The sequence below is a fragment of the Leguminivora glycinivorella genome, chromosome 17 (genome assembly GCF_023078275.1).
Source record: "Leguminivora glycinivorella isolate SPB_JAAS2020 chromosome 17, LegGlyc_1.1, whole genome shotgun sequence".
Classification (NCBI taxonomy): domain Eukaryota; kingdom Metazoa; phylum Arthropoda; class Insecta; order Lepidoptera; family Tortricidae; genus Leguminivora; species Leguminivora glycinivorella.
Window position 1 is genome coordinate 15,847,360 of NC_062987.1, and position 144,179 is coordinate 15,991,538.

Consider the following 144,179-nt stretch of genomic DNA (forward strand, 5'->3'; position numbering starts at 1 on the left):
ATACTACGTTAATCTTTCTTTTATGCGGGGGCTTCGCCCCCCGAGCCCCCCTTTTCGTTACTCTTAAGGGTAACAAGAAAACCCTAACCCAACTTATTTTAAATACAACGTTTATCTTTCTTTTATGCGGGGGGCTTAGCCCCCCGAGCCCCCCTTTGTTTGCTCTTAAAGGTCACAAGAATACGCTAACCCAACTTATCTTAAATACTACATTGATCTTTCTTTCATGCGGGGGGCTTCACCCCCCGAGCCCCCCTTTGTTTGCTCTTAAAGGTCACAAGAAAACGCTAACCCAACTTATTCTAAATACTACGTTGATCTTTCTTTCATGCGGGGGGCTTCGCCCCCCGAGCCCCCCTTTTCTTTACTCTTAAGGATCACAAGAAAACCTTAACCCAACTTATTTTAAATACAACGTTGATCTTTCTTTTATGCGGGGGGCTTCGCCCCCCGAGCCCCCCTTTGTTTGCTCTGAAAGGTCACAAGAAAACGCTAACCCAACTTATTTTAAATACTACGTTGATCTTTCTTTCATGCTGCCCCCCTCGAGCCCCCCCCTTTTTCTGTTCTTATCTTCCGGCACCATCATCAGGCCTTGAAACCTAATCGTAGTCATAGTTCATTACAAGACTTTTCTAAGAAGCCCAAAAACAGCTATGATACGATGTTCCATCATGTAGTTCCAGTTCATATCTTCCGGCTCCATCATCAGACCTTGAAACCTAATCGTAGTCAAAGTTCATTACAAGACTTTTCTAAGAAGCCCAAAAACAGCTATGATACGATGTTCCATCATGTAGTTCCAGCTCATATCTTCCGGCTCCATCATCAGACCTTGAAACCTAATTGTAGTCAAAGTTCATTACAAGACTTTCCTAAGAAGCCCAAAAACAGCTATGATACGATGTTCCATCATGTAGTTCCAGTTCATATCTTCCGGCTCCATCATCAGACCTTGAAACCTAATCGTAGTCAAAGTTCATTACAAGACTTTTCTAAGAAACCCAAAAACAGCTATGATACGATGTTCCATCATGTAGTTCCAGTTCATATCTTTCGGCTTCATCATCAGACCTTGAAACCTAATTGTAGTCAAAGTTCATTACAAGACTTTTCTAAGAAACCCAAAAACGGCTATGATACGATGTTCCATCATGTAGTTCCAGTTCATATCTTCCGACTCCATCATCAGATCAGCTCAACAGTACCATATTATTGTATTGTCATCGGAACTACATATAGCTGCCAATTTTCATTACGCTACGACTCCTGGAAGATGGTTAAATTAGCTTCCTTAGATTCCATTACATACATAGTTACATACACGACGACCTAATAAAAGCGTGTTAAAAAACCGGCCAAGAGCGTGTCAGGCCACGCTCAGTGTAGGGTTCCATAGTTTTTCGTATTTTTCTCAAAAACTACTGAACCTATCAAGTTCAAAATAATTTTCCTAGAAAGTCTTTATAAAGTTCTACTTTTGTGATTTTTTTTCATATTTTTTAAACATATGGTTCAAAAGTTAGAGGGGGGGACGCACTTTTTTTTCCTTTAGGAGCGATTATTTCCGAAAATATTAATATTATCAAAAAACGATCTTAGTAAACCCTTATTCATTTTTAAATACCTATCCAACAATATATCACACGTTGGGGTTGGAATGAAAAAAAATATCAGCCCCCACTTTACATGTATGGGGGGTACCCTAATAAAACATTTTTTTCCATTTTTTATTTTTGCACTTTGTTGGTGTGATTGATATACATATTGGTACCAAATTTCAGCTTTCTAGTGCTTACGGTTACTGAGATTATCCGCGGACGGACGGACGGACGGACGGACGGACGGACGGACGGACAGACAGATATGGCGAAACTATAAGGGTTCCTAGTTGACTACGGAACCCTTAAAATATTACATACATTTTTAATCTAAAATACGTAGCCACCATACACTTTAATACCCAAAATCTATAAAAATTGGTTTCTTATGTCAAATACTACAGGAAACAATCATTTCATGTGCCAAATTCGATAAGAGTCTATTGTCCCAGAGCTGTAAGAACCTCTTTTTGACACATGACAGCGTCCAAAAAACGTAAACTCGCCCAACCTAATGAAATTTTAAATAAAATCCTGTAATAATATTTAAAAAAATCAAGTACTTAAAAACAATATTTCGCTTACTTTAAACATAACCTAACACGTGTTACATTTTTGCGGATCTTCGTTAGTAAGTATTTTACGATATTAATTTATCACGCAGGATTTACTTATTATGTCATTTATCATTCATTTTTATTTTTAAACTAGTCCTGTGGCAGTCTGTCATTTCGATTTAAATGACATTTCAGTAAGTTGATATAAATCGTATATTTGTTTAAGCGCCTCCTTTTACATAGGGCCTAATCGATTCAACCAATTCGAAATGAATCGTTAGATTTGGCAAACGATACGTCTTAGCCACATCGCGACATACTTCAAAACAAATGTGTCAAAAATGTGAACTTACAGATCCGGGACAATTAGTAGCCTATTTTGCTTGTTCACATGAGCACTCATGTGAAAATGGGCCTCGTCACTTACACGACGAATATTGAAATGTAAACAAATTGCAATAACTAACGAATCATAAACTTTAAAAAAAAGCTTCAATTATATAAGAACGGTGGTGTTCTGACCACTGAGACATGTTGAAAACAAAATCCGCAATATTCAGCAAAGAATTCAATATTCGGAACAAATTCGCCTTCAAGCGCATGCTGCGTAAGTATCTGTTTGACAAGGTTCGATAGTTACCCTCAATGATCTTTCGCAATGGGTATATTTTATATTATATTTATGTATTGTATGTTTATATACCTATTTATGTATAATATTAGGTCTGTATATATGTAGCATATATGGATATTGTTTGTATCTTAAATTCTTTTCCATTACACACTAACTATACTAGGACCCTGCACCTACTTAATCTTTCGGTTTAGCCCATGGTTGACTGGTAGAGAATGCCATCTGGCATTAAGTCCGCCATTTGTACTTTTTTTGTATTGTGCAATAAAGTTTAAATAAATAAATAAAAGAATTCCCACTAAATGTTAAAACCAAAGTTTTTTTTAATTTCACAATTGACTTTGAAAATAGAAATCTGCCACCGGACACCCTATAATATCTTAACCTATACTTACCTTAAGTGGAAATGTCGCTACTCCGTGTTAATCTAAACTCACTTTACTTATGCATAGTTTTACCCTTTACTTGACACACTGAATCCTGCCCGTGCCTCAGACTCATAACGCCGTAACTGACACTATTTTCCAATGAATTTGAGTCTTTTTAAGGATGAAATTCAGTAATTATGCAGGCTTGGTGTAAAGCCTGCGTTTTGGTGCGAAGTCACGTGTTGCAAGTTTAGTCCGTGCCGTGGATAATGTTAGTGTTCATGAAGTCATACGGGGCTCCTGTAACAGAGGGTTTAGCTAAAAGTTTTAAGCTGACGTGTTATGTTCTTGTCTGTTATTGCCATGGTTACGGTCTCCTGAGTCACGCTGGTTTTATGCAAAATTATGCTACTTGAACTATTAGTTAGAGATTATATCTATAGGAACGTTCGTTCCTAATAGATTGTATCTCGGATTAGTTGTCAAAGCGGACCCCAGGTTTCCATGAGCCGTGGCAAATGCCGGGATAACGCAAGGAGGATGATGATGATGCTACTAAGACACTCCAGTTTATATACACCGTGTTTTTATTGAATTCCGTTAACTTCGGCATATAGTTAGGTCCATTATAGGAAACAGAATGGTGTAGTTAGTTTTCTTAAATTGGTATTTTTTTTTTCAAAATAAGCCACACACTAGTAGGGCTAGCACATGATTGCCGCGAGAGTATGTCGCGGCGAGATAGCCTACCCGTCCTTATGTCATTAATACAATTAGACAAAGACGTGTCATCTATCTCGCGGCGACATACTCTCGCGACAATCATGTGCTAGCCCTACTGTGATAGATGTTACATCAATTGCTGTTGAGAAAAGGGCTTTCTAATTAACTCGCACTATACTTAGTAGTGTCAAAACTATGACCGTATCACACAAAGCCCGTTTCTTAACAACAATTGATGTAATATTTATCGCAGGTGTATGGTGTTTTTCAGAAAAAAGATATGAATTAAAAAACGAACTATGCTATTCTGTTTCCTATAGTGGACCTAACTATATGCCGAAGTTAACAGAATTCAATAAAAACACGGTGTATAAGTCAATATTTTTTTATGTATAAGTCAATAACGACGACCGGTCTGGCGCAGTCGGTAGTGACCCTGCCTGCTACGCCGCGGTCCCAGGTTCGAATCCCGGTAAGGGCATTTATTTGTGTGATGAGCACAGATATTTGTTCCTGTCATGGATGTTTTCTATGTATACAAGTATTTATATATTATATAATTATATCGTTGTCTGAGTACCCACAACACAAGCCTTCTTGAGCTTACCGTGGGCCTCAGTCAATCTGTGTATGAATGTCCTATAATGGCTATAATATTTATTTATATTTATTTATTTTATTTTTAATCATATCACATACAGGACCTGAATCAGATAATTGAGTAATGCTGTGGCATGTGGCATCTCATATATTTCTGGTCAGGCTTTAAATAGTATTTTATACAATCGTGATATAATACAAAGCTTTTCAGTCGAGTACCATGTTTAGGCCACGAAGCTTGCTGAGTGGCCTAACAGTACGGTACGAGAGTGAAAAGCTTAATTATATCACTATTGTATACAATACTTTTTCTATGAGACATCATCTTCATCATCAATGGATGAAAAATATCATCATTCAAGTTAAAAATAATGTTAATAGCGTCGTTCACCGTACATCGAATTACCTAGCAACCAATTATTTGTAATAACCGTCTCTGATTGGTCGATAACGCGATAGATAAAAAAAAATGTTTTCAGATGCTGAAAAATTTGCCAGGTATCGCAAATTAGTATAGAGCTTGTATGAAGTTCTATTTTTGATTTTTTTTTCAGTTAACTTAAGTGAAGTGTAATGAAATATTATAGTTGACTAAGGCCCACTTGCACCAACCATTTAACTCAGGGTTAGTGGGCTGTCATCTGTCAAACTCCATACAAAATGGAGGGTTAACCCGAGGGTTAACCCTCCATTTTCGTTGGTGCAAGTGGCCCTAAGTGTCAAAGACTATCCAACACTGAAAAGTCAGCACTCATAGTTTAGTCTGTGGTGTTCTAATTGACAGATTAAAGTCGACGAGTAGAAAAAGCAATGTTTGAATACGTTAGTAGGTTTTTTTGACGAAACTGCGTTTGGGAAATCAGTGAAATAAATATCAAAATAACACTTTCACGTCACGTCACTTCAAAAATCGGCCAAGAGCGTGTCGGGCCACGCTCAGTGTAGGGTTCCGTAGTTTTTCGTATTTTTCTCAAAAACTACTGAACCTATCAAGTTCAAAACAATTTTCCTAGAAAGTCTTTATAAAGTTCTACTTTTGTGATTTTTTTCATATTTTTTAACCATATGGTTCAAAAGTTAGAGGGGGGGGACGCACTTTTTTTTCCTTTAGGAGCGATTATTTCAGAAAATATTAATATTATCAAAAAACGATCTTAGTAAACCCTTATTCATTTTTAAATACCTATCCAACAATATATCATATGTTGGGGTTGGACTGAAAAAAATATCAGCCTCCACTTTACATGTAGGGGGGGTACCCTAATAAAACATTTTTTTCCATTTTTTATTTTTGTACTTTGTCGGCGTGATTGATATACATATTTGTACCAAATTTCAGCTTTCTAGTGCTAACGGTTACTGAGATTATCCGCGGACGGACGGACGGACGGACGGACGGACGGACGGACGGACGGACGGACGGACGGACAGACAGACATGGCGAAACTATAAGGGTTCCTAGTTGACTACGGAACCCTAAAAAGTAATGCTATGTAAAAAGGAGAAGATATTTCCGATCTCAGTGATTCCACGAACAGCAACGTCAAGTTAAAATCTTCAGGCAAGTAAAGTGGTCCACAGATAATCCAATTTCCATTTTAGAAGGTTCAGTGGAATTCAATTTGTTCCTCTGCCTTTTGGGACTAGGAACGCAAAAATCAAGTAACTTAGCTAAGTTTTTTCCGACGTTACGGGAAATAAAAATAAAAGTTATTTAAAAAACAAACTTATTTTATTCAGTTTTTTACATATTATAATCTTGTTTATATAGACCGTCAACCAAATCTTGTCACTAGAAAAAGGCGGCAAATTTGAAAAATCGTGGGCTAGCAACATTAGTTTTGAAAATCGGTGGAAGTTCGCGTGTCATTTGTATCTTATCTGTGGAAATCTCCGTCCTACCAAAAAGAGAAATAACTAGCACATATCCGTCCCTTTTTAATACATTATCTAATTCGTAAGGAAGGAGCGAGCCCCTTGAAAAAAAAATATCTGTGGCTGTTCGACGTACATTGCTGGTTTTTGTACGTTTCATAGGGATACCATACTTTAGTTTGATGTACATTGCTACTGCCAAAATTTGGTTGACAGGCTATACAATAATTATTTTATTGTGATGTTGGCAACATAAAATAACTTAAAAATGTTATCTTTGTGTATGATTTGTATTAGGTATTGGCACTTTGTATGAAATGAAAGAAAAGTATACAATATTTAACTTTGGTACATTTACAAATTACCTACTTTCTAGAAAGCTATCGTGCACGAACAATTTCTTAATTTGTAATGTTACGAGTACTTTAGAGTTGACACACGACATTTAGGGTGCCCTTGAACTGCTTGCTTAAAAAAAATATAAATCTAACTTATGGTACCTTACCCGTGTAGGTCTTGTCATGTCTCTGTTACTCTCCCGAGTTCGTTTTTAACCCCCGACGCAAAAACGGCGACGGGGTGTTATAAGTTTGATGTGTCTGTCTGTCTGTCTGTCTGTGGCGTCGTAGCTCCCGAACGGCTGAACCGATTTAGACTTTTTGTTTGAAAGCTGAATTAGTTGGGAGTGTTTTAGCCATGTTTTATGAAAATCGGTCCACTATGTCGCGGTCGGGGGTTTTTTCAAAATTTTAATTTTGTGGTTAGGTTTGCTAAAATAAAATTGCCTTGTACAGTCGCGTTCAGTTATATTTTCACACTAAACACGCTTTTATTCTTATAAAATTAGAGTTGTGTCAATGTCAATGTCACAGTTTCGTTTTCTTTCAACCCCTTATTTGCCAAGAGTGGCACTGAAACTTGAGTAGTTTCATGTGCTCTGCCTACCCCTTCATGGGATACAGGCGTGATTGTATGTATGTATGTATGTATGTAAAATTAGAGTATGTGGCTATAAGTGTACGCCACTGTATTATAGGGACCGTGTGTGGGTCTTCCTTCTCATGATCTGAGTAAAAAAAAACAATAGCAGACCGCAATCGCCATCTAGTGATTTAAATGTTAAAATGTGCCAATGATTATACATAGTCTGTATTTTTAGACACCTATTTCAATCAAAAGGCTCCTTAAGCACAGATTACTAATAAGTTACTAACGCAAGAGATCCTTCACTCGCCCGCAAAACGACATATACTTACGCTTTATTTAACTAATGCTAATAAGTTACTACGTAAAACTCAGAAGAATAGTAGGTACGTGCCACGCGAGTACACAGGCGGGCGCGTGGCGCCTGGCGCCCCTCGGGCACTTGTTCATTCGAATGAAGGACTAGCGTGTCGCGCGTGTGATAGTGATAGGCCTGCCTTAAGCTACTTTAGGGTAAATGAAAACATTACACCACCAAATAAGAAAGTAAAAGACAGGTTGATCAGTTGTCAGATCTGCATGATATTTGGCTGGTCCCGTCCAGTACACACGAAAAACTACAAATTCTTTGTTTAAGCCTACAGGTACAGTGGGACAAATCTCGACTGGGGGACAATTGTAACTGATCCAGTGTGTCCAGTCCATTATTATACTATGATGTTGAGTTCTACATGTATCCACTGAACACGCCTACCATATATAACCGGTGGACACTCTATTTATTAATACATTGTAAAAACTGGACTACGTTTGCGCCGCCAGTCGAAATTTGCCCTGCTGTACCTTAAACTAAGGTAATCTTACACGTTTGTAATCTAAGCTTCATCAAAATATAAGAAATCGGACATATTAGCTCGAATTACATTAATTACGTTCTTTTAAAGTCCTAAAAGTACAGAGTATAGTTGATATCAGTGCTGACCTCTATAGCTCGTTCCCTATAAAGATTTGAAATTGTTCGAGCACGATATCGGTGGTTTATAATAACTACACTGAGGAGTGTTTCCCTGTGATGACGCCAGTTGTCTTGTTGTACACCAGTTCTCTGTGGCCGCCGTTGTTGGGTCGGTCGTCGGTTCGCTCGCCTTCGGTCACTAGCAGACCTTTCTTGTCTCTGTAATTATGAAAAGAGGTTCTTATACTCCCGTACTGTTATTCGTCACTTACAGGTCGTGCATAGATCTTTAAAACCCTACATAAAAGTCTATTCCCCAAAGCCAGCGTCCGTCGGCTTTCCGCGCATGCGCGCAGTATCGAAAAAACTGAAAACGCATTGTTTGGCTTTGTAACCATAGTGCGCGGGAAGGATTTGGGCAGCTGAGTTGACAGTGCAAACCTTTGCGTCAAAATACGGGAAATAGGGTGAATTTCACGAAAGTTATTCAAGAAAACTATTAAAAACTAAGTGCATGGTCGTCGAAAAAGTATGCAACGGTGTTTAACTGGGACAAAAAATACTCGTGGCGTCTTAATAACAACTTTCGACTTCGCCTCAAATTGTTACCCACGCCACTCTTCTTTTTTGGCCTCCTTTAAACGCCTGTGTGGTGACGGGTTAAGAATTTCACCACCCCCTTTCTTCCCGTGGGTGTCGTAGAAGGCGACTGTGGGATATGGGTTAAATTGTGGCGTAGGCGAGAGGCTGGCAACCTGTCACTGCAATGTTTTCTTTGAACCCCTTATTTGCCAAGAGTGGCACTGAAGCTTTATTAGTTTCATGTGTTCTGCCTACCCCTTTATGGGATACAGGCGTGATTGTATGTATGTATGTTTAAACGCCTGTTTTAAATCGACACGAGTTGCGCATTACGACGTACGCCGTTTTTCAGTACAGATTGCCCTCCGAAGTTTTGACCTGACAAGAAATTAACCAATTCTCGCACTAGTGCGTAAAAAACATCTTACCGAAAAATATCTTCTTCCAGTGGAGATTTAGATCTACGTAAAAATATGTTGAAACTAGTGAGTTTTTTTTTGTTGAAATTAATAAAATATTTTTGATTATCATGGCGTGGAGAAAATACATGACTAGTAAAATCTAGATTATTTCTACTGATATAATGAATTGTTGCCTATTTATTTAGATCGCTAAATCGAATTTGTGTTTCGTTATATTGAAGATACTCGAGTAAATAATTATTTAACAGACCGAAACGTCTGAGAACAGTGCTATTAAGCTTATAATAAAATTGGAACAGATAATATTGTCTCAAGTGAGACTTGAAGTCACAACCTTCGATATTTTATTTCGCTTTTACGTTTATTCGTATTCTCTGCCACGTATTGTGTATCCACACTTACCGAGAATTTTATGACATCAGTTTTCATGTTATTCTTCCTAATATAGCACATAGTAGCGTGCGATGGTGTCCCGTTTTCGCCAGCATAGCAGCAGGTCTATCTCCTGCAGGTATAGAAAGACCACTACACACATACTAAACTTACCAGATTATGAATCCTGACACCCATGACCACGGAGCGTAGGTTGGCCATTAAAATTGACCACAAACATAACAGACCATGTGATCTATCTGACAGGCCGTGACTGTAGTCGACACAATCTCATTCCAGAGCATGCCGAAAACCGGGCAAATGAAAGTGGAGAAGACAGTCGAAAACGCTGTCACTATACTTCGTTTCTTTTAAGATTAGAATTATTTGTCAAACGGGTAAACAAAGAAGCAGTGGTCGTAGACCTTCCTTCTTCGATTTCGGCCGATACCACTGATTTCTTGGAACTTATGTACATAGTATTATAAGTTCCAAGAAATCAGTGGTATCGGCCGAAATCGAAGAAGGAATTAAGGTCTACGACCACTGCTTCTTTGTTTACCCGTTTGACAGATAATTCTAATCTTAAAAGAAACGAAGTATAGGCTGAGAAAGCTTTGGGTTAAAGAAGAAATTTACCGTGAGTTGATATTATCTGTTTTCTTCTTATTTTTCCTTAAGAAGCAGCTGGCGATGATGCCCTGCTTCCTCCAGCAGAGCAGCAGCAGGTCTAGCAAGAGCAGGCAGAGGAAGAAAGCCACTATAGATATGTTATACTTACCAGGAATCCATATGCTTTGTATTTCTAAAGGCGCTGATCAGTCCGCAGGCTGTTATAGTTCTTTGGCGCTGTCTTTCTATTTTACTTCTAACTGACAGACCAGGACTGCAGTCAACACGATCTTATTCTAGAGGATGCTGAAGATCGGCAAATATCCAGAAGATATTTGCCGATCACCAGGCTGAGGAAGCTGTGGGTTAAAAAACAAATTTACCGTGAGTTGATATTATCCGTTTTCTTCTTATTTTTCCTTAAGAAGCAGCTAGCGATGATGCCCTGCTTCCTCCAGCATAGCAGCAGCAGATCTAGTACAAGCAGGCAGAGGAAGACAGCCACCACTGATATGCCGATGACGGCGCCCGCTGAGAGAAGGCCTTCGCCGAATATTTTAGCTGGAAGAAGATTTTTGGTAACAAAGTTTTAGTTTTAGTTATAAGAAATTGTTTTCTCGCATCTGTTTACACTTCTGGCCCCGTAGCCGAATGGCATTTCTGCGATGCGAAGCGCCGCAGAAATGTAGTCTGGCTCGGTCGCGCCAGTACAGTAGGTACGCAAGAGCGATAGAGATAGATTGCATTATTTTCTGCTAAATAGTGTTAATTTTACCTGGCGTTTTGATCTCCTTATAAGTATATCCCGAGTAGCCCTGTGCATTATGTGCTCTTATACTGAAGTTGTATTTAGCATTTCTCTCCAACTTCTCCAAAGGGAATAAGGTGTCTGACACGCTGTCTTATGGTATGTCTAATTAATTAAATAGTGTTAATTTTACCTGGCGTTTTGATCTCCTTATACGTGTATCCCGAGTACCCTGCGCATTATGTGCCCTTATACTGAAGTTGTATTTAGCGTTCCTCTCCAACTTCTCCAGAGGGAATGTCGTGTCTGACACGTTGTCTTGCTGGCAGAGCGAGCGGTTGACGACTTTGCCGTCAAACTGCAGTATAAAAAATGTAGGTTGTAATTTTTATAAACGGCAATAGCTTATGGATATTATGTGCTGTTTAAAATGTAAAACAATCGAATATTGTATTTTGTCTAATACATAGATCTTCTTAAATTTTAACTTATCTTCTTAAATAGGTATTAAATAAGTGTGACAATTGCTAAAGAGTGCACGTTTGCCAAATTGTCTACATTGACACAAACTAAAAATATCGAAATTGCGGTATAGTGTTGCTCAAAGAGATTGGGTTTGAGATAAAAGTTCGATATTGCTGTTGCTATGTTGCTAGTGGGACAAAATATAAATAGACTTATTAAATTTACTACAAATAGACCTACTAACTGTACCACGCCATCTTTTTTTGAGTTCTCTCTTGTTTTTATACTACGTCGGTGGCAAGCATACGGTCCACCTGATAGAAAGCGGTCACTGTAATCTATGGACGCCTCCAACTCAAGGAGTGTCACATGCGCGTTAGCAACCCATTAGAAACTTGTAGACTCCTTTTTCCTATTTTATTCCAGCTTTTGTATTTAATAAAATAATTGACTGCATACACGTACACTACGATCTATTTATTCTACAATAACCTATGACTTTTCTCATTCAAAACTTAACATCCTGTATGTAACAATTACCCTATGTAATACATAATTAGCCTATTATAATTATCTAAACATTACAGCCACGTCGCTAATAACGCGGGGCTGGACCTTAATTAATTGGGTCTCCTAATTGTTTGAACTGGTAACGATAATATGCCACAATACAGCTTGCCCTACGGCACTCGAGGTCCATAGATGAAGGTCAATTGTTTTGGATAATAGACCCTTACCAATTTACGCGAATAGTCGGACTAGCCGAAGTGACAATCGTTCACTGAGAAAAAAGACAACCAGTTTTCATGTTCGTTCAACAAGTTTTTGGTTAAAATAGCGCCTACGTGCTCTTTGGTTCAAACAACAAGCTACTTGTCATTTGAATCGGCAATATATTTGAATCAACAAGTCGATATTATAAAAACAACCTGACACATATTGTTTTAAACATACGTTTGGCTGATGCAAACGGATAAACCGCAACAAGTCGAACTTGTTAAATTCACAATGCAAATTTCTCTCATATTGTTGGAATTTAGAGATACGTAGCATATCCAAAACAAATGTCTGAAGGGACATCTGTCATGCCACTACAGAAGAGCGATAGGGAGAGCTAGCTAAAGCCAGGGTACGTAGCCAAATGGCACAAACGCTCACGAAACGCTCACGAAACGAAATGCTCGTAGATATCTATCTCCATCGCTCTTGCGTATTAGCGCGACAGAGCCAGACCACACCTTTCGCGGCGTTTCGTTTTCGTTTCGCGTCGCAGAAAGGCCATTCGGCTACGGCACCTGTCAAGAAATATGTATATGACTTAGCGTCATGTTGTGGAATTTCATTAAATAGAACTATTTTCTTCATACTATACGGAACTGTCACACGCGACGTCAAGCGACTGTGGTGTTGACTATTGTCCCGGATTTGTAAGTTCACATTTTTGACACATTTGTTTTGAAGTATGTTGCGATGTGGCTAAGACGTATCGTTTGCGATTAATTTCGAATTGGTTGAATCGATTAGGGCCTATCACCCTATGTGGAGGCGCTTAAACAAATATACGATTTCTATCAACTTACTGAAATGTCATTTGAATCGAAATGACAGACTGCTACAGCACTAGTTTAAAAATAAAAATTAAAGATAAATGTCATACATAATAAGTAAATCCTGCGTGATAAATTAATATCGTAAAATACTCACTAACGAAGATCCGCAAAAATGTAACATGTGCTATGTTTAAAGTAAGCGAAATATTGTTTTCAAGTACTTGATTTTTTTAAATATTATTACAGGATTTTATTTAAAATTTCATTAGGTTGCGCGGGTTTACGTATTGTGGACGCTGTCATGTGTCAAAAAGAGGTTCTTACAAATCTGGGACAATATGTATTTATGTATGAAAACGGCCGATCAGTCTCTCGCTCTCTCGGTGTACTACTGTACTAAATGTCCTAAAATAACGAACTAGTACACTTCGGAGATCGTACTAGTTGGGAGCGATCTTTCCAGTGGACGAGCAGGCACAACTCTAGTTTAAATTGGGGTTTGCCAATTTACGTGAACTGTTAAATTTAATGTGCACACGTCTTGCGTTAGGACATGGACCACTGAACAGTATGGAAGATCAATCGAACTGTACATCCATACTAATATTATAAATGGGAAAGTTTGTGTGTCTATTTGTCCGTCTTTCACGGCAAAACGAAGCGACTTTTGATGATTTTTTAAGTAGAAATACTTAGTTGAAGGGATGGAGAGTGACATAGGCTACTTTTTGTCTCTTTCTAACGCGAGCGAAGCCGCGGACAAAAGCTAGTTTATGATAATTGCTTTGACAGACGAATTAATCGTGCACTTTCATCATGACTACAATTAGAATATTGAATATGTATTTTGGCCGGTGATACATAAATTACATAATGTTGAGTATCGGTGCTATGATATTTTATAGGTACTCAACTCGGCTATATACAAGGTGCTCGCGAGGAACCCATATAACTTTAACGGCATATTCTTGGTCACATTTTAAGACTAAAATGTCATATAAACTTTTCTAGATTTCGTCTAGTTTCAGAGTTTATTGCCAATTTAAAAAAAACATTTCCGTATTGTTACTCAGTAGAAAAGGTTTCTTAATGGCGCTGATGCGCAATTGTGGAGCATAGTCTCACAGTAGTCATTGATAGATGTCAAAATGTGACAAGAAAAACTTCCAAATAATTTGGTTTTTAGAAAAAATTAATGAAGGAACTCATTTTAATTGCCAACTTTATGGATAAAAAAAAATTTTTATGTGAAAATACGTCCAAAAAAGTAAAAAAAAAAACAAAAAAAAAATTTTTTTTTTGGCGAAAAATCCACTGACCGATGTAAACACTTACCGGACAGAATACGTTGTAATGTAAACACTTACCGGAGAGAACTCTACGTTGTAATGTAAACACTTACCGGACAGAACTCTACGTTGTAATGTAAACACTTACCGGACAGAACTCTACGTTGTAATGTAAACACTTACCGGACAGAACTCTACGTTGTAATGTAAACACTTACCGGACAGAACTCTACGTTGTAATTGTAGCAGAGTGTGTATCTGCCTTAAGACGTGGTGTGTAACGCGCCCTTAAGAATCTCTAGCTGTCAATTATGACATCTTACCCCGCCTCTTGGATCCAGACCGTCATACAGATAACATGTCACTCCTCACGAAATGTATTAATTATAATTAAAATAAGTTAGTTTTCCAATTAATAAACACACCGTTGAAGACCTCATCAATTGTTTTATTGAAGAACATTACATGGCGCAGCCGGTAGGATCGCAGGCATTGATGGGCCGCCTTGCTGAGAAACTGAAGACGCTGGTGGAACACAAAGTAATAGCTGAAGTCGCACACCCTAGGAGTTTCGTAAGCAACCTTGTTATTGTTGAAAAGAAAGATGGCTCGCTTAGGATTTGTCTCGACCCCAAAGATCTAAATAAAGTTTTAATAAGAGAACATCGCTTGATACCAACATTAGATGAAATAGTTTCAAAATTGTGTAACAAAAAATACTTTTCAGTTTTAGACTTATCAGATGGGTTCTATAATATTAAATTATCTGAAAATTCCAGCGATTTGTGCACTTTTAACAGCCCATTTGGTTGTTATAAATTTCTAAGGTGTCCTTTTGGCATCTCGGTAGCCCCGGAGGTCTTTCAAAGGTACACTGAAACTGCCTTTGGTGACATCCCAGGTGTAATTGTGTACTGTGACGATTTATTAATATGTGGTGAAACAGAGGAAGAGCATGATGCAATACTGAACAAAGTGTTTGAAAGGGCCAAGGAACACAATGTTCGTTTCAATAAAAAGAAATTTCAGTACAAATTAAAAGAAGTAAGATACTTTGGACACATTTTTTCCGAGGAAGGCATGAAAATTGATCCGGAAAGGATTCTTGCCATTACTAATATGAAGAGCCCCTCCAATAAAAAAGAGTTGCAAATATTCCTCGGAATGGTTAATTATCTAAGAAAGTTTATTCCGAATTTGGCTAGTATTGCATCACCGCTCCAGTTATTGTTAAAAAAAGATGTGACCTGGTTATGGACGGACATTCATGAAGATGTTTTCAAAAATATTAAAAATAAATTAACAGAAGCTCCTACTTTACAAAATTTTAATCATAAAATACCTATAGTAATACAGTGTGATGCGTCTAAGGATGGTTTGGGATGTTGCCTTATGCAAGAGGGAAAGCCAGTGGCTTATGCATCAAGGAGCTTAACTCCGTCTGAACAAAATTTTTCTCAAATCGAAAAAGAATTGCTTAGTGTGTGCTGGTCCACTCAAAAATATCACTACTACATATATGGACAAAAATGTACAATATTAAATGACCATAAACCACTAGAGTCCTTGCTTAAAAAACATATTCATGAAGTACCGTCCCCTAGGCTCCAACGAATGAAGTTAAGATTACTAAGATAGAACATAGAATATAAATATTTGAAAGGTAAATACATGTACATAGCAGATTTATTATCTCGTGCATATATTAAGTGTGATAACTCAGACGATCCATATATTAATGAAATGGTTCACTGCGTAGGGCTCGCGAGTCACTTGCAGTGCACTACGGAGCAAAAACAAGAATTAATTACTGAAACGAATAATGATATTGAATTATCCAAATTAATTGAATATACTAAGAATGGATGGCCCGACAAAAAGCATGTGTCAGATAATTTGCAATATTACTTTAAATTAAGATCTGAAATAACAGTAGACGAAGGCATAGTGTTTTTAAATCATAGAATTATTATTATATTAATAATACCTAACACATTGCGTTTAAAATTTATGAAAATATTACATGAAGGGCACCTCGGCACAACTAAAATGAAACAAATTGCCAGGAATATGTACTATTGGCCAAAAATTGATGAACACTTGGATACATTTGTAAGAAGATGCTTTATATGTCAGACATATCAAAAAAATAATGTGAAAGAGCCCTTATTGCCTCATGAAGTACCTAAATTACCCTTTAAAAAAATAGCTACTGATATAATGGAATTCAAGAGTAAAAGTTATTTAATAATTTATGATTACTATTGTAAATGGTTAGATATTAAATTATTATCGAATAAAAGTGCCAAATGTATAATCAATAGCCTGACAGATGTTTTTTGTAATTGGGGCATCCCTAGCGAAGTAGTGTCAGACCATGTGCCATTTGACTCCAGAGAATGCCTGCAATTTGCTCGAGAGTGGGGCTTCACATTCACATATTCTAGCCCTAGATACGCTCAGTCAAACGGGTTCGCAGAGATGGGGGTACAGATTGCCAAGAGAATGTTATTAAAATGTCACGAAGATAAGTCTGACTTTAGGTTAGCGTTGTTACAGTACAGGGCATCACCCGTCTCGGGAACAAGTTTCTCCCCGAGTCAGCTGATGATGAATAGGAATATTAAAACTAAAGCTATTGTTAATCATAAATATTTAGAGCCAACGCTGAATAGTAATGTAGACTATCAATTCCAAAAGTCACTTAATAGAAACATTAAGTATTACAATAGTACGAGTAAATTTAAAAAGAGTTTTTATATGGGACAAGATGTGTGGTTTAAAAAAGAGCCTAATACTAATATATGGTTAAAAGGGAAGATTTGTAAATGTAACGGCTTTAGGTCTTACAATATTTTAGATATGAACAATGTGGAATACGCACGAACATCATTTCATATTCGACCTCGTGTCGCGTAGCGCAGCTTTGTGTTCCACCGGAGTCTGTACTGTTGGCTGAAGGCGCAACATTCATGGTTATTTTTATTTTAATGTAAAAGGGGGAGAAAAGTGATTCATATGTGTAATGTAAACACTTACCGGACAGAACTCTACGTTGTAATGGTCGATGGGCTCGCCGTTAGACTCCGGCGCCTTCCACTTGAGTTTGCCTTGATGACCCCACACCTCCGTCGGCGGTTCGGGCACGGAACTGAAGAAACAATATTAAATTTGCAATATAAGAAAATATACTTCTTCCAGTCTCTAAAAAGCGCTGGTAGCCTAGCGGTATGTGCGTGCGACTTTCGTTCCGGAGGTCGCGGGTTCAAACCCCGGCTCGCACCAATGAGTTTTTCGGAACTTATGTGCGAAATGTCATTTGATATTTGCCAGTCGCTTTTCCGTGAAGGAAAACATCGTGAGGAAACCGGACTTATTCCAATAAGGTCTAGTTACCCTTCGGGTTTGAAAGTCAGATGGCAGTCGATTTCGTAAAACTAGTGCCTACGCCAAATCTTGGGATTAGTTGTCAAAGCGGACCCCAGGCTCCCATGAGCCGTGGCAAATGCCGGGATAACGTAAGGAGGATGATGAGTCTCTAAAAACTTTTCAGTGTTGATAAAGTCATCGGAACTACTTACTAGGGTGATGCAGATCTTTGCGCTAATTTTTAACAAGCTGTGTCTCACAAAATATAAAGTAAAGCACGTATCCTGAATATTTTTCCGTTTTTTTTAAAGTCCATAGTTCTGTTCTACCCGGTAGGTACTTTAAAAAGAAAGTGGACCTAGACAAATTGATATTCTGTCTAGATTTTCTTAAATGTCAGATTTTTCTGTAGCAATTTTTTGTAGGTGATGTATTTTCGAAATACTTCGACAAATTCAATTGTTCATTTCATTGAATACTCTTGTTGCGTTTTCACATTATTTGATCAGATATCGGATGCAGGACCATCCCAATATTTGAGCCGCCATCTTTAATTTTTTCCTTTGAAAACCTTTCTATATCCGATACCGGATCGGATAATGTGAAAATGCACTTAGTCGTTTAATTTTTCAAGAACAATCATAAGGAGTGCATTAACATGTCATATTCGCGGAACCTCACCAAACAAGGAGTTCTTCAACAAAACACTAGCAAACCTAAATAATGTAGATAATAATTCCTTACGATTCAGGCGTCGTGAATTCCATAGGCGCCGACCACTCCCCATCGCCAACCGCATTCTGGGCCGCGAACCTGATCGAATACGTCCTGTTAGGCTTCAGGCGGTCTATGGTGAAGTTCCTCTCGATCCCGCAGTAGCTGATGTTATGGTGGCTGATGATGGCGTAGTTCTCGACCAGATCGTATTCGGCAACATAGCCCCGGATCGGAGCGTTGTCGATGGCCTCTGGGCCTTGGATGTGGAAGGTTATGGAGGTTGCTGTACTGGCTATGGGCGTTGCCTGAAAAGAAAATGAAAATATGATTTTAGCACATGGTTGTAACAGGCCCATAATTTTGATTTTGTAATAAATCCAGTTTTCGAATTGTGTTTATTACTTAATATGATGACAATCATAAGAGCGGCAAAAGATGGCCGAATACGACGTGGTGGACAACCAAGCCGTATAAAAATCATGGAGCGAAATGGATCCAGGACAGAAAAATATGTCGCCTTCAAACAACGGGCTGACGTCAAATAACGGGACATGATAAGATTGGCAAGGAAGGAGAAGAAGAGTAGTGTGATCAGGTAGATAAATGGCCAATCGCTCGTGGCGATAGAAAATCCAATTGCCATTGTTGCACTAATAATGATGAATATTGATATAATAGACACAAAGTGTTTGGTTGCCGAAGCGATAGCGATTATAATCTAGGGCCTCAACTCTAAATATCTAAACTTACGCATACAAGAAAGACAGACAGAAAAAAGTTCTTTATAGTTAGTATGTTTGTACATCTTACATTTTTAATAGCCATCGGCTTGAATGCTTCTCGCAAGTATATTTTCTTAGTAGAGTTTCCATAAGCATTGACAGCTGAGCACTCATACTCCCCATACTTATTCGCGTCATCGATTTGCAAGGCTAAGTACTGATCTGGACTCCCATCACTCAGTTCCTGTAGCCTTTTATTGACTTCATCATGTTCAGCTGTTGTTGTTTCACGTCCTTCGTTGCCAAGGTATCTAAAAATTTAAAGAAATTGAAAATTAACTGAATATTTGCCGATTATGAATCTCTTCTGGGGGCTTTGGGTCATTCAAGTACGTATTTAAGAATACTTGCATTTTTGGTATCTCCATATCTCAATTTCTACGTAGGTACTTAAATCGTTTTTTTTGGTTTTCTACAAAACTAATAAAGTAATGTAACTCAAGACAGTCTATCATCAGGCAAGCCCCTCTACAAACTATTTTGTCAATATCGGTGGAGCAGACGTTCACAAATACGAAAATTCTTGCCCAAATTGACCGTTTTTCAACCATCAACTTAAAAATTTGTGAGTATAGTTGTCTAACAATTAGTTACTTGTTCATACTTCCATACTATTGTCGACGGCGGGTTGCTTGTGTGCACGCAGCTCATGTTGACCGTATGATTCTGCCATCCCCAGACAGTCTCGTTTTGTATGGGGAAATATGGCGCGTAGAGGACGGTCAAGTACATTTCCTGGGTTACGTTGTTGACTGCAAAAAGAAAAGAAAAATAATTGTTTTAAGAACTTATGGGAAAAAACTCAACATCAGTTAAAAGGCGTAGGGAGCATACACAGTCGACCTTCGACTGTCGACTGGATGGCCATAGTGTCCGGTGAGCGTAGTTATGCACGTCCGAAGAAATAAACTCTCGCAAATTGCAGTTGAAGTAACTTTGATAACAACTGTGCAATGTAACTGTTAAAGTGCATTCTTTGGCACTCATTTGGGTAGGTAATAAAGTAAATCTACAATCACCAGATCTTAACAATGGTTCTGTCAATGGACTGTTCTTGTCAGTCTTTTGATCAAGTCTAAGACATTCAAGGTTTATTAAGAATCAAAAAATAACCCACCTTCATTAGCTGCACTGCATCTGAAAACGCCCTCGCAGTCTCTGGTGACATTCATAATCGTCAAATATAGCTCCGACGTGTCCGGTGTCGGATGTAAGACCGCTGTTGATACCCTGTTTAAAAAAAACGCTGGTACAGTCCATCTAAGTAGGACCAAGCAAATTCTGCATGACTTATTTGATCGGTAACTCGTACTTCGCCTGGAAAAGGGGTCACCATCGAAAATTATTTAGAGTTAATGGTGTCATCATTATTTCTAAAACTGATCTAGCTGCGCTATGTGTGGCATAAAAATGCGGATTGTTATATTCTAAGGCAAATAAAATAATCAACGGGGTGAATCTAAATTGTTTGGAAAAAATACTATTTCATACATTCTGGCTATCTGATCTTGACATTTCTTGATTTCGGGGTTTAGTCCTGTAGTAAAAGTTGTCCACTATTTTCACCCCGTAAATTATTGTAATTGAGAAAATGCCAAAAAACTTTAAATCTCGATGGCCCTTAGAGCTGAATGCCAAGCGTGACGAAATATAAGCCCGACCACCTGCGGGAATACAATATCAAATTATTTAATAACAAGATTGGCTATGTCAGCAACTTGCGAGCACATCAGAGGCAGCAACGGAGTTGAAAGCACCGTGTCCGCATCAGCCGTGGAGTTACGTATTATGCTTGTCTTTTATAAATTCTCGGGACCATTGGATCCCGGGTATTTGGAAGGCGTGCGTGGAGTCGAAGCGAACACGTAGAGTCCTCTTGCAATAAGAAAAACTCTAAATCTGATGTGACTAACTGACGCTTGTCATTCGCACTATAAACCTCGGCCACACTATGCCCCTCGTGCTGCCGCGATTTTGTCCTCTCCGGCCACACACTGCCCTACTCGCGCGATTAATCGCACTAGGTTGTTGCCGGCTCTTTGACTCGCGCCAAAAAACCGTCAAAATAGGGAGCGGTGGGAATGACGAGGAGCACGACGAGCGGCATGACGAGTAGCGCGGCCACACTATGCCTCTGCCTACTTCCGTCGCTACTTCCCACGCCGCTCGTCGAATGTGTGGCCGAGGTAATTGGTTATGCACCCAAGGACAAGCCCCAGTCAGTCTAGGATAATAGAAAAAGCTCTAAAACGAAGCTAGGATGATTATTGCAGGTGACTAAAGCAACCTCTATAATCTGTCCATGATAAAATACCTTGGATCTGTCTCCAGTCCATCCACACTGGTCTCTATGAGTAGTACAGGGACTGGAACTCCGGTGGCCTTGCAGGCAATCTGTGCGACGCTGCCTTCCACTACGGTCGCGTTTTCTAGGGAGGTTATCACTGGCGGCACTTTGACCTAGTCAATAAAATAAATTCAAATCTTTGATTATGAAAAGGTATCAACTTGATCTTTTCTTACTATGTCAAATAATTTGTTTTGATAATCTAATAAAATAAATATTGAAATGATTGAAATATTTTATCGAGTAATTCAGTAACAGTAATTTGAAGAAGAATTCAGTACACAACTGACTCGACTAGCGATTCAAAAAGTTGTAATAATAGGCAATAGCGATTTTTGGCTGCTGCCCAAATGCGAATTAGAGATAACTTGACAAGAGGTTTGCGTTAGGGTATGGATAGATAAGGAGCAGTAGACATAAATCGACCCATTAGGTCGATAATTATTGATATAATATCTGGGCGACCGAGCTTCGCTCGGTTCTATTTTAATATATCACGTCTTTAGATAAAAAAAAAACTCTTATAAATACAAAAACAAAAAAAAAGACAAAAAACAAAAACTTAATTTCTGGCCGGGATTCGAAACCCTGACACGTACGATCTATCTGCGTACATTAGACCGACCTCGTGCGACTGAGCTACGCGGAATCGATGCGCGCGCGGCGAAATTAAGGACCATATTTTACGTTTACAAATGCGAAAGAAAAACTCATGAAAACTCGAAAATTCGCGTTTTCCGGGATCTAAGGCTACGCTAGATCGATTTTTCACCCCCGAAAACCCCCACAAAACAAATTTCAGCGAAATCGTTAGAGCGGTTTCCGAGATCGTCGGTATATATAAATAAATAAATAAATAAATAAATAAATAAATAAATAAATATACAAGAATTGCTCGTTTAATAGTATAAGATTAATGATGATGATATGATGATGATAATTATTATTAATGATGATAATTATTGATAATTCAATGTATTTTTATACAATTTTTTTGACATTTAGAATTTATTCTAGAAGTTTTTATACTAGTATTTTTTTATACAATTTAGATTGATATCATTTTATTAAATCAATGTAGTTTTAAAACAATATTGTTTATTGCACCAATAAATTGCTCTGATATTTAGAATAAGATGAATATTGTACACTGTTGACAATTTAAAAGTGCTTATTGTAAGCCTATTTGAATAAAGAATATTTTGATTGATTGATTGATTGATAAAGTTAAAAAGGCTTGCCAAAGATTACATCTATTATTAGAATGGCAGAAAATCAAGAAGTGTATAAAACAATAACATCACGTAATTGCGACCCTCAGTTATAACACGAGGAAAAGAAGGAGAAGATTAACAACAAGCGAGAAACAGAAGTTTGTTCTTATCAAGCAGACATAGGTACTTACATTAATGACAACTTTTATAGTTGCAGTATCAACAGAGTTAGCAGCGGTGCATACGTATGTTCCTGCATCTTCTTTTTGTATGTTGTCAAATTTTATTGTATTAACCATTGGCGTCCATGTCGAATTTGCTTCTTCCAGTTGGTTTCCGTACTGAAAGACAAACAACCGAATTGATGTACTTAGAATGCTTAAAAGAAAGAAATGGTAGCCTGACATTAAAAACGTGCGACTTGAAACCCGGGCTTGTCCCGATGAGTTTTTTGGAACTTAGGCACGAAATGTCGTTTAGTATTCGCCAGTCGCTTTTTGGTGAAGGAAACATGGTGAGGAAGCTGGACTAATCCCAAGGTCCGATGGTATGCTAATCTGTAGGTCGAGTGTTCAAATCCTGGCTCGTCCAAAAAGTTTTTCGGAACTTAGGCACGAAATGCCGTTTGATATTCGCTAGTCGCTTTTTGGTAACGAACGAGAAACATGAGGAAACTAATCCAAATAAAGCCTATTTTACTCTTTGGGCTGGACGGTCCTCGAAATAAGTAGTCACTTACAATAAAAAGTAATATCTACGCGGGACTAGTTGGCAAAGCAGACCCCAGGCGCTCATGGGCTGTGGTGAAATTCCGGGATAGCAATAGAAAGAATATAAATATAAGCAAGTGAAATAACCTCATCAGTAATCTTGGTCCAGGTATACTCGGGGTAGGGTATGGCTTCCGCAAGGCACTCCACCACCACTGAGCTGCCGACAACTATGGTCTCTGGTGGGACGTTAAACTTCGGTTCGTAAATCACTGGTCTTGCTGCAGCCTGTCAAATTGCATTCAGAATTAAAACCGGGGTTAGTTACCCGATATCTTTTAGACTCCGTAGGTATGAAACGCCCGCCCGTCCGAAGGGGAAAATAACATGAGTAATATAATTGGCATTTTGACTGAGCACCAGGCCCCGTAGCCGAATGCCATTTCTCCGACGCCAAACGAAAGCGATACGCCGCTGGCTCTGTCGCGCCAATACGCAAGCGCGATAGAGATAGATATCTACTAGCGCTTCGTTTCGTGAGCGTTTCGTGAGCGATTGTGCCATTCGGCTAGCCACCCTGAATTAGTACTAATGTTTAACTCTGGGGAAATTATTAAAAAAAGTAGGTATTTGATGTTTATGCATTTTTTATTTCACTGATTTTGTGTGACTTGTGATGTATAAAACGTTCATATATCAAAGTTCAAAGTTTTTTTCCATCCATTTAACGTAGAGAAATATTCGCAAGGAGATGTGCATATAAATATTTATGTATGTAACCAGTTTAGTGACTTAAAAACGTATTTTTTTTGTATGGGTAACAAACCGTTGTCAAAGCGGACCCCAGGCTCCCATGAGCCGTGGCAAATGCCGGAATAACGCAAGAAGGATGAAGCTAGGAACATACTACGCGGACGTCCGTCGTAAATCGACCGCGACCGCGACCGATCAGTGTGCACGGAACAAAACATCCAGCGAGCCAGATTTCGATCGGACGTCCATGCGCTCAAGGCCACGTCCACGTCCGTCGACCGATAGTTTGCACGGTTATGTGTAATTTCATTGTCCAGATTCCCGTCCGCGGTCGATTTACGACAGACGTCCGCGTAGTATGTTCCTAGCTTTATGTATGGGTAACAAACCGCTTTGAGACAATCAGTAGGTAATTTATTATTAAGTATATTTACCTGTACATTTATACGTAATGCTACAGAATCCCCAGTAATAATGTTGTTCACTGTGCAGTTGTAGTATCCAGCGTCCTCTTTACTAACATTTCTGATCATTAGGCCGCGTTCAGGCAGTATATTGTACTTTATGTCGTTACCTAAAAGCTGGAAAAATATTACACAAATTATAGATGTTATTATAATTACTTCCTAAGAAAAAGCGTAGCCCAGAAAAATGAAATAAAAGCTCGTTTGGATGGTACCAGACATTAGGTTGATACTCGCTTAGTTGGAGATTTACTCATACAACATATAAAAACATATAAAATAAAAAATGTTACACATATATATATCAGTGAAATAATATGGGTCAAATTATATATGGGGCTTCCAATACTTTCAATCCTGTGTTGAATGATGCCAGTTAATGTACTGTGACTGAGTACAAGATTCGCTTTGAGAATAATTCTCTATATCCTTTATAAATAGTAGGTACTCCATTATCTTTGTTTACAAGCGAACATACTAATTAGTTCCTCATCGTAGTAAAAATATTTTTACATTCAAAGTTGTTAGGTAGGTTGTAAAAAACCATACCACATCAGCTCGATCCGTGATTCGGTACCAGACTATCTCGTAATCCGCTATTCCTCGCACTTCGCACCTAACTATTGTGTCTTCTCCGATTATTATATTCTGATCTTCAGTCGTGTTCACGAAATACGGGCTGTCTAGAAACAAATTAGACGTAATTAATATAATGATTTTACTTCATATAAAAAACAGAATATTCAGAGAGCTTGTTATGAAGGCAGGGGTTTCAAAGATGCCCAGGATTTTATCAAGAAAGATGCATCAATTGTGATCTGCATACTGTGAAAGAGTAAATAATTAGACTTGTGTTACTAATTACCACGTCGTCGCTCCATAATAAATAAAAAATAAAAAGTGTGTGGAAGCACCTTTACGTCTAAGTACAGTAACGCGGGAGCACAGAAATAAATTTTATTGCTCGTACGATTGGACTTCTACGATCGGAAGCCAATTAGAGGCTAGGTTCTTAAAAACTTCCAATAAAAATTCACTGAAGTTCTACTTCTTTCTAAATTTAGAACATATCAACTTCGGCATAGGATTTCATTAATCAAAGCCAATCAGTTTATTGTCAAGAGACGTGCTAATGTTTTCTGGAACATTAGCTTATAAAGAAATATCCTCATGTCGACTGAGTTTTGAAATTTGCCAGCTTAAATTTAACTGTGTCAAATTTACTAAACTTACGGCCTAAGCACTATGTATAGGATGTGGATCCTCCTTTATCTTTCTATAATTTTACAATCATAAATCTATAAAAATAGTCTGTTTTGTGTTCATAAGAAACATACGCCTCAATATTATGCGTCTGGCTATACTTGACCCCTTCGAAGTTGGTCTGGCACGTATAGTTTCCAGCCTTCGCATTGCTGATGCTTCTCACCACGATCTTTAAGGTTTGAGGGATTTGTTCAGTGTTCATACGTACCATAAGCCTCATTATTATGCGTCTGGCTATACGCGACCCCTTCGAAGTTGGTCTGGCACGTGTAGTTGCCCGCCATCGACTTGCTGATGCTTCTAATCATGATCTTTAAGGTTTGAAGGATTTGTTCGGTGTTCATACGTACCATAAGCCTCAATATTATGCGTCTGGCTATACGTGTTCCCTTCGAAGTTGGTCTGGCAGGTGTAGTTGCCCGCCATCGACTTGCTGATACTCCTCACCACGAGACTGAGTATACCCGTGCCGTCGTGCTCTTGGACCTCCGTGTAAATGTTGGGATTGCTCGAATCTGGTCTTGGAGAAACAATCGTTTACTTATTAAATAAATAGGTACAGATGTGGGCGAAAAGATGTGCCTTCGTATTGTTACGGAAACGTACGAACGTGTCATGCTATTTCATTCAGTCTCAGTACAAGATGTACTGAAATTGATTAAACTAGCATGACAAATACGAACGTTTCCGGAAAAATACGAACGAATCCCTTTTTGTACTACATCAGTACAGCCTTTAAACACGTGTACTTGATAATAGAATAAATATACGTATTTTGATTGGATATATCAGTATCAGAACTGGCGTTTTTTGTTTGGAAATCGGCGTTTTCGACGTTGAAAGTTTTTGATTCATGTCATATCTCAAGCTTATATTTCGAATTCTGCAGGTGGATATTGAAACATTATCATTATATATATATATATATGTATATATTTATTGACATATATATATATATATATATATATATATATAACAAGAGGTAGATAAGTGCATTATAGGGGAAATACGTGTACTGAATAAATATGCACAAGAACTAAAATGAGAAAGGTATTGATGATGAGATGGTGGTTGGCGTGTGAAAAAAATGAGTGAAAGATTGCTGAAGAAAGACCCGTACAGAAGCACCTTAAACCAGCAAACATGTATGAGGAATGTTTTAAAAGTAAAAGAAGCGAAAGATGTCAGAATCGTTGCAGATGGAAATCCGTGATATCTGCCTACCCCTTTGAGAGACAGGAATGTAAACTTGTATATAAATAGTCCATTTACTGAGTGCCACCTTTTTTATCGAGGGGAAATGCTTTACGCATACCATCCCAGGCGCAGGGACCGGCCTGGGATGGTTATGTGGGACTCCAATATAGGCTAATGAGACCCATAGTTTACCCACTAAAACCCCTCGATTGCCGCCTCAGGGCTATATAATAGGACGAGGTCGCAGGCACGTTTCGGCACTCCTCCGTAAACTCCAACTCCTGGTCCTTACTGAAAATGAGCGTCGCGGAGTGGGCCATGTGGCTGACGCCGAGATATGGGACGAGGGAATAAGCTATGTATATTTTTTCCTAATAGTCGTCTTTTCTTTCTTTCTTAAAAGCCCTTACCCATTGATTATGTTGCCTTCTGGGTCCAGCCATGTCAGATGCTTCACCGAGTACCCGACTTCTTTGCATTCGCAGTTCTTGACATACGTGGAACCGGTCGTGCCGGTGTACTTTTCGTATTCGCTGCCTATGAAACACGCCGTGCATACTGAAAAAGAAAATTTAAATTTAATAATAATAAGATCCCGGGGACTACGAGTAAGGAGTAGTTTGTGGCGAGCTGTTGGGGAGTAGCAACCGTAATCGGGTGCTCCTAGGGAGTTCTGTTATCCGAAAGGTGGGTGAGTGGTGGGGTAGGATAGGAATTTCTACTTTTGACTTGCCTTGGCTGGCCGTTCAGAGTGGAGTTGTGAGGCCTATATGCTATACTCCAGGGGTGAAGTGAAAGTTTCAAATTAACGTTTAACGTAACGGAATAACGTTTTATTAGACAGGCATTCGGTTTTTTATCCTTAGTCCATCACTTTCATACAATAGCCTCATAATCAGCCTATCGCAGTCCACTGCTGGACATTCGCCACCGTTTCCGATCTTCGGCTGCTCGCATCCAGCTGCTGCCAGCCATCCTGCGCAAATCGTCGCTCCACCTTGCCTGACAATGCCTGCTTTACAATAGCCTAGTTGCGAGTAATTTTATATCAACTCTCAAATAGTCTTATACCTTTTCGGGCGCTACCTCTGCGTGCGTCCCATGACACTGGCTAGGGTAGCATCCGCTCCGTGTACCCCTTATAGTGTCAAAAAGACCTCCAAGGTGCATTGTTATTCCGGAAGTCGTCTAATTACGAAAGTCGCATAAAAATCACCATTATTTCCATCATATTTTTTTTTAGAAAACAGTAATCGGTAGAGTATCATTTTATACACTCATAACTAGTTTACAAGTATAAAATTATCATTACAAACAAATGTAATTAATGTCGGAGAACTTCCCCTGTCGAATCTAGGTATCTTTCAACTTTTCTTGCAAATAAATAGTTCAAGTTCTGTCAGAACCGTCGAATCTAGCTTTCAACTTTCTTGAAAATAAATAGTTCAAGTTCTGTCAACCGTTAGCAACGTTCGAAGTTCGGGTTATTGATTTCCTTTGAAGAACAAGATTTAAAAAGTTGCCCGGATCTTATTAAAGTTGGTCTAGACTTGGCACGTAGATCGTAATCAGACGTGGTAGGTACATGCGGCTTTCCATTATAAAGGAGTTTTTGTGCTTCAAATATTTCAAGTGAAATAAATCTAAATATATAAAAGAAGAAACTGAGTAACTGACTGACATATCAACGGACAGCTGAAACCGCTGGTCCTAGAGATTCTAAATTTGGTACGTAGGTTCCTTATAAGGTGTAGAGGAGCACTAAGAAACGATTTTTTTTAATTGGGGTGAAATAGAGGTTCAAAGTTTGTTTGGGAAAACAAGATTAGATTACATCAACACAAGATCAGAACGAATTAGGGCTATTTCAGTTTAAGGTTAGATTAGTACGCGGGCGAAACCGCGGGAAAAATTTAGTCTAAAATAAATTTTGATAAAAATGCTCCATTTTGCTCAGGAAGCACGAGGACCCTTCTTTAATGGAAAACCTCATATTCGGGCGATGACAGCCTCAAGTTTTGTAATTTATGTTCATGTTATTGGTTCTGGTATAGGTGGGTGCAGATTAGAGTAAAGCGAATTTAAAAATTTTGGAAATATGCAATTGAATACCACTCAAAGAATGCCTAATTTTATGAAGATTACGAGAAAAATAATTTAAAAAATCTAGCTATATACTTTTGGCCCTCTACCATTGATTTAATAAAAAAATTATAATATTTTTTGTAAAATGTATTTTTTTATTTTTACATATTTTTATTAAATTTATATATTAAACATAGCCTTTGGTATCTGAAATGATTTTAATTTAATTTTTTTGTACTTTAAAACATTTTTTTTCTGAGACCTAAATTTATAGCAAAATTGTAATTTTCCAAAAAATCCTATTTACATGTATCTCGTGCTTAAAAAAATATTCTTAGAATGTGACAGAAAAGCTATCAATCGAAATAAACTCATAGCATATTAAAAAACATATCAGTCCAACCAAAAATTTTAGTTATATCGCTGCAAAGTATGCCTAAATTGCCTAATAACGCCTAAAATGTCACTTTTGGTCATCATGTAAAAATAGGAAAAATCAAGAAAAACGCAAAAACCCAAAACTTTAAATTTATATCTAAAGATGTCCTTTCATATAAAATACAACCCAAAAAGTATACTGCACGTGTTACTTCGTTTATCGTATTTCGCATGATAACATATGCGCATTGTAATATGCCTACTTGAAAAATAAATATTTCATTTTCATTTCATTTTCATTTTCAACGTGATTATTGAGTTAAAAATGAAATTTTGAAGTTTCATTATTTACTACTTTTTAATAAATTTAAATATTATTATGGTTAAATTCACTTAATTACAGCTTCTTTTATAATATTAATTAATAATAATAAATAAAAATTGACGTCAGACATATTTAATTTATTTCTTAATTTTACCTTATTTTTTTTTGCTTTTACGGCTGGTAGAGGGCCAAAAGTAGTACCTTATTTTAAATTTGATGCCAGAAATATAATCTGCAATTTTTTCCGCAACTTTTGATACCTATTCCGTTATGAATTTCTAATTTTTATTTTTCTCCATACAACCACGCTCCACCCTAGTGCAGATGCACAAATAACGGCAAGTTTTCATAGAGATTAATTAATTTGATGCCCATACTATTTAAAATGTGTTTAAAAATAAGATAATTATAGTAGTTTAGATATTTCGAACTTGTTGCCATGTCCAATATGTCCATACTAATAATCAGAGATCGGACGGATTTGCGACATTTTTAGTGACTTACGTCATTTTAATGACTTAGTATGAGATGAAGCACAAAAATCCGATCTCTGCTAATAATTTATGTACCTACCTACTAGATTAAAGTGTTTCTAGAAATAGGCCCATAAGTAGTAATTTCTTGCTATTAATTTGTGACAAAAAAACATGTCATTTGGTGATCCATAATAGTAAATTATGTATTAAGAGCGGAAAGTGAAGGATTACGAACGGGAGGCCTGTTTGAAGCCCGCCGCCAGAGGCCCGCCCGTGATATACACAATGTTTTTCATCACACTCGCGAAGTAATAACCAAATAATTTTAAACTAAATGTATTGAAATACCTACGCTGACTTTTTGAGCATTCGTCCGCCATTTTGTAATTTTTGACAGGTCGTGGAAGGCCCCACCCAGGAATTCACTTTACCGCCCTAGGGCGGTAAAAAGCTCATTACGTATCAGTATGCAGGCATGTAATAACACCGTTTACGAGCGAGTGTGACGAAAAACAAATAAATGCCGTTACCAGGATTAGAACTCAAAATCTTCTGTTTCATAACGGGCTGTTTCGTAACATAGGGCCATTTAGACATTACACGGAGAAAAAAGTCTCGTCCATGATACCTGAATAGTGTAATCTGAACGAGAAAATCTAGTAAATTCTGGGACAATTGTTCACATAGTATAAATAACTAAACTAGTCTGTTTAAATGCGTTGAGCTTAGTGAACTAGTTATCTTGTAATTGCTACACATTAAAATAGCGTGTATTACTAGAATATTTAGTAATCATAACACGTGGACCGTACAAATAAATAATATTTTCTTGCAGAGCTTAATAAATGAAATGTGACCTTGACAATATATTCTTGTAAAGGTAATATATACATTACGTATCATAAAATAAAAATATTGTAAGGGTCACACAGTCAAATTGTGTGTATTACTAGATTATTCAGTATTTATAACAAATGGAGTGTCTAAATAAACAAAATAATGTAAACTCCACAAGAAATTCTTGTAAAGGTTATAAAACTTTAGTTAGGCCAATAATAGGTATCGTTAAGAATACAAGTCATCTGATATATATTACATTCTCTTCATTTATGTAAACTTCATTAAATGGTTGATAGAACAAGAAAGTTAGTTACAGCAACTGCATTTATGGTACTCTCTAATAAATATACAATTGCGTTAACGTGTTATATTTTTATCGGTACCTATGAATTTGTCTGTGCACTGTATAGACAACTAACATTTCTTGTAAATGTAAAAAAAGGTTTGTTGTCTATACAAGGTGGTTCAGTAGGATTAAAGGCCGAGCCACGCCAGATACGTGTACGTAGACGTGTGCGTGGCGTGCGCGCTGTAAAGTACGAATCTTCAAAAGAGATGATACACCGCTAGACACACACGGGAAACACGTCACACAAGCGGTGTAATCTCTAATGAGGATTCGTCATTTACACCGCGTACGCTACGCGCACGTCTACGTACACGTATCTGGCGTGGCTCAGCCTTTAATCCTACTGTACCACCTTGTATAGACAACAAACTTTTTCTTACATTTACAAGAAATGTTAGTTGTCTATACAGTGCACAGACAAATTCATAGGTACCTACCGATAAAAATGCAGGTTGCTAGGACCAGTTCCAAGAGACAGAAGCCTAGAGTTGAAACTGAGATCCGGAAACCTGGGTCACCCAGCATATGGAATGGATGCTATGAGCGGTGAAAATTGGTGAATCTGAAAGTAAATAAAATAATTATATAATTTGTTAAAAAATGTATTTCAACGATCCTTAGTACAAGACTTTGTTCATATATTCGTCAGTGTTAATAGAACCGTCCTTCATTTCGTCCAAAATTTATATTTTGCAGAATTTTTCCACTTTTGTTCCACAGTATGGCATGGGTCACAGGAAACTTGCAACCATTGTAAATCATCTGAAAAAGACATTAAAATTTCTATGAATAAATTTTACATTAAGTAATATTCTACGTCCACTTCAGATATATATAAAGACTGTCCACGATAAAAAGTGGTCATATATAACATGGTAAATCTTGAGAATAATGAGAATTTATAAGCAGCATGTTTGTCAAATAATTTGTAGATATTAAACTACATTATAAAAATACAAACAAATAATAAACTTTAGGTGGCCTATGAATTTTAGCAGTATGTATCTCATGATAACAATATTTTTTTGTACAGTGTCTTCTTGCAGTCTTTAAGTACAACAGTTTTAATGACAAAAATATTTTTTAATGTTTAATTATAATAGCCAAAATATACCCTATTACATACTGATTTTACGATAGTAATAATTTTTCTGATTGTAATCAGATTAAGAAAGTACTGAGATTTTCTAACTTTGCTGAATTCGAATTTTTGACACTTTTTGGCTCTCCATACAAAAACAACTGTCAGTGCTTGGAGTAGAAAGTCTTCCTGACTACCAAAAGTCGAAATGAGTTTCAAAAAGTATTTTTTTGTCTGCTAAGATGTCATTCTAATGTGTGTAAAACAGCTTATAAAAATATAAGTATTTATAAAATTGTGCCAGGAAGCGTGTGAAGTTTGTTAAAAAACACTGTACAAGAAATGAAATGCTTGATGGTATACATTCGGCGAAACCTCAGACACACTAAAGCATTATAAGGAATAGCTTTAATTATTATATAGTTTTATGTATACAGATTTATCAAAATATAATATTGCTTCAAAATGTGCATTCAGGAAGAAAGATTTATCACGTTATGTATGACCACTTTTTATCGTGGACAGTCCATATTAGTTCAGTATTTAGATTTTGCCCACGTAATGTCGTATGAATTTGTATGCAATGTAAAATGAATACAACATTAAATGCCTTTTTACTCACCATTCTAATTATCTACTAAGTTCTACATGATGTACGGTATGTGACTCACCTGCTTTTGCCAACTCTGCCATCTCCCATCCTTGCAAGAGTTTTTGCACCTCTTCATCCATTTCCTAAAATGGAAACTACCAAACGAATGGATAATACGTAGTGAATACGTTTAACGATAAATAATATAACCTATGGCGATCCGTCCACGCGTGATCTCTCATGACACGTAAATGGCCGCCGACCACGCCGCAAAACATTGCGTTTAGTTACACAAGCAAAACATTTATTTATGCGGACAATATTTTTGTTATAACAATTATTTTTCGGTGTATATTACGAGAATATCATTGTTATTTTTTACAAGAGGCGCAAAGTAAAATCAACTATACTGCTATAGCATTCACTAAGATATACAATGGTACTTAAACATGGCGTTTCGTTACAAAAACGAAACACATATTTATACTAACTAAATACTTTTTCAACAGAACTATTTGTTCACCAGTATACATTACGAGAATATTATTGTCATTATTTACAAGAGCTGCAAAGTAATACCAACTTATAAAACAGTCATATCAACTATACTGCGATGGCATTCGCTACGATACAAATAATAGAGTTGACAGCGATGCGTACATATTTATACAAACTTAATATTTTTAAATATAACTCTTCGTTGAGTTTACATTACAAGAATATTCTTTTTATTTCTTTACGAGAACTACAAAGTAATGGCAACGTATAAAAAAGTTACAGGAAGTATACTGTGATAGTAACCGCTAAGATTAAGATTGTAAATATAATTTTTATTTTTTTGGCATTACAAGAAGCTTCTTGTTAATAGAATTATCGTAACCTTTATTCTATTAGTTGTAAATAAAACTAGAGTTCTCGTATATGTAATTCAAACAGAACTGTTTAGTGCATATTAATGTTTGCTTAGTTCTATTGAATTCAAAATATAGTAAACGTAACAATACAGTTGTTTTTATTACGAGATTGTAGTATCAGTTACGATAAATCTATTTTACTAAACGTTCTGGTAGTATTGTTAAAATATTTTTTTTCCGTGTACGCTAGGCACCTAGAAGGCCGTCATCGTCCGTATTGAGTTTGCAAGACATTGATTCAAACATAATGTCATTGCAACTGTGTACCGTCAGCATAATAGTTGTGGTTACTTATAATGTATGCATGAAGGTTAAGATTCTAAGACGAGTTGCAAAATTGCTTTATAATAATAAGAGATGTAGGTACTGAGAACCATTATGCGAGCAATTCCCGTTTAGTTTGTACATTTGGATCACGTCTCCGATTTTGATAAAAATTGGTAGGCTGATAGAGTCCATGATGCAGAGCAAGATCCACTAGGTTTCCCAAAATGTCCTGTGTAGTTTGTATGAAACCTTCCTTTTTTGTTACCAGATTTCTATACATTTTTGGTAACAAAAAAGGAAAGTTTCATACAATCAACCTAGGACATTTTGGGAAACCTAGTGGATCTTGCTGAGCATCATGGACTCTATCAGCCTACCAATTTTTATCCAAATCGGAGACGTGATCCAAATGTACAAACTTAACGGGAATTGCTGATGCACGAGATGGGGTTCTTATAGGTCAGTAGATAATGTTAGTTGGGCAGTTTCGCGAAAAAGGATTCTTAAAACTTTTTTTTACTAAAATAGGTAAATTTTATGTTTTTCCTACTCAGAATCACGAGCCTTTTCCATCCCACTAGGCGGAAAAAGCGTCCTAAATTTAATTTTTCCACTTTGTTACTATTTTTCAAACACTTTGTACAGCGGTTACAAAGTGGAAAGTATGCAAAATAATAGAAAATTTTGGGACCATTTTTTTGTCTCTTGTTTTCTATCCTAGATCGAAAGGGCTCGTAATTCTGCGTAGGAAAACATAAAATTTACCTACCTTAGAAAAAAAAGTAACAGTCCTCGCGAAAATGCCCAGTTGCGACTTTTTCGCTATTCAATAGTTATTTGTTTCGAAAGCGAAAGATTCCAATATTGAACCGCGAGCGTAGCGAGTGGTTCAAAAAGTGGAATCTTGAGCGTTGCGAGGGTTTCAAGGCACGAAAGTTAAATAAACTTTGCCACCGAGTGAAACACAAAATTTTTCACCACACCAACACGAACAAAATACTAACTATAAAACATCAAATTAAATCAAAAAATCATTGAGTGATTACAAGAATTCAACGCGTATCAACTTTTAATATCGATTAACTGAGATAATACGGAAAAAAAAAAAAAAAAAAAAAATTAAATCAAATCCATCAATTTATTCAATATTTATGATTCAACATCATCAATTATAAGTAAATTCTACCATCCAGCTTCAGACATCAAGTTAAAATTTGTATGAAATTACTTTGCACTCTTGTGGATAAAATGCAATTTTCCTATCTGTTTTCGAAGCAAAGTAAGCCTTTAACAGTTGGTGTGGTGAAAACATATTTAACCCAACTTAAGTAATTTTTATTCACTGGTAACCGGCATTTAAAAATATAAAGAACCAGCAATTTTAACACGTCATTAATAAAACTGTTACCATTACTGTTAAATATATGTACCTAGTTTTTAGAGAAATTGGAAGTAGCAACATCGCTATAGAAATCTAAATAATTCTTTACTGTCTATTTTTTGGAATTTATTTCTTTTATCGTGAAAATACAGAATCATTGAGTGATTACAAGAATTCAACGCGTATCAACTTTTAATATCGATTAACTGAGATAATACGGAAAATGTTTGCTATTATTAAACAAATATTTATAAAGTGGGAACTATTTCTAAAACGTAAAGTGCTTTCTCACAGCTCACTCCGAAGCAGAAAAAAAAACAATATGCCGGCAACTTCTTATCTCGTATGTATCCTTATTGAATTCGCTTTTCACCCGTCGACATTGTAAGCCAATAAAAGTTGTTTTTATCCCTTATCGAACAGCGGGAAGCCTCAAGACAAAAAGATCTGTCTTGCTGACCGTACGACAGTATTGGATATCGGAGTGACATTTAATCAATCTACTCTGGCTACCTATGCCTTCTGTGATGTTATGTAGATGGTGTATTACTATTCATGTTACTGACAATATACAAAACATCCATGAGTTAGGAACACCCACAAATAAATGACCTTACGGGGGTTCGAACCCAGGACCGTGGCTTAGCAGGCAGGGTCACTACCGCTACCGCGTGCTAGCCCCAACACCATCCTGAGCATGATATCCAACAGGTTTGATTGCCCTTACATAAATAATTGCTTGTCCTTACATCTAAGTAGAAATGTAAAATAGGGGTAGAAATGTATATTTAATTTAATTTAGCTTTAATTTTTGTAATTAAATTAAAATTTAATTTTATAATTTAAATCAAATGTAATTTTATAATCTTAATTTTAATTTAATTTATTGCTGACATTTCTGACATTTTTATACATTGACTTATAATTATAATATATTTATTTGAATTTTAAGTAGCCTAGGACTATATATAATTCTAATTTAATCTGTGAGTTTTTATGATTTTATCTTTTAAAATGCTATAATATAAACAGAAAAAAAATGTCAGTATTGTCGCAAATATAATTTTAATTTTTGAAATTAGTGGTAAATTATATATTTTTTATTTTTTTGAACTGTGATTTATTTATTATGTTTTAGTGTACTTTGTGTAATGTAGGTATTAGGTAAATAAACATGAAAACCACAACAATACTAAAGCTACGAGAATCCTTATTTTAATTGTACTGTTATTTTAATTGGACCATATGTTGTCTACAATAAACGGATTTATTATTATTACTACCGCCTAGGCCAGATCGGTCGTCTAAAGTCACTAAAGTCGTCAAATAAAAATGTAAAGGTAAAGAAAATCGGCGGAAATCTTCTGCTCTGTATTTTTTTGTAAAGTTTGTATATCTAGGAATAAAAAATAGGTACATAGATATCGTCACTACTTTAAAAAAAAACTTGTATATTCGTCTGTCAGTGAAAAGAAAATTGGTACATAGACTTTAACTTTGAGGAGCAGCGTGAGATACGAGATTTTTTCAAAGTAGTGACGATATGAATGTTGATGTCAAATTTCATGTTATTTTCGATCGTCATTCATTTAAAATCATAAAATGAGAGCATAATTTCAATTCTACGAGTAAGAATTTAAATATTATTATATAACCCACATTGATAAAACAAGATTTAAATTACATATTTGAATACCGATATGACAGTAAATACATTTTAATTGCGGTAGTGATCATTAATTTAATGTCTTTGTGACCCAATTTTTAAGAAACCATAAACTACCCTCAGTACTTTGATTTCATAGCAGTCATCAAATTTTAATAACAGTTTCCGGGACATATATGGGTTAATAGGCGAGTTAAAGCGTGTTATGAGCATGCCAACAATCTTATTGAAATACCGTAGTTCTTATGGCTTTAGTCGGAGGACTATTTTAGAATGATTTATACGAAAATTACGTGGTTAGGCTATTGAGAGCAGTATTTAGTGTAAATGCGTCGTCACATTTCCATGTATCGATTATAACTGCTAGCTCTTGCCCGCGGCTCCGCTCGCGTTAGAAAGAGACAAAAAGTAGCCTATGTCACTCTCCATCCCTTCAACTATCTCCACCTTAAAAATCACGTCGATTCATCGCTTCGTTTTGCCGCTAAAGACGGACAAACAAACAGACACACACACTTTCCCATTTATAATAATTACTATGGATTTGTCTAACTGCAATAATATCGATAGCTTGAGATCATGGGTCACATCCAAATAAATACATATGTACTTACGATACCTTCTTGGCGCTACTTTACCGCCCTAGCACACAAATTAGTATTTTATTTCACTATACTGGTAGTTTGAACGGCGATAGGTGATATTACCTCTACACAATAGGGATGACGACTACATAAAAAAATGGCATTCTGTTTAGTCCGTCTATTAGATTGTCCAAAAATACTGAACAAATATTTTTCGCTTTTTCTAATTAATGAAAAAATACAAAGATATAGAGCATCAAAATTCCGGAGTGGGGCTTGTGACGTCACTTCTAAGTAAAAAATTGTGCCTAGGCGTGACTTCAACGCACTGTACCGTCGTCATTTTTCATTTACGAGAAAAAAGAAAAAATATGTGACTAAAATTCTTTGAATGTACATGTACTTACTCTCAAACGGTTACTGACTAGAACCACCTAGAACCGATAGTACCTACATTATAAATAGTTTTAAATCGACACGTGTTACGAATTACCTCTTCGCACGTGTATTGTACGACGTTTTTCAGTACATATGGCCTTTTAAAGTCTCGAACTGTCAATAATAATTAACTACTTTGCGAACTAGTACAAAAAAAATAGCACATATTGAGCTATATTTTTCCGGGATTAGCTACAGTCAGCTGCAGAGAAAAGTAGACCCCTTGCATACAAATTTGTACGCAGGGGGGCCTACTTTTCTCTGCAGCTGACTGTACCACCTGTGTAGTGTATACCATTATCACCTACTTACATGAAAATTCATAAAATAAAATAGAAAATCATCAGTGTTCGTCTTGTCACCCGACGATTCCGGAATGGTATGTCCTGAAGCATGTGCCACGATTTAATGAATCACATTTCGTAAAATACAAGTTGAATAATGTATTGAATGTTGTACTATTGTCTGTATTGTTGGTAGTTTTGTGTTTAGGACGTGTCTGACATTGTTATGGTTGTTATGTGCAATGTATGAAAAGCATAAACAATTGTAAGGAAATATAATATTTTCTGTGAAATTTCATAACTTGAATTAAAGAAACATTATAGTTTGTGTTTCTTGGCAATAACACGTCAGTAGCTAGGTTAAAAGTTAATTAAGATTTGCACGGCAGCGCCATCTCTCTTCGCTAGCTCGTAATCACATGCGTTGATTCAGTTAGGAGGTCGAACTAGTTTCGGTTCTACCTCAGAGATGGCGGGGGGCGCCAAGCCTTCGGTAATTGTGTCATACTTGAAAAATTGTGTTATACTTGGAAATTTCGACCCTTGCTTTCGTGATCCGATGGCCGAGTGGTTTTACAGGCATCCGTCCGGTTAACGGAGTACGCTGGTTCGATTCCAGCTCGGAACACTTGGAGGCCTTGGTCACTTTTTCTTTGTATATGACATTTATTTAATGTTTATAGTATAATAGTAGTGTTAGGTACTACTTAAAAAAATACAAATTAAAATATTTTCAAATGAGAATAATTTAATTTGTTCTAAGATTAAAAGTTAATTGTTTTTCACATGGTGCTATTTTATCGCTCTAGTGCGACAAGCGGTACTTTATGTGCATATGTCGAAATTTCAAATGGCCATATATGTAATAAAACTATGGAAACGGATTAAATCGCGTATAATGAATTTACAATTCATCCCGACGTTTCGAACACTTTACAGCATTCGTGGTCAACGGGTGACTGAGGAAAAATTACAATGTGCAAAAGCTACCCACATACAAGAAATATTAACGAACCATGACCATAAATAATAAAGATATCTAAGACAGGTTCACACACTATTAATAAAGCTAGTTATACAATATAAAAAAAAAATGTACCATTACTATGTTAAAAAACATTCAATTAATCTGCACAAAATTGACTAAAACAAACTGCAAATGTCCAACATCATACAACACAAATGCCTCACAGTCTTCATCGTGCTTGTTCCATTATCAGATGTACTACTGGATCCCAAGCCGGTGGTAAAGTAAAACCATCTTGATTTATGAGTAGGCATTTAAGTATAGTAATGTACTACATATTTAGTACCAACAAGCAAAAGATTTAACAGTTTCAACCGAGCCATGGCTTATCGTAAACACAACCTTCTCCCACTCAGACAAGTTCCGGTAAAAATCACGAAATGGGCTGTACGGGAAAGTAAAGTCGTTAAAATAAAAAAAGGCTGGCGTTTTGACTGCCAAAACAGACATGTTAAGTGAATGCATTCTCAAGTTAAAAAGCTGTTAACGGTATATGCAGATGAACTTCTGTCGCGCAGGCGGGACATTGCTTGCCAAGTTACCGTATTTATGAATAAGGAAACTATTTACAATGGTTATGGGTATTTTAACTATTTATGCAAGTGAAATGGCAAGCGCAGGCAGGCAAGTATGGTCGCGCGATAAATGATAAAACATGAGGCCGTCCCTATCGCACTATTAGTAAGTGCGATAGGGACGGTCCGATGTTTTATCGTTTATCGCGTGACCATGATTGCCTGCCTGGTAGCCTAGCGGTAAGTACCTACGTGCGACTTTCGTTCCGGAGGCCGCGGGTTCAAACCCCGGCTCGCACCAATGAGTTTTTCGGAATTTATGTGCGAAATGTCATTTGATATTTGCCAGTCGCCAGAAACCGAACTATTTCCAATAAGGTTTTAAGGTTTCCGCTTTCGTAAAACTAGTGCCTACGCCATATCTTGGGGTTAGTTGTCAAAGTGGACCCCAGGCTCCCATGAGCCGTGGCAAATGCCGGGATAACGCTAGGAGGATGATGATGCAAGTGAAATGTGAACAACATCGTGCTTGTTTAGACTGCTGTTAAATTTGAGAAGTCGTTAGGCATTTTTTTTTATTGGTAAATAACAACTTAAATCTATCTTTACGGGTTTTCCTAATGCTATTAGATAAGCGAACCAAACAATAAAACAGTTATTGCCAGTATATAAAAAAAAAACTAAAAAATCTCAAGAGAAAGAAACTTCCGCTTGTAACTTGTAACTTTCAGTTTGGAGAAATGGGCCCCGGGTATATTAGTGCGACAAATATATTAGACTGTTAGAGTTTCATACACTACAGAGCGTAAATTATTAGCATGTTGGCTACCGAGAAGCCACATTACTTCTTAATTTAAAAATTTATCGACGAGAGCAAAAGCAAAATTACCTGTAGAAATTCACCCAATGGTTATTTGTACTACGCTTTACAAATATCGTACGATTATCTCAAACAGTCGATCGCGTTTTCCTCGAAGGTTGAAATGGGTCAGGATGTCATTCGACTCATTCGTATCGTATTTAGGTGGTTAGATATTTGATTCCGTTTGTGCGCTGAATGAAATATCGTCACTACTTTAAAAAAAACTTGTATCTTCGTCTGTCAATGAAAAGAAAATTGTAGTAAGTATGTATGAAATGCATATAGACTTACTGCGTTTTAACTTTGAGTAACAGTGTGAGATACGAGATTTTTTAAAAGTAGTGACGATATAACAACCCAAAATATAACAACAGTGTATGACATGATTTGTATTGACTTAATTTAATTTTACATTTTAATTGTAATTTTGTAAATATGATTGTATTGTACTTTGTTGTGAATAAATTAAATAAAGTCTTTTAACGTAGAAAAAAAAATATAACAATTATTTTTGCAGATATAACATACAATTGTAGAAGAATAGGGTTCTTCGAAACAACCTTAGGATTTTCGATGGAAAATATTATTTATGAGACCTACTAGACAAAGAAATGTTTTTTTATTTATTAAGATAAAGAATGAAATTTTGTTACTTATTATTAATTTGTTTGTAGTATAGTAACAATCATCTTAAAAATGATACCTACTAGTTATCTACACGTCATGGTCATAATTTTGTAATCTATCCTAGTTTAATGTACCTATATGTTTACAAAATGAGAGTGGATACATTTAACCAAAACATTTTAAAATAGCTCGTATAAAAATGATGATTCGTAAACAGTTTAAAAAAGGTAAGTTATTAATATTAAGTATAAGCGCTTACTACATTCGTGCAGCATTGAGGCAAAAAGAGGATTATAATAATTATCGTCTTACAATAAACGCTATAATTATATCAATAAAAACACAGAAGCCAACTAAAATATAAAAAGGTGGATTTTTTTCTTGAAAAAATATGTTCGTATGTAAAATCACATAATTTTATTTAAAGTAATAAGGTAACCACAAGCTTACGTAACTTCCTAAAAATGAAGTACATAATTGCAAGGTTCAATAAATGTCAATGTCAAAAAATAATGCATAATAAAGTCGCCGTCAATAGAATTTCTGAACAATGTAAACAAACCTTGTAGTCAAAATGTCATTAATTTCCATTCTAACTCATACTGGCTAAATCCATGACTGTGTTAAATCAATTCATATCATCTCACATTATGATCTTCAACCTTTAAAATAATAAAATTGTGCTAAAATATTGATATTTTATATAATGCATGGTTTGTTTACATTGATGACAATTTCTATTGACAGCGATTTTAAAGGTAAATAAAGGTAAATATTGATAAGTTTGTGGCACGTTTTATTGTAAGATATAAATAAACTGAGTGGCGTAATCCTTTTGTGTTTTCATTTTTGATTGAAGGTTTATTATTTATTTTACCTTTTATCTTATTGGATCCTGGCAAGGCTGCGTAATTGTTTATTACAAATATTTGTTCATGAGAGATGAATGTTGTGCCTGTAAACAATCTACACGTGTGTATATATATTTATTAAATAGTGCTCACAACACATGCTTATTCAGATTAATGGGACTAGCTTAGGTATATTTTGTGTTAAATATATTAATTCAATTAAGTATTTGATTCGTCTCTTTATTTTAATGTTTCATGACATTACACAAAGTATTTTGAAGATATTTAATAAAGCAAGATTAAAAAAAATGCTTTATTCCATTAGAAATCATTCGTAACAATTAATTTAAATAAATTTAATTTATTGTAAATATTGTTGTTATCCGTACTAAAATATCACCCATTATGTAAACCTATAATTATACAATACATTTAATTACTGATACGATGTTAATTTTTAGCGATATATATTTCCACAGTCTCGCCAATTTTCAACGACTATTAAACCACAGTGAAACAAAAGAAGCTATTAAAAAAACAATAAAAGCAATTTGTCGTACGTGTCAGTGTCCCGTTTTAACCGTACTCCTGAATAGTCTAAATTTACCCGTGATTCACGCCAACCTTACCGTCCTTAACCAAACGAAGTGATACAAGAAAATAAACGAGATCAAAAGGTCCTGCGGGCCTAGCCGAAGTGACAATTGTTGACGCCGCGTGGCTCGCCGAATCGAATCTTAATAATTCGCCTCTGCATTTACATACTGTGAAACTGCGTCCGTTAGCGACGCGTCGAATCGAATTCTCCGTTCAATCTCATATAATTCGCCTGTATCCCATAAAGCAGACAGAGCACATGAACTACTAAGTTTCAGTGCCACTCTTGGCAAAAAGGGGTTGAAAGAAATTCAAATCCGATTTGCAGTGACAGGTTGCGCATCTAATCGACTTCTAAGACACCCACGGGAAGAAAAGGGGTGGTGAAATTCGTTCAGCCTTCATACTTACTTATATTATAAATGGGAAAGTGTGTGTGTCTGTTTGTTTGTCCGTCTTTCACGGCAAAACGGAGCAACGAATTGACCTGATTTTTTAAGTGGAGATAGTTGAAGCGATGGAGAGTGATATAGGCTACTTTTTGTCTCTCTAACCCCACACTTCCCTAAAATGGGGGGTGGAACTTCGTATGGAGCATTCAAAAATTTCGTATTTAACGCGAGCGAAACTGCGGGTAAAAGAGTACCAAATAAATGAATGGAATACGCGAATCGACGTTAGTGGACGACAGCCTTAGTTATGTCGCGCCACTACAGAAGAGCGATAGTGACAGAGCTGTCTACCGCGTCTACGCTTATGAAGCGTAAGCGATTGTTATGTCGGCTAGGTTCCCTGACATCAGAGTGGTGTAACAGCTATTTTCAGTGCTATTACGACAATCCACAGTGATGTCTTTTTAACACTTTTTAAGACTTGTTATGATGATAGAGGAGCGGCAGTTCCTGATACAGATATTATTTAATAGGAAGTTTTTTTTTACACTAAAGTACCTACCTAAAGTTCTGCTTTTTACACTAAAGTTCTGCTTTTGTCGGTGGAGTAATTTCCAACACCATTGGTCTCTCTCTACTTAGGTATGTCATATTTTTAAAAACTTTTTTGTTACTTTGTACCTTAGATTGTCCTTCTCCAGGAAAATTCCTAAATTAATTTCGATGAAAATATCACAGGGGACGCGCATACGGTTAGGGCCCATTTAGACGGTACGAGAACTCGCATACGAGTTTCATTAGATTGCGGTATTTGATGTCTGTGCCAAATTGTATGTAAGCTTAACAGCCCGCAATCCAAATTGTGACATTGCAGTGACAGGTTGCCAGCCTCTCGCCTACTCCACAATTTAACCTATATCCCACAGTCGACTTCGTCACCACACAATACGCACCCAATACACAATAAATATTCAACAAATATCATCAACATATTTGTATGGATATAGGTACGAGGACATATAACTATCCAGAGACGAAACGAGGACTTTTATAATAACGCGTAATGCATTAAACTTAGCTTTAATACCAGAATTCGCATTAGGAATTAAGAAAATTGTCCTGCGACTGTTCCCAAAAATTAAATTGAACCCAAGGCCACATCCATTGAGCGCATCTTGTTAATATCGCCAATATTATTTAGCTGGCCGCCTAAATACAACATATTACTTCATGATGGCATCAGGATGAAATGGATTTATGTAACAGTGACATAAAACATCTTTTTGACTGTCACGTGAGTAATAAATTGGTTTTATTAGACAGTGCAGACATATTGAGTGTTGAATTTCGGTCTATAGATAACTCTTGTAGATACTAGGGAATATTTTGAATGACAATACTTTCCCTTTTTATACATACTTACGGCTGCGTTTTAAATACTTGTATTTTTTTCTCGCCCATTGTTTAACTACAAAACTTAGTAACTTTTTGGCATCTCACTGTCTAAATTACGTACAATGAAGGTAGAATTTGTTTTAGAGAATTGAGGGAAGGCATGGATATATTCGCATACATACAGCAGGGTACGTCGCCGAATGGCACAAACGCTCACGAAACGAAACGCTCGTAGATATCTATCTCTATCGCTCTCGCGTATTGGCGCGACAGAGACAGACTACCTTTCGCGGCGTTACGTTTTCGTTTCGCGTCGCAGGAATGCCATTCGGCTACAGCACCAGGCTTCCGTGGTTCAGGTCGTTAGGTTCGAGTCCTGCCGGCGGTGTGAATTTTCCATATTTCGTGTATTTTAATTATCGTTAAAAAACTAAATGAAATAGATAAGTAATATTACTATATTTCAAAATAAGACCGTCAGGAACATAGTAAATTCAAACACTCGTTGCACCATTTACCGTGTGTGAAAAAGTTGACATAATAGACATATTGAATAGCCAGTACATCTACATTGAGTGCAATTAACGCCTCAGTGGCGACAGCAGTGCTATTCAATTCCAACCAATTACATAGTGCCTCGCTCTTATTTACCCACTTCGACGCTTCGACGCAAAATACACGAATGTACTGTAATAGTTATTTGTTATACAAGGGGCAAAGTTGTATTTTAACGCCGAGTGTGGAATTGAAAAACGAGCAAGTGAAAGGATTCTGTAGTTGAACCTCGAGCGAAGCGAGTGGTTCGAGAATAGAATCCTGAATTTGCGAGTTTTTTAACACGCGACAAGTAAAATACATTAGTGTAACACAAAACTTTTCCCCTCATTGTAGCGAGGAAACTACAACGCAAAAATGCGTTTATCACTGTTGTCAGTAGTTACACAGGTGGTAAATCTTTTATCAATTTTAAAGCAGTTCATCCGACTTTATTCAAAGTCAAATTACTTTACCCACTAGTGGATAAAATGCGTTTTTACCCGCTGGTATTAAAGGACAAAACACGTGTTTCCGAGCTAGTGAGGGGAAAATGTTATTTAAATTTAACGTAAGTAATATAAGCATCGCTAAATTTTAACTTTATTACTCACCGTTCTTTATCAGAATTCATTTATAATATGATTTGTAAACAGATAGCACATAGCCAAGAGAACAATGTTATAGGATAGTCGCTAAAGGATAATTTAAAATGTATTAGGATTATAGATGCTACTGAAAGTCAAGAAAATTCATATATTATATTACTTCGAATGGTCTCATCTAGAGTGCAATTAACGTCTCAGTGGCGACAGTGCTATTCAATTCCACTCAATTACCCAGTGACTCGCTCTTATTTACCCACTTTGACGCTTCGACGCAAGTGCACTAATGTACCAGTAAGTAGTAGTAGTAATACAAGCGTCATTTGGTCTTAACTGTAGGTACTGACTGTTGGTGGACTTGCCACTTTTTTATACGTTAATTATGCAAACTTGGTCAGCAGGACGATTGTATGGGGATAAGCACTAAATGGGTGTGTAATGATTGGTATCATAGTAACATCCTGTCCCTGCCGGTTTCGGTCCCTGCCGGTTTCCTCGGCGACTGGGTTTTTACCGGTTAGTGAGAGCGACGGTCGTGAGCTCTCAGGTGACTGGCGTAGCCTATTTTTGCCTTGAATGTGCGACCACACTCACTGCAAGTCAGCACCCTCCAACGTAATTGTAATTTATGACCGCTGTTGGTCGGGCCTTTAACTCGTCGCGTTTCGCATCGAGATCCACTCGCCTCTGCTCTTCGAAGGCTTGCACTTTGTCTCTCACTGTATGCCTCCACTTCGGCCGATCTTGCGCCGAAGTCTCCCAGTGCAACGGTTCAATGTCACATCTCCGCATGTGACGCTTCAGCACATCTTTGTAGCGCAGAAGTTGGCCGCCTTGTTTCCGCTTGCCACTTTGCAACTCTGAGTAGAAGATGCGCTTAGCCACTCTGTCATTAGACATACGGGAGACATGACCACACCATCGCAACTGTCGCCGCATCAGATAGGCTTCAATGCCGCTGACATTAGCACGGCGTAGAACTGCAGTGTTCCTGACACGATCTTCCCAAGTGATGTTCATAATGTCACGCAGGCATTTAAGATGAAACCTATCTAATGTGCGAATGTGCCTCCGGTACAGACACCAAGTTTCAGAGGCATACAGGAGAATGGGCAGAACTATTGCCATGTACACAGAAACCTTTGTCTGGAGCTTAATGTCGTGTGAACGGAACACCTTGACGCGCAATTTTCCGAAAGCAGCGGCAGCCGCTCCGATTCTGCTGTTAATTTCGTCGTCAAGGTGGCACTTGGATGTTATTGTGCTCCCCAGATACCTGAATCTGTCTACTTGCTTAAGAAAGTCATCTCCGAGCCTTACGTCAACGGGCGCTAGTGTCTCCAACCCCATAATTTCGGTTTTCTTGACACTTATCTTAAGGCCGAAGCGCTGACATGACTCGTTGAGACTTCTCATAAGCGTTTGTAGACTATCCGGGGAATCCGCCACAAAGCAAAGGTCATCTGCATACATTATTTCCGTAATAGTGACGTGAGATACTTTCGTGCAAGCCTTTAGCCGTGCCAGGTTAAACACACTGCCATCAGTGCGAAAACGAATACGGATGCCATCCGCCAACGTTTGTAAGGCATCTCTGACGACCACAGCGAAATAAAGGGCGAAAAGGGTTGGTGCCAAAACGCATCCCTGCTTGACGCCACAGGTGACGCCAAAGTATCCAGAATTTTCGCCTCTTACATTGACACAGCATTGCATGTCATCGTGTAGAAGTCTGATGAGCCTGACAAACTTAGCTGTGCACCCCTGTTTCGCTAGCACTGCCCACAAAGCTTCACGAGGCACACTGTCAAAAGCTTTCTCAAGGTCAACAAAGCAAAGAAAAAGAGGCTGACCTTGTTCTCTACTCTTCTCTTGAAGCTGACGGATAGAGAAGATGGCTTCGCAGGTGCCTCGATCAGGTCGGAAGCCGAACTGTGACTCTGGCAATATGTCTTCTGACAAAGGTAAAAGGCGATTCAGCAATATGCGAGCAAAGACTTTACCTGGCGAAGTTAGGAGAGAGATACCCCTGTAGGAGTTGCAGTCTGAACGGTCGCCTTTATTTTTGTATAAAGAGCTGATGCGAGATATCCGAAATTCACTAGGAACTCGTTCCTGCTCCCACATCTGCTTGAAAAACATCCAGATAGTCTCATGCAACTCCTGCCCCCATACTTGAGCAGTTCTCCAGGTAAGTTGTCGATGCCCACAGCCTTTCTATTTTTCTGCTGCTGTACTGCAGTAGCTACCTCTTTCAGAGTCAATGGCTCATCAAGCTCAGAAACGATAGGAAGCGCCGCTAATGAATCTATGTACTGCATATCTGCAGCACGGTCGACATTAAGCAGGGTCTTGAAGTGCTCTCCCCACCGATTCAGTACGTCCTGCTTGCTGGTCAGCAACTGCGATCCGTCTTCAGTTTTCAGCGGAACACTGCTACGAGCCACCGGTCCAACAAGCCTACGCACTTCTTCGTAAAATTCAGATAGCTGGTTGGTATCTGAGAGCCATTGAATGCGTGCGGTCTTGGTCTGCCACCATTTGTCTTTTACATCTCGAACTATTTTACGCAGCTCCGCACTACTGCGTTTAATAGTTTCCGCATCTCGTCCTAGGCGTAGTAAATTTCGGTGGTTTTTAACTGCATCGGTCAAAACGTTGTCATTGTCGTCGAACCAATCCTCGCGTCTGTTACTCTTGAAACCAATTGTTTCTGAAGCGATTTCAATGAGGTTTGCCGACAGCGTTTGCCAATGAGTTACGGGGTCATCAGTCAAAACATGCGATTCACGGATCTTGCTATTGACCGCTTCGATGAAGGACTCTCGAATTGGTAAGCGTTCTAGTTTATTTACATCCAAGCGGTTAGACTTGATTCCTTCTTTCCTACGAGGAAGCCGGAGGCGCACGCGAATTTTCGTCACTACGAGTCTATGATCACTCCAGCAGTGAGCGCCTCGCATCACACGCGTTATACGCACTTGTGATACGTTTTGTTGTCTAACAATAGCGTAATCAATGAGATGCCAGTGTTTAGACCTCGGATGCATCCAAGTGGTCTTGTATCTGGCCGGAAGCCTAAACATGGTGTTGGTAATAGCTAGATGGAATTGAGCACACAGAGATAGCAGTAACTGACCATTGCTATTCATGTTACCAACACCGTGTCTTCCCAAGACATTTGGCCAAGCTTCGAAGTCACGCCCTACTCTTGCGTTAAAGTCGCCTAACATAAGTATCTGCTCTCTAGGAAGAATTCTAGAGAGGAGGCTGGCGATTTCTTCGTAAAACTTGTCCTTCACATCGTCCTCTCGATCCATAGTTGGCGCATACGCACTAATTATCGTGAGATAGTTGTTGTTGTCCAGGCCAAGGCGCAAGGAAGTAACACGGTCTGAGGTATGTACAGGGCATTCTTCCAGCTTATTAGCGATGGAGTTCTTAATCGCGAACCCGACGCCTGAACGGCGCGGTTCAGAAGCTGGAGTACCCTTCCAAAAGAAAGTGTAGCCACCACCGTGCTCAACCAGCTCACCCTCATCAGCCAGGTGTGTTTCACTGAGTGCAGCAATATCTACACCATAGCGTCCGAGCTCACGAGCAACAATGGCAGTCTTTCTCTCAGGGCAAATATTGCCCACGCGGTCAAGGAGCGTTCGTACATTCCATGCACCAAAAGTCATATTCCGAGTTCTGGGGATATTCTGTTTTTTATTTGCTTTCTTTCGACCGCGATTTAATGAGTGCAGAAGCAACCGCGGCTGCTGCCTCTATCAAAGGGTGGGTTAAACATTTGTTTAGGACACCTTTTCTAGCCCCTTCCCCGGCTGAGCGGGGAAGCAGTGCCTCCCTAAATAGGGCTGCTTCGTCGCCCAGAGTGCTGCCGAGTCTGCGCTGTTAACCCAGTGCAACGCAAAAGCGACCACTCTCTCTGAGCCGCCTGTGTGCAAGCATCAACCAAAGCCCAGTTGGCACCACAAATGAACCTCTCTGCCTCTGCCCATCGCCACAGGACTTTAACACAACTCGGAGTCCGTTAACCAGTACCAGTCAATTGCGCAGGATATATTATAGTGCTCAAGTGTGCGCGCAGACACAGGAGCACTCACTCTCCCTTGCCCTTCTGTACCCGGTGGAACGGAAGACCGTTACGACCAGAAAAGGGTTCGGGTGCAGCCTCTGACCAACGTTAACTTTGACCTCTAACGCCGCCCTAAGCATTCGGCAATGCTTTGCTGGCTTGCAGGGTCCGCCGAAACCTTTTGCTTATCAGCTGTGGCTCGCCATTCCAACCAAACCAGACTTCTGCACACAACGGGAGGTGTCCGCTCGAAGACCGTGATGTTATCACTGGTCCCCCTCAACCAGGTTTAGCCCACGTGCCAACGTGGTTTACCAGGGCGTGGCCACTGCGTGTACGACAGTTACTTGGAGCCACTGTTGAGAGATTTACAGATATCACGAACGAGGTTCTCCGCTACAGACGGATGACAAGAAACACTCGTCCATAAATTTCCGCTACGCCCCATTTGCATAATTAACGTATAAAAAAGTGGCAAGTCCACCAACAGTCAGTACCTACAGTTAAGACCAAATGACGCTTGTATTACTACTACTACTTACTGGTACATTAGTGCACTTGCGTCGAAGCGTCAAAGTGGGTAAATAAGAGCGAGTCACTGGGTAATTGAGTGGAATTGAATAGCACTGTCGCCACTGAGACGTTAATTGCACTCTAGATGAGACCATTCGAAGTAATATAATATATGAATTTTCTTGACTTTCAGTAGCATCTATAATCCTAATACATTTTAAATTATCCTTTAGCGACTATCCTATAACATTGTTCTCTTGGCTATGTGCTATCTGTTTACAAATCATATTATAAATGAATTCTGATAAAGAACGGTGAGTAATAAAGTTAAAATTTAGCGATGCTTATATTACTTACGTTAAATTTAAATAACATTTTCCCCTCACTAGCTCGGAAACACGTGTTTTGTCCTTTAATACCAGCGGGTAAAAACGCATTTTATCCACTAGTGGGTAAAGTAATTTGACTTTGAATAAAGTCGGATGAACTGCTTTAAAATTGATAAAAGATTTACCACCTGTGTAACTACTGACAACAGTGATAAACGCATTTTTGCGTTGTAGTTTCCTCGCTACAATGAGGGGAAAAGTTTTGTGTTACACTCGGGTGCAAATGTATTTTACTTGTCGCGTGTTAAAAAACTCGCAAATTCAGGATTCTATTCTCGAACCACTCGCTTCGCTCGAGGTTCAACTACAGAATCCTTTCACTTGCTCGTTTTTCAATTCCACACTCGGCGTTAAAATACAACTTTGCCCCCTTGTATAACAAATAACTATTACAGTACATTAGTGCACTTGCGTCGAAGCGTCGAAGTGGGTAAATAAGAGCGAGGCACTAGGTAATTGGTTGGAATTGAATAGCACTGCTGTCGCCACTGAGGCGTTAATTGCACTCAATGTAGATGTACTGGCTATTCAATATGTCTATTATGTCAACTTTTTCACACACGGTAAATGGTGCAACGAGTGTTTGAATTTACTATGTTCCTGACGGTCTTATTTTGAAATATAGTAATATAAGTAATATTAACGATAATTAAAATACACGAAATATGGAAAATTCACACCGCCGGCAGGACTCGAACCTAACGATCTGAACCACGGAGGCCTGATGCCGTAGCCGAATGGCATTCCTGCGACGCGAAACGAAAACGTAACGCCGCGAAAGGTAGTCTGTCTCTGTCGCGCCAATACGCGAGAGCGATAGAGATAGATATCTACGAGCGTTTCGTTTCGTGAGCGTTTTTGCCATTCGGCGACGTACCCTGCTGTATGTACTTATATGCGAATATATCCATGCCTTCCCTCAATTGTCTAAAACAAATTTTACCTTCATTGTAGGTACGTAATTTAGACAGTGAGATGCCAAAAAGTTACTAAGTTTTGTAGCGAGAAAAAAATACAAGTATTTAAAAGGCAGCCGTAGGTGTATAAATAGGGAAAATAATTATTGTCATTAAAATATTTTCTAGTATCTACAAGAGTCATCTATAGACCGAAATTTAATACTCAATATGTCTGCACTGTCTAATAAAACCAATTTACTACTCACGTGACGGTCAAAAAGATGTTTTATGTCACTGTTACATAAATCCATTTCATCCTGATGCCATCATGAAGTAATATGTTGTATTTAGGCGGCCAGCTAAATAATATTGGCGATATTAACAAGACGCGCTCAATGGATGTGGCCTTGGGTTCAATTTAATTTTTGGGAACGTCACAGGACAATTTTCTTAATTCCTAATGCGAATTCTGGTATTAAAGCTAAGTTTAGTGCATTACGCGTTATTATAAAAGTCCTCGTTTCGTCTCTGGATAGTTATATGTCCTCGTACCTATATCCATACAAATATGTTGATGATATTTGTTGAATATTGTGTATTGGGTGAGTATTGTGTGGTGACGAAGTCGACTGTGGGATATAGGTTAAATTGTGGAGTAGGCGAGAGGCTGGCAACCTGTCACTGCAATGTCACAATTTGGATTGCGGGCTGTTAAGCTTACATACAATTTGGCAAAGACATCAAATACCGCAATCTAATGAAACTCGTATGCGAGTTCTCGTACCATCTAAATGGGCCCTAACCATATTCGCATCCCCTGCGATATTTTCATCGAAATTAATTTAGGAATTTTCCTGGAGAAGGAAAATCAAGGTACAAAGTAACAAAAAAGTTTTTAACAATATGACATACCTAAGTAGAGAGAGACCAATGGTGTTGGAAATTGCTCCACCGACAAAAGCAGAACTCTTAGGTACTTTAGTGTAAAAAAAACTTCCTGTTAAATAATACCTGCATCAGGAACTGCCGCTCCTCCGTCAACATAACAAGTCTTAAAAAGTGTTAAAAAGACATCACAGTGGATTGTCGTAATAGCACTGAAAATAGCTGTTACACCACTCTGATGTCAGGGAACCTAGCCAACATAACAATCGCTTACGCTTCATAAGCGTAGACACGGTAGACAGCTCTCTCACTATTTCTCTGTAGTGGCGCGACAGAGCTAAGGCTGGCGTCCACTAACGTCGATTCGCGTATTCCATTCATTTATTTGGTACTTAGCTTTTACCCGCAGTTTCGCTCGCGTTAAATACGAAATTTTTGAATGCTCCATACAAAGTTCCACCCCCCATTTTAGGGAAGTGTGGGGTTAGAGAGAGACAAAAAGTAGCCTATATCACTCTCCATCGCTTCAACTATCTCCACTTAAAAAATTAGGTCAATTCGTTGCTCCGTTTTTCCGTGAAAGACGGACAAACAAACAGACACACACACTTTCCCATTTATAATATTAATATGGATGAACGGAGAATTCGATTCGACGCGACGCATCGCTAACCGACGCAGTTTCACAGTAAATGCAGAGGCGAATTATTGAGATTCGATTCGGCGAGCGAGCCTTGTGGACACCAGTCACTAGACCTCGTTTCGATCGCCACGCGGCGTCAACAATCTGACCGTGACAGTATCATGCGGGACTGCAAGATAGACCCATGTTCCGTCGAGGAACAGAGATTTTTAGTTTTAATTTCTTTTCTTGATATAGTTAAATAGTTATTTCCTTTTCATACATACAAGGCAACACAATTTTGAAAGAATACTTTTTTCCATGTATATGTAGCACAGTTTTTTGGAGCTGGCAATTACAGAAGTCCCAAAGCGACTTTCCGGTGCGCCTGCCACGGCACCTGGCGGATATATAGAAAAAACTCTCTCTTCGACCGTGCGAGCGCCATGATCTGCGCTCCCGTTATTACGAATTAAAAATAGTTATCGGTGCACCGGCGCGACACAAACGTGAAAATTGACATTTTAAGTGATATTCCGACCAGTGACCTAAGCTTCCGTTTATATGTGACAATCGTTTTAGTGTGAGGATTTTCCCAAAGTGTTTCCACGTGGCCCCACAAGCGCCTCTGGACAAATGTAAGTAGCCTCACCAATTAAACGCCGCTACATATAGTTTTTTGATCCGTTCGATCCGGATTTTTCTTTCTCACGTTGTGTTGCCCGTGTATTTTGCGGTATTACGTACCCATCATTCCAATTACATACGTTTGTAGTTCAATTTTTCATTGTAATTTCCGCCATCTTTGCTCACGGCAAAATGGTACCGAATCCTACAGACGGTGTCGAAACCGACACATCGTGTATGACACAAGATTTATTCGAGCGAGATCTAATTCTCGACGAATTAAAACGAACATTACAGTTCGCAGCAACGAATATAGAACAATTTCGTTCAAGAACTTCCGATTTAACAGCGCACCAGCGAAAGTTTACCAAAATTCAAACTAAGATCGAAAAGGCATTAATTAAGTCTAATAGCTTCAACAAAGAAGCCAACATTAAGATTCGAAATGATTTCAACGATTTATATTACGCGATAGTTACGCATTTAAATAACCTAAAGGAGGTAGATGTAGAAAAGCGGCGAGCGAGCCGCATTCCTGTGCCTAGCCAACACGACACGTTTATGAACGACCGTCGAAACTTGCCTAAATTGTCGCTTCCTGAATTTCACGGTGAACCTACGGGCTGGCCCGCCTTTTTCGACTTATTTCAATCGTTGGTCCACAACAACAATGCCTACACTGACGCGGAAAAGTTTAGGTATTTACTACTTTCGGTTAAAAACGAACCATTTAATTTAATTAAATCAATTCCCATAACGGAAAGTAATTATTCAATTGCGATCGATGTTCTAAAATCCCGTTATGACAACAAACGCATTATTGCGTCACAACATCTAGATAAATTATTCGATATCGATTCTTGTTCCGCGCGCTCATCAGTTGTTGCTATGCGAAATTTGCTTAATGTTTACCACGAAAATATTAAAGCACTTGAAGTTTTGGAGTTTCCGGTTAAAGAATGGGACTTCGTTCTGTTAAATTTATTATTACGTAAAATTCCCGTTAATACGCGAAAAGAATATGAACGTTCTTTAACCAACCCAAGTGAAATACCTAAAGTCCAAACCTTAATAACATTCTTAGAGCGCGAACTTACGGCGGAACAGATGATTACAGTTTCCCATATACAGTCCACAAAAAATAATTCCTTAAGTACAACAAATAAAAATAATTTAATTTCAAATCAAATTACACCTAAACGGGTTTTAATTACGAATACGTCAGACCAAACTCGACCGTATGTCGATACGAATAAGGTTCGATCTTGCGTGAAGTGCAAAGGCTTCCATTCACTTCACAAATGTTTAGAATTTTTAAATTTGTCTACTAAAGATAGATTCACATTTGTTCAAACAAATAACATTTGTTATAATTGTTTATGTTCCGGACATGACTTACGTAATTGTAAATCAAGTTTTAAGTGTCGTAAGTGCAATAAGAAGCACCACACCTTAATTCATTTAGATTCGGACCTTACGCGTACGCGACCCTTCCCGGCGAACAATGAAGCCGCGGAACTAGTTGCCGTCTCGCTCGCTCTAACGGAGCAGTCGCAGCCCGGCGCGGGCGCTGTCCCGAGCCCATCAGCTGTTCACGGCGTGAATCAAAATAATCTAGGTTTAGGTATTGAGCCTCATACGGTGTTACTGTCAACTGCGTTGGTTGACCTTTATTACGAAGGTAATAAAATTGCTACAATTCGTTGTATGTTAGACGGGGGCTCACAAGCAGCTCTTATTACTGAATCGTGTATGCAACGATTAAATTTACCGCGACGAAATGTCAGCGAGCCGTTGGTAGGTGTCGGTGATTTACCGCTCAACCCTAGGGGTACCTTCGTGTGCTCAATTTCGCCCAAGGGCAAACAAAGTCCAAGTATTCCTTTGGAGGCTACTATTTTGTCAAAATTAACCCGTCAAATGCCTAGTGTACTACTAGCACCGTACGGGGAATGGCCTCATTTGCAAGGGCTCGCTCTAGCCGACCCTGAATTTCATAAACCTCAGCCGGTTGACATGATACTTGGCGAGGACATTTTCATGGATGTCATTCGCGAGGGTATAGTCAGGGGTAAACCTGGCACACCCACCGCAATCAATAGTGTATTTGGTTATTTACTAGGGGTAAAGTCAACTTTACTTCTAATATTTCGACTCCACGCCATACTTGTTTTACGTCGTTCGACAACGACAATCTCGAGAAGTTTTGGGAGCTGGAGTCAGTTCCAGAGATGCGGAGTTACACTCCCGAAGAAAAGCTATGCGAATCCTTTTTCCAAAAGACGCATACGCGCGATGAGACAGGGCGATACATAGTTGCTCTGCCATTCAAGCCCGATGCACCGCCCCTCGGCGAGTCTCGGCAAATTGCTCTAGCACGTTTCCACAAACTGGAATACCGTCTAGAACGAAACCCCCAGCTGAAGGCGGAGTATCACGCGTGCCTCCAGGAGTATGTGGATCTTAACCACATGGAGCTCGCGGACGATAACCCCCCCGCTGGCGCGAGTTATTACATCCCGCACCACTCGGTGTCGGTAGGTACCGTTACTTTCGGTATCAGTAGTTCCCCTTATCTCGCCTTGCGCACAATTAAACAGCTCGCGCATGACGAAGCCGAGCGTTTCCCGCTCGCCTCGCCAGTCCTCCTAAATGACATGTTCGTCGACGATGTGGTGACCGGCGCAGATACCTTAGCCGAAGCCCTCAATCTGCAGCAGGAGCTGATAGGTATTTGTGCCACGGCCGGGTTCGAATTGCGAAAGTGGCAAAGTAACTCGCCAGCCATTCTCGCTGCCACGCGACCGACAGAGTTTCATGGTGAGCGGCGCGAAAATGTTCATTTTGCCGAAATGGAAAATGACAAAGGGGTCAAGGTCCTTGGACTTCAATGGAATCCAAGATCTGACGCATTTAGTTTCAAAGTTCAAAGTTCTTCGCAGGCCTGTACAAAGCGGGCGATTCTTTCCGAAATTGCAAAAATTTACGACCCCCTCGGGTTATTATCTCCGGTGACATTGTTTGCCAAACATTTAATTCAATTGCTATGGTTAGCCAAAATTTCCTGGGACTCAGAACCCCCTATCGATATTATTAACTCATGGACGAGTTTTATTAACGAGCTACCGCTCCTATCGCAAATTTCTTTTCCTCGTCATATTTTCAATACTGACGACTTCGATTCAATCGAAATTCACGGATTTGCCGACGCAAGCAAAATTGCATACGCAGCATGTGTTTATATACGTCTGACGGACAACACCGGGCGAGTTCAAACCTATTTAGTCATGGCTAAAAGTCGCGTTGCACCTCTTCGGGTATGCCTTACTATACCTAGAATGGAATTGATGGGTTGTGTAATCCTATCAAAATTAATTGAAAGAGTTATGCATCTTTACGGTGGTCACATTCACCCCGATCAAGTGTACGCATGGTCTGACAGTTCCGTCGTGCTCGCGTGGCTTCAGTCACCCCCGCACGAATGGAAAACGTTTGTCTCGAACCGCACTAGTGAGATTTTGTCCCGTGTCCCGGCGCGCTGTTGGCGTCACGTCCCGTCAGCTGATAACAGCGTTGACCCGGCGTCTCGCGGTCTGCTCCCCGCCGCGCTCGTACAAAATGACTTGTGGTTCCATGGTCCTACATGGCTCCAACAAAGTCGCAACTCCTGGCCTATACCAAAACCGGTGGTAAACACGAACGAGGAAAAACGCAATACACATGACTCGGCAAGTCTTAGTTATGCATGTGTGTCCACATTGCCTCCTTCCCCGGACGACGACACTCTTATAACGCGATTTTCGTCGCTAGGTAAATTAGTTCGCGTCACGGCAGTCATATTTCGTTTCTACAATAAATGCAGGAAACATAAACAAACATTCCCAAAGTACGTCACCGTACCAGAGTACAATTTTGCATTAAATCGACTAATATTGATTACACAACAAAAAGTGTTCGAAGACGACATTAAAAGGATTTCGTCAAATAAACTTCCGTCAATTCGTTTGCGGCGTCTCACGCCCATGTTAGATAGGGATGGTTTGTTACGCGTCGGCGGACGTATTCACAAATCACTTTTACCTTTTGAATCAAAACATCAATTGATTTTACCTAAAAGACATCCTCTTACAAATCTTATTATTGACGATGCGCATATAAAGGAACTACATGCCGGTTCGCAGTGCGTGCAAAACTCGCTCTTACAGCGATACTGGATTATCTCTGGTCGTGATATTGTTCGCCTCCGCGTACATCGTTGTATCAAATGCTTCCGCGCTCGACCGACTCGCTGCCAGCCGCGCATGGGAATGTTACCCTCGGTTCGGCTACGCCCCGCGCGTGTGTTTAGTAAAACGTCTTGTGACTTTTGTGGGCCATTCTACGTACGCGCTAATAAGGTTCGTAATGCAAAAATAATAAAATGTTACGTTGCAGTTTTCGTATGTATGAGCGTTAAAGCTGTACATCTTGAGTTAGTTTCCGAACTTTCCACGGAAGGTTTTTTAGCCGCGTTGCGACGTTTCACGTCCCGTCGAGGATATTGTACGGATATATATACCGATTGCGGACGTAACTTTGTTGGTTGTAATAATTACCTTCAAGAGTTATATACTTTTTTACGTAATGATTCGGTCATGAGTGCCCTTAATCAACAAACTTTAAAACAAGGATTAACTTGGCATTTTCAACCACCTTATGCTAGTCATTTCGGTGGATTATTTGAAGCGGCTGTTAAGAGTTTCAAAGCTCATTTACATCGCGTAATAGGTACACAAACGCAAACATATGATTGTATGCACACTTTGACGTGTCAAATCGAAGCTGTATTAAACAGTCGTCCGCTCTGCGTTCTAAGTTCGGACTCCGCGGATCCTTTACCTCTTACGCCGGCCCATTTCTTAATCGGTGAGCCCTTAACGGCCCTACCGGACGTTTCTCTGATAGACGAGAACCCTAATCGTCTTACACGTTGGCGCTGGATACAGCAAGCTGTCCAGCATTTCTGGCGTCGATGGAGAATATTAAATTAAATAAATTAATAGTTTAAAAAACACTATAAAACACGCTTTTATAAATGCACGTAAAAGCCAAAAATAAATTATGGATCGTTCAAGTTGTCTCTATTTGTGAGCTGAAGTTTAAAAACTATGTGCTTTTAATTATAATATTTGATTGTAAAAGCGTGGGGCGCTGGAACAGGAAAGACTTTTTGTATAACTTGCTGATAAATCAAATTATGCTATGTTACGGGAAGGAGGTTACACAGATTGACGCGCTAACTGGAGTTGCTATGACTAGTAGGTTCTACATTAAACAGTCAAATCAATTAAAAGTCAGTGTTCAAAGTAGGTACCAGTTTGTCGAACTCAGACAAAATATGCGCTAGTAGCGAGGAGAGTCGACAGTCACCGACACTTAGAACGCCGCTTTTTTCCGGTAATCAAAGTACAAAAGGGGAAAGTGTCTACAGTGACAGGATGCAGAGTTCTTGTTCGTGGACGAGATATCATTGGTTCTCTTTGGTAACCCTTAGGCGGCATATGTAAACGTTATGTTCTTATGCAACTTCATTCGCCAGGAAGTTCGGATTAGTATTTGTTTACAAGAAAGTCTTTCCTGTTCCAGCGCCCCACGCTTTTACAATCAAATATTATAATTAAAAGCACATAGTTTTTAAACTTCAGCTCACAAATAGAGACAACTTGAACGATCCATAATTTATTTTTGGCTTTTACGTGCATTTATAAAAGCGTGTTTTATAGTGTTTTTTAAACTATTAATTTATTTTATACTTTTTAGTCATTAATAATGAAATACTTTTAACATTTATACATAAATTTATTTCAAGTAGGCGGATTTTACATGCCATTTGTGGCTTAACGTGTACTTATTGCTAATTGCTACTTAATAATAACTAGTGGCTACCTTCTTATTACGGTATTATCATAAAAATGTTTATACCTAGTAAGTTATCCGTAAAAGATAGACAATATAGACATGTGCCATCGCGGACTTTTTGAAGACATTAGAGAGACATACTTTCGCCATACATTGTTTTGAAGCTCTCAGCTAGTGGGATTTTGTTTGACTCGATTAGAAAATATTGTCACATTTCAACTAATTCAAACAAAATTTAAGTATTTCTTTTTTGCCGAGCCCCCCTTTGTAAAGTCTAAGGGGGAGGGAGAGAGTGGACAGAGAGGCCTACTGTTTAATATTGCCTCCACTTGGCTAAAAAGGGATGCAATTTCTTCAAAGGTGAGATGGGTGTTACCCAAAACTCTTTTAAGATGAAATTTTGCGCTCCTTATACCGGCCTCGACGTATCCGTTGAAATTTGGCGCGTAAGCTGGTGCGAATTTAAATTTAATTCCTTGACCAGCTGCAAATTCAGACAAGTCACTTTTATATAACTTAAAAAAATCATTAATTTCTTTAGCTGCAGCTACAAAGTTTCTGCCATTATCGCAAAACAATTCCGCAGGTCTGCCGCGCCTAGCGATAAACCTGCGTAGAGCTAGCACAAATGCATCTTTAGATAAGTCGCTCACAGCTTCTATATGAACACATTTATATCTTAAGCATATAAACAGACACAAGTAACATTTGGTGATTTTGCATCCACGCCCCCGGCGATCTGTTATTAAATAGGGCCCTGCCATGTCTACAGCTGTTGACGTGAATGGAAAATCAGCCTTAATTCGTTGCGCTGGTAAATTTCCCATTATATTTTTTAAAGTTTGGCCAGCGATACGTTTACAGGTGACACAATTGTGGGCCGTGCTTCGTGCCAAATTCCTGCCTCCGATCGGCCATATCTCGTCTCGTACTGAGGCTAGCAATGACTGTGGCCCGGCATGTAAGAGACGTACATGTTCATGTGTAAAGATGAGTTTAGTTAGTGTGTGTTTAGCACGTAACAACATTGGATGCTTCTGATCGTAAGTACAATCTGAAGCATCCAGCCTCCCGCCTACTCTCAAGAGGCCTTGAGAGTCGATGAACGGGGCCAGGGTTAGTATGTGTGACTTGGGACTCAACCTGTGACCTTTGCGAAGCGTTTCAAGCTCTGCAGAGAATGACTCCTGCTGTGCAAGTTTAATTAGAGTGTGAAATGCGTCTGTAAGCTCCTGTGCTGAAAGTGCACCAGTTAATTTAGGCCCACGGGGCTTACAGTTATTTATGAAACGACGCATTTAGGCCATAGTACGTTGTAGTTCTGTGTATTTTGAAAATCTGTCAAAATCTATAATAGATGAGGTCACAAGAAAACGCTAACCCAACTTATTTTAAATACTACGTTAATCTTTCTTTTATGCGGGGGGCTTCGCCCCCCGAGCCCCCCTTTTACATTACTCTTAAGAGTAACAAGAAAACCCTAACCCAACTTATTTTAAATACAACGTTTATCTTTCTTTTGTGCGGGGGGCTTCGCCCCCCGAGCCCCCCTTTGTTTGCTCTTAAAGGTCACAAGAAAACGCTAACCTAACTTATCTTAAATACTACGTTGATCTTTCTTTCATGCGGGGGCTTCGCCCCCGAGCCCCCTTTGTTTGCTCTTAAAGGTCACAAGAAAACGCTAACCCAACTTATTTTAAATACTACGTTGATTTTTCTTTTATGCGGGGGGCTTCACCCCCCCAGACTCTTAAGGGTCACAAGAAAACCCTAACCCAACTTATTTTAAATACTACGTTGATCTTTCTTTTATGCGGGGGCTTCGCCCCCGAGCCCCCTTTTCGTTACTCTTAAGGGTCACAAGAAAACCCTAAACCAACTTATTTTAAATACAACGTTGATCTTTCTTTCATGCGGGGGCTTCGCCCCCGAGCCCCCTTTTGTTTGCTCTTATAGGTCACAAGAAAACGCTAACCCAACTTATTTTAAATACAACTTTGATCTTTCTTTTATGCGGGGGCTTCGCCCCCCGAGCCCCCCTTTGTTTGCTCTTACAGGTCACAAGAAAACCCTAACCCAACTTATTTTAAATACAACGTTTATCTTTCTTTTGTGCGGGGGGCTTCGCCCCCCGAGCCCCCCATTGTTTGCTCTTAAAGGTCACAAGAAAACGCTAACCTAACTTATCTTAAATACTACGTTGATCTTTCTTTCATGCGGGGGCTTCGCCCCCCGAGCCCCCCTTTGTTTGCTCTTAAAGGTCACAAGAAAACGCTAACCCAACTTATTTTAAATACTACGTTGATTTTTCTTTTATGCGGGGGGGCTTCCACCCCGAGCCCCCCTTTTCGTTACTCTTAAGGGTCACAAGAAAACCCTAACCCAACTTATTTTAAATACTACGTTGATCTTTCTTTGATGCGGGGGGCTTCGCCCCCGAGCCCCCCTTTTCGTTACTCTTAAGGGTCACAAGAAAACCCTAAACCAACTTATTTTAAATACAACGTTGATCTTTCTTTCATGCGGGGGGCTTCGCCCCCCGAGCCCCCCTTTTGTTTGCTCTTATAGGTCACAAGAAAACGCTAACCCAACTTATTTTAAATACAACTTTGATCTTTCTTTTATGCGGGGGCTTCGCCCCCCGAGCCCCCTTTGTTTGCTCTTAAAGGTCACAAGAAAACCCTAACCCAACTTATTTTAAATACAACGTTTATCTTTCTTTTGTGCGGGGGGCTTCGCCCCCCGAGCCCCCCTTTGTTTGCTCTTAAAGGTCACAAGAAAACGCTAACCTAACTTATCTTTAATACTACGTTGATCTTTCTTTCATGCGGGGGCTTCGCCCCCCGAGCCCCCCTTTGTTTGCTCTTAAAGGTCACAAGAAAACGCTAACCCAACTTTTTTTAAATACTACGTTGATTTTTCTTTTATGCGGGGGCTTCGCCCCCCGAGCCCCCCTTTTCGTTGCTCTTAAGGGTCACAAGAAAACCCTAACCCAACTTATTTTAAATACTACGTTGATCTTTCTTTTATGCGGGGGGCTTCGCCCCCCGAGCCCCCCTTTTCGTTACTCTTAAGGGTCACAAGAAAACCCTAAACTAACTTATTTTAAATACAACTTTGATTTTTCTTTTATGCGGGGGGCTTCGCCCCCCGAGCCCCCCTTTGTTTGCTCTTAAAGGTCACAAGAAAACGCTAACCCAACTTATTTTAAATACTACGTTGATCTTTCTTTCATGCGGGGGGCTTCGCCCCCCGAGCCCCCTTTTCTTTGCTCTTAAGGATCACAAGAAAACCTTAACCCAACTTATTTTAAATACAACGTTTATCTTTCTTTTATGCGGGGGCTTCGCCCCCGAGCCCCCTTTGTTTGCTCTTAAAGGTCACAAGAAAACGCTAACCCAACTTATCTTAAATACTACGTTGATCTTTCTTTCATGCGGGGGGCTTCGCCCCCCGAGCCCCCTTTGTTTGCTCTTAAAGGTCACAAGAAAACGCTAACCCAACTTATTCTAAATACTACGTTAATTTTTCTTTCATGCGGGGGGCTTCGCCCCCCGAGCCCCCCTTTTCTTTGCTCTTAAGGATCACAAGAAAACCTCAACCCAACTTATTTTAAATACAACGTTGATCTTTCTTTTATGCGGGGGGCTTCGCCCCCCGAGCCCCCCTTTGTTTGCTCTTAAAGATCACAAGAAAACCTTAACCCAACTTATTTTAAATACAACGTTTATCTTTCTTTTATGCGGGGGGCTTCGCCCCCCGAGCCCCCCTTTGTTTGCTCTTAAAGGTCACAAGAAAACGCTAACCCAACTTATCTTAAATACTACGTTGATCTTTCTTTCATGCGGGGGGCTTCGCCCCCCGAGCCCCCCTTTGTTTGCTCTTAAAGGTCACAAGAAAACGCTAACCCAACTTATTCTAAATACTACGTTAATTTTTCTTTCATGCGGGGGCTTCGCCCCCGAGCCCCCTTTTCTTTGCTCTTAAGGATCACAAGAAAACCTCAACCCAACTTATTTTAAATACAACGTTGATCTTTCTTTTATGCGGGGGCTTCGCCCCCGAGCCCCCTTTGTTTGCTCTTAAAGGTCACAAGAAAATGCTTACCCAACTTATTCTAAATACTACGTTGATCTTTCTTTTATGCGGGGGCTTCGCCCCCGAGCCCCCTTTTCTTTACTCTTAAAGATCACAAGAAAACCTTAACCCAACTTATTTTAAATACAACGTCGATCTTTGTTTTATGCGGAGGGCTTCGCCCCCCGAGCCCCCCTTTGTTTGCTCTGAAAGGTCACAAGAAAACGCTAACCCAACTTATTTTAAATACTACGTTAATCTTTCTTTTATGCGGGGGGCTTCGCCCCCCGAGCTCCCCTTTTCGTTACTCTTAAGGGTAACAAGAAAACCCTAACCCAACTTATTTTAAATACAACGTTTATCTTTCTTTTGTGCGGGGGCTTCGCCCCCGAGCCCCCTTTGTTTGCTCTGAAAGGTCACAAGAAAACGCTAACCCAACTTATTTTAAATACTACGTTGATCTTTCTTTCATGCTTCCCCTCTCGAGCCCCCCCCCCCTTTTTTCTGTTCTTATCTTCCGGCACCATCAACAGGCCTTGAAACCTAATCGTAGTCATAGTTCATTACAAGACTTTTCTAAAAGAAGCCCAAAAATAGCTATGATACGATGTTCCATCATGTAGTTCCAGTTCATATCTTCCGGCTCCATCATCAGACCTTGAAACCTAATCGTAGTCAAAGTTCATTACAAGACTTTTCTAAGAAGCCCAAAAACAGCTATGATACGATGTTCCATCATGTAGTTCCAGTTCATATCTTCCGGCTCCATCATCAGACCTTGAAACCTAATCGTAGTCAAAGTTCATTACAAGACTTTTCTAAGAAGCCCAAAAACAGCTATGATACGATGTTCCATCATGTAGTTCCAGTTCATATCTTCCGGCTCCATCATCAGACCTTGAAACCTAATCGTAGTCAAAGTTCATTACAAGACTTTTCTAAGAAACCCAAAAACAGCTATGATGCGATGTTCCATCATGTAGTTCCAGTTCATATCTTTCGGCTTCATCATCAGACCTTGAAACCTAATTGTAGTCAAAGTTCATTACAAGACTTTTCTAAGAAACCCAAAAACTGCTATGATACGATGTTCCATCATGTAGTTCCAGTTCATATCTTCCGACTCCATCATCAGATCAGCTCAACAGTACCATATTATTGTATTGTCATCGGAACTACATATAGCTGCCAATTTTCATTACGCTACGACTCCTGGAAGATGGTTAAATTAGCTTCCTTAGATTCCATTACATACATAGTTACATACACGACGACCTAATAAAAGCGTGTTAAAAATAGTTATCGGTGCACCGGCGCGACACAAACGTGAAAATTGACATTTTAAGTGATATTCCGACCAGTGACCTAAGCTTCCGTTTATATGTGACAATCGTTTTAGTGTGAGGATTTTCCCAAAGTGTTTCCACGTGGCCCCACAAGCGCCTCTGGACAAATGTAAGTAGCCTCACCAATTAAACGCCGCTACAACCCACATTATTTATTATGAGAAAGTATTGACGAAGATTGAACGGGTTAAAGGCGGAGAATAGATGCCTCGTGTATTGTATAACATAATATACACACCAAAGAGGATCGAATATTATAGAGAGTTACTGTCGAAGTAAAATGTGTAATCACATAGATTGCCATCCCTTGACACAGGCTTAAAATTTTTTGAACCTCAGTTTTGACAATTTGGTCCATATTCTTAGCTCGATATGTGTTAAAATGTCAAATATTAATATTAGCGCCATCTAGCTGTGCGTACCCCAAAGGTGTAATGCCATCTAGGCCACCGTAACTTTTTCTGTATGGTACTGAGGTGCGTTTTTTTCTTAGATTTTATCTGTCTATAGACAGTTTAGTTTGTCGGAGTTACATATTATGTCTTTGATACACACACATACATAAAGTGATGACCGTATTCCCAAAAGGGTTAAGCAAAACACAATGACACTGCTCAAGGTATCAGTGCCACTCTTATCAATTAAGGGGTTAAAAGAAAACTAATTCGTGATATTGAGTAGGTAAGTGAATCGTGTATCGTAATAGGAACATTTGACTCATTATTGGTAGAGTTTATAGAGTTGCAAAAAGGGACATAAAATATCTGTTAACTCTATCCATCACACCCTTAGTTTAGTACGTATCAAAATCAAAAACATTTATTCAGTAAGTAGGCCATAGGGGCACTTTTACATGTCAACATTACAATGAATAATACGGACTGAACAAAATTTAAAAGCTACTTTAAATTTAAAATTAAACATGGTGAAAAAAACTTACAAATTGATACTACAAACTGATACAAATAATAAGAACAAATAAAATAACTTTAGAGTTGTAAAAGACTCTAGATATACTAAAGATAATAAATATACTTAATCTATTTTTTGTTTGTCAGTCTTAGAGATGTACATAGTCTCCAAAAGTCAGAAAGAAAATAAACAAACAAGAATCGAACAAAGTGCCTCAATGTATTCTTACTCAATATTAAAGTCACAATTAAGAGTCAGTAGATATAGTATAGTAGGTACGAGTACTATGTACATACAGTCAGTTTAATAGTAATGGATCAAACAATGTTTCGAATAGATCTACAGTGTCGACTGCTTAATAAAATGGTATGCATCTGTCTGTAAAGATGTTATTTTTAAAATAATTTTATATTTCCGTGGGTACAATGAAGCGATAATAAACTTACAATTTTTAATACTAACTATATTTCTAAATTAACTCCGTTATTACTTATTAAAAGTTAAGACCTTGCTCTTTAAAAATGTAATTAATATCTAGAATTTCAGTACCGCTAATGTTCATCAAACATGACAGAAACCCTAATTTTGTATGGGATTTTGAACAGCGCGCCAAGTGGAAGTTTTAGAAAACGCATTTCATCCAATTCCCAATTCTATACAAATTACCTAGTTCGAAAACGAAACGTTACGTTACAGAACGGATACACTAGGAGCGCTTCGTACCCATGTAATCAAAATACCAAGACCAAGTCAGACCTAGTCTCTGTTCAAGATCAAGTTGCGCAGACATCGTTTAGAAAAGTCTCTTAATCAAGCGTCGTAATAGTTATAGAGCAGGTATATAATATGTATATATGTATGTATAAAAAAATATTTATTTTCAGATTTTTTTTGGATTTTATTTTTAAATTTTTAATTATTTATTTTTATTTTTTTATTATTACACATACATATATATATATATATATATATATATATACTATATATATATATATATATAGTATATGTTTGTATATTTATGTAGATTTGTAAGTTGCGTTTGTATGATATATAACAATATATACGTAACCATTTAGGTTTACTAAGTAGATATTCAGTTTCTCGTCTTGTTATATTTCTTGCACCTATTAGCTCTTATTGATCTCTGTTTGGCCCAAAGGTTAGCTGGTAAAAAATTCCTTCTAGTATTAAGTTCGCCTTTTGTACATTTTTACTGTGCAATAAAGTTTAAATAAATAAATAAATACCTAAATAGCTCCTCCATTTTCAAACTTATCCATTCTCAAACTGAAACATTGTTGTTTATTCACATCTATCCAACTCCGGGAAAGTAATACTGGTCGGGGATGTTTTCCATGTGCTAATTCCGGCACTGGGGAGAAATAACATTAAATCCTGGACCGCTACCTGCTTCCCTGTTAACGAACCGGGGGTAGCTTGAGTTGCTTTGCTTCCGATCGATTTTGTAACAATGAAATTTATCATCCTCATCCTCCTTACGCTATCCAGGCATTTGCCACGGCTCATGCGAGCCTAGGGTCCGCTTTGATAATTAATCCCAAGATTTAGCGTAGGCACTAGTTTTTACGAAAGCGACTGCCATCTTAACTTCCAACCCGAATGGTAAACTAGACCTTATTGGAATTAGTCCGGTTTAATGTAGGGAACAAATCAAATTATTTTATTAAATATGTTTTTATTTGTTTTTTTAAGTGGTCCGGTTTCCTCACGATGTTTTCCTTCACCGAAAAGCGACTGGCAAATAGCAAATGACATTTTGTATAACCCTAAAAATAATTCTACATTGTATAATATGTAATTTAGTGTGGGTGCGTATCGATCGGCATAACTTTTTTTTGATATATTTTTAGTCGTTGTAACGATCATTTGATATAATTATTGAATCATATAACAACAAATTATATACTGACAAATTGTATAATTCTTATTTAATACATATAATGATATATTTTTCGAATAACATTTGTTATAACATACTTTGAATATAATGCTTATTTCCTATAATAAATAAATTGTATAACACAGATTCTTTTCAAAGCCCACTTAGAATTGCACAATAAATTATACCCATCATTTACCAGAAAAGTAGATTAGGTTAGAACTGTGACCCTTAAACATGCGTACTGCTATCAGAAAAGTAGGTTAGGTTAGGTTAGAACTGTAATGCCTTCAAAAAAGAATAAAATTAATTCATGAAATGTTTTATACTGTTTGCTAGTTATATTATACCAGTCGTATACCAATAGATAGTTATACCATACCACGGTCATTACAAATAAGTGTTATACGAAATAAACCTGTAACCTGTTTTTTTTATACATACATATATACATATTATATACCTGCTCTATAACTATTACGACGCTTGATTAAGAGACTTTTCTAAAAGATGTCTGCGCAACTTGATCTTAAACAGAGACTTGGTCTTGGTATTTTGGTTACATGTTTACGAAGCGCTCCTAGTGTATCCATTATATAACGTAACGTTTCGTTTTCGAACTAGGTAATTTGTATAGAATTGGGAATTGGATGAAATGCGTTTTCTAAAACTACCACCTGGCGCGCTGTTCAAAATCCCATACAAAATTAGGGTTTCTGTCATGTTTGATGAACATTAGCGGTACTGAAATTATAGATATTAATTACATTTTTAAAGAGCAAAGTCTTAACTTTTAATAGGTAATAACTGAGTTAATTTAGAAATATAGTTAGTAATAAAAATTGTAAGTTTATTATCGCTTCATTGTACCCACGGAAATATAAAATTATTTTAAAAATAACATCTTTACAGACAGATGCATAACATTTTATTAAGCAGTCGACACTGTAGATCCATTCGAAACATTGTTTGGTCCATTACTTTTAATACTGACTGTATGTACATAGTACTCGTACCTACTATACTATATCTACTTAATTGTGACTTTAATATTGAGTAAGAATACATTGAGGCACTTTGTTCGATTCTTGTTTGTTTATTTTCTTTCTGACTTTTGGAGACTATGTACATCTCTAAGAAAAAAAATAGATTAAGTATATTTATTATCTTTAGTATATCTAGAGTCTTTTACAACTCTAAAGTTATTTTATTTGTTCTTATTATTTGTATCAGTTTGTAGTTTTTTTTCACCATGTTTAATTTTAAATTTAAAGTAGCTTTTAAATTTTGTTCAGTCCGTATTATTCATTGTAATGTTGACATGTAAAAGTGCCCCTATGGCCTACTTACTGAATAAATGTTTTTGATTTTGATACGTACTAAACTAAGGGTGTGATGGATAGAGTTAACAGATATTTTATGTCCCTTTTTGCAACTCTATAAACTCTACCAATAATGAGTCAAATGTTCCTATTACGATACACGATTCACTTACCTACTCAATATCACGAATTAGTTTTCTTTTAACCCCTTAATTGATAAGAGTGGCACTGATACCTTGAGCAGTGTCATTGTGTTTTGCTTAACCCTTTTGGGAATACGGTCATCACTTTATGTATGTGTGTGTATCAAAGACATAATATGTAACTCCGACAAACTAAACTGTCTATAGACAGATAAAATCTAAGAAAAAAACGCACCTCAGTACCATACAGAAAAAGTTACGGTGGCCTAGATGGCATTACACCTTTGGGGTACGCACAGCTAGATGGCGCTAATATTAATATTTGACATTTTAACACATATCGAGCTAAGAATATGGACCAAATTGTCAAAACTGAGGTTCAAAAAATTTTAAGCCTGTGTCAAGGGATGGCAATCTATGTGATTACACATTTTACTTCGACAGTAACTCTCTATAATATTCGATCCTCTTTGGTGTGTATATTATGTTATACAATACACGAGGCATCTATTCTCCGCCTTTAACCCGTTCAATCTTCGTCAATACTTTCTCATAATAAATAATGTGGGTCTATCTTGCAGTCCCGCATGATACTGTCACGGTCAGATCGTTTGACCCGCACTATTTGTTTGGAATCAGGGCAATATGGACAATAGTAGTTATTAGTTGTGTTTTAGTGGTGGTTGAAACTACTTAAAACTTGATGTTCAAATTTTAATAATAGACTTAAGTTGTTTTATTTATTTAGGTACCACTTAATATCTTCAGTAGGGATGTCAGTAATTGAATTACATAAGTATGACCTGAGTTGTATTAGAAATAAGTCCCAAGGAATAAATAGTAGCCAAAAACAATTATGTAATACTAGCTTTTTCCCGCAGCTTCGCTCGCGTTAGAAAGAGACAAAAAGTAGCCTATGTAACTCTCCATCCCTTCAACTATCTCTACTTAAAAAATCACATCAATTCGTCGCTCCGTTTTGTCGTGAAAGACGGACAAACAAACAGACACACACACTTTCCCATTTATAATATTAGTATGGAAGTATGGACTAAGCCAACCTAAAAAGGCTAAAAGTTGTACCTCGAGTAAAACAGCATATTTTTTGAAGGACGTATTTTTTGAGAGACTATAGGTCTGTAACTATAGGTTTAGGTTTAGAGATTCTGTATTTATTACTCATAAAATCATACATTTCACTATAAAAATCGTTCAGGATACGTTTTGGCTAAGACCTACAAATATGAGGGTCAATTTTTGAAATTAACTACGCGATTTATTGATTTTTTTGGTGTCCTGCCGTTTCGCCAAAAAACGTTTCGTCAAATTTCATTTCCCAATAATCATATCGCAATAGTTTCATTTCCCAAAGTATTGTTTGGCAAGGGTGCGTCCCACGAGATATAACGTTAATATATATAATTTCATGTTACTAACGTTCAGCAGCAATAATGAACGTTAGATATAACACCAACATCAATACTTTTGTAAGAAATAACGCTGAATTGCCATAATATTAGTTTCACATAACGTTTTTTAGTATAACGTTTACGTTACTTAATTTCAGTTTATATACCATACACAACGGATACCGTTCACCATGCATAACATTTCTTAATATAATATTTAAATTAGCTAATTTCAGTTTAGATACCATACACTAAGTATACCGTCCACCATAAATAACATTACTTAATATAACGATTATAATATTAGCTTAATATCAGTTTATACACCATACCGTTCTCCATATATAACATTTAACTGTTGCTAAGAAAGTAGGTTTAGGTTAGGTTAGAACTGCGACCCCCACACAAAACTGTTACTAAGAAAGTAGGTTTAGGTTAGGTTAGAACTGCGACCCCCAAACAAAACTGTTGCTAAGAAAGTAGGTTTAGGTTAGGTTAGAACTGCGACCCCCACATAAAACTGTTGCTAAGAAAGTAGGTTTAGGTTAGGTTAGAACTGCGACCCCCATACAAAACTGTTGCTAAGAGAGTAGGTTTAGGTTAGGTTAGAACTGCGACCCCCACACAAAACTGTTGCTAAGAAAGTAGGTTTAGGTTAGGTTAGAACTGCGACCCCCACACAAAACTGTTGCTAAGAAAGTAGGTTTAGGTTAGGTTAGAACTGCGACCCCACACAAAACTGTTGCTAAGAAAGTAGGTTTAGGTTAGGTTAGAACTGCGACCCCCATACAAAACTGTTGCTAAGAGAGTAGGTTTAGGTTAGGTTAGAACTGCGACCCCACACAAAACTGTTGCTAAGAAAGTAGGTTTAGGTTAGGCTAGAACTGCGACCCCACACAAAACTGTTGCTAAGAAAGTAGGTTTAGTTTAGGTTAGAACTGCGACCCCACACAAAACTGTTGCTAAGAAAGTAGGTTTAGGTTAGGTTAGAACTGCGACCCCCACACAAAACTGTTGCTGAGAAAGTAGGTTTAGGTTAGGTTAGAACTGCAACCCCCATACAAACCTGTTGCTAAGAGAGTAGGTTTAGGTTAGGTTAGAACTGCGACCCCCACACAAAACTGTTGCTAAGAAAGTAGGTTTAGGTTACGTTAGAACTGCGACCCGCACACAAAACTGTTGCTAAGAAAGTGGGTTAAGTTAGGTTATTATGCATTTAAAATCTTACACACAGAATGAACATTACGCCTTTTGATGTTAGATTAATTGAAAAATATATGTTATTAATATTGGGTATCCCAAACGTTATAAACATAGATCTTAGATATTATGAACATTACACCTTTTGATGTTAGAATAATTGATTAATATATCTTATAAACATTAGGTCTCCCTAACGTTATATACGTTAATCTTTATATACACTGATATTATAGAGAATAAACATTATCCACTTCGAAATTAGATTATTTGCTATTATCGATTTTGAGCATTATAACCAGTGAACGTTATGCTGAACAAGCTTATACAAAGTGAGCGTATATTTTATAAGTAATATACGATACGTTCTTATATCTCGTATTACTTACCCGTTTGGCAAAGGTATGTTTCGCAATGAATTTGTTTGGTCAAATTATCATTTGGCACAATTTTACATTTACATTACATTTTACTTAGTCAAATTTTATTTAGACAAAACTTTATTTCGCAAACGTTTTTAATGGCAAAACTTATATCCCAAAAACATGTTTGGTCAAAATTTCACATCGCAAATATCGAAAATATTTAGGCATTTGCATTTTCATTTTTACGGGATTAATTCAATTTACCGAAAATTTTTTTGCCAAATTTAACTTAAAATTGCCAAATGATAATTTCAGTTTTATTCCCAAGGCTTCAGTTGGACAAGAAAAGTTTGCTCAACTTTATTTTTGTCAAATTAATTACTGGACAAAATTATTTTGTCAACTATTTTTTTGTCAAAAAATGTTTCTAAAAATTACACCATGCAAAACCACGTTTGACAATAAAGATTACAAGGCATAAATGTAATGTAATAATTTTATTAGTATTGTAACAGAAAACTCGTGTGCGACAGGGTCAGTTTAGGTGCGACGACGAGCGAAGCGAGGAGGAGCGTGTTAGGTTGACAGTGAGCAAACTGGAAATGGCTTTTTAAAGTACTTAAAAATTAATAGAACATAATGGTCTTGAAAACATAAATTAAGGTTTCTTTTTAATAAAATGTATCCGGACATGTAAGTGAAAATGTCATCCTTGACATTTGCAGCAGGAGGAAAAAAAGTACGACATAGGTACACATTATTTCACACAAATCTTGGACACAAAGTATAAAATCAACAAACAAATTTCTAGTGCGCCATTTAATTACAATATTTGGGAAATGGAAATTTTGCCTAACAATACCTTTGACTAAATAATATTTGGTAAAATGAAATTTGACCAAGTAAATATTTTGGGAAACAAATACTTGCCAAAAAAAGTTTTGCTAAATGTCAATTTGCGATAAGTTGTTTTGCCAAACGTTTATTTGGGAAATGATAATTTGGGAATAATAGTTTGGGATGTGAAACTTTGGGAAACCCAGTTTTATAGCTCTCATTTCAACAATAGCATTTGTCCATTCTCCACAGATTTTCGAGTGATAAACACACATCGGTTCTATGAAAGATAATTTTCCACAAGTGTCTACAACCTATGCCATGCGCAGACGCAGCCGCCTTATTGGAGTGACATAAATATTGTCGTTGTGACGACGGCTCGCGTGCTGCTCACTCCACCAATTACCGCCTATTAGGTCTCAGGCTGCATTCAGAAACATTAAATTTAATACAATTTTTTAAATCCCTATTTCGTGTACCGCTGTTGGGCAGACTTTCCCTTTTTACGCAATTCTGGGTTTATGCGTGCTCTTGCCAGTCCGTGCGTGATGGTGAAATTGATATGATATGGTGCGTTTCAGAATAGGCCTCTTGTTTATTCTTTACCAGTCACGCTATTGTTTTGTGTCTTAGATTATTGCACTGCGAAGAGCGCCGAGCGGCATTTAATGAAAGTGGGATAATAAATACTTATAAAGTAATTCATTAATATAGTGTGTCACAAACATTTTTTTCCCCTCACTAGCTCGGAAACACGTATTTTGTCCTTTAATACCAGCGGGTAAAAACGTATTTTATCCACTAGTGGACAAAGTGATTTGACCTTGAATATAGACAAATTTTCTGCTTTAAAACTGATAAAAGTGGATGTATTTAGTGATGAAGATGATTTACCACCTGTGGAATTACTGGAAGCAGTGATAAACGCGTTTTTTTGCGTTGTAATTTCCTCACTATAGTAAGAGGAAAAGTTTTGTATTACACACAGGTGCAAATGTATTTTACTTCTCGTGTGTTGAAAAACTCGCCAAGTTCAGGATTCTATTCTCGAACAACTCGCTTCGCTTGTGGTTCAACTATAGAATCCTTTCACTTGCTCGTTTTTCAATTCCACACTCGGCGTTAAAATACGACTTTGCCCCCTTGTATAACAAATAACTATTGTTAATTGACGTTTTAAAAAAATAATTTAAGACACTGACTATAATGTACAGTCAGTTGCAGAAAAAAGGATACCCCTTGCATGCAAATTTTTATGTAGGGGGTATATTTTTCTCTGCAGCTGACTATACAATGTACATGTCGATGTAAAGTTGTAAGAAATTGCCTTGATTTACAAACGACGTTGTAACATGATTCGCTTTACAAATCTAAAAGATTTATATTATATTCGAAATATTTGTATTATATACCTTCCTCTGGATACTTTTATTAAAAAAACTCCATCAAAATCCGTTGCGTAGGTAGCATACAAAATAGGGACAATGTCACGTCAACGAAGTAGATACAAAAACAATGTCGTCAACGTCAAATATGGTGACAGCTGCCATGTCTTCTAACTTTCCACAAACTTCAACAAATTAAGTTAAAGTTAACTGACGGTTTTGTAACTGGCACTTCGAGTACTTAGTAAGTTCTAACGTTGACATTTCATTAAACATTTAAGACCATCAAATAGAGCTTCTGCCACAAGCTTTTGACGTTCTCGATAGCGTGAAAGTACCTAGGTGGAACATAACATTCATTGTATGGAGAAAGGGAACAAGGCCTTCACAGGGCTATTTATTTACTAGAACCAAGAATTACACCATTTTCTGTGACTTGGTAAAATTTTGTATATTTTGGCGCTGAAACTCTTGGTTTATGCGGTGCCAGCCTTTTTACTGAAATCGCGAAGCTCCTGTTCGATGTAATTGACAGTGATCGGTTTTTTGGATTCGACATGGGGTGAATGACCTCAATCATTATGTTAGTATGGATATGCCCCGGGAATCCGGGCTTAATGTTGTTAGAAAAGGCAAAAAAATATGTACAATGTCCACAATGCCAAATGGTTTTATTGCTCAACCAAAAATATAAAGCAACAACATTAACATTATAAACTTAAACTAAAAATAGTACATAACGTAATAGGCCTTACTAACATGCGATTTCATAACCACTATAAATCTCTCGAACAATTTAAAAATGTGAACTCTTTAGCTTTGATATTCTTACAATAAAATTTAGAAAATAATTTAAATTTAATGTTCGGTTTGTATAAAATTAAAATAAAGAATCATTATTTTTTTCAATATTATCAATTTTTAATCTATTTCTTTTTACATCCAGAATCCATTTGTACGCGGAAAAAGACCTTTCTACCTCAACTGACGTCAGCGGAGCGAATTTATATAAAAAAGTTTCATCGGATGCTGTCTCAGACAAAATTTGTTGAAGAATAGAAGTTTTTGTCTCAACTGGTTGCCATGTAAGAGTAAAAAGTTCCTTAGAGATAATTTCGTCGTATCAATATTAACTTTTCTACTTGATATCCCGCGAGGGTGAATCCAAAAAACCGATCACTGGTAATTGATAACCGAACAGCTTTCGACTTCCTCGCGTTGTTATACAATAAGGGATTAAGTATTATGGTTAGTAAAGTTTCTATAGGTATGTAAAATAAAATAATTTTTATAAACTTTCCCGTGACTAATACGCTGTAGGATAACGTACTCCCATGCTTTAGATCTCATGGTAGAGGTTCAGTGTCGCTAATCTATAAGCTGGTAAGGCGCCGAATTATTCATAAGTTGCGAAACTAAGATAAACCAGTGTCGAGTCCTAACCGCTAATATCCGCTTAAGACAGGGTATTATCAGACGGTTTTATAATAAAGACTGTCGATGTAATTTAAATAGAGCTTATTAGATTATTACTATAGGTAGAGCTAGTGGTCCTTCTTCTTTAGTCGTTCCCTCAATGCTGAGGATCGTGACGTCATGTCATTCTGTTGAAGACTAGGTCCCTCCATAGGCGTCTGTTCCTCTCCAAGCGCATGGCCTTGTGCAGTTTTAATCGCATGTGTGTGCAGTAATTTGAGCACACCATCTAGTGTACCTTAGTGTGCGCTAATTGGTCAAGCCAAAAAAAGCAAAAACGTTTTACTGAAACATGTCCTTTACCACGAAACGATTGCTAATGGTTTGATTTAGGTTTCTTCCCCTCGAGCCAAACTTTTGCTGAAGGTGTACATACCCACTAACGTAACATGCTTTTGGTAACAAAATTTACCAAAATCAGAGACGAAATAAGTATTGGTTGGTATTTACTGAAAATACTAGCGATTACAGAAAAGGTCCGCAGTGTTTTTGGTCGAAAGCAAACCTTCGACCGAAACATGACTTTATTTCGATATCTACTTAAACCGAAACCAGTATTATCATAACCTTATCTTACGCGAACTTAGAAGATAAATATAGTAATTATTGCAATTATAGTAAGTAGGTACCTATCAGCAATTGTTACGTGATTGCAGGCGATTGACATAAATATTTATGATTTGTCGGCCATTGATTTATAGGTTCGTCATATTATTAGGGTTCCAAAAAGGTAGAAAAGGAACCCTTATGGTGCGACTCTGTCCGTCTGTCTGTCTGTTAATAGCTTAAATCTGGTAGTACAGTACGAGTACCTAAGGAATGTAAAAACGCATAAACTTTGTATGAAACTTTCCTTTTTTTAACACATTTCAATGCATTTTCGGTAACAGAAAATAAAAGTTTCATATAAAGTTCTAGGGAAATCTGGTAGGTCTTGCTCTTGTAGTACGGTAGAGCTTGTTGGTAGTACTTTATAAGCTTTTTTATATTAACTCTCTGAAGGTGACATTCAGCAATGATTATTGTTCTCACCTAGTCTCTGGTATAATCTAGCGTTCAGAATCTCACCAAGAGACCCGGTGGCTTATATTATGCAATGCCGTTGTTAATTTTGGTACACAAAGCTGTTAATTAAGGCCACATATTGTCAACGACAAATGTATACATACTTGTGCTTTATCCTATTGTAATACGGGAGAAACATGTGCAGATATTTTTGATTGGAAACGTTGCAGACCGTAACGTGTCGTTTTATGTAGATTGGAGCTGATTAAATGCAATGTCAGACAATGCCGTATTATGTTGGTGTCATAATAATTGTAAGCTGTTTCAGTTTTGTTTGATGATACAAAAATGTTATAATCCGTCCAATTATAAATGGGAAAGTGTGTGTCTGTTTGTTTGTCCGTCTTTCACGGCAAAACGTAGCGACGAATTAACGTGATTTTTTAAGTGGAGATAGTTGAAGGGTTGGAGAGTGACATAGGCTACATTTTGTCTCTTTCTAACGAGCGGAGCCGTCGTTTTCCTTATGAGTAAACTTGATGACTGCGCCAATTCTTCTCAGGTTGACAAACAGATCCAAGTGTTCCTAAGTGAACTGTGGCAAATATAGCAAGATTGCTAGAAATATAAATATAATAATTATTAATATTACACTACAAACCAGTTGCTCGCATATGGGATAAAATTAACATTTGATTCGAAGCGGCCATTAAGACGGCCTCTAAACTATTAACATTGCACTTTGCATGTTGTTATCCTGCAAAGCGCTTATTACTTCCAGTCTTTATAGCTGCTCGTGTAATGAGTTTAAAACAAGAAGTAGGGGGTACATTCGACTTTAAAGGCATCTCAGATAGTTTGATATTTTCCTGAATTAATGAAATTGTTTCGTTCTCACAATAGTTATTTATTATGTATACAAGGGGGCAAAGTTGTATTTTAACGCCGAGTGTGGAATTGAAAAACGAGCAAGTGAAAGGATTCTGTAATTGAACCACGAGCAAAGCGAGTGGTTCGAGAATAGAATCCTGAACTTGCGAGTTTTTTAACACACGAGAAGTAAAACACATTTGCACCCGAGTGTAACAAAAACTTTTCCCCTCACTATAGCGAGGAAAGTACAACGCAAAAAACGCGTTTATCACTGCTTCCAGTAGTTCCACAGGTGGTAAAACATCGTCATCACTAGATTCACTCACTTTTATCGATTTCAGAGCCAAAAAAAATACTAAATTCAAGGTCAAATTACTTTATCCATTAGTGGATAAAATGCGTTTTTACCCCTGGTATTAAAGACAAAACACGTGTTTCCGAGCTAGTGAGGGGAAAAATATTTATCTAGATCAGGGGTCACCGGGGAGGGAAAGATAGAAGAGGCGGTTTTCACTGATTCGGTACCATGAGAGGACGTAAAGTCGTACAGGGCTGTATAGCTAAGAGAGGGGAGGCATTATCCTCATAAGTATGGAATTTCTTAAGGTGGCTAGGCAATGGGATTTTTATGTAGAGCATTGGGGGAAACGTTTACCTTAAAACTTAAAATCCCATTGAAATACGATCAACTTCGATAACACGGGTATTTCGTGACATTTGTAGTCACGGCTGTGGTCGTATTAATATAATATCAAAACTGAAACATGAATTGGGCTTCAGACCCTTTAGCACAACTTGCCTTGTCGCGCGCGAGTGCATACATCAAGCGCGACTTCAATTATGGACTCGGGCGCGACAAGGCAAGTTGTGCTAGAGGTTCAGATGCGCTGTATGTAAATTCAAAGTCAAGTTGAGCTTGTTAAGCCTGAACAGGTTTATGTTGTGCTTAATATTGTTATGATACTTAAGTAAAAGCGATAAAAATCAGTATCGCAAGAATCGAGGAAGAGATTATAAGAACTAAGTACTCGAACTCGTTATTCATTTGCATGTTTTAATTTATATAATTCAAAATATTGTAAGCTTTTTTTTTGTGCAGTGGTCCAAATACTTTTTATTGTGCATTTGGGTCTGTTATGCCTATTTTGATTTCTCATTTTAGTGACGTCGTACTGTAAAACAAGTGTTTTAAAAGTCAATTTACTTTCATTAGGTATATGTATATCATACATATATCATATCAGAGTGTATGAAGGGGTAGGCAGAGCACATGCTCTTTTCAGTGTCCTTTTTGACATTGCCACACAGGTTGCCAGCCTTCGCCTACACAATACCCATATCCCACAGTCGCCTTCTAAGACACCCGCGGGAAGAAAGGGGGTGGTGAAATTCTTAACCCGTCACCACACGGGCATATCATATCAGAGTGTATATATATAGACAAGCTCTTTTTGTCCTTTTATTTTCCATTCGTGGGTATCGTAGAAGTCGACTGTGGGATTTAGGTTCAAAATTGTGTTGTGGGGGATGGTCTAGCAACTTGTAATTGCAATATCAAAATGTCGACTTCCTGCAACTAAACTTATATTGACCGGGATATAGACCGTGATTACCTCTTTGTCTATGCAACATCCACCCGCCTTTCAGTTTTCGGTGATCATGGTGCATGCAACTGCGTCGAAATGTTGGGAGCTCGAAAAAAAAAAAGATAATCACGGTCTATATCCCGGTCAATATAAGTCTAATGAAAATAACCGTGAATCATTCAAAACTCTTCCTGCAACTAGTTAATTGCTAATACATGCACCGAAACTTAAGTAATTTTTTTTAATTCAGTGGCCGTATTATGGTCGTGTTTTTGTCACTTTTCGGATCATGCGTCACTTTCGCACTTACATACTTGCTAGAACCTGACAAACATGCTCACAAATGATAGAAAGTCGTCCATCCTAGCCCTGCTGCATCTAAACAATAATTGAATACCTACATTAAATTTGTTTTTTATCATGCCGACACGTCTGCGAGCGATATTACATATTTTTAAATTAAAGGAAAAATTGAAAAATTCACACCTCCGGCAGGACTCGAACCTCAATGCGAATTCTGAATGTAAATTGAGACTCCAGTGCCTGTTAAGATCTATTCTTACGGGTAGATGTTTGCTATAACGCCACCCTAAGGCGGTTGAGAATTGAGGGAAGGCATGGATAAATTCGCACACATCCAGCAGGCCTCCGTGGCGCAGTTGGAAGCGGGATGGCTCCGGCAAGGCTCTAGAGGTCGCAGGTTCGAGTCTTGCCGAAGGTGTGAATTTTTCAATTTTTCCTTAAATTTAAAAATATTTAAAAATTGAATTCATGTCAGCTTTTTCCAAATTAACCTTAATTCCATACATTTTATTTACACTGTGACTCTGCCAATGTGTCTTAAATAGCCCCCATTGACGTGGAACAGTTAATTAAGCTAACCCGCTAATTGGGGCGTGAGCGAAGGCATTAAGGTCATTGATTACCAAAATAACAGGGAAGAGGAACATTATACGTCTAATTTTGAGATGATGCGGCAAAGGAGTATTCAAGTTTCTAATAGATCGGCAACGTGCATGTCACACCTCTTGAGTTGCAGGCGTCCATAGGTTACGATGACCGCTTTCCCTCAGGCGGGCTGTATACCTGTTTGCCACCGACGTGGTGTAAAAAAATCGCAAGTTTGTGGTTTTAGTTTTGGTACATTCAGCAGTTTACTTTACTGCTTCAATTTGCTAATAATGAATTTTTTTATAGACTTATTATATTTTATTTATTTTTATGGCGACTATAAATTGGTTATAAAAAATAAATTACTTAAATTGTTCACATTGAATAAATAAACAAAAATTTACCGTTAAGAGCGTGCGTCTTACAATCCAGAGGTCGCGGGTTCGAACCTTCGAACCCCGGCTCGTACCAATGAGTGTTTCGGAACTTATGTGCGAAATGTCATTTGATATTTGCCAGTCGCTTTTCGGTGAAGGAAAACGTCACGAGGAAACCGGACTTAACTCAATAAGGCCTACGTAGTTACCCTTCGGGTTGGAAGGTCAGATGGCAGTCGCTTCCGTAAAACTACTGCTTACGCCAAATCTTGGAATTAGTTGTCAAAGCGGACCCCAGGCTCCGATGAGCCGTGGCCGTGGCAACTGCGGAGTTAAATCAGAGATGATGATGATGATTACCAAAATAACAAGGAAGAGGAACTTTATACGTCTAATTTTGAGATGTTGCGGTAATTTGAGGCTGTGGTTTTAATTTGGTATATTCAGCAGTTCACTTGTAATTTACTGCATTAATTTGTTAATATTGAGCTTCGTATATTTATTTGTATGACGACTATAAATTGGTTATTAATAATATTTAAATAGTGGTGTGACCCCGTGTTGTGATGGGTTAAGAATTTCACCACCCCCTTTCTTCCCGTGGGTGTCATAGAAGTCGACTGTGGGATATGGGTTAAATTGTGGCGGAGGCGAGAGGCTGGCAACCTGTCACTGCAATGGCACAATTTCGATTTCTATCAACCCCTTTTTGCCAAGAGTGGCACTGAATCTTTAGTAGTTTATGTGCTCTGCCTACCCCTTTATGGGACACAGGCGTGATTGTATGTATGTTTTATGTATGTATGTATTTAAATAGTTCATATTTAATAAATATACATAAGCTAATATCTCAAAAACCATGGCATTTTCATTAAGGTCGAATTCGCTTAATATGATCTAATGAGATAGCCTATCCCCTTTTAATTTTGGCGTTGGTTTATGGGACACCCGGTATATTTAAAATTTATTATAATTTGCAACGAATATTTTAGGAGAAACCAAGAAATTCACATGAAAACTACCAGACATACAGAATACAAAAGTTTAATGTACAGAATGCGGTCCCATCAACCTACATAAGTGTACTGACCTTATCAACCAATTGAATAAATTTGGTAAACGGTGTATTATTATCTCGAAGATTATAAGGTCTTTGGTCTCTGTGTTTTCATTTTTATTCGGGTACAGAAAAGGATTGTGATTTTAGAATTCCTTGTGTGTACTCATTCTTCAAAGCTATGAATCTTGCAAGTTGTTGTTTTATTATTATTATAAACTGGCCAGTGATTGACCTTAGTCGCACCCGTCCTTATGTCATTAATACAGTTAGAAGAAGACGTGGCATCTATCTCGCGGCGACATACTCCCGCGGCCATCATGTGCTAGGCCTACTGATGGAAAGTGACGACAGTGCGACGACTTGGGTTAATTTATTTATTTGTAAGGAGTACAAATTTTTATTTGTAAGATTTTGTATAAGTGTTTATTTTTAATTTTTTGATATGTTGTTGTTTGTTAAAATAAGTATAAGTAGTTATGTTGTTTTTGTAAACATGTCTTCAATTTTAAGTAGTTATTGTTTCAACTAAAACACTTCGTATAAATTTGTTTGCATCTGTTAGTCTAAATTGTCTACAGATATAGATATAATATCTCATCTTAAGCTACTGGAAAGTAGTATTTTATTGCGCATATTTTGATACATTGTTTTTGAAGCTGTATCTGACATAACTTTTTGCATTTGAAATAAAACTATGGAAATGGTTCGAAACATCGCGATGAATTATAAATTCATTATACGCGATTTAATCCGTTTCCATAGTTTTATTTTATGGAAACGGATTAAATCGCGTATAATGAATTTTAGAATTCATCCAGCTGACTTTTTTGCATATAAGTATTTGCCAGCATACCAACAGCTGAACTGAAACTGCCACGCTATTTTAGTTTAACGACTGAGTAACTTTACAAAGCAAGAGTATGCGTTGAACTGATTTCTGAACGTATACTGGTAAGGTAAACGTCCTAGCATTGGACAGCCTAATTCCAATGTGTATATTACAACACCTTGACAATTAACACCTGATACTGCCAACGTCCTGTCAAATTCTAGATTGATAACTAACGACTTAAGGTAAATATTTTCTCGAATTTTCCAATATGTAACTTTACTTGTTAATTAATAATTTAAAAAATAAAGCTATACAATTTAGTTATAGCGAGTTGTCACTATCTGCGGCCAATTTCACAAAACTACAAGCTACAAGCGGAAGTCCATTTTCAACTTGAGACTGACAATTGTAATTTGAAATTTGTAGCTTTGTGAAATGGGTCACAGGTGGCAATTGTCTTTGTGATGAAGCGTAGGCTGGAGGCAGTAAACCCAAAGTAGACCGCGAAAAAACCTTGGATTAAACCTTTACTACTTAGGCGTTTTCCCTACTTTAAAGGGATTTTCTCTTCAAACTATTGCATTTCTTCTTTTTCTTCAAACTTTTCCCGGCCTTCCGCTTTCCTGCTCATTTCTCCATTACATCCTTAATAGGAAAAACGTGCCGTTAATCGACGTAAATTTATTAAAAAAATGTAAATAAAGACTACAAAAATACGAATTTGACGTCCCTTGGATTTGACGAAGTTCGAATTTGGTGCCCCTTCAGGACTTGACGCTAGGAGCAAGAACCCCGGATCGCCCCTACCTAGATTCGACTCTGACGGACTATATCTCTTCTATTTCCAAACAGAGTGTAAAGCGTTTCGATGATTTGTCATTAGTCTGTGCTACACGATCGTTTGACACGAATAGCGCACATAATTCGGAATGCTACCACGCAAATACGAAACGTAACATGTTCTTAGATGAATGTATAGCACATAAGCCGTTTTGGGTGTGAACTGTAACAAGCTCAACTGGCCGGTGCCTGCTTCAAATACTCGTTGGTACGCGTCTAGTATTTAGTTACGCATTTTAATAATTTGAGAGGATAGGGGGCGATTGAGTCTCCATGCAAACGTAAGCCTCATTTTCCTCTCCGGATTTTGACATTATGAAAATATTGTAGTATTTTTGAGGTCTTAGTGAGTTAGGCAGGAGCAATGCAGAATTTGTATGAAATTTCATTTACATTTTTACAAAAAACTAAAGGTGTAGCAAACGATTAAAATAACATTATCAAACTTTGTAAACATAATTATTATTATTATTTAATGAAGATAAACCAAAATTCGGCTAGAATTTGTAAAAAAAAAGTTTCGGGTACTTCTCTCCTGACATATATATCTTACTTCTTAATGAAAAGTGTAAACTGTTGTCTAAATCTTTTCAGTATATTATTGAGAGTCAGTAAGTATTAAGAGATGGTTGAATAAACTTAGCACTAAGTTACAACTAGCGCTATCAATGCCATACAATACGATATAAGCCTATTCGAACATAAACGGATATCAAAAGTACCTAGAGGTATATCTAAAAGATTGAATTTTAGCTATTGTGCGTCTAGCTGCAGGCAGAACTTGCGAAATGCAACATATTTAAATGCTTAAGATTAAATTATGCAACATATTTAAATGATAGATATTCGAAGATGCTTTATATAGATTGATGCCTGCGTTATACATTTAGGTTAACTGTAACATTAATTATGGCTAATTTAGTTTTAAAAACAAGCTACGTCACACCAACATTGCACTTAAGTGTAAGTTAAAACTGCACCGACGTGGTCGCGCGATAAACGATATACCGTCAGGCCGTCTTTTTCGATGTTTTATCGTTTTTATCGTTTATCACGCGACCGCGCTTGCCTCCATGCCTTATTTTATAATTAATTTTGTACCTACTACTAGTATTTAGTTAATGTTGGTTATCCAGTGGAAAACCAATGTAGAAACTTTTTAAAACGGATCACTCAAATGTTTCAAGATTTCTCGCCGTGTTTTGCTCCATTAAGAGGAGCTTCAACGGAAGCACGCGTAAGTGGACTGACACAGACAACTTGTACTCATATCCTGACTTTATTATTAGAAATGTTGATTTTATGCTATTTAAAATACAGAAATTTTATGGGAGTCATTGCGCATTAATTTCTATATCGTGCTATCTAGCGGGCAAGCACGAAGTGCGAAAAGAACGCAGCAACGTGACATCTATATCACTTTACCGTGGTTGCTCACCTACTAAAACCGTTTAGGATAATCATAATCATTTATTTTTAATAGATTAATATGTCAAGTACATTGTTTTCTGCCGTGATATTTTGTCACTTGGGTTTATAGAGTAGGATAAAACACAAATAAAGTAGGTACATAGATCTACCAGATGAATAATTGTTAGAAAATTTCACGATTCAAAAATCGGAACTATGGAATGAACTGTCTGAATGTAAAGTCTTTTTGTTATGTTGTCAACAATGATTAATTAAACTACTAATTAAATATACACATACTTAGGTACACTGCATTTTTCATACAGTGCCGTAGGAACTCACAGGTACAACACTTTATATTTTTATATTTTTAATTCCGTTCCGGACTCCGGATTTCCCGAAGCGCTGCTATTCAATACTCGTGTGACATCATTTTCAGTCACATGTACTTTAGCTGACACAACGCGTGGTTTCTATACAAGTGCACAATTTATACATACGTACATTTTTAGAGTAGGAAAAGGTGTATTGAATGCAGCCAAGGACGATTCAAATGTATGCATTGAGATATGTGGGCGGTAGACAAGAGGTCTTATCGTACTTAATTATTATTTTACTCTACGGAAGAAGGATTAGAGAGATGACTACGATAGGTACTCCATGGAGCGTTAAACTACTAACTCTGTCTATGCGCCCTGTTTAAATAACGTTAATGATAAATTTGTCATTTTGTTTGTACATATTTCTTTATTTAAGGTTCATATCGTTCAGTTGTCATCAGAAAAATGCTGATTCGAGATATTACATTTAAATCGTTCAACAGAAAATAAGGCCAATGATGAGTTTATTAGCACAAACCAAGCCATATCTTGATGTATAGTTAGAAGAAAACTTCGACTAAAAAATTTACTAGTATTATAAGCAGCCTTATACATGTTCTTGTAAACGCTGTTGACTATAAGCATAACCATAGATTAATTAAATAAAGAAAGATTGGTAACTCAGTACATCGTGTAGCGACCTACTTAACGCGAGTTATCGTCGCTGGTACCTCTTAGTTTTCGAGTTATTTACAGATGGCGCTGTTTTCAATGTTGAAAAGTGCCACCTAGTGAGATAATAATTAATTACATTGCCGAGTAACCACATCTGAATATGATTCAATATTTTGAGCCGGCGGCACCTCGTTTTTTGGCTTAGGGGTTAGAGTATCTGACTTGCATTTTTGAGATCTCAGGTTCGAGACCCAGCTCCGGTTTTTTTTTAATGTGTTTAAAAAGAATTATGTTGTTGTTTTTCGCTTTTTTTTTCTAGTTGAATATTAGAAAAATAAGTATGATGTGAAGTTGAATCATAGAAAAGTAAGTATGAATTGTTCGCGCCTACTTGTTGTGTGTTTGAATCATAGAAAAGTAAGTATGAATTGTTCGCGCCTACTTGTTGTGTGTTTATAAAACCCATAGGCCCATAGGGAGGTACCTATCTACCTACTCTACTCTCCAATCACTTATGTGACGTTGTCTCTTTCCAAAGACCGATGTGCAAGTTTTATCGCCCTTTACTGTATTTATATAAATTTATCGGTACCCATAAGTATTAAAAATCTTTATTTAGGCACCTACAGCTATACAGTCAAGGAATTTGATTCCCTGCCCATTTAATTGAATCGTTGTTAGAAATACGTATATAATATTTTATTTTATTCCATATATATCTTTGGTTATACTTACCTAGTATTGAAATGTCAAATTACTTAGCACTGTTTTTGACATTTCAAATTAACTCGACCAAATTATGTAGGTTGCTTATAGGCGTGTCGTCCGAAACTAAACACGTGTTTCTAATTTAGTAGCGTTGCTAATGTTTTATGCATCAACATCATCAAAGCAACGTCTTCATCTAGCTAGATCTTATGGTGAGTTTTCTGTACTACATATATTAAACCTTAATCCGTTTTCACGTTATCCGATCCGATATTGGATGTCGGAAGGATTTCAATGGAAAAAATCCAAGATGGCGACTGTAATGTATGGGATATCGGTCCGAAATCTGATATCGGATCGGATAATGGGAAAACACACTTCAACACTTCGCACTTGGGTTTTCATTTTCACATTATTCGACCCCATATCGGATGTACCAAAGATATATTGGATGTACGAAGGATGTCAAAGATGTATAGGTCCACTGTCCATATCAGCAGAGAAAATAGAATATTTCAATATATCTTTGATATCAGATCGGATAATGTGAATACGCACTTAGATGAGTAAGAAATGTATTTCTCGACTGTACTGGGTATTTTTATTAGTAGGTATATCCCAATATTATGGCAAATGTTCAATGCTAAAATGTCACCTAAAAAAGACAAAGACGCTAGAATATATAAATAAATTTGTGTGTAAGTTTATAATGTCATTAATGCATAGTATGCAGAAAAATACACTTGATTACTTGACTGTTAGGGCTAATGATGTTAAGTTAGTTCCGTAAGTCGTCCCGTCACCAGCACACCGCACCCTCGTTGAGCTTTGGCAGCCTTACTCACCGGCAGGAACACAACACTACGAGTAGGGTCTAGTGCTATTTGGCTGCGGTCTTCTGTAAGGCGGAGGTACTACCCCAGTTGGGCTCTGCTCTAGAGACGCGTCTTGCTCCTGAAGTTGTGTCTGAGGCCACGGCGAAACGATGGTTCCAGCGGTTTCGTAGTGGCGACTTTTCATTATCAGATCAACCCAAGTCTGGTCGACCGGTGAAGATTGATGTAGCCAAATTAAAAACCTTAATTGAAGGAGATCCGAGGCTAACGAGTCGTACTATTGCTACCGAGTTAGGCTGCTCTCATGTCACCATAGAAACACATTTACACGAGTTGGGAAAAAACTACAAATACAGTGTTTGGATACCGCACGAACTTGATAGAGATCAACTAAACCGCCGTGCCGATATCTGCATACAACTTCTGTCTTTTCGCCGCACATTCAACTGGTTGGACCATCTTATCACTGGAGATGAAAAATGGGTCTTATATATAAATCACACACGCAAACGTCAGTGGCTAGCTCCAAACGAAAAAGGAATAGAGGCACCAAAAACAGAGCCTCACCCGAAAGAAGTTATGCTGTCCGTTTGGTGGGATATTCATGGTATTATTCACTGGGAACTCCTACCAAGTGAAATGACTGTTACCGCATCAATATACTGTAATCAGCTTGAAAATTTAAACCAAAAAATCTGTCAGAATCGTCCACAGCATGCTAAAGTTTTTTCTTACACGACAATGCTCGCCCACACATTGCAAAAGTGACTCGGCTAAAGCTATTGGAGCTAGGTTGGAAAGTGATACCTCATCCACCGTACTCTCCAGACTTGGCACCTACGGATTACGCATTGTTCAGATCGCTAAGCAATGCCTTGAATGAAAAAAAGTTCGATGATCAAGCCCATCTACGACAGTACATAGCTGAGTTTTTTGAATCTAAACCTAAGAACTTCTTCGCCGATGCTATTCATTCTTTACCAGAACGATGGAGACAAGTAGTAGATAACGAAGGCCGTTATATTTTTGATAAATGATTAAAATAATAAATTAAATAAAAATTTCAATATTGGTTATGATTGGCTCATTACTTTCTTACCAACCCAATATATAATATAAAGCTACAACCCGACTGACATTTTTCAAAAAATGGGCAGAAGGAGTTTTTGCAGGTGGCAGTGTTTGATGTGGTCGTATAGAGGTTGGTCCTGCGACCCCGGATAGATCAGACCGTCGGTCTACCGGTTCCGGGTAAAAAAATGTTGGACGGCCTGGCCAAACGGCTGGAGTTAGCCGGGGAGTGTTCGACCAAATGTCATAGAGGACCCTGGGCAGTTTTTGACGCCGCCATTTTTTTTTCAAAATGGCCGACTTTTTTTTTGATGATTTTTCAAGTTTGTCGTAGAGAGCTCAAATTTTGGTCATAGAATCTCCAAGTGGCCTTGATTCGAATGAAATAAAAAAAAATTGAAAAATGCTACAAATGTGGGAAAACTGGCCACTTTTATTTTGTATGGCAACTTTTAAACCGTAAGAGATAGCCGGGGGGTGCTCGACCAAATGTCATACAAGTATCCGAGTAGAAAAAAGTTGCATTAAAAAAATTCAAAATGGCCGACTTTTTTTTTTTTTAATTTCAAAATGGTCCTAGCGCGCTGAGATTTGGCACACGGGTGGAAAGTAGTCCCAAGATTTATATACAAAAAGAAAATTTTGAAAAATTCAAAATGGCGGCTTTTGAGGGCCAATTGAAATTTGTATGGAAGTTTTTTTTTAATCGCCATAGCTCCGTAACGGTACAAAGAAGTGAAAAGTGCTCGAACAAATGTTATACCGTCATCCAAGGTCCATAGCATGGCATTTAAAAATAATCAAAATGGCCGACTTTTTTTTTGAAAAATTTCAAAACGCTCTGAGCGCGCTGAAATTTTGCACACGGGTGGACAGCCGCCCTTAGATTAGTATACAATAAGAAAATTTTGAAAAATTCAAAATGGCGCCCTTTGAAGGCCAATTGAAATTTGTATGGAGGTCTTTTTTTTTAATCCCCATAGATCCGTAACGGTAGGAAAAAGCTTAAAAGTGCTGATCGGCTCGCCGGCGGATCGGGAAGTTGGAGTTTAAACACGACCCAATAGTAAAAGTGTCTTAGAGAAGCGAAACGACGGGATTGGGTCGTGTTTAAGCTCCAACTTCCCTACAACCCCCACAGTAACTACGCGGAGGGCCGAAGGCCCGAGCGTGTCTTACAAGCTCCCAAGCACGCGAGGCCGCAGGCCGAGCTGCGGGCAGAGAGTGCTCCCAAGCACTCAAAGGCTAAAGCAAAAAAGCAAATAAGCAAAGCAAAAAAACAAAAAAGCATAGCTCAAAAACAAAAAGCAAAAGCAAAAAAACAAAAAAGCAAAGCACAAAAACAAAAAAGCAAAGCACAAAAGCCCAAAAAGAACACCGCGGGGCCCTCGGGCCCCGCTCACCTTTAAAAAACTAGTATAAATACTAAAAACACTAATACAGTGAGCTGTGACCAAAATAAATAAACCGTCTTGCGTAGCCAAAACCACGATACATCACACGCGATGCATCACATCAAGTGCAAAGACGTCTTTCAAACCCGCGCGCTTCATCTGCATTGCGTATAGTTCAAAAACTACTCAACGGATTTAAATGATTTTTGTTTTATTTTGCAGATGACATTATCAGGTTTTATTTTAATAAATAAAAATGTGACCATATCTTAGAAAATTTACTAGTCAATTTCACGAGATTGATTTTTTTAAGTTTCACATTTTTCGGCCGCCGTCTTTTATTTTTTCAATGATTTTGATTTTTATATGAATAAACTTTTCAATGAAAACTGATAGACATCCCAATCATTAAAATCAGTGCAGCCGTTGTGATTCCATAAATTTTTACATCACGTGCAAAAACGTCTTTCAAATCCGCGCGTTCCTTTGAAACGAGTATATATAGATCAAAAACTACTTAACGGATTTTCATTATTATTTGAATATATAAAAATGTGGCCATATCATAGAAAATGAAAATTTCACTAGAAAGAAAAAGTTTGAAAATTTTATATTTTTCTTATTATTCGCCCGCCATCTTTAATTTTTTTTTTAGTGTTGTGTTCCTGTCGGTGAGTAAGGCTGACAGAGCTTAATGAGGGTGCGGTGTGCTGATGACGGGAGGACTTACGGAACTGACTTATTTCGTCTATTGTCCTTTGAGTCGTCGGCAAACCGAACCCTCCTTAGAACTTGTACACTCCTTTTTACTGTGTACTTAAAACAGGAAAAGGGAATGTACAAGTTTCTAATGGGGTGGCAACGCTCATGTGACACTCTTTGAGTTGCAGGCGTCCATAGGTTACGGTGACCGCTTTCCATCAAGCGAGTCGTACGCTTGTTTGCCACCGACGTAGTATAAAAAAAAAATAAGCGTTTTAATACAAACTGATTGACACCCCAACCATCAAAATCGGTGCAGCCGTTGTGATTCTATAAATTTTTAAAAATACGAAATATAGAAAATGTCCGCCATCTTGAATTCTAGTGGATGAAAATTGTGTTTCCTCGGAAGAAATCATTTATATTGGTCCCTAGTATCACTGTACAAAGTTGCTTGCTTTTTGCATAAAGTGCAGCTTTTTTTACCACAATTTCGTTTCGCCGTAAGCCTTATATCTCTTATCGTTTTTGTTTCACTATTGATAGCTAGCCAAGGCGCGTCATAATTTTGTCTGTGACAAGAAGTGAGAGGAATAGTTCCCGTCATAGTTATCATTGTTATCAACAAACAATATTTCTTTAATCTTCACAAAACATTAAACTATTTGTTATAAGGGCCCGCGCAGACGGGCGACAAAGTCACTCGACGACTTTTTTGTCTCTGTCGTAACTCCTTGCGACAATTTCAAAGGTGCGCACACGGGAACGACAGCGATGCAACCACAGACTACTATGAAGATACTACGGACGCAACTTTTTCTTTTTTCATGAAATTAAGAGCCTACCCAAAAAACATTTTTGGTACTTCAGAATAAGTGCTTAAAAGTTTTGATGAACTCGTTAGAATTTTACAACCCGGCATCGTTTTCCTCAATATTGTAGGACTATTCTTTTAAATTCTTGTCATATAAAGTCGGTCTTACCTCTACTTCTGAAGAATTGAAATTAAACGACAGGTATCAATGTCGACTTCAACAATCGGCATTTAAAATTATATTTTTTTCGAATAATAACATACGTTCGCCCAAGCGGTTGAGTGATAACTGTCAAAATGACAACCGACCGGCGACTATTTTGTCACCGTGTGCGCACTTGCATTGAAACATATAGAGAATGAGACAGTTACGTCGCAGGCTTGTCGTCACTCGTCGAACCCGCAGACAAAAAGGTTGCGTCGCAACGTGTGCGCACTTTCATACTGGCCCATAGACCGATCTCCGCAGACAAAAAAATTGAGTCACCCGTCTGTGCGGGCCCTAACGAATACTTTTCAATTCGCAGGAGATACCAACGCCTGGGTGGCTAGCCGAATGGCACAATCGCTCACGAAACGCTCACGAAACGAAGCGCTAGTAGATATCTATCTCTATCGCGCTTGCGTATTGGCGCGACAGAGCCAGCGGCGTATCGCTTTCGTTTGGCGTCGGAGAAATGCCATTCGGCTACGGGGCCTGGACTAGCAACACCGACCGGGTTAAACGTCAAATTCAAGCTTCGTGCGGCTATCATTTCAATAATGTGTTATAAATATTAAAAATGTAAAATATAAGGAATTACAGTGATGTATCGTATTTTAATTAAAATGAGAAAGTGTTATCATAAGTTTTCATGCAGCCTAAGAAGCCAAATATTGACGAAAAAACTACGCCAACCGTCAACGGAGTAGCGTTCAAGATTTAAAATTATAATTAATTAGCGTTTTTTACAGATGGGTATAGCTTACTTAATATTTAAGTGTAGTTTTTCAGATTATTTGTCTAGAACTAGTAACTGTCATAGGTTATTTTTGTGTTTTCTGTTTGTAAACATTTGAAGTACATAATAGTATTTTAACTTCCATATTTACATTTTCTTTGTTAAACCAACTCGAGATAATAAAACCTTACTCACTGCTATCCCGTGTAACTTGCAACAAAGTGAATTACAAAGTCTGTTATATGAAATCTTGTTAGCAAAATCAAGGCTGTGGTTCCATATTCTTGTATCTTAATCACATTATATCCTGTTATAAGCCCTATTTAATATATTTTAACAATACATTTAGGCTTCAATATCTCACATGATGAATAATGTTACAGAACAAACTAGCAAGGTTACAACACACCGGGATGTGATGGTGGCTAGAATGAAACAAACACAAGCCTCAAAAATCAGCAATCAGCCAACCAAGATGTCAAGTATGAAGACCTGCAAGGACAACGGGATGACCTCTAGGCAGTCATTGATCGGTTCCAGCAATGCCAAGAGATACATGAGCAGGCATTACAACGCATCCGGGACCTCGAGCAGCAACTGCAGGAGTCGGATTCAAAATGGTATTGCAAGTATTGCTCCGGGAACTCCGCTCTGGCTGAAAACAATTTAAGTATATTTGCTGAATATAATATATTTGATTTAGATGTGGTTCATGACAGTGCATCATGCTCCCCAATGAAAGACCCTGTAGATTTAAAACAGTCTGTGCACATAGAGGGCGGCAGTGATCCCAGAGTGACGTTGAAAGGGTCAAATAAAATTAAAAAATATCTAAAGCTAAGCAAATTCAAAATACATCAAAATGTAACAGCTGCCTTAAGCGATGAGCTTCTAAACTGTCAATACCAACTTGACCTGACAGCACAGGAGTTGAACCATCGCTCCGTAGACCAGGAAAAATAGCTTGACCTGGACATAATTCGATAACCGTAATTTTCTTTTTCTGTCGTATAAAGTATCATTAGTGATAGTTAAAATACAAATTATTAATCAAATTAGGGTTCTGATTCAATTTAAAAAAAAATAAAAACGAACTTTGAATATTTTTTGATTTTATAACTAAAGTATTAAATGTAATCCGGAAAAAGTGCTTGTATTATGTTGTGACACCTGCATTTCATATAAAAACATCTAATTTTTATAAATAATTCATACAGAACTATCATTTATAAAGAAGGTTTAGTAAGTTACACATTTTCAGGCGTATTTCACTAGAAAATATTGTTAACCGTAATCCTGCAATTTATTATGAATATAATATTACGTGTGTTGATAAATTATTAAAACTTATACCAATACTTTTGGCGCTTGTTCAAAATCTTAAATATTGATAATTTTAGGAAAGGAAAAATACCTAACTAAATTGAAAGATGGTAAATTTTGCCGTTAATATATTCTTAGTACTATACGAAATCAATTAAACAACAAATATGTAAGATTCATTACTTAATTGATATTTTTCTTACTTGCGCTTTAATATGAACGTTATTACCTGCAGAATAAGGTCGTGCACAGAGTAGGTATAGCTAGTATAGTAGTAGCGGGAACGGGCGGCGAGTCGTCAACACGTGTTTCATATCAAGGGCGCCGCGTTTTCAAAACGCTTCGATAACAAATATTTCACCGTCCAGTATAAGAGAGCTCCCTTATTACAAGTGACAAAAGTCATACAAATCAATTAGTCCGATAGGTCACGTTAAACTGGTCAAGTCGTTAGCTCAATAATAGTACCTATCGAGCTTGACGAGATGCTTGGATCACAACAACGTAATATGTATGAAAGCTTGCGGCGCTTAAGACTGTATTCTTTCGAGTCGTGTGTAACGTATTTTGGCGAGGCAAATTTGAAGCACAGTGCGTGTCTGTCTCACTCACTCTTACGGTAAACCTAATGAACTGTTTCACTTTCAGAGGATTTTTGAAGTAATTTGGGTAATATGACATTGTCGCGGTGAGGTCTTTCCGGTACAAATTTATCGGTGGATCTTTTCGGATTTGTGGATGATGAGCCGATGCGATGTCGCTTCATTTTGAAGTGTCGACTCTCGCGAGGGAGTTCTTAGAGGACCGCGAGGAGCGCGTGTGACTGTTGAGTTTTTGAATGATTTGAAGTTTGTGAATGATTTTATTTTGTGTGTATTTGTGTGGGCATGAGGTGTTTGTGTTGCGAGAGTCAAATCAATAATATGAGTGGTACAAATTTTATTAGGGGGCCTCATGTGTGAGAAACTCAACACTCGAATGCTGCGTAACAATGCGAGCCGAAATCGCCTAATCGGAAGTGTCCGACTTGGTATCGACTAATCTATACACGTTGTAACATGAGAAACCAGAAATCAAAACCTGGTTTCTGGTATCTAGTACCCGGTAACCGGTAACCGGTAACCGGTAACCGGTATCCGGTATCCGGTATCCTGTATCCTGTATCCGGTATCCGGTAACCGGTATCCGGTAACCGGTATCCGGTATCCGGTAACCGGTATCCGGTAACCGGTATCCGGTAACCGGTAACCGGTGACGGGTCTCCGGTATTCGGTGACCGGTAACCGGTAACCAGTAACCAATGACCGTTAACCGGTATCCGGTAAACGGTGACCGGTAACCGGTAGACGGTAACCGGTATCCGGTAAACGGTAGACAGTAACCGGTAACCAGCATCCGATATACGGTATCCGATATCCGGTTTCCCGTGTTCGGTTTCCCGTTTCTGGTTTGGTTTTGGTTTTAGTTTTAGTTCTGTTAGTTTAAACAAAAACAAAACTGAAAACGAAAACGGAAACCGAAACGGGAATGGAAACGAAAACCGAAATCGAAACCGAAACCGACACCGAAACCTACACCAAAACCGACACCGAAACCAAGACCAAAACCGAAACCGAAAAAAATATTTAAGTTCCTAGAAGTAAAGAGTGACAGAGATAGCACTATAATCATTTAAGTTCCTGGTAGTAAAGAGTGACAGAGATAGCACTCATGTTAGTCAAACTCGTGGTATGTGCACTTCCCGTACACAGTAAAGAGTGACAGAGATAGCACTATAATCATTTAAGTTCCTGGTAGTAAAGAGTGACAGAGATAGCACTGTAATAATAAAATTTATGTTCCTGGTAATAAAGAGTGACAGAGATAGCACTATCATAATTAAAGTTCCTGGTAGTAAAGAGTGATAGAGATAGCACTCATGTTAGTCAAACTCGTGGTATGTGCACTTCCCGCACACAGTAAAGAGTGACAGAGATAGCACTATAATAATTTAAGGTCCTGGTAGTAAAGAGTGACAGAGATAGCACTATAACAATTTAAGTTCCTGATAGTAAAGAGTGACAGAGAATAGAGATAGCACTATAATAATTTAAGTTCCTGGTAGTAAAGAGTGACAGAGATAGCATTTTTGTTATTTAAATTTCTGTTAGTAAAGAGTGACAGAGATAGCACTATTGTTATTTAAATTTCTGTTAGTAAAGACGTAAAGAGTGACAGAGATATCACTCACGTTGGTCAAAGACGTGGTTTATGGACTACTATTTGGACCCCCCAATGTCACGCTTTTTAATCCTTTAACATGGATTGTCACATTTAGTATGACGTAATATATGAATGACGCCTAAAGATTGAGAGAGACAGCAATATTGTTCTTCAAATTCGTGGTAGTGAGAACAGGGTGCGTAGCCGAATGGCACAAACGCTCACGAAACGAAACGCTAGTAGATATCTATCTCTATCGCTCTTGCGTATTGGCGCGACAGAGCCAGACTGCGTTTCGTTTTCGTTTCGCGTCGGAGAAATGGCATTCGGCTACGGGGCCTGAACAGAGACAGCACTATGTATCGCGCGGCCGCCGACTACGCAAGTCGCCGCGTAATTATAATAACCGTTCGGCTCCTTTTTAGATCGTGTACAGTCAACAACACAGCTGGCAAGACAAAGTGCCAAAAATATGTATAGAGTATTTTATTTCCTGTACAAGTGTTGGTACTTGGTACATTAAGGTATGTGTATACATATATTTGGCACTTTATCTGTATTCACAGCTGAGTTGCTGACTGTACCAATAACGATCAACTATGAACTTTTGTGGTTTGTTTTAAATAGTTCTATGCAGATATAGATTAGAATACCTATTCTATCGGTACTTTTTGTATAGGTTATTATAATAACTGGACAAAATAATTATAATCAGTGCCGGCGCACTCCGCGATCACGATTCTTTCGCCGAGCTACAAGGCCTTGATATATAGGATGTATTATTTTATCAGCAACAAAAATATGTGATGATATTGAATTAAGGCAAAACAAGACATATAAACGCTCTCCATTATTTCCTCCCTGGTTTATGAAGCTAGAACAATGATTTTTAACACATACGAAATTCGTACACTGAAATAAAGTGATGATACTATAAATATACTCGACATTCAAAGTCGATAATCTAGTGACGTGAGAAGTTATTGATATAACAGAATTTTGCACAAAATTTTGCAGAATTTTGCCCTTTGATGTTGAAAATGCCGCCACTCTATAAAACAAACAGACCGCACACGAGCAGCCGACATTAAATTCTATTGCACGGCGCGAAGGTCGAAAGCCGCGCCCGCACCTGGGCGTAGGTAGCGAGATCGGGTGCACGTGCGCTTACCTTTGAAATCGCCGACACACAGGTGTCGCCGTTCGCCCTCTCTTTTCATTTATGTTTCTGTTTCAATCGGTTAGCCGTTTGCCGGCCGGCAATAAAGGTTGTTTTTTTAACCGACTTCAAAAAAAGTAGGAGGTTCTCAATTCGACTGAATGTTTTTTAGGGTTCCGTAGTCAACTAGGAATCCTTATAGTTTCCCCCTGTCTGTCTGTCTGTCCGTCCGTCCGCGGATAATCTCAGTAACCGTAAGCACTAGAAAGCTGAAATTTGGTACCAATGTATCAATCACGCCAACAAAGTGCAAAAATAAAAAATGGAAAAAAATGTTTTATTAGGGTACCCCCCCTACATGTAAAGTGGGGGCTGATTTTTTTTTTCATTCCAACCCCAACGTATGATATATTGTTGGATAGGTATTTAAAAATGAATAAGGGTTTACTAAGATCGTTTTTTGATAATATTAATATTTTCGGAAATAATCGCTCCTAAAGAAAAAAAAAAGTGCGTCCCCACCCCTCTAACTTTTGAACCATATGTTTAAAAAATATGAAAAAAATCACAAAAGTAGAACTTTATAAAGACTTTCTAGGAAAATTGTTTTGAACTTGATAGGTTCAGTAGTTTTTGAGAAAAATACTGAAAACTACGGAACCCTACACTGAGCGTGGCCCGACACGCTCTTGGCCGGTTTTTGATCATATTAATATTTTCGGAAATAATCGCTCCTAAAGGAAAAAAAGTGCGTCCCCCCCCCCTCTATATTTTGAACCTTATGTTTAAAAAAATATGAAAAAAGATCAAAAAAGTAGAACTTTATAAAGACTTTCTAGGAAAATTGTTTTGAGAAAAATACGATAAACTACGGAACCCTACACTGAGCGTGGACCGACACGCTCTTGGTCGGTTTTTTTGTTACTCGATATCTCCGAGAATCGTGGACCGATTTTCAAATTATTTTTTTAATCGAACGGGTATAACCCCGAGATGGTCCTATTGGCACCAAGTCCCAGGCGGCGCGGCGCGCGCCACGCCGCCGCCACGCCGCCTGGGGCGCGTCTTACGTCCTTCCTATACAAAATGTACTGAGGAGACGATTTTTGAATTACACTCAGGTGGCGTGGCGCGGACGTCCGTCCGCGCCCCGAGACACGCGACGCTCTGGTGTGGCCGGTACCTTACGTCCCTAACCTATTAACCGATCCGCCGCGGTGACGCGGCCGGTGCGCGGCGCGCTCTCCCAGGCCCGCGCCCCGCGCGCTCCCCCGCCCCGCGACAGCCGCTCTACGACAACTTTGCACCCTTTTAAATTACTGACATTTACAGTTTCTTAAGCGCGACCTTCACAGTATTAATTTTGATAAAATCATGATTATAGTACACAAAAACCTGGTCTTAAGCAAAAAAATCTCAGTTACAATTTATACCTACTGAGAAATTCATGTTTATTTAAGCGTTAAAAATATATGTTTAAGATCGGTGTTAAATGTCTATATATACTTAATACAATGCAAATTGATATATATATCATGGTCACCATTTTTACCTACCTAGATATTCACATTAAATGAAAACGGTAAAAAAAAGTACACAATCAGATTTATTTTCTGTGTAATATCGCTAATAACTGATCGCATCTGAGTGCACCACAAAGTTAATCTAACAAAGTTTTCGGTTAACTATTTTGCTGTTAGCGAAAAGTGGGATAATGTACTTTATCTCATGATTTTTATAAGATATGAATACGATCGTCTTTTTTTTATCTATGTACATAATTACTATTTGATGCTTAATAATAATACCCAATAAAATATCAAAAAGGACGAGTTATTGAATTATGTCCAGGGTACCTTACTTTTACTCCACTACCGATGAATTTCACAAATTAGAATTGAAACTAAAAGACCTGAATAATAGGTATGAACTGACAAGTAAAGCATTACACGAGTACATCTTTTGTGAATAACGTTCTAGATCCATCGAGCGTGTACCCTGTGTGCATGGACTCGCCTGCGCCCGCTTGTTCGAGCCGCGCCCGAGTCGGCTTAGCCCCGCTCCCACAAGCCCGCGCCCGTGCGCCGTCGCGCGCCCCCGTCGCCGTCGAGCCTCCTGCAGCTGGCGCTGTCGCGGCTGACCGCCGAGCCTTCTGCAGCTGGCGCTGTCGTGGCTGATCGCCGAGCCTGAGCCTCGGCCGCCGGCCCCCCGCCGCCGCTCCGCCCCGCGGCGGCATTATATATATTTTTTTCTTTAGTTGAGACATCAAGAGTCTTTTAAAACTCTAAAGTTATTTTAGTTATTTTTTATTTGTATCAGTTCGTTTTTTTTTTCTTCATCATGTATATTTTTTTTATTTTTTTAGATATACCTTGACACTTAGAGACTCTATACAGTATCTCTAACATCTCTTATTAAGCATAGTAGCTTTGTACTTTGTATAATTTATTGAAATTAATTTCCATAGAGCAGTCTGTTAATATTTTCTTTATGAATACTTTTGCATGAGTATTTTGAAAAAAAGTGGCTGAGGCGTAGGGTTAAAGCCGGCGTAGCTTTATTTGACGTTCATATCATTGTAACATGCCTACTTGGAAATAGTGCATTACGATACAAGTGCGTAAAAATCGACACGAGTTACGAATTTCCTTTTCGCACGTGTATCGTACGACGTTTTTCAGTACAGATGGCCCTCCGAAGTTTAGACCTGACATATACTCGTAATGAACCACTTCTCGCACTAGTGCGTAAAAAAAACACCATCTGTACTGAAAATAAATATTTCAATGCATTTCAACACTTAGCATGATAATTAAAAAACTTTTCAAAGAATTTAATTAATAAAATTGACTTATAAATATATTGTTTTATTCCACATTCATATATTTAAAAAAATCGGTGATGAAATGATGAATGTTGATCATAAATTAGCCGCAAATCGTACAACTTCTGTCTTATTCTGATAATAGTGCCATCTGACTCTGTCGTGCTGATATATGTAGCTGTTTGTGGTAAAACATTTTTATAGTAATAAAAATAATCTGAAAGTAATACTTCCGTCTTAGTGCGTTTTCACATTATACGATCCGATATCGGATGCAGGACCGATATCCCATATATTTAAGCCGCCATTTTTGATTTTCGCCTTTGAAATCCTTCCTGACATCCGCACTTAGGGTTGTAATATTTTACTTAGCATATTTTGCCTATTCTGGGATGTACGTCCAAGATAAGAGAATAATCGTTAAAACTTGTGCAAAAAAAAAACAAATACTAATGATAATGAATGTGCATATTGAGAGTCAAGAGTATTGTACGCCAAATTCTGGCAGATTGTGATGTTACAAAATACTAACCCTATCATCAATTCATCATTTATAAAGTCGCCGTCAATAGAATTTGTGAACAATGTAAACAAACCTTGTACGTTGTCAAAATGTCTTTAATTTTCATTCTAACTCATCAGATACTGGCTAAATCCAACCTTTGAAATAATAAAATTGTGCTAAAATATTGATATTTTGTATAATGGTTTGTTTACATTGTTGGCAATTTCTATTGACAGCGATTTTAACTAATCACATTCGAACAATAAATAAATTGAATTTAAAACTTATCTTCAATATGCCAACTTTGTTTAGCATGCAGTGTTGTTGTTGCATACGCGCCATCTACCGGATTATAATGTTTGCTATTAGTCATCAAACGTACAAAACACTTCCCATGAATTGAATCTGATTCAAGTACCCGATTGGTAAAAAATGACTTAATTGTTTTTGTTAATTTCGGTGTTATATAGTGATAATGTTGTACGATCATGTTCCAAATTTTGAAATAATACGACTTAGGTCATTTAAATGAAATTATTTCGTGAATTGAACAATACCATTTGTCGCGAGAGTATAGTAATGCCATCTATTGTTTTACGAGTCAAACATATAAAACGATGTACTGAGTTACACGTCTTCCTTTATTTAGTTTAGTCTATGGCATAACACACACTTTACGTCAAAGGTTAAATATTAACTAAGCCGAGTGAGGTCTTCGTTTGAGGTACAATATAAGGTCAACAACATTATAGAATCTCAAATACTTGGCGTCTGTCACTTTATCGAGATCTAATATTATACTTATACAAATCAAACGCTATTGTTATGATGATCATCCTTTGTAATCGCTACTGCGAAACGTTCTACTACTTAGAAGAATTCTTTGAATTTGTAAACCTTTATAAACGTCTTCGAACGTTTGATGTAGGAAATACTAGGAATTCCTTATAACGTAAAAGTTTCTAGTATTTTTATGGAATTTACTAGAATGCGTACTAAAATAAATATTTGGAACATTTATTTAGAATTGCTGAATTCAGGAAAATTCTAGTTCAAAGAAAATACGTCAAACTTCTGAGTATCGAACACATGTGCCTGCCAGATGTCTCTGATTCAGTAAATATTTTAAAAACTTCAAACATCTTTAATATTTAAGATTACGAAGTCCAAATGGATTTTTTTTCTTGTAGGTTAGAACATGTCCGCCTGACCTGTCCCAATGAAACTTCCATTCTGCTTAGTTTTCGTCCAGAGCCAGTTTTTGTCCATTTGTAAAATTTAATAAACTAGACCGTCTTTGCTGCAATAATTGCAATAATTATAAGTATAAATATCCCATAAGTGGACGAACACTAGAGCACCTGGACGGATACTAACGCAATGATACTTAACTGTATTAAAATTAAATTTATAATATAGGTGAAGGTATTATATAAAACAAAAAAACTGTTTTTATTGCGTATTGCGCTTGTAAAAACGGAATACTGCTCTCTAACAGTAGCAAATATAAAAATCTTCCCATCGCAGTAATCGCTTGATTGATTACCTACCAAGTAAATAGACACGTGATTGGTTATCAACAACAAGGTTGTGAGGTTCTCACAACTAATTGAGATAATTTTACTTTACTTCTAAAACATAAATAACATAATTTTATATTCTAGCAATGGATAAGAACTGAGTATTAATACTAACTATTTAGGCTCAATGACCTTTAGGGAATCTTGTCCTTTGAAATGAGAAATCGCAACCTGTCCCGATCCTGCGCAACCTGGCAAAAACTAAGTAGATACATGTACTATCAGCTGCAAAAGTCCATGGAGAAATTATGAATGAATTCATTGATAAATTCGCCATGCACTTTTGCAGCTGATAGTACATTCTAAATAATTATTGTGTACAATTTCACCTTATTTCTAATAAGTATATGTTTATTCCCTATTTTATGTACCTGACCTCGGTAAAAAAAATAAAGACAAAATACATTTAAAAATAGTTTACCCTAACTTATCAAACGGTAAATATTGGCTGTCATAGTTACTTCACGTAAGTACCTCTACAACTCAATTCGTCTGCCACACAGATAAATGTCAATTTGTCAAATAAATTGGCACCCAATTTTTCTACACTCACTTTAAACTCAATGTGTTCAATATTTTAAATCGAAAAGTTGTTTGTCTTTATGTATTTTATAAGTTGCAGTACCTATGTTTATCGTATCGTATATAAAAAAGATATAATTACGGTACAAACGTAAGGATACAAAATTAGAAGTTTTTAGTGAAATATTTTATAACGTTAATCATAAAATAGTTATTTGTTATACAAGGGGGCAAAGTTGTATTTTAACGCCGAGTGTGGAATTGAAAAACGAGCAAGTGAAAGGATTCTATAGTTGAACCACGAGAGAAGCGAGTGGTTCGAGAATAGAATCCTGAACTTGCGAGTTTTTTAACACACGAGAAGTAAAATACATTTGCACCCGAGTGTAACACAAAACTTTTCCCCTCACTATAGCGAGGAAACTACAACGAAAAAAATGCGTTTATCACTGCTTCCAGTAGTTCCACAGGTGGTAAATCATCTTTATTACTAGATTTACCTACTTTTATCAATATTAAAGCAGTTAATTTGACTTTATTCAAGGTCAAATTACTTTACCCACTAGTGGATAAAGTGCGTTTTTACCCGCTGGTATTAAAGGACAAAACACGTGTTTCCGAGCTAGTGAGGGGAAAAAGTTATTGATTTATAAAAGTAATTGTATAAGGTCTTTCAAAACAGGAAATATAGGCATTGATGCCTATGTTATTAGTTTGATGCAAATATCTTATTTACTACATGTAGAGATATAAGTATGAATCTTTCAGCCGACAAGCGTCGACGACATCGTTAAGACAATTAACTATGGCATTCTTAATCAAAGAGAACCGCAATTTGATTGAAAGAATAACCTTAATTTGGAACGCAGTAGGGTGCGTGTTTATTTCCACTTACAATGGAGTACCTATACAATAAAGCCTCTCGTTTTTTTTCAAAACAATAACCATTGATAGTAAAATTAATAAATATCATCAGCTGTTTTTAAGTAATGATAAGTTATATATCTTCTAGTTTCCATCTAGCCCTAGTATCCGTCCACTTGACGAGAATATATATATCTTACTTTACTTCTTATTATTGTGGTAATACGTATCGTTTACATCAATCTAAATAAAAATGATATTTCTCGAGTATCATAATTAGAATAAAATAGGCATTTTATTATTTGCTATATCGTGTATGGACGAAAAGTAGGCTCTAGTCTATTATGTGGACAGAAACTAGCGAGAGCCCTATCTTCCGGCGTATTTAAAACTAATAATTTCTTAATAAAAACATAAGGAAATTAAAAAAAAACTCACCGTTCGATGAAACAATTACGAGAATTGTAACAAAAACATCAAATCCTTGTGTCAATATCATTTTCAGGCATCAAAACAAATAATCCAAACCGAAACACAAATTAAAAACAAAGTATTACTGGCCGTCAAAAAAGAAAAGTAAATGACACATTCTACTTTCGCGCCTTTTTCATTCAAATGCGTTCGATTTTCAAAAGGAGCGTTCCGAAAAACGTCAAGTTATGTAGGCGGTGATCTCTTGATGCGTGGCATAGCGCGACTGACGTTTGTTGCTCGCTGCACGACACAATCTCTCAAATAGGACGTATATTTTGTAACGTAAACATCACGCTTATTTATAGAGACGGCCAAATTATACGGCACTCTTGATCGTAATATTGCTTACCAGTTTAATGATGCTGTATTTGCAAAAAATACAGTTATTTGTAACCCTAACGAACCTATTTTCCTTTTTTATTCGCGCTTATTTTTAGGCATCTCACTTTTTCCAGCCAGGCAACCCTTTTGTGTTGTTTTTAAAAATAACGAGGGTTATGAGCGGCAATGTGTTTTGGCCCTACTTAAATAAATCGCCTTGTAAAAAGAATGGCAGTAATGGCGCTAAGAACGGATAACACGGATAAAGGAGGGACAGCACAAAAGATGCAACGTTGCTTAATTGTTTGTTTGTGCAAATTTCAGATTAATATCTCCTCTCATTTTCTTGACAGATGTTGCATTAACGTCTTGAATCTTCGTTGTTAGGTAGGTTATAAAAATAATGTACATACATTTGTAATTTCTATTAGGTTAAGGCTTGTGCTAGTTTCCGTCCACATACTCTACTTTTCGTCCAAACACGACCTGCCAAATAGTATAATTTAAAATAATTTATAATAATAAATCATTATGCAAATTGCGAAATATGATTTTATAATGCTTTTATTTTATTTTCAAGGCAAAAACTATAGTGGAATATTTTAATACGTAACAATTTATTTTTAGGTTTTTTTTATAGTTTTATTTTACTTAAATATATTACAAAAAATGTTTTAATATTCTATTTTAGTTTTGATTATTTCAACAACATGAGTTATAACTAAAGTAGACTGAGTTACAATTAAATACAACTAGAGTTAGTATTCTAATAAAATATTTGAAATGTCTGTAATTTTAAAAGGCGATGAAAAGGAAAGTAACAATAACGACGCCGCTAAGAATGAATTCTTCATGAAATGGCTGACATTGTGAGGGGGAATAATTTATGGAGAATAACGAGATACCCAGCTACGTCGGCCTTTAGCGTTTGTTAAATTTGAGTTTTTGAAAGGTAAAATAATTATCATTGTTTTAAGTCTCAGATCAGAAAATACGTAGCCAAACACACAAACGCTAAGAGGCTAACAGGAGCGAAAATGCTAAAATGGAAAGGAGCCTCCCTTTTTATTTGGGAAATTTAGTTAAATATTATACTAGTGTTATTAATTAGATTTATCGAAAAAAAAAATGCCTCTATAGAACAACTCAGTTTTAAAGATATTGCGAAAAAATCTTTAAAATCGAGATTCCGCTCTCGACTGTTTCCTCCTTCAAAACTTAATCAATCGTGGCGAAATTTGAGAATCCGAATAACAATGAAATAATCTGTGTTAAACCGTTTAGTTTCTTTGGATAATTGTTACCAATCTTGAGTACACCTTTTTTGCGCCATAATGAAAAAGGCCGTTTTTGGAAATTTTTCGTTGGCTCTAGCGTCTTTAAAAATAAAAATATCAAAAAAATCAAAACTGTCCGACACAGATAAAAATAATAATAATCTGTGTTGAAAAAATCATTGCTCTATCTTCAAAAACCAGGAAGGAAATAGTCGAGAGCGTTTGTATGGAGAATTGACCCCTCCTGTATCGTCTTAAGATAATAAATCGTTATCGTAGCTAGTATCATAATACCTATCGCTCCGTATTGGCGCGACAGAGCCAGACTGCGTTTTGACTGGCGTCTGACGTCAACCAGGGGCGGCTCACTCCGCGATCCTATCGCCGCGCTACAAGTATATCCTGGCGGCCGCGAGTTCGCGGCCTACTCAGGGATGGCGCACATTCTCACGGAATGCACGTTCGCAGTTTCTATTGTTACTTTACGTCGCGAGGTTTTTTAAGCGATGTCCGCGGGTGGAATGGCTAATAATACTTAGTTAAATAGACATATTGAATAAAATAAATACCAAAAGACATTCTTATACAGATCTACTACTGATTAAGTCCCACGGAAAAGTTCAATAAGGCTTGTGATGTTGGAACCTTGAACAAAAATATATAAATACAGCGTATATACCTAGAAAGTACTCAAGACTTGAATATAATAATAGAACATTTAATGTGAGTATTAATTCGTTTGGATCCATTGGTAACCCTATCACCGGACGCCGCGCACGTGCGGCTCGTTTCTTTGTAAGAATATTGTAGGTATTTAAAAAGGCGGCATTTCGGAAACATCAAAGCAGTGGGCCTTCTGTACTTGTACTATTATATATTCTGTGCGTCAACGATCAAACGATGGTCATTTCGGCTAGGCCGTTGGCTACGTCGGCCGTTTAGCGTCTTGTTATACTTACCTATTTGAGTTTTTGAAAGGTATCATTGTTTTTTGGACCGTTGTATGATTTCAGATCGGGCACCAAAACATTATATAAAATTTACTAAAAGTGTCTTTCATTCGTTTGTTTTTAATAAACTGTAGGTGGAAAACATAACTGATGTTTAATAGTTATTCATTAGATAGTGTATTCCTTATTCACAAATAATGTGTTATATACTTTGTTTCGTACGTATCTACCAAGGATGATTTCTATAGGATTGACAATCTCCATATACCTCATTTTTTTGGCGCTACTTATTAAATACTATCGTAACTACACTGATAATGTCTACAAAATTATTTTCACCACACCAACTGGTAAAGGCCTTCTTTGCTATTCGAAAACAGATAGCAAAATTGCATTTTATCCACAAGGGAGCAAAGTAATTTCATACATATTTTAACTCGATGTCTTAATCTGGCTGCTAGATTTTACCTATAAACGATGCTTTTGAATCATAAATATTGAATAAATTGATGGATTTCATTTATTTTGATGTTTTATAGCCAGTATTTTGTTCGTGTTGGTGTGGTAAAAAAATTTTGTGTTTCACTCGGTGGCAAAGTTTGTTTAACCTTCGTGCCTTGATACCCTCGCAACGCTCAAGATTCCACTTTTTGAACCACTCGCTACGCTCGCGGTTCAATATTGGAATCTTTCGCTTGCTCAGGTATCAATATTGGCACGTGCGGTTAAACAACTACTTTGCCCCCTTGTAAAACAAATAACTTATTTTTCAAAATGTGTAGGTATTGACGTGATATCATGAATATTATGTTACTAAAATAAGTCATTTGTTCTTATAAAAAAATATTTTTATTTGTTATAAGAACGCAAAAATATTTGGGGAAAATATGACTTTTGCCACTTGCAGGCTGCGAAACAGCTAAAAGGCCTTAACAAACATTCGTAAAGTAAAATTAAGATTTCTTTCGAAGGCTTTCACAAAGTAAAATTTACTTAGTAATTCACATGATGACATTTAAAAGTTGAAACAACACTGTCTCAACGTCCCATCATCGAGTCAAATTGTACGAGAATCCATGTTTTCTTTCCAAACACTGGAGCATACAGACACTCCTGACCCAATTGCCTACAATAACTTGCTAAACGAAAGGGAAAAGCTGATTATTCCTAAACGTTCCTTTTTCAAGAATAACAGAGCTCCTACCATGAGTTTTAGAATAACTAACGTTACTGGATAGATAGATAGATAGATAGATAGAATACTCTTTATTGGCACACCTCAGCAAAAGATACAGTGGAGACAAAACAAATGATTATAAATAGAGGCAGACAACATGCGGTCTTATCGCTAAAGAGCGATCTCTACCAGACAACCTTGTCTTGGATAGTGGGAAATATATGTATTTTTGGTTGAAGTAAGTAACCTAACCCAATATCTGGGGCCCATTTCTCGAAGCTACAAGTTACAATTTACAAGTGGTTGTCAATATCTAATAATGACTAGTTGGAAAGAGACCTTTGTAACTTTCAGTTTTGAGAAATGGACCCCTATTCGCCACGGGCACTACACCTGCCAGAGTTGTGGCCGTGTTTGTCGCTCCCGTATTGGCTGACACAGCCATGACTGCCATGAGAAACGTTGTCACCGCACTTGACACTGTTTGTATTGTATGTTATATATAGACTTGAAGGCTAATGATATTAGTAGCCTAGGTCACGCGGCCGTGGTAGGCCTAAGAAGCGCTGGCTGGACGCCGTGACAGTGCACACGTAAGAGAACAATCTCACACCTGAGGATGCCGAAGACCGGGCGAAGTGATTAGCAGAAGATGTTATAAATGCATGTACGTTTCCTAGAAATAAACAGATATTTTTTTTTTTTTTATAAGTGGAGAAGACTGGGCAGGAAAGCGGACCCTAGCGCTAGGCGGGGATAAAGCTAGGTTGAAGAAGAAGTAACCGTTTGGAAACGCTGTTTTCTCCATACAATGAATGTGCTGTGTGGAGACGGGCTAAGCATTTCACCCCTTTCCTCCCGTAGGTGCCGCAGAAGTCAACCGTGGGATTTGGGTTGAATCGTGGTGTGAGCGATGAGCTAGTACCTAACCTGTCATTGGAATGTCACAGTTTCGATTTCTTTTAACGGGTTAGGGCCACTTGCACCAACGAAAATGGAGGGTTAACCCCCACCATTTTATATGAAATTTGACAGATGACAGCCCACTAACCCTGAGTTAAGTGATTGGTGCAAGTGGGCCTTAAAGTCGGAAATTTCATGACGTGCTTTGACTGCCTGCTTGTATGTAATGGATGTGGTTTCCCGGACCCTATCGAGTAACACGGTCGGGAGGACTTACGGAACTAACTTGTTCCGTTTATTGTCCTTTGATCGTCGGCAACCCGAACCCTCCTTAGAACTTGTACACTCCTTTTTGCTGTATACTTAACACAGCAAAAGGGAATGTACAAGTTTCTAATGGGGTGGCAACGCGCATGTGACACTGTTTGAGTTGCAGGCGTCCGTCCATAGGTTACGGTGACCGCTTTACGTCAGGCGGGCCGTATACTTGTTTGCCACCGACGTAGTATAAAAAAAACATATTATAAAAAGACAATATCCCATGGTAAAGGTTCTGAAACGTTCGGGCACCTTACCCTAATAGGAGGTAAACGCCCCGAGCGGTGGGCAAACATTCCGACAGACCCTTGTGAGGGTGCCACATATCGTACCTAGTATCTGTTTTGCTATAGAAATGCAATTGGCAGTTTGAAAGGAAACACACGTTGGTTTTATAGGTAGTTTATTTTATTGAAAGCTGTTCGTTTTGTCTGCGTATATTAGTTTTTATGTCTGCAATAGGTCGCGTTTTAATATTTATGTAAAATTAATCATTAGGCGTTACTGGTATGGCATGCATTCCCTATAAGTTAAAAGTTTTTTTTTTCATTATTTTGTGTTAGTAAAAATAAGTAGGTAGGTACTCTAATATAAAAAAAAAATATAATAGAATAAATTCCATGAAAACTATTTTGCTATCCTGTATAAGATAAAATGATTCCCTATCGCACTATTTGTAAGTGCGATAGGGACGGCCTGATATTTTATCGTCTATCGCGCGACCATGCTATAAGTTGATTAATACATAGTAGGTCACTGTCTCAATAAAATATATTTAGGTGTCTACATTGTAATAAGTCTTTGCCACGCGAAATATCACATCTAAGTATATCTTTGAAAATTGGTTAGAGATTGACAGGTCAACTTTGCGTTTATTATGCGTATTTACTACTTAGTCTTAATTTTTATACGTAGAGTGGTAAAAATCACCCACTTAAAACAAAACTAAATATTGTGGAATATTTCGCGGGCTTGGTTGCAGTCTCGGTGACTCAGTTGGAAGAGCGCTGGAGTATGTCCACTTTTACTCTAAGCCTAGTGGAATCGATTGCAAACATTTATGTTTATCAAAAAGTAAAAAAAAAACACAATTACTTAAAATCTTGGACAAAAGGCGCTGGTGGCCTTTCGATTCGGAGGTCGCGGGTTCGAACCCGGCTCGTACCAATGAGTTTTTCTGAACTTATGTGCGAAATGTCCGAAAATGCCGGGATAACACGAAGAAAGGATGTTGAAGATGATGTCGAACAAAACAAAAATTAGGTTAGGATCCATAACAAAAACACAACAAGAAGTTAATTGTCTTAGATGCTACAAAGCAAAAGTAATTTGATTACAAAGGAAACCATTTCTTAATTCACTTCCACTAAGCCAAATGCGGGGATAAGAGCATTATGTACACCTATTAACGGAACAGTTCCTTCGGTGTTGTCCGGACTAATCTGTGATAAGCCGGAGATTTCGCCATTACGTCCTTCGTACGGAAATTCGAACAAACGATGGTATCAGAATGTTAAGGATATCTTACTAATGCCATTCTGGATCATTTCGTTTGTAAACAAACAGTGTCTTGCCTATTTTGGTATGACCTATCGTGTATTTATTTGTGTTTATAAGGGGTGTGCGAGATGCATGATCAAATCGTTATCCTCATGTAACTCACGTTAGATCGGGTGAAACGTTGTCGCTTCTTATGACTGTTTTATTTAATTAATAAATTTACTTAAGTACTCGTACTTATCTACTTCTATCATTTGAAGAATATTTCAACATTTTTCAATATTTAGCAAACTATACTGTGGTTACTTAACAAGCAATTTTTGATAATACTCTTTGGCATAAGTGTCGCTATTCTGATGTCAGTGGGCTATTTCACGATAGTGACATTGACACTTGACACTCAAAAATCTGTGCATATTTCTGGGTTGATAAGTAACATTGGTAAAGCCTGACAAGTTTTTATTTGACCCTGAAAGAGTGTCGCTACAAATCGTTTTCATATGGCAATAATGCGCGGACGTCATGTATAATGGGGACAGCGTGTACTGGTTTCGCGTTAATATTTGTAGAAGATTAAAACATGGTTTTAGAGAATCCAAATTTAATAAGCTAGGTTTTAAAACTTGCTACTTCTTTCCGCACAGCCTTAAATCCATGAATCTTGTACCTTTATCGAAGTCGTCGATGTTTGTTTTCTTTTTATGTGGGACCTTGTTTTGCACTGGTGGTAGTGGTGGCAATGATGGAACGGCCTCATTATTTCTTTAAATATTTTTCAAGGCAGAGCCACATACACCATCAATAAGAACAAAAAATACATTAAGCTAAATCGAAAGCAACTAATCAATATAGGAGAACCCATAGCTGGGCACCGTTAATCAAATAGTTAACTTCGTTAATCGTTAATCCGTTACTTAAAAAGTTAACTTCGTTAATCGTTAAAGCGATACATGTCGGTAGATTTAACGGAAGTTAAAGTTAATCGATAATTCGTTAACACGTCATAAAAATAGGACTTCACTGTAGGTATTATGTATTTGTATTTACTTAGTATCAGCAAAAAACCATTAAAACCTGTGACGCCAATCGGTAAAAAACCGAAATGTAATAATTACGGTCTCTTCGGGCTTTTACCGCCATTGGTTGGCTAAATCCTAGGTTTTACTTCGGATTGGTAATTATTGGGATCATGCGGTCGCGATCGTGGTGCGTCGGTTCTTCAGATTGAGATTTGAGACGACAATTCGATGCTGTGGGCCACGATAACTTGGTAGAGTAATCTAAGGCCCGCCGGACTCGATGCGTCGGTTGCGCGATTTGTCTGTCATGCCTGATGATTGCACTCTATTCCCAGGTTAGTGATCGATCTAGCACGTCTAATAAGATTTAGAAGATCTCTAATAAGTGATCCAAAGTCGCCAATTGGTCTTTAGACTGTTTATAACCGACGGATCTGCTTTTACCGATAAATACTAGGTTTTGCCGTACGAGTACTACGGGCTTTTACAGTAGCAGTCAGGACGTGGTATTCGCGACGCAGCGAGCCGCTTGGGGTGCTGGATTAACGATTAACGGACTCGATGAAATTTAACGGAAGTTAACGAATCCGTTAACATTTTTTAAAGTTAACTTAAAAGTTAATCCGTTAACCGAAATGTTAACTTCGTTAATTAACGATTAACGGATTAACGAGTTAATGCCCAGCTATGGGAGAACCGCACTATAAACCGTCAGTACCGGACACGTCAACAACCGATCTCGGAACATTGTTATCGAAATGCTGTGAAATCCTTCATCTTTGTATCACGTTCAGTATAATTATTTTCACTTTTTTAAATATTATTTTAAGTTCATTTGCGACGAAACCGTTAGAAATTTTAAAATATTTACTTCTAGTTTACATCACTGACATTCGATGACTTTCGAAGACGGGTGTCAAAAAATCTTTGCCAGTAAAAGAAATTAGTTCAGCTGAATATCCGCAACGCGGCGAGGGTCAAATAAAAACTTATATACTCAAAGTCAATATTTCCTAGTGAAACAGGCAGCAAACGGTGAAGTGTCATTCATTGTCGAACGACAAACTGTCACTATTGTGAAATTGGCCACAGGTACGTTCGAATAAAATGTTTGTCTCTGGTGCGTTGGGAAAAGGAAAACGTTTACAATAGCGGCGTGGTAGAAAAACTCTTCAATTAGCCTCTCAATCACTGGCTGTTTGCTCCGTGCCCTGTTATTAGTGTCTGTTACTTAATGAAATACCTTGAAAGAGTCATTCTAAGTACGCTAGATTGGTAGGAGGTAAATTCTAGTAATGTAGAATTATCAAGTACTAGCTTTTCCCGCGTCTTCGCTCGCGTTAGAAAGAGACAAAAAGTAGCCTATGGCGGCCGTCTCTAACGCACTTACAAATAGTACACGAGCGTAGACTATGTGCGTAATAGAAACGCGCCTCTATCATTATATGTATTTGATCGCCAGAGTCCGAGGTGTGGCACATTAGGTATATTATTAACGTGCATGAAGGTCAGCTTTAGTTTTGATTTGACATTTCCGTAATCTTTCATCTCAGTACCTAAGTTTGCATTCGACATTGCGTCGAAACTCACGAGACTCAACTATTAATTGAAATATTGTATATACTTACGTCGAATATGATCTATTTTTATCGATTACGATTTTTTCATAGAATTTAAATTCATTCCGTGGTTTTTAGCTGTGCATTATTATGTTTAACAATATTCAAGTGACTATTATTTTATTGCATATTTTTTGATTTCTTCTTTTTTCAAGTAGTCACACTACTATATATAAATTATAAATTGAATTCGTGTATGATACGAAAGAAAAATCGACAAGGCCCACTGGTGGCCGAGCTGGGAATCGAACCCGGGTCTTCAGCTTACGCGGCTAACGTCTTTATCACTAGCTAGACCACCCGCCCGCCGTGGTACCCGACGAAATTTCTCCAATATTCAAGTGATTCAATTACGTTTGTAGGTAATCTGTTTCTTGCGTATTTTTAATTTAGTAACCATAAGAAAACTGGGCTTTATTCGGCTAAAAGACAAAGATAGTAAGTAATCAAACAGAATTTTGACATAAATATAAAAATCCATGGAAACGACCATACAGATACACATTATATACAGCATACAAAACAAAGAGAGCTTTCTTTTCCTATCGGGAAGTAACAATCTTTTCATCATTCTTACGTTTACGCTTGAATAGGAGATAAAAGAATGTTTACTCTATAGATTACATTCCACTGTTAATGTCTGTTGTTCGAATATCGTTTTAGATTGTCTATTTTAGAATCGTTTCTTGCCTGAACACGAGATATCCATACTAATATTATAAATGGGAAAATGTGTGTGTCTGTTTGTCCGTCTTTCACGGCAAAACGGAGCGACGAATTCTCCTTGTCGTGTTTTTTAAGTGGAGATAGTTAAATGGATGGAGAGTGACATAGGCTACTTTTTGTCTCTTTCTAACGCGAGCGAAGCTGCGGGCAAAAGCTATTACCTACATATTTTGACAAATACGTTACAGTCAATTGATGGCATTAACATAAAAGCTGTGAAATTAATTCTAATAAGGTCTAGTTTACCCTTCGGGTTGGAAGGTCAGATGGCAGTCACTTTCGTAAAAACTAGTGCCTACGCCAAATCTTGGGATTAGTTGTCAATGCGGACCCCATGCTCCCATGAGCCGTGGCAAATGCCGGGAAACGCAAGGAGGATGATGATAAAAGCTGTAAAATTGAGAGAAATTCTCATAACACTGTTAATATCCAAATCACTGTTAATATCTTAATCTGCCTTTATTTACTTATTAAATATAATATATTTATGTATATGTACGTATATAGTATTTATATATTATACAGGTATTTATTATAGTATATCTTTATGTATGTATTTTCTATATTATATATAATACTTTATTCATTGTAAATTTATATATATCGGGCATATCGGCACTACCCGTTTAATGATCTAAATTCATTGTTTCCTGCTACCTAAAGGTTGTCTGGTAGAGATCGCTTCTTAGCGATAAGACCGCCTGTTGTTACCTAGTTATTAAGCGTGATCCATCTTGTGTATTTTTTTTTCTGTATGGTGCACAATAAAGAATATTATTATTATTTGTATATCCTTTCCAGTTCTCGGTACCATGGGGTCCCGGAGTTTTGGGAGGCGTGCCTTATTATTATTATTATTATCCAGCCGGCCTAGCCGAAGCGACTATAATATAAGTAGCGATCGAAATGCAACTAGCTCTGTCGCGCCATTGCAGAAGAAAGATGGGGAGAGCTAGCTAATACGCTTACGTTACGAAGCGATTGTAACGTTGGTTAGGGGTACACTGGGAGGAAAATGAAGATTACGTTTGTATAGAAAATGGATGTCCCCTTTCCTTTTAAGGAAGGAGGATGCAGAGACATGAACGAGAGAGTGAATTATATTGCATTAACTCAAGAGGTTAACACAACCTGTTATATACGACTAAAACAATGAGGTTTAGGATAAGCTCGCCTTTGTATCTCTATTCCTACAAATTGTATATAAACTGTTGTACACAATAAAGTGATTACTACTACATACTACTACTACTACTACAATGAGGTTTATTGTCATGTTTTTAGCTTCAAAAATGTATTGTTAACTAAGGCTAATTAATTCGTATTATTTAAGTACAGTGTAGAATTGTACAATATCTTTTTCAAACATCCATCAAATTGTAATGAACGACCAAATTTCAAAGTCACATTTACCTTTTCGTTAGATTTCTCTGAACCCTATTCGCATCGTTAATGACGTAGATATCATATTCTAGAATCTCTAATTTGTACCAACGATTCTGTTTCCATGTATTGTGGTTTTGTACCTGTGTCATTTGCCATGAATGATTGATTTATTTGAATACCACGACAGTGGCAAATTATGGCATGTTGATAAACCGTCACAGGCGGGACACATCTGATCGCAAAGATTTTGCCATGACGCCCTCTGAAGATGAACATTCTACTAACGGCGTGCGGAATTAATGAAAATTCAACAACTCTTTTCTAAACAAGTAATAGTTATTTGTTTGTTTTGGGCAAAGTAGTTGTTTAACCGCACGAGCCAATATTGATACCTGAGCAAGCGAAAGATTCAAATATCCGCGAGCGTAGCGAGTGGTTCAAAAAGTGGAATCTTGAGCGTTGCGAGGGTTTTAAGGCACGAAGGTTAAACAAACTTTGCCACCGAGTGAAACTCAAAATTTTTCACCACACCAACATTTTTCACCACAACAACATTAATTTAAATCAAGTCCATCAATTTATTCATTATAATTATATGATTCAAAATCATCATTTTTATTTCAGAGTAAATTCTACCAGCCAGATTAAGACATCAAGTTAAAATTTGTATGAAATTACTTTGCACATTTGTGGATAAAATGCAATTTTTGCTATCTGTTTTCGAATAGCAAAATAAGCCTTTAACAGTTGGTGTGGTGAAAACATTACATGAGCCCGCCCCATTGCGAGTCGTTGTGAAACTTGCCGCGCACATCGAAAATAACTCGTCAACTTGTAAGGACTCAAGTTGTTGGGAAGTTTCACGGGCACACTTTGTCACAAGGAACGTGGGATGCGAAAGTTTTTTTAAAGGTATTGCTTATATAATATAGGTACCTAAACCTACGTAAAGTGTGAAGTGCGAAGTCAAATAATTGCAGGACAGAGCATCATAATCGCGGACATTTCCACGAATTTAAAAAATTTTACTAACTTCCATGGGTGTAGTCAAAATCGACAGGGATATGGGTACTATTGTGGTGTGAGCGATTGGCAGCCAGCCTGTCACTGCAATATCACAATGTTGCTTTAAAAAAAACTACGAGTGGCACTGAAACTTGAGTAGTTTCATGTGCCCTGCCTACCTGTTGATTATGTGTATGAGTACAACTGTACATACATTATTTGTTTGAATACGCACGTAGATATCTATCTCTATCGCTCTTGCGTATTGACGCGACAGAGCCAGACTACCTTTCGCGGCGTTTCGGTTTCGTTCCGCGTCGTAGAAATACCATTCGGCTAAGGTAGGTAGGTACGTAACATGATGTCATCCAATGAAATTTTTCGTCTGGTGGTCAATTAGACCAACATTTTATTTTTAACTTCCCATTTAATTAATATCTCGGTTATGTCATCTGTCTAGACGTAGATATTCTAGACATTTAGCTTATAAATGAAGTTACTTTGGTACAGGAAGACAACTTAGACTGGTGAGTAATTTCAACGAATCTTAACAAATTTTGTAAACATTAATTTTATTGTTCTAAGCAGCTACTATGTAGGCTCGTTATTACGTCAAAACAAGATTCATTAAAGCATCCTCTATACAATATCGAATCGGAAACACCACAAATCAGCCAAGCACATTTCTCCTGATGGATTAAGTAGGTAACAGGCAGTAACAGCCAACTGAATTAATAAGTAAAATCTTGAAATGTTCACGTCTCACATCGCAAATCCGAAAGCGAGTCAAATCTTTCCTCGACTCCAGATTTATTAGCTCATATCTCGCATACAAATGACGAAAATCTATGCTTGAAATCCCGCGATTCACCCACCAAAATAACCAGACCCTTCCAACCTTTTAAATAGCTTTACTTTACCAAAATTTGGCGTTCGCGGAGGGCTCAAGATGTAATGGTTAATATCCCCCTGTTCCATTATGAAGTTAGGATTACGAGTGATCGAAATTTAAACCGTCTATGAGTGAGAAATATTTTCGAACGATATTATAAGCTGGCGTAATTTATGGTAATTAGTTAGGTAATCGTGGATTTGTCAGGAAATCTGTACTAATATTTACATTTTTATATTAAAGGAAAAAATGATTTTTTTATGTTTAGAATCGTTAGCAGACGTTTGTTTGCTAAAAATTAATTTAAAATTTACATGTAGGTATAAGTACAAAGTAATATATAACGAATAAATAAATGATTCTGTTAAGGGGTTTCCCAAACCTATCGACGCTGAATCGGTCTAGCTAACCAAAAATGCCTCGTGTGTATGAACATTCGTACGCATGCGTTCAGCGACGATGATGCGTAACACCGTGTCTTGCGTGGGCGACGGTCGCGCGACCGTCGCCCACACAAGACACGGCGTAATATTTACTTTTTTATCTACCCGCTTTACCCGTCAATTTATTTTTAACCCCCGACGCAAAAACGAAGGGGTGTTATAAGTTTGACGGGTCTGTCTGTCTGCCTGTGTGTGTGTATGTCTGTAGCATCGTAGCTCTCGAACGGACGAAACGATTTTGATTTAGCTTTTTTGTCTGAAAGCTGAGTTAGTTAGAGTTCTTAGCCATGTTTCATGAAAATCGGTCCACTATGACGCGGTCGGGGTTTTTTTCAAAATTTTAATTTTGTGGTTAGGTAATTAATGATTAATTTTATGTTGTCCTGGAAAATATTGCCTTTACCTTAAATGACTTTAACGACCCTTTTTTAAATTATTTACTCGTAAAACTAGCATTGCCAACGGTAATGGCATCAATAACCAATTTTCGCATTTTATATTAACATTTTCAATAACATGAATCCGTAATTTAATGCTATTACTTAATTTACCTCTATTATTTAGAGGGCATAACATTCAAATGAAAACTGAAAATAGGTACCTTATTATCAGATACAGTTGATGTGGTGAAAAATTATTTACGTAAACCACGGTATATGGCCCATTAGATGTCAAAACGGCCATTGGTTTTCGGGTGGAATGGGCCTAATTGTAAAATGGACTGTGTGCGTAGCCGAATGCACAAATGCTCACGATAATATCTCTTTCGTAGCTATCTATCTCTATCGCTCTTGCGTATTGGCGCGACAGAGCCAGATTACCTTTCTGCGGCGTTTCGATTTCGTTTCTCGTCGCAGAAATGCCATTCGGCTACGGGGCCTGATTTGTCTTGTTAGCGTATCATCGCTCTAAAACCCGAAGGCCTTTTTGAAAGCTCACGCACTGTACAGTCGCCATCAGATAGATCGGAGCAGCCAAAGAACCCACATACATCGGAACGCGCCTTTACTTTCAAGACATAACTATACCTAGATATTTTTCTGGCACGAACGAAGTGACACTAGTGACTTCCTTCCGATATTTAGTTCATCGATAACTTACATTGTTTATAATATGTCATTAATTATTATAATTATGTCATTAATTACTATAATTATTATGTCATTAATTATTGCCGTGGCACTGAATTTTAAGTACCTAGTTGAATGTGCCGTTTGGGAAAAACAGGCTTGACTTTATGTGTACATATAACATACATACATACAATCACGCCCGTGTCCCATGAAGGGGTAGACAGAGCACATGAAACTACTCAGGTTTTAGTGCCACTCTTGGCAAATAAGGGGTTGAAAGAAAACGAAACTGTGACATTGCAGTGACAGGTTGCCAGCCTCTCGCCTACGCCACAATTTAACCCATATCCCACAGTCGCCTTCTACGACACCCACGGGAAGAAAGGGGGTGGTGAAATTCTTAACCCGTCACCACACGGGAGAACACTAATGTTTTATACAAATGTCACATACATACAATAGCAATCACGCCTGTATCCCATAAAGGGGTAGGCAGAACACGTGAAACTACTAAAGCTTCAGTGCCATTCTTGGAAAATAAGGGGTTGAAAGAAAACGAAACTGTGACATTGCAGTGACAGGTTGCCAGCCTCTCGCCTACGCCACAATTTAACCCAAATGTCACATGTGTTAAAAATAAATGGACAATAATAATAAAAGGAACCGTAAGTATTTTAATCTTTTACATAATTTCTTACACGATTATTCAAGATTTTAGACATTATTATTTGGGGTAATTAATAACCTTATGTAAGGCTATTTATCGATAACAGGATTGTCGATGTTTTTATTTTGTTAAGCACTAACAACTTGACGTTCCTGTCACAAAAATATACTCTGTCAAACAAGTCTGTCAGTAAACAAGAACAAAGAAAACTACATGCATCCTTTTCTTTAGGGTGCTAGAGTAAAGGATACCTGTAGTTTTCTTAGTTCTTATTTACTAGCAGACTTGTTTGACAGAATATATCTAGGTATAGACATAACAGTGCATGTTCCGATATTAAATTTGTGAGAGCTTTGATGGCGAATGTACTTACGTGTGTACGGGACTTTATGTCAATTCATTCGCCAACTGACAAAGTTGTCAAAATTTGAAAATGGAGCCATTGTCCGTTAACCACGCTCGGAATATGATTGATTCGCAAAAATAAGCATTTATTAATTCCCCACGGCAAACGGGGCTACACCAAATAGCTTTTAGATTAAAAGGTCGCCATTCTCCCTAAGGACATGTCATGACGACGTGTATCTCCCGTCATGTCACCGTGGCTAGTGCATTTTTGCATAGTTTTTATTTGAATATTGAATGCTTGTTAAATATTTTTATTAAAAATGGAAAGTTGAGTGCAAAAATTAGGGTGGCCATGTCAAGTTAAAGGACAACCCTATTTAGTTGATTAAAAGGGGAAGATAATGTACTTAAATTTATTTTCTGAAAATGACTTCGGTATCATTAGAGTGTTTAAATAAAATGCTATTTATTTATGTTACGGTTTCTGTCATAAAAATAGGCACATACAATAATTACTAGCCGAGGTGAAAGGTAACCTTTTTAAGGTAAGGTAAGTTTTTGAGAATTATTATTTTGTTAGGTGTCAAATTTTATTCGATTCATGACAGTCGAGTTCTACAGATCGTTATTATTATGAAATACTACGGTAAGTGCTAAATATTACTTGACACAACTTAATTTTAACAGTATTTGTTCCTTAACGATTTCTTAAATATTTGTTCCAGTCGAAAATACAATATCTTAGCTATGTACCATCAGTTGTGCCTTTGACCACACAAATTATTAAAAATAATATGTGAAAAATATGACGTTAATAACTAAATATATGTTTATACCTAATGCTCCAACAAAAAACAATAGAAACTTCCCTTCGTAAAAACGTATCTTCCCAATTGACACTATAACCGCATGCTCACAAATGGTGCAAATAAGGTAGGCAAACACGTTTCTGCCTGCTAGGCTAATACATGATTTTCACCAAAATATCTCGCACTATCTGTCCCTCTTTGATAAATACAGTTAGAAGAGGATGGGTGGTATATCTCTAAGATAGTGCTGCGTCCTCCCCGGTTTGCCCTATACCTACTACTGCCGACTTAGCCGAAGTGACAATCGTTGACGGTAGGTGGCGATCGAAATGCCGTCTGTTTCGTCGCGTCACTATATAAAAGAGCGGTAGGGCGAGCCGAGTCGAGGCGATTCGAAATAATTCGCCCTGTGTACGATGTATATTTTCCAAGAAACAGACCGTTGACGAAAAAGTCGAGGCGCGCCGGGCGCATCGCTCGCCAGACGAATTACTTCGGCTACGCGTCGACTCGGCTTGGCACGCCAGTGGACGCGGGATAGCGGATGATTTGTATAGACGTCTAATCTTGAATTTTTTGACAATTTAACGAAAAATTTCAATTATAATTCGAACACAGTTTGAATCATCCGACGGTGCCATTATTGTTGCTTGTCCATCTGCCCACATTCGTAGATAACTACTACAAATATCGACTTAAACTAAAGTGGATAGAAATTAATTTTGCTCACGAATACAGCATGACGTCTCAACTCTAGACGCGGCGAACTCGCTACGCACTCGCGGCGAACTCGCTGCGCGTTAGCTTCGCTTTCAAATCGCCCGCAAATCGCATGTGTGATAAGGTCCTAAGCGATTGTAACGTTGGCTAGGCACCTTGTTAGGGAGGACACAGATGGTCCGTTATTACCCGTGAGGGGAGCTCACGTGGATTGCCAATCAATTTCATATCGGCACGACTTTCGTTACTTCGGTGATAATGTGTTTTGAGGTAATGCTTTAGGATTAATCAATTTTATTGGTTGTAACAAGAAGAGGGCTTTGAAAAGTTATTGTTTTATGTTTTTCATTTTACTATAGGTTTTAATATTCAGTATTGACAAACATACTCTAAGTGGTATTAATTACTAACATCTATTTTTTCGCTTATACTCGGACATTATTATACAAACAAAATGCAGCTCGATGCAAATATAGATCATATATGTAATTCCTCCCGAGCACATGACACGCAAGGTGCTGGATATGTTCCCTACAGCATCACGACGAGGAAGACCCCGACTGACATGGCTGGCTACGGTGAAGAGGGATATGGTAGAATACCAGATCCCACCTGAGACGACCCAGGACCGCGAAGCCTGGCGAAACATAACTAGGAGAGCCGACCCCAAATAATGGGAAAAGGACAAGGAAAAGAGAGAGATATGTAATTCCTCCCTAACCCTTTACCAAAAAATCAAGTGCTAATAAAAATAACACAGTGAGCAATTGAATCATCAAGTTCATGGCGAATTATGTGAATCATGTTATTACTAACCTGAATATAGTATTCAACAATAACTACTTGACTCATTTTTGTTTTATCTTATTGTACTTCCCCTTGAGTATAAAAACAAATGGTGAAACAATTCCCCCGATCAATCCACGTAGGTGAAGCAAATCGAATTACTCTAAAATTTGGGTCCGGCCCAACTTATCTTAAGCCGAAGAAAACCTTCACCAACTTACCTATATCGCTTCCCAAGCCGAAAACCAACATCTTTACATACTAACCTGCACGCCATCAATTGCCAGTTTCCCGGCCCGCCGGAAAACATAAGTTTGCCGGCCGCGACAGAGAAAGGTCACAAGATAAGGTATCGGAGACTGTCAGTGTGAGAAAAAACCTGGTTGATAAATGAACATCCTTGTCCATGATTTATAAGAGGCTTCGAAGGCTATTGTTGGAGTCACTCGGGGATAAGACGAATCGTTTGATATCTTGTTTGTTTTTCTTTTCATTTGGAGGCTGTCGTAATATTAGACTTATACGAAAAACATTTATCATTCGTCAATTATATATCTTGTAGGTCTTTCCCAACACGGAAAACATTGGGAACTCCAGAACTTTGGGAGAGCCACAGCCAACACGTAGAGTCCCTTTTGACACTTGAAATATAAGTACACCGAGCGATGAGGCCATTGCCCGTGTCATGAGGCGCACCCTCATTATATACTATTTGAGAGTATATAATATATGGATTATAAAATAAACTAAGCTATAATATAGCTACAGCTATAGTTGGAATTGTAATTTTTGTCCTTTTGTTTTTGACCCTAATAGATGATCATTGGATGAAAAACTATGAGTGACTAAGCTATTGGATGAAAGTTATGAATTATCCTGAACTATGGGCCAAAAAAACCACATGATTGCCTAATAAAACGGTATCCAATGTTATTTCCGGCAGACGGTGACTCGTCCCCACAAGATGGACCCTACAAAACGCAAGATATTTTGCTAGTGCCTGTTAATGAATGTAAGAATTTTGCTCGAATGAGATTGCTTTTATTTTTTTATCAGGCACTATCTTAATCCGACGCAGACGTCCCTCATGAGCGTCGAACCGCAGGCAAAAGCTGGTAGTACTATATTTAGCTGACTGTCCTGCTATATTTACGCATTGTGTCAGTTCGCACGCAAATTAATTAAGCTGGACAAACAATCTATTTGCACGATGCTGCATCTAGATTATCCGGCAATGTATTGGACACTTTCATATTAATTAGCGGAAATTTGATGATATCTCAAAGGACATAACTTTTATTGGCAAAGTGCGCGTAGGTATCGCTCTGACTACTTATAACAAAAACGACACGTAATCTTATAGACATGTCAAATATTAATGCTAGGGGCGGCCGTTGGAACTAATCTTATACTTTTAAACGAGCAATTCTTGTATATTTATTTATTTATTTATTTATTTATTTATATATACCGACGATCTCGGAAACCGCTCTAACGATTTCGCTGAAATTTGTTATGTGGGGGTTTTCGGGGGTGATAAATCGATCTAGCGTAGCCTTAGATCCCGGAAAACGCGAATTTTCGAGTTTTCTTTCGCGTTAGTAAACGTAAAATATGGTCGTTAATTTCGCCGCGCGCGCATCGATTCCGCTTAGCTCAGTCTTGTCTTACGAGGTCGGTCTAATGTACGCAGAGAAATTAAGTTTTTGTTTTTTTTTTGTTTTTATATTTATAAGAGTTTTTTTTTATCTAAAGACGTGATATATTAAAATAGAACCGAGCGAAGCTCGGTCGCCCAGATATTTTGACTCTATAAGAAGAAAGATGGTAATCATCAATCGAACGCTGATTATTTGCTTATCTGGGCCATTTTTTCAAAGTTGTCCATCCCACTTTTTTTTGGATTTTGAAATTTTTATGTGATTTCCACTCAAATCGCGACCTCTTTCAATCCTGATAGGAGAAAAAAGTGTCCCAAGGTTTTTTCCCATTCCGTTACCATTTTTTCATACATTTTGTATGGCGGTAACGGAATGGAAGGTCTGAAAAATGTATGGAAATCTTGGGACATTTTTTTCTCCTATCAGGATCGAAAGACCTCGCGATTCTGAGTATGAATTGCGTAAAAAAAACCATGTTACAAAAAAAGTGAGGTGGACAACTTTGAAAAAAAAAAATGGCCCGTCTTCGATTTGTTTCAGTCAATGTGCGACTCATATATTATTCTTTTTCTTGGATATGTAAACATAGAATTACATATTTACGGACAAGCAAAGTAGCTTATTATGTTTTAATTAAAATACACTTTTCTGTCAAAAGTTGTCCCCATATTGAGATGTCAGTTGTGACGCCTAACCAAAGTTATAATTCCGGCAGTGTTAAACAATATCCATGACAGTAAGTTGGTTGCATCAGGGACTGTCGGATCGATACGAGCTTTCAGATACGTCAAATAGTAGCCCAAGCCCTCTCGCGTCTGAGTGAAGCATGTGCCCATCGGTGGGATGTATAAAGGCTAAGGCTGGTTTTAGTGTCACGCGCACTAGGCGCGAAGCGATCCGCACGACTAATGATGTTGTCGTCCGCGTAAAACGCTCCTTGAACTTACTAGATATTAATAAATAAATAAATAATAAATATCGTTTAATTCAGAAAAAAAATTCCATATTGTATTAGTAACTTTACCCACACACCCACACACACACACACACGCACACACACACACACACACACACACACACACACACACACACACACACACACACACACACACACACACACACACACACACACACACACACACACACACACACACACACACACACACACACACACACACACACACACACACACACACACACACACACACACACACACACACACACACACACACACACACACACACACACACACACACACACACACACACACACACACACACAGACACACACACACACACGCACACACAAGTTTTTAATTTTGTCATGTAGTATGTAATCTTTTACTGATATTGTTAATTTTTGCGGAAGAGCGGTTATCTCTTAATACAAGTATCTTGAATACTTACAAAGAGAAGCCAGCATGGATATGGAAATGTTATATTTAGTTATTGAATAAATTTTATTTTATTTATTTATTTATTTATTTTAACTTACTGCTATTCTTAACCTATGTTAGTGACATTTTATATTATATATTTTATACCTATTGACTAACATTATTGTGAACATGGAGGCTACTTCAGTACTGCCAGAAAGCCCCATCTACCCTGTCAGCCACCGTGGCTAGGAGACTGTTGGCGCTGCCGCACACGCGCCGCACCAGCGACGTCACATGCACGCCCCGGACGCACGTATTACGCTGTGGCTTGCGTGGGCGACGGTCGCGCGATGTTCGCGCGACGGCGATGCGACGCATACGAAATCATAATAAAACCTTATCGTCGCGCGACCGTCGCCCACGCAAGACACGGCGTTAGTCCGGTGCGGATCGCTCCGCGCGGTCGGTCCTCGTGACACGAAAACCAGTCTTAATTATTTATTTATTTTATTGACACGGAGACATCAGATCTTTTCTTTTTTTAAAGCTAATATTTGACGTATCTGAAAGCTCGAATTGGGTTGTGTAAGTAACATATTGTGCACGAATCACGAACAAGTTCGCAACAGCTGCGGCGCCGAGATCCATCCTCGCGGAAAAAAGGGCGGTCATCCACTACTAGCTTATTATGCAACTTTTGTTAATATATTTTGAATATAGCAAGTGAATTTGAAGCTTATAATTAGCTAATGCCTGTGTGGTTGGACCATTTTTCTTAAAGTTTTCTACCCCATTTTTTAACATGGGTATTTTTTACGCGATTCATACTCAGAATCGCGAGGTCTTTCAATCCTGATAGGAGAAAAAAAATGTCCCAAGATTTCTACAAGATATATTTTTCAAACCTTCCATTCCCTTACCGCCATACAAAATGTATGAAAAAATGGTAACGTAATGGGAAAAAACCATAAGACACTTTTTTTCTCCTATTAGGATTGAAAGAGCTCGCGATTCTGAGTGGAAACCACATAAAAATTTCCAAATCCAAAAAAGTGGGATGGACAACTTTAAAAGAAGGCCCGGTTACACATAATTATATTCACCGATTCTTTATTTACCGATTTCAAAAAGAGCATTAAGATTTGGTCGCTGAGAAGTAAAAAGACTGTTCTTTTCAGATTTCAGAACAATCCATATTTCAAAACAGTGTGATCTTTTTGCTAAATATCCGAGTGCATGTTAGCGGTATAATATGCGTGACTGTGGTCTATTTCGCCACAGTGACCTTGAAACTGACATTACGGTGCCTATTTCTGGGTCGATTAGTAACATTATTACTCAGCGTCAATATTTACTTGTCGAACAAGCAATATACGGCAAAGTATCATTAAGAGAGCGCGCACATGGGCAACTGTTGCCGGCAACTGTTGCGGGCAACTGTTGTCGCGACCATGGCCTAGTATGAAAGTGTGCACACGAGGCGACGCAACTTTTCATACTAATACGAAAGTCGCCGTTGTTAAACAAAGTGGTAAAACAGGCGACTGCATGGTCATTGATTATTGTGATACCTATAAAATAAACTGACGGTACAACACAACAACGGTACAGCAAAGTTTCTTTCAACGACATATTGTGTCTGTTAGGCTTGTGTAGTACATGTACTAATAGCACAAAAGACACAGATAGTACAAAGATTCCCTGCACTGTACTAGACCGAACTACTCCCAAATGATTCTGCTCTCTAGTACATTTAGTACACTCACACACGCGCAACAGAATAGGAGCGAAAGGACCGAAGAGCCGAGGAGTGACAATGACAGCAAAGCGATCCGTGTGATCCGACTACAACCGAACTAGAACCGACTGACTCGGACCGAGAGCGCGCGAAAACGGCCGATCAGCGCTCGGCTAGTACGAGCGAGCGTTACTGTTACGCCATATGCACAATTTGTCTCTCGCTCTCTCGGTGTACTACTGTCCTAAATGTTCTAAAAGAACGAACTAGTACACTTCGGAGATCGTACTAGTTGGGAGCGTTCTTTTCAGTGAACGAACAGGCATAACTCTAGTGTCTGTGGTAGACATTCCCTAGTATTAAACGAAGCGTTATTAAGTAGGTAACGATATTGTCGGCTTATCCCGCTCGAGGCTTTAATCCGGAGGTGATTACAAACTGGCGACGTCGTTAACACCAAGTTTTAATAGCTTATTAAAAATCGCTTACACCGTGCTGCTATAAGCTAAAGATTTTAAATAACGGCCGGTTTCCATCCTTACTTGGTAGATATTCCGCGAATTCGCGAGAAGCGCTTTGCTTCTTTTCTTTTGCGCACTGCCAAGGAGTGGAATTCCTTGCCGGCGGCCATATTTCCGAGCTCATATAACCCGGCAACCTTCAAATCAAGAGTGAACAGGCATCTTCTGTCCGAGCTCACTCCATCGTAGGCCACGTCTTTGCCTTTGGCTAGTCTGCGGCCAAGAGTAAGCCCATTTATAATAATAATAAAAAAAAAAAACAGCCAAATGCACAAACGCTCATAATAATATCGGTTTCGTAGCGATCTATCTCTATCGCCCTTGCGTTTTGGCGGGACAGAGCCAGACTGCATTTCTGTCGGCGTCTGGCGTCGATGATTGCCATTCAATAAAACTGCCTGTTTTTAATGATATAGTCAGCGTGTAGCTTAGCTTCTTATAGCATGAGTAGTGGATTGTCGGACTAAGACAAGCTGTTACCTTGTGGTACATGTGAGCGGCTCAAAATGCGACACAAAACCGCTGGATCGAAACTTCACGCTTACCGAAGCTCGTGATTACATTCTATATAAAATTATATGACACAACTCTGAATTCACTGTGCCTCTAATAAACTACCTATATCTATCCAAACTATCCAAAGTGACCCTCACCTGGAATATACCCGGCAAGCGGAAACCATTACGCCCTAAATCGATTTATCGCTGTTTTTTAGTAGCGCGAAATCATCATAAGTGATCGATAGATCGTGTAATCACAATATAAACTTCAACAATTTAGTAAATCAGAACCATTCTCCTGGCCAAATATAGAGAAGCCGAACAAACACCGCTGTTCCATTAATTTGTCCAGCATTTGATTAATGACGTTTCTTTCCCGTCTCCGAATTAATCATTGTTTGTTTAATTTACTTCGTTGGCTTTCCTCCATACTCATTATTTGTGAGCTTTATTGATGTTGACATTTATTTCTAATTAGGTTTATTGCAAATATTGATATTGCTATTTTACTTAAAAGGTTGCTGTTTTGACTTGCTGTTTATCGAGAGTACTAGTCCCTCTAGCAGAAGTCTTTCTTGAAGAAAATGTTTTATTGTATTATTTAAATGTGAGACTCATAAATAGAATATTATTTATATTAGCATTTTTGACGTTTCCTTAAAAAAATACTGTTCAATAACGAAATTTCCGATTGAAAAGATAAATAACAAAACCAAAGACGCCATGAAACCAAAGAATTTCTTCCTTAATAACATTTTTAGGCAGCCTCACTTTAAAAAATGTCTCATTACTTCTGAGACATTATTTTTTACAGAATGTATTACTTCAAAAAAGTAGTGTATAAGGTTTTTAAATGATCGGCAACGCGCATGTTAAACACCCATTGAGTTCCAGGCGTCCATATGCTTTGGAGACCACGCACTAAGAGGTGGGTGACACTGTTTTGCTCGTTTATAAACGATGCCGTATAAAAAATTCAATCAACACTGATAATGTGAACATAAATAAAGAAAAACGTAAATGTGAAATAAGAACCAGATCGAATCATTATTGTTTCAAAAGAAGAAATGAATATTCGGATTCTTCAGGGTACAAGGACACAGCAATTCCAAATTCAAATTTTCTTTAAGTACACGTTTTTTTTTATAAATAATGATTGCCAAAAACCGGCCAAAAAGAGGTGGCGGAAAGACCTGCGTAAGTACAAGGTTGAGAGAAAGGGACACAGCTATAGCAGTTACATAGCTCCGTCCTCTCTCTCAACCTAAACTGAACGGCTTTAGCACGTCATGGTAACCCCCCTGGACTCATTTTGTGGCGACTGGCGGGCATGCACAAAGCTGTGACGAGTGGCGGAAAACAGGGGAGGCCTTTGCCCAGCAGTGGGACACAAATGAATGTGTAGGTAATAAATCCTTTACCAAAAGTTTTCAAAATATAGTATGGGGTTGCCAGAGAGCATGACGTATTATTTTTATAAAATAATAGCAATTGCTATTTTTCAAGCATCCACATATGCAAATCGAGCCCCTGTGTTAATGACAATGACGCGGCCGCACGTGACGTCACGATATTTCATGATATTATTTATCAAGCTTAAGGGCCTACGCTAGCTTACGCGGACGCCCGCCGCGTGCGCACGCTCGCGGGTCCCGCTCCGGACACCCGCCGCGGGCCAGCGAGGCCGCGACGGGCGCCCGCGACGGGTGCACGCCTAACTTAGCGCTACCAGTATAATTTTGGTTCGCAGCGTATCCGCTAGATAATGGATTTTTTAATAATTTATTATTTGGCGAAAAAACGTCGGCAGAAACAGAAACGTCGACAGATCTCCGTCTTCCTGAAAAATAGGTTGCTGAATAGTGAATTTGTAACCAAATTTTCGCTTTTGAGAGAAGATGAGAAAGCATTTTACAGATAGTTTAAAATGATTTCAAAGACATTTGATGAATTATTCACAAGATTAGAGCCGCATTTGAAGAAAAATGATTATAGAATCAATGTTCCGATAAAACCCATAGAAAGGCTTGCAATAGCTATAAGGTAAGTAAAAATAGTACATTTCGATACAAGTAAAAAAAAATTTTTTCGACGAAGGTAAGAGTTGCCCGAGTGAATGCATCTCTGTCTTTATAATAATTCATTTCTCATATTCCATAATACTGGTCGAGCTTGCACTTCTAATATTACGCGCTCCGTGTCGATCATTATATTGTCTCAACTGTACTGTCCGGCGCGTGTATCCGCGGCACGATGCGGCGCTCGACTGGATTCAAGAAACAAGTCCGCGAGCGTGTGCCCGCCGCGTGCGCACGGAGCGGACACCCGCCGCCCGCCGCGCGGATGAACGTCCGTCGCACGCGCCCGCGCCAGTTAGCGGTGTCTATACAATTTCTTTGAGGCGGGCGTCCGTTGCGGGTAATCTGCGTAAGCTAGCGTAGGCCCTAATGGCCGCCGGAATTGAAGCGGCCAATAATGTGCAGTCAATAGAGCGGACGGAAAATGTCGCTTTATGATGTACATAAAAGTGAAAGGAGTAGCTGATATCCACCAAACTAGTATCAAAAAGCTGAGCAATTGTATATTGATTTAATTAAAACTCTTTGACACGATTTACACTCATAATTTTAGAACTAAACGGGACTTAATCGCGTTAATTAACACTTATTTATATTTGGCCCGAAGTTTAGAACATCACAGTTTATGGTCACGAGTAGACTGGCGAGGAATTGCATCAACATATTCAACATCTTCTAGCCGCGCGAGTTTTTCGAACTACCCGCACTTGTTCTTGATTATTCACTTTTGGCCAATGGTTTTTAGTAGGTATAATATACAATATTATTGTATATGTTGGAGGCTTAGATTAGAGCCTCATTAAAGAAATATACTAAAATATTTTAAAGAATGCAGTGCAGTTGACTGCGATACTTTCCAATTCAAATCTAACTGACGGTTCCTCTCAGGATGCCAACTCACCACCGCTTTCCTTAATGTCATCTTAACCAGCCAGGAACTAATCCATTTAAGCTGTTCGGGTCATATAAATAACAGACACAGTATCGCAGTCAAACACACTCAAGCATAGACTATTTCCATAGACTATATCTTGACATTCCAACATCCGCAGCCGTCATGCTGCGACACGGCCATTCTGACCTTCCACACGTCCGCGTGTGGAGAATACGATCAGGACCGCACAAGTAAACACTTTAGGTACAGGAGCAAACATCCACTCGGTTATCCTGACCACAATCATACATGCAAAAGCCAAAACAAGTTCGCAATAACCATTTTTAAATGAGTAATGAAAATGAAACAATGCCCTAATTGCGTAACCCGCAATCTGCATCATTGGCTAAAACCACCAATGAAAATCAAACGGCACACAGCCCTTATTGCGTAACCCGCAATCTGCATCATTGGCCAAAACGACCAATGAAAATCAAACGGCACACAGCCCTTATTGCGTAACCCGCAATCTGCATCATTGGCCAAAACGACCAATGAAAATCAAACGGCACACAGCCCTTATTGCGTAACCCGCAATCTGCATCATTGGCCAAAACGACCAATGAAAAACACACGGCACACAGCCATATTGCGTAACCCGCAATCTGCATCATTGGCCAAAACGACCAATGAAAAACACACGGCACACAGCCACATTGCGTAACCCGCAATCTGCATCATTGTCCAAAACGACCAATGAAAAACACACGGCACACAGCCACATTGCGTAACCCGCAATCTGCATCATTGGCCAAAATGACCAATGAAAAACACACGGCACACAGCCACATTGCGTAACCCGCAATCTGCATCATTGGCCAAAACGACCAATGAAAAACACACGGCACACAGCCATATTGCGTAACCCGCAATCTGCATCATTGGCCAAAACGACCAATGAAAAATGTATGTATGAAATGAAGGTACAGTAATGAAGTACTCATTGCGAACTTGATTCAGCCTATGCTTCATCAGTATCGTCACCATCTAGATTAGTTGGATGTAGTATTGTGTCATTTTAAACTAATGTTATTGTTGGTAAACCGATTGCCAATTAATGGTTCTAATGTGTTCTATCACTTTTGTCTTCCGTTGTTACTAGGTACTAGGCACTCAAAAGGCATTTATTCGAAACGATGCACGATAGCACGGTTCAGCTGTCCTACAGCAAACTATATAGGTACGGTCCACCATTGTACCCCGCAACATGATGTACATAAAGGTATCTAATTGACTGGTAATACACATCCTCTGGGTTCCATTTCAAATTAAATCCGTTTCGCATCAAGTCGTATTTTCATATCACGTTCAACCAATGCTGTTATTCAACCAATCATATGCAACCAATCATCATTCACGAACGCTTTTTGTTATGTAATACTGGTCAGTATTTTACACTTGACGACGTGAACTTTATGATATCATCCATCGTAATATTTGAACGAAATAGGAATGCGATTTAAAAGTACAGTGAGCACATCAAAGTATAACTTTTAATATAAATTTCTTAACACCTTCGTTGCGGCAATTAAAGTATGTATACTTCGTAAGAAGTCTAAAGACCCCCTACTGCAGTGAAAGTGTTAATCCATTAAAAATGTGAATAGTGAACATTTTTACTTAGTAGATACATGGCTTTTATCTTCTATGCTGTTCCTGCAATGAAGACTATTGATTGTGTACTGAATTGAGTATTTTCATTTATCCGCATACTCTACTGTGATAAATTTCACCTTATTAAACACAACTTAAATATGGCAAATGTGCTTAATCGCATTCTCGTCGCGGTTCAGGACCTAGTAATAAAGGAGCCAGGATTTCTTCGATTTCCTTTGTTTTAGTAAGTGTATACCTATGCCAGAATAGCTATTTAAAAACTAACGTTGTCATTTTATATCTCATTGTCATCGCTGGGCATTTTAAATAAACAGAAAACAAATAATAATTGTAATTGACAACGTTGTTATTTGACTTTCTTGATTTGTTGATTTGATTTCCATTCATCCTACCCCTTGGGAGAGAAGAAAAAAAAATCGAATGAAGGTAGTCTTATTACCCGCTACATTTTAAGCCGTTGTACGCCGCGCTGCACACATGTGACCGTTTTTTTTGTATGCGAAAATTAAGAGCGTGAAGACGTGCGAACGAAGCGTTTAAGCAGAAAAAAATTCAGCAATGAGATTAAACGTTCGACACTTGCATTCAGTGTCCAAACTTCTATAAGTATTGCCAAGATTTAAGCCCAAGAAAATATCAATCACGCAATTTAGGAGGTAAGTGCATTTAATCGTCAAGTAATTATACTATAACCGTAGAATTACGCATTTCAATGTTAAGTTAAACACACTTCTTTGTTTTTTATGGACTGGCATCAAGACGGTTCTAATAAATTCAAACATATGTAAACTATGTATATGTCGCAGTAAGATAGATAAAACCGTTATATAGTTATAACCCTAGGAATATAATTATACGTCGTAACATAGTTAAACGAAAGCGATTAATTGCTATCTTACTAGGAATATAACTATAATACGTTACTAGTTTAGTCAAATAGTTATATGACTGGATTCAGTCTAGTGAAATGATTGTAGGCAGGAGTGCGCCGGTGCGGCAGAGGTTTAGTTATAACCCTAGCTAACCATCTTACTAGGAATATAATTATAATGCGGTAGGTACTAGTTTAGTTATATAATTATATCACTGGATTAAACTTAGTCTACGGATATAATTATAATACGTCTCTAAGTGGGACTGCAACCGGGAGTCCCGGTTCTTTATAGTTCTGTACCATAAAAATCAAAAGGAACACTTATGTCGCGACTCTGTCCATCCGTCTGTGTGTTTAGAGAGAATAAGCACATTGAATTGGAAATAATTAACAAATTCTTGCCCTTAACAATTCTTCACTGTGGTTTGTTTGTTTAACGCATATAATTATATCCCTAGGGTTATAACTATACCTCCGCCGCACCACCACACTCCTGTCTACAATCATTTCACTAAACTGAATCCAGTCATATAACTATTTGACTAAACTAGTAACGTATTATAGTTATGTTCCTAGTAAGATAGCAATTAATCGCTTTCGTTTAACTATGTTACGACGTATAATTATATTCCTAGGGTTATAACTATATAACGGCTTTATCTATCTTACTGCGACATATATATCGCTTGAAAGAAACGTTATAATACGGAGTCGATCGGGTATTATAATACCTAATCTAGACATTAGTAATTTCTGGATAAACTGATATCTGAATCCGTAAAACTAATAATGTTAGCTTTACACATTATACAACACATTAGCTTCAATCGCTTTAGTGCCAATTCACGTAAACAAACTACGTATTTTTTTGTTTTTAAACGTTATGAAGAGTGAACGGCTCTATTTAATTTTTGTTTATCAATGTCGAGCAGTCATCTCAATTAAGTGTATGTCATATTCATCAATCTTACCAAAAGATAGACAATTTTTTTTTTTGTGTTAGAGGCGTCAATGTCGCAAATATCGTTCAAAGATAATGGATAGAGAGGATTTTTGTCAAAGCAAAATGTGTAGCCAAGTTTTGCACAGTCCGACACACCCCGTAACAGGGTCGAATCAGGGCTTAACTCGTAGTTATGGTTCCGTGATACGTTTTTTTTTTACTTTTCTTTTATCTTTATTGTCGTCGTCTCGTCTGATCAAGTGATCATGAACAAAGGCATTTAAAGTTGTCGTGCCCGCCACAGTTAGCACATAAACAACTTTAATACATCAAATGCAGAAATGAAGAGAAAGAAGATACAGTTTCTTTGTCAGCACGGTACCTAGCCAACGTCACAATCGCTCACGCTTCGCAAGCGCATCGCAGTCAGTCCTCCCCATCGCTCCTCTGCAGCGGCGCGACAGAGCCAGACTGATGCGTTTCGATTGCCGCGCAGCGCTCACGACTGACACTTCGGCTAAGCTCGCAGCACATTTAAGATGTTTTTTTTTGTAGTATGTGATTTTATTGCAATTTATAGCAAAAGAGCGTAAAGTCAGGTGCAGTAAAGCAGTTTACTGCTTAGGTTGTAACGAATTCAAATATTATTATGTGAATAACAAAGGTTCATAAATTCTTTCTTCAATAGTCGTACCAAAATCAGTCAATGTACTAATTCCGATCGAATTAAAAGAGCGCATTATTCTCATTATTTTTCATACTAACTTCGTAGTCGCTCACCGCGTTTAATACAGTTTCACACAATAAATATTCTTGCCAAAATATTGGCTGCGTGTTAACTAAAACATATTTGCTATCAAAAAGTCACCAACATGAAAACGGCTCACCAAATCTGTCAGGTGCAATGCATCGTCAGCAGGACAGGAGCGTTCCTTCAACCAAGTCTTCACACCAACACCAACCGGACACGAAGTTAAACAGTTTAAGCGGCGTGCAGCATGCAGCTAAAGCAATAGTAGCGGCAGCAGATCTTCTGTTTGCCATAGCAAGACTTTCCTGGAATTGTGTTTATATCGCATGAATACTAAGCAGTAATTTGTTTTCTAAGGATGTGTGTTACGGCGCACCTACAGCAGAATTTTGACCACATCTCAACAATCATAAAAATATCAAAGTGCAAATAATATTGGTCGGAAAACAAACTAGGTAGGTAATATTTTCATGGCGTTGACTTCAACCTCGTACTTTTAGATACTGCGTGATTTTAAACATCGCTTATTCTTCTCTAATAACAAACATAACATTACTTTGAAAATTCCATTTCAACAACGTTTTTCTGGTACGTACTGGCCAATGGGACAGATTCAAGCTTCTGAACTCTTTAATTAGCAGCGGCAAGATATTTGACATCATATGTAAAATATAAACACATCTCTACTATGAAAAATACAGTTTAAAATCGAATGAGTAAATCAAACGTCAAAATGGTTAAAGGGTTAATTTTGAACGTAAATAAATTCATACATACTTCAAAATGGTGTCGATAATCGTGATGTGTTAAAGTCAGCGTGAAACCATATTCACGCGAGTAGTATGAGCAAGCAAGTAACCAAGCGAGGCATGCATAGACTTTACTGTTGAGGGTTGCGCTAGTATCGTGGGAAAAACTAAATTTACTTATGCCTTAATGTAGAAATCAACAGCAATAGTATTTTGTTGCTGCACATGAAGCGAAGCTCACGAAATGGCAACCATTGTTGTAAGCATAGTTCTATGCATAGTTTACGGCTAAATATCGGTGAGAATTTTGTGATTTATTAATATAATCAAAGATTCTTGCCGCAACTTCCTGCAAAGCTGTCGTCAGTGTACCCCTAAATACACGTTAAAGTAGAACGAAACCTTCCCTTAATTACACCTCAAGAATACGGACAGGGCTACGTAGCTCATACGTGGCTGGTGTTCGTGGGTCGTCTGTCTGATATACATCCAGGTGAATCCCGTGAAGGCCCGGGCTGCCGGAGGACACTACGCTCAAATAGGTTCACCTGTAATGTTAATTTTCATCCGAGCATGACAAGTTTTAGATGTAAGCACGAACACAGTTTGTAATGTCATGGATCATACCTGAACTGTAATTAAAATCTTAATTAGTTAACTTTTCTATTTAAAATATAACATCTATGTTTTGACAGTTGTTTACCAACATAACAGTTGCCAGGCAACTATGTTTGTAATCATGATTTGTCATGATGTACATGAAGGAAAAGGTTCGTAACCTTTTTTACTATAATAGGTCTATTAAGAGGTCTATAATGTACTAAATTATCGGAATTCATGGAAAATAAAATCCCTATCGTAAGAGTTTCATCTTAGGGACAAACAGCCGAATTTCGTATGTACCTGCTTGGCATCACATGCACATTTTTAGGAAGCCTCTGGTATCCTTCACCACCGTGGTAACCACCAAGAAGATGGAAAATGGAACTCAGTCAATTAATATTCTTTATATAAAACATGCAAGCATGCTAGAACTCACCGGATGTACTGTGTTGAAAAATAATCATTGCGTTTGATCTATCTTCAAAAATAATAATAGTATGCCAGGGAGGAAATAGTCGAGAGCGTTTGTATGGAGAATTGACCCCTCCTGTATCGTCTTATACTGTCTACTAATTAGGTAAGTCTTTGCAACCTGTACACATTATATGTTAGCTGACCTATTTCCACAGTTCAAAGAGGTTGATCCGCTTATGCCGCGCGAGCGACCCAGGATGAATGGAGACGTAAGGAAACTGTCATGTCTGAGTATTAATAACAGGTCAGACCTTGTGTGCTTGGGATGTTTATTTGTATATAAACTAACTCGAGAATTCATGTGTGGATTAGCAATGTTTCTGGTAGGTTGTATTTTTAACCCCGAAAAACGACGGAGTGTTATAAGTTTGACGTGTCTGTCTATCTGTCAGTCTATCTGTATGTGTGTATGTCTGTCTGTGGCATCGTAGCTCTCGACCGGATGAACCGATTTAGTTTTAGTTTTTTTTTGTTTGAAAGCTGAGTTAGTCTCCCAGTGTTCTTAGCCATGTTTCATGAAAATCGCTCCACTATGTCGGGGGTTTTTTCAAAATTTTAATTACTATTAATAAAATGTGGGTGTATTATTCAAGTCAAGAGTGAATAGGCTATTACTTGAACTAGTGAGCTACAACTTCGCTTCGGCGTTGTTGTCACTTTCCATCAGGTGCGACTAAGGTCAATCAGTGGCCAGTTTGTAATTTATATGTTTTGTGATATATAGACAGCCAGCTGACTTACTAGTATATTTGCATGCCTTTTGTCAATAGACATTTTCTATTTATAAAAATGGCCTAATATTTATTTATTTAATTTTAATTTTACTGTAGGTTAAGATATAATTTTGCATGTAATTTGTGGCTAAACATGTATTGCTACTCAAAAATAATATATATATCTCTCCCGGCCGTATCCGACCATGGTGACTGTTTTCAACTCCTTTGTTGATTACGCTGATGTGCTCGCATGTGGCTCACGTAGCCGATTTTATTTGCGAAAACCCGTGCACACGACGGGCATGACAGCACACCGTTAAAATAATTATATGGAATAACCGCAGGTGGGCGGGCCTTCAGCTCATCCCGTCGGATATCCAGTTCTAAAAGTCGACGGGACTCAAAGTCATTTGTTTTCTTAGCAACAAAAGATCTCCACCCAGGGCGGTCGGCGGCTTGCTTCTCCCAGAGAAACGGGTCAATGTCACAGCTCTTCATGTGGCGTTTAAGCACATCTTTATACCTGAGGAGTTGCCCGCCATGCTTTCGCTTGCCCTCCTCTAGCTCCGAGTAAAAGATGCGCTTAGCCACCCGACCCTCAGCCATTCTTGAAACGTGGCCGCCCCAACGAAGTTGTCGTCGCATAATATAAACTTCGATCCCACCTACTTTGGCTCTCCGCAAAACTTCGGTGTTCCGTACACGATCGGACCAGCTGATCTTTAAGATTTTGCGAAGGCATTTAAGGTGGAATCGGTCTAATGCGCGGATGTGGCGACGATATACGGTCCACGTTTCAGAAGAATACAAGATATTAGGAAGCACAATCGCCATGTATATAGAGATCTTTGTCGCTAATGTTAAGTCATGTGAACGGAAGACCTTTGCATCCAGCTTACCAAATGCTGCAGCAGCGGCACCGATTCGGTTGTTTATTTCAGTGTCGAGGTCACACGTAGAAGTAACTGTGCTCCCCAGGTAACGGAACCTATCTACCTGTTTCAACACATCCTCCCCAAGCCGGACAGTCAGTGTCTCACGACCGCGGATGTCTAGTGACATAACTTCTGTCTTCTTAACACTGATTTTCAGTCCAAACTTGTTGCAGGACTCGTGAAAGTCAGTGACAAGCTCCTGCAGGTTACCAGGAGATTCCGCAATAAAGCACAAGTCATCCGCGTACATGATCTCTGTGATCACAGCGTACGAGACTTTAGTGCGAGCTTTGAATCTAGCCAAGTTAAAAAGACCAGCGTCAGTACGGAAACGGATGCGAATTCCATTCGACGAGCTCTGCCTCTGCAAGACTTCACGGACAGCCACAGCAAAGTAGAGAGCAAAGAGTGTTGGTGCTAGGACGCAGCCTTGCTTCACCCCACAGGTAACGGGAAAGAAGCTAGACTCTTCGCCATCCACAGCGACGCAGCACTCCATATTGTCATGCAAAAGTCTCAGAAGTCGAACGAATTTATCCGTACACCCTAGCTTACTTAGCACCATCCACAGAGCTTCACGGGGGACACTGTCGAAGGCCTTCTCAAGGTCAACGAAGCAAAAGTACAGACTTTGTCCCTGTTCCCTGCTTTTTTCCTGCAGTTGACGCAATGAAAAGATGGCTTTACAGGTACCCCGATTAGGACGGAAGCCAAACTGTGTTTCGGGTAGGATCTCTTCAGAGAGATTTATAAGGCGGTTCAAAAGAACTCTGGCAAAGACCTTTCCAGGAACTGAGAGAAGCGAAATACCGCGGTACGAGTTACAATCCGCTCGGTCACCTTTGTTCTTATACAGGGCCTTAATACGTGAAATTTTAAAGGCAGATGGAACCTGTTCTGTCTCCCACATACGAACAAAAAGTGTCCAAACTGACGAGTGCAACTCCTCGCCTCCGTACTTTAGCAGTTCACCTGGTATAGAGTCAGTGCCGACCGCACGCTTATTCTGCTGTTGTTTGATGGCAAGAACTACCTCGTCGCGCGACAAAGGCTCATCCAGCTCCACGCGTGTGGAGAGCTGAGGTATTAGGCTAATATGCATTAGATCTGCTGTACGATCTACATTGAGCAAAGCGTTAAAATGTTCAGCCCATCTGTTCAGCACATCCTCCCTAGTTTTTAGAAGACACTCACCATCAACTGATTTTAGTGGTATCTTAGCTTGGGAGTTGGTGCCGATCAGCCTTCTGACCTCCCCGTAAAACTCTCCGAGCTGGTTTGAGTCAGCGAGCCATTGCATATGACGAGCCTTGTTCTGCCACCACCGTTCCTTGGTTTCCCGGCATAGTCTTCTCACCTCCAGTTCACTTCGTCTAATGTCTCCGTTTTGACGCTCTCCTCGGTGTTGTCTTAGGATCTGACGGTGTTTATCCAAAGCTTCTACCAGAACCCTGTCATGTTTGTCAAACCAGTCTTCGTTCTTACGGACTGCTAAACCGAGCGTAGTCTCAGCTGTGACAAGTATATGAGAGGACAAAGAGTTCCACAGAGCATCAACACTCAAGCTGTCGTCGATAGATGGCGGAAGCTCACAAGACAAGCTGTCAACATACTCTCTCCTTACCTCCGGATTTTCTAGACTGTTAATATTTAAGCATACAGGTTTCTTTTTGCCAGATCTTCGAGGGCGACGAAGACTCAGAGACAGTTTGATGACAACAAGCCGATGATCTGTCCAACAGTGCGCGCCACGCATTACACGAGTGATCTGAACTTGGGAAACATCCTTATGCCTCACAATAGCATAGTCTATTAAGTGCCAATGTTTAGATCTTGGATGCATCCACGTCGTCTTGTGCTTGGCAGGTAATCTGAACATGGTGTTAGTTATTGCAAGACCATATTGTGCACATAAGCTAAGCAGCAGCTGACCATTGCTGTTCATATTGCCGACGCCGTGTCTGCCTAGCACATTAGGCCAAGCTTCAAAGTCACGCCCAACTCTGGCATTAAAATCGCCAAGCAGAAGGACCTGCTCCCTAGCACTTATGCGGTCGAGACATTGTGTTAATTCCTCATAGAATTTATCCTTAATGTCATCAGATTTGTCTAGCGTCGGAGCATAGACACTGATGACATTCAGGTATTTATCATTGTCGAGATGGAGACGTAATGTGGTAATGCGATCAGAAATATGGACGGGATATTCCTGTAGCGAACTTACAAGACTATTCTTGACTGCGAATCCGACACCTGATCTTCGGGGTTCTGAAGAATCAGTTCCTTTCCAAAAGAAAGTATAACCTCCCCCGTTCTCTACCAGCTCTCCTTCGTCGGCAAGGTGTGTCTCGCTGATGGCAGCTACATCCACATTGTATCGGCCGAGTTCCCAAGCTACTATGGCGGTCTTTCTTTCAGGACAGGCATTCTCATCGCGGTCAAGAAGCGTTCGCACGTTCCACGCGCCGAATATCATTTTTTTGTTTTGGACAGCCTTATTTTTGTTGCGTCGACCACGATTTAAAAGATGCGGAGGCAGCCGCGGTTACTGCCATCCCTAGTTGAGGGGTGAGCTTTGTTTAGGGCACCTTTTCTAGCCCCCTCCCCGGCTAAGCGGGGAAAGCAGTGCCTCCCTAAACAGGGCTGCTTTGTCACCCTGGGTGCTGCCGAGTCCTTTCTGTCACCCCAGTGCAGAGCGAAAACGACCACGGCGCATACTGCGCCCCCAGGGTCGCCAGTGTGCAGGCATCAGACAAAGCCCGGCTTGCATCAAACCGAACCTCTCTACCTCAACCTATCGCCACTGGACTTAGTGAATAATCGGAGTCCTTTATTCTGAAACAGTCAAGTGCGCAGGAGATATTAAGGTGCATAAGCGTACGCGCAAACACAGATGCACGCTCTCGTCGTCACCCATCCTGACCCAGTGGAGCGGAGAACCGTTACGACCGGAGATGGGGTCCGATGTTGTGTCTGGCCGATGATAACTGTGCCCCCTACCATCGCCCTAGGCCATCCACCTTGCCTTGTTATCCCGCCGGGTCCACCAAACTCGACTGCATATCTGCTCTGACCTGCCTTACCACCGGGATAAACTTATGCATTTTAAGCGAGGGGTATTCGCTGTAAGACCTACCATAAGCAGGTTCCCCTCACCAGTTTAGCCCGCGAACCGACGCGGTTTACCAGGGTGTGGCCGCTGCATGCACTACAGCTTCTTGGAGCCACTGGTGAGAGTATGGGAGCCTTTGCAGTCATTAAGGCACCAACGTCTTCAATAGACCGGTTGGTGATGCCTTAAAATAATGAATGCTAGGCGACCCACTACACCCCAAAAATAATAATGCACCACCTAATGTATACCATGTTTATCGCAATAAAGTAATTCATTCATTCATTCATCTATTTTTAACACGCTTTTATTAGGTCGTCGTGTATGTAACTATGTATGTAATGGAATCTAAGGAAGCTAATTTAACCATCTTCCAGGAGTCGTAGCGTAATGAAAATTGGCAGCTATATGTAGTTCCGATGACAATACAATAATATGGTACTGTTGAGCTGATCTGATGATGGAGTCGGAAGATATGAACTGGAACTACATGATGGAACATCGTATCATAGCTGTTTTTGGGTTTCTTAGAAAAGTCTTGTAATGAACTTTGACTACGATTAGGTTTCAAGGTCTGATGATGGAGCCGGAAGATATGAACTGGAACTACATGATGGAACATCGTATCATAGCTGTTTTTGGGCTTCTTAGAAAAGTCTTGTAATGAACTATGACCACGATTAGGTTTCAAGGCCTGTTGATGGTGCCGGAAGATAAGAACAGAAAAAAGGGGGGGGGCTCGAGGGGGGAAGCATGAAAGAAAGATCAACGTAGTATTTAAAATAAGTTGGGTTAGCGTTTTCTTGTGACCTTTCAGAGCAAACAAAGGGGGGCTCGGGGGGCGAAGCCCCCGCACAAAAGAAAGATAAACGTTGTATTTAAAATAAGTTGGGTTAGGGTTTTCTTGTTACCCTTAAGAGTAACGAAAAGGGGAGCTCGGGGGGCGAAGCCCCCCGCATAAAAGAAAGATTAACGTAGTATTTAAAATAAGTTGGGTTAGCGTTTTCTTGTGACCTTTCAGAGCAAACAAAGGGGGCTCGGGGGGCGAAGCCCTCCGCATAAAACAAAGATCAACGTTGTATTTAAAATAAGTTGGGTTAAGGTTTTCTTGTGATCTTTAAGAGTAAAGAAAAGGGAGGCTCGGGGGGCGAAGCCCCCCGCATAAAAGAAAGATCAACGTAGTATTTAGAATAAGTTGGGTAAGCATTTTCTTGTGACCTTTAAGAGCAAACAAAGGGGGGCTCGGGGGGCGAAGCCCCCCGCATAAAAGAAAGATCAACGTTGTATTTAAAATAAGTTGGGTTGAGGTTTTCTTGTGATCCTTAAGAGTAAAGAAAAGGGGGGCTCGGGGGGCGAAGCCCCACGCATGAAAGAAAAATTAACGTAGTATTTAGAATAAGTTGGGTTAGCGTTTTCTTGTGACCTTTAAGAGCAAACAAAGGGGGCTCGGGGGGCGAAGCCCCCGCATAAAAGAAAGATAAACGTTGTATTTAAAATAAGTTGGGTTAAGGTTTTCTTGTGATCCTTAAGAGCAAAGAAAAGGGGGGCTCGGGGGGCGAAGCCCCCCGCATGAAAGAAAGATCAACGTAGTATTTAAAATAAGTTGGGTTAGCGTTTTCTTGTGACCTTTAAGAGCAAACAAAGGGGGGCTCGGGGGGCGAAGCCCCCCGCATAAAAGAAAGATCAAAGTTGTATTTAAAATAAGTTGGTTTAGGGTTTTCTTGTGACCCTTAAGAGTAACGAAAAGGGGGGCTCGGGGGGCGAAGCCCCCCGCATAAAAGAAAGATCAACGTAGTATTTAAAATAAGTTGGGTTAGGGTTTTCTTGTGACCCTTAAGAGTAACGAAAAGGGGGGCTCGGGGGGCGAAGCCCCCCCGCATAAAAGAAAAATCAACGTAGTATTTAAAAAAAGTTGGGTTAGCGTTTTCTTGTGACCTTTAAGAGCAAACAAAGGGGGGCTCGGGGGGCGAAGCCCCCCGCATGAAAGAAAGATCAACGTAGTATTTAAGATAAGTTAGGTTAGCGTTTAATTGTGACCTTTAAGAGCAAACAAAGGGGGGCTCGGGGGGCGAAGCCCCGCACAAAAGAAAGATAAACGTTGTATTTAAAATAAGTTGGGTTAGGGTTTTCTTGTGACCTTTAAGAGCAAACAAAGGGGGGCTCGGGGGCGAAGCCCCCGCATAAAAGAAAGATCAAAGTTGTATTTAAAATAAGTTGGGTTAGCGTTTTCTTGTGACCTATAAGAGCAAACAAAAGGGGGGCTCGGGGGGCGAAGCCCCCCGCATGAAAGAAAGATCAACGTTGTATTTAAAATAAGTTGGTTTAGGGTTTTCTTGTGACCCTTAAGAGTAACGAAAAGGAGGGCTCGAGGGGCGAAGCCCCCCGCATAAAAGAAAGATCAACGTAGTATTTAAAATAAGT

The 144,179-nt window shown here is 38.3% G+C and overlaps 1 protein-coding gene across 3 annotated transcripts; it reads right to left on the reverse strand.

Moving 5' to 3' along the window:
* Positions 1–7,772: 7,772 nt before the first annotated feature.
* Positions 7,773–104,473, reverse strand: LOC125235162 (fasciclin-2-like). Of its 3 annotated transcripts, XM_048141616.1 has the most exons (17): positions 104,200–104,473; positions 27,507–27,654; positions 26,250–26,419; positions 25,183–25,316; positions 24,604–24,750; positions 23,564–23,704; positions 22,898–23,047; positions 21,460–21,605; positions 20,263–20,375; positions 19,750–19,897; positions 19,174–19,396; positions 18,391–18,668; positions 17,317–17,428; positions 11,217–11,331; positions 11,001–11,051; positions 10,609–10,786; positions 7,773–8,456 (listed from the first exon to the last, which is right to left on the reverse strand). In XM_048141616.1, exons 1-17 carry the CDS (start codon positions 104,258–104,260, stop codon positions 8,330–8,332), a joined length of 2,442 nt encoding a protein of 813 aa, XP_047997573.1. In that variant the 5' UTR covers positions 104,261–104,473; the 3' UTR covers positions 7,773–8,329. The 3 variants fall into 3 exon arrangements, 2 of the variants coding, with proteins under 2 accessions (XP_047997573.1, XP_047997574.1); XM_048141617.1 differs by lacking the exon at positions 104,200–104,473 and having other exon boundaries at positions 26,250–26,414; positions 27,507–27,632; XR_007178053.1 differs by lacking the exon at positions 11,001–11,051 and having other exon boundaries at positions 8,317–8,456; positions 11,167–11,331; positions 104,200–104,472.
* Positions 104,474–144,179: the final 39,706 nt, after the last annotated feature.

Bases quoted from the DNA above. Each gene is read 5' to 3' on its own strand.
- LOC125235162 (XM_048141616.1), bottom strand. From the start codon at position 104,260: ATGATATTGACACAAGGATTTGATGTTTTTGTTACAATTCTCGTAATT. The intron at 27,655-104,199 runs GTGAGTTTTTTT...TTTCTTTTTCAG, and splicing joins CGTAATTGTTTCATCGAACG to TATGCACGGCGTGTTTCATA. The intron at 17,429-18,390 runs GTAAGGAATTAT...TTGTTTCTTCAG, and splicing joins GAATTCACGACGCCTGAATC to TTCCGTGCCCGAACCGCCGA.